General features: G+C 39.0%; 1 protein-coding gene across 3 annotated transcripts; it reads left to right on the top strand.

Moving 5' to 3' along the window:
• Nucleotides 1–36,219: 36,219 nt before the first annotated feature.
• Nucleotides 36,220–106,666, top strand: ELL2 (elongation factor for RNA polymerase II 2). Of its 3 annotated transcripts, none has more exons than XM_034656531.1 (13): nucleotides 36,454–36,545; nucleotides 52,950–52,997; nucleotides 58,999–59,303; nucleotides 78,676–78,797; nucleotides 83,173–83,336; nucleotides 90,566–90,825; nucleotides 93,823–93,947; nucleotides 94,085–94,172; nucleotides 95,903–96,473; nucleotides 99,248–99,314; nucleotides 102,726–102,897; nucleotides 104,883–104,927; nucleotides 105,019–106,666. In XM_034656531.1, the coding sequence occupies exons 3-13, from the start codon at nucleotides 59,253–59,255 to the stop codon at nucleotides 105,133–105,135; spliced, it is 1,782 nt and encodes a 593-aa protein (XP_034512422.1). In that variant the 5' UTR covers nucleotides 36,454–36,545; nucleotides 52,950–52,997; nucleotides 58,999–59,252; the 3' UTR covers nucleotides 105,136–106,666. The 3 variants fall into 3 exon arrangements, with proteins under 3 accessions (XP_034512421.1, XP_034512422.1, XP_034512423.1); XM_034656532.1 differs by having other exon boundaries at nucleotides 36,455–36,545; nucleotides 59,048–59,303; XM_034656530.1 differs by lacking the exon at nucleotides 58,999–59,303 and having other exon boundaries at nucleotides 36,220–36,545.
• The last annotated feature ends 26,671 nt before the right edge of the window (nucleotides 106,667–133,337 follow it).

Below are 133,337 nucleotides of genomic sequence, written 5' to 3'. Positions count from 1 at the left end.
GAAATTCATCCATGCTGTTGTATATCAGTATTTTGCTCCTTTTGTATTGTCATTTAGAATTTCATGGTATGGTTATACCACAACTTCTTTATCCATTAACCAGTTGATGGATAATTGGATTGTTTCATTTGAGGCTATTATGAATAATGTGGCTATAAATGTTCACATACAAGTCTTTGTATGGATGCATATTTTCATTTCTCTTGGCTATATAACTACAAAGTAGCAATGCTGGGTCCTATGATAAGTATATGCTTACTGTATAAGACAGTGCCAACATATTTTCCAAAGCAGCTGAACCATTTTGCAATCCCACCTACAATGTATGAGAGTTTCAGTTGCTCCAAATCTTTGCAACACTTGAAGTTGCCAGGCTTTTTAATTTTAGCCTTTCTAATGTGTATGTGTTGGTATCTCATTAAGATTTTAATTTGCATTTCCCTCATGACTAGTATCGTTAAGCATCTTTTCATGTGCTTATTGGCCATTTTTGTATGTTCTTTTTTGAATTGTCTGTTCAAATCTTTTGCTTATTTTTGATTAGATTGTTTTCTTTTTATTGGTCATAAGACTTCTCTTTATATATCCAAGCCTTTTGTCAGATACCTTCTCCCAGTCTGTGGTGACTTTTCATTTTCTTAACAGTGTCTTTCATGAAAAAGAAGCTTTAAATTTTTATTTATAACTTTTATTTATTCTTATTTAAATATTTATTTAGTTTTATTTTATGATTCATGATATCTCTATCTATCTAAGAAACCATTGATTAACCCAGGCTTTCTCAAACTCTGTACTATTGATATATTGATAACTTTTGTTGTATGGGCCTAACCTGTGCATTGTGGGATGTTCATTTGCATGCCTGGACTCTACTTAGATATCAACAGCATGTTCCTCACACCAGTTGTGGTAATCAAAAAAAATCTCCAGACATTACCAAATGTCCACTGAAGAGCAAAACTGTCCCCCATTGAGAACCACTGACTTAACCCAATGCCACAAAAATTTCTCCTATTTTTATGTGTGTGGGGGAGGGATAGGAGTTTCATAGCTTTAAACTCTTAAATTAAGGTCCATAGTCCATATCAAGGTAATTTCTATATAAGGTTGAGGTAAGGATCAAAGTTCATTTTTTCCATAGAGATATTCAGTTGTTCTAACACCTTTGTTGAAAAGACTACCCTTTCCCCCACTGGATTACCTGGGCACTTTATTTGAAAATAAATTAATCTTGGGGTACCTGGGCGATGCATTCGTTAAGTGTCTGCCTTTGGCTCAGGTCATGATCCCAGGATCCTGGGATCAAACCCCACATCGGGCTCCCCACTCAACAATGAGCGTACTTCTCCCTCTCCCTCTGCCCTTTTCCCCAATTTATGCTCACTTTCTCTCTCTCTCTTTCTCTCAAATAAATAAAATATTTAAGCTTGTCAATTTCTTATTTTCTTTAATAAACTTTTTATTTTGGAATAATTTTAGATTTGCAGAAAAGGTGCAAAGACAGAATGGAGAGTTCCCATACACTCTCACCCAGTTTCTGTTTCCCAATGTTACCATCTTACATTACTGTGGCACATATGTCAAAACTAAGAAACCAACATTGGTACATTGCTATTAACTGATGGCCTAATTTGGATTTCCCCAGTTTTTAAATAAATGTTCTCTTTCTGTTCTAGGATCCAATCTAGAATTCCACATTGCATTTAATCATCATGTCTTCCCTCTCTTCTCTAGTCTGTGACAGTTTTCAACCTTTCCTTGTTTGTTCATGGGTGACCTTAATGGTCTTGAGGAGTACTGGTCAGGTATTTTGTAAAATGTCCCCAAATTTGGTTTATGTGATGTTTTTCTCATGATTAGACTGTACTCATGGGTTTTCAGAAAGAGAGGTTCCATATACTTCTTACCACATAATGTCAGGAGATACCACCTTGAAGTCAGTTTTCTTTTTTAAAAGCCAGCTAGCATTTTCATTGGGATCATAATGACTCTATGTACCAATCTGGAAGAATTGCCATCTTAATAACTTCTAATTTTCCAATTCATAAACATAGTTTATCTCTCTACTTATTTAAATAAGTCTTTATCTCCCTCACCTCCTCCAGGCATGGATTTCTCACCAGGACCTGTCTGCTTCTGTCCACTCCCCTGGACCATCAAGTAGCTGCTTTTTATTTTTATTATTATTCACATATTCAAGAGTCTATAGTTATAACCTGGAAAAGGTCAGCTCAGTAAGATCTAATTCAGCCACTGAAAGCAAAATCTAACATTGCCTCAGATACTTTTTAAGGTTGAAAGGAAAAAATAATGTATATGGTTGTCCTTAAAATACCCTTAGACTAGAATCTTAATCACAATCTGTGCTAAACCAATCTGCAATCTTAAAGTTCACAACCAATTAGCAGACCTACAATCTATGATCATGAAACAGAGCTTGTGTGTGAAATGAATTTGAGTATATGAAATTATGACTTCATACTTAGTTAAAATTCCAAACTCTAAAATTCAAACACAAGAGAATCATATTAAAGTCTTAGTAAAATTATTCAATGCTATCCACGATGTTGTAAAATGGGCAGAATTCTATAGAGTAATATATTTTTAATGGTAATACAGTTTTAACTAACTCTTTTGGAAAGCAAATGCATATGAGCCTTAAAATTATTCATAACTTTGACTGAGAGTCCCACTTCTGAGACTCTGCCCTATGGAAATAATGCTAAATAGAATCAGAGGGAAGAGTGACCCTTATGTACAAAGATTTCCACCAAAGTGTTACTTATAATATGAAAAAAACTGATACTACTTAAATGTCCAATAAGAAATTATTATAGTCACAAAGACACAAGCTTTAGTAACTCTATAATATTAAGCAAACATATATGCCATGTGAGCTCGACTCTAATTTTTTTTTAAGTATAGAAGAAAAGCCTAGAAGTTAATATACCATATTCTTAATGATGGCTAGTGGAACTATAGATGTTTTCTTTCTCTTCTTCCTGCTTACTATTTTTCTATAGTGAGCCAAGAAAACAATAAGATCTTTTTTAATCTTATAAAAATTTACCTTATTTTTGAATTTCTGAGCTGGGAAATTTAGAAAACTGGTTCACCTCTGTACTTCATTGGTAAGGAAATTTTGTTACTTCTAAGGCTAAGAAAATAGGCATGGGTCACATCAGCAATATTTAATTAAAATACTTTTTAAATTATTAGCCTCAAAGGAGCTTAATTTTAATATGAATGCTCTAGAACCTGGAAAATGAAAGGAATTTTAGAGTTGTGTTTCCAATGAATATTTCAAATAATGAATAAAAGTGGAGTTTTATTCTAAAACACTTCCCAGATAGGAGATTTGAGATGCCTAGTTAAAAGCTCCTCGCTCCCTCGTTACAGTTACCAACGTCTGTTTGTAGTCGCCCAAACAGAGATGGCAAAGTACAGTGTGATCTTCTGCACCAGGACTTTCTGTTATAATTGGTTCACCTTTACTGTCCAACCCTCATGAGCTAATGATAGAGTACTAGCATTGCTAATTATCTAATAAATCATACACTGGACATAATGACTTTTAACTTGGTTTTAAAAATCCCAAACAATTTTTCCTGATGTCTCTCTAAATAGAAAAAAAAAATGTTTTTAGTTTAACATTTCATAACATGGGAAGTTAATCTAGAGGGAATGTTTAAGGTTAGTAGCGTGTTTATCTTATCAAAAATGGTCTGGTCTGTTTGGGTTACTGTTTGGATTCCAGCTAATCAGGCCTATTTACTAGTTTAAGAACTTTCAACAATTAACAGTGTTCAAACAGCACCAATCTGCTATGTTATTTCAGCTGGGAAAGCAGCTATATGAACCAATACAGCTTCCTTACTAAAAATAAATGATAGCACTTTCTACTCACTGGGGAGTGAGTTTTTAGGTATGTCACACTGTCACACTGCATAACAAAACAAAAGAGTGTGAAACATCTAAATAATAAAATACCCAAAAGACATGCCATGTTTTTGGATTTAAAAAAATAATAAACTTTGCCAACAAAAACATCATTGCAGGAAGACAAAACAAATATAAAGTGAGTTTAAGACGTAGGTTGTAGTCCCTTTCCATCAAGAACCACGACTTTCCTTGTTTTTAAGATCACTTACTTGTATTAGCAATTTTTAACGCATGGCAGCTCAAATCAACAATACATTTGCTCTTCAGACTTTGACACTTCCCAAACTTCTAGGCCTATGCTTAACCAAACAAGTACAGTAGCACAAGTGGAACATTTATGTAACACAGAAACTATAAATGTTCTTTGAGGAACAAAGAGGCCTACTCATTCTAGAAGATATGACAAAGGGATAAGAACACTAAATTTTAAAACAGATTTAAAACTCCTGAGAAGAATATACTTAGCTTATACTTTTGTAGTTAAAAGCATCACATCACTTGTTTACTAAAAAGAAAATATTCTTTCTTTTCTCTAAATTTTTTTAAAATTCATTGATCATTTATCTAGTGTATAGTATGCTCTATACTAAGGACTTAACATATATTCTCTCACTGAATCCTTACAATAATACTATGAGGTGTAGATACTAACATATATTTTCATTTTGCAGATGGAAAAATAGCATTGGATTAAGTAATCTGCCCAAGGTCCCTCAGCTAGCTCATATTACAATATGGTTTGAATACAGGAGGTCTGATTTAAGAGCCTGTGCTCTTACCCACTATGGGTAAATTAAAATGACACTAAAGAATTTTTAGATGAGATATCAACATACCTGAAATAAATAGTCCTGATAATAAAGTCATAAAACACATCCTATCTGTGGCCTTTGTTTTCCCATTGACAGATATTCCCTTATAAATGCCAGCTCTTTCTCCCGGTTACTGCCCCTTCTTTTCCACCTTCCAGCAAACACATACACACACACACACACACACACACACACACACACACACCAGCAGCTTTGCTGATAGTGCCTGTGGTACTCAAAAATAGGACAGAAAAAAGTTAATATTCTACTTCAAAAGTGGACTAAATGGTTAAGTGTGGCCTCAGAATTGGCGGGGGTAAGGAGGGGAGGAGACATCATTATTTGAACAATCGATTGGATGTTTCCACTTGTTTGTTTACTTGAGGTAAACTCATTTACAGGTATATAGGAACATAAAAAAGAAAGTCTCCAAAAAGAGGTGGTTCCCAGATTTCCTTCACTTCTCTGCTCAAGCCAAAAGGCTTGCTATTTATCTAACAGAAACAAATATAGAAGGTTTTCCATAAACAGAGTTTTAAAAAGATTTCTTTGCATAAAGTTAGGTCTTATTGAAGCAGATATACAAACGAGTGTTTTCCAGTCTACAGAACTTTCCGCAATGAAGGAAATATTTGACATTTCTGCTACCCAATATGGTAGCCACCAGTCATCTGTAGCTGCTGAACACTTGAAATGTAGCTAGTGGGACTTAGGGACAAATTTTTAACTTCATCTAATTTTAATTTAAATACTCACATATGGCTAATGGCTATCATATCAAACAGAATACCTATAGCCTTAACTCAATAACTACTATTCATTGAGTATCTACTATGTGCCACACAGCTACCTTTGAAGAAGGTACAATTTTATCCCCACTTTACAGATAAGGAAACTAAGGCACAGACAGACTCATGGATTTACAACTAATAAGTGGTAAATTCTGGATTTTACATGTCCCTCTCAAGGCGTGATACTTTCATTACCAGTGGTTTTTAATACCAGCAGCATATTAGATGGCGAGTTTTTCAAAAATACTTATTCTCAGGTTCCACTCCCATAATTTATTCAATTGGTCAGGGGCAGGGCGCAGATACGTACATAGCACTGAAACTGCCACTGTGTAACAACTGGTGTGACTGAGGCCCCTTGTTATTGGACAGCCGTTTCCAAAAGGGAGCTGCAAACAAGTTCTACCTCTACGTCTTGTCTTAAACATGGTTAACACTTAATGCTAAAGAGTCCCTCTCCTTTTTGCATCAGAGTAAAGGACCAAGAGCAGCAACTCCTAGTTAGGATGAGGTCACATAGCTGATATGGGGGGGGGGTTAAGATTTTATTTATTTATTTGACAGAGAGAGAGAGAGAGAGACAGCCAGAGAGAGAGAGACAGCCAGCGAGAGAGGGAACACAAGCAGGGGGAGTGGGAGAGGAAGAAGCACCAGGTGCCCCGGCATAGCTGGTGTTTTGATAGAGCTGAGACCAGGGCCCAGGCATGGGTTATAAGTAAATGCTCCAGCTTCTGGAGCTGTGGAGATCCCAAATGAGCAAAGGTTGAGAAAGCTCAGGGGTGCCTGGGTGGCTCAGTCGTTAAGTGTCTGCCTTCAGCTCAGGGCATGATTCCAGGGTCCTGGGATCAAGGCCCACATCAGGCTCCCTACTCTGCCGGGAGACTGCTTCTTCCTCTCCCACTCCCCCACTTGTGTTCCCTCTCTCACTGGCTGTCTCTCTCTCTCTGTCAAATAAATAAATAAAATTAAGAAAAAAAAAAAAAAAGGTTAAGAAAGCTCAGCCCAGGGATTTAAAGCCCCATGCAGCAACCCAGAGGCTGGAAGGCAGAAAAAAGCTGCAGGTGCTATTTGACTGTTTCTAGAGGTGGGAACACTCAGCAATCCCAGGCTTGTCAACTTTGTCCTCTCCACCCCCTTTTTGCCACTCCAAAGGTCCTGAGGAGTGGTCCAAGGGCCCCTGTGCAGTATTTTTCACTCTGCCAAGGTTATTTTAACAGATATAACCCTACCCTGTCACACAGTATGTACTTAAAATGGTAACTGTGAAATTAATGAATGCAGATTTTGGAATTCAAGAGGCTGGGACTAATCAGCTTCTAGACGGGTTCAGATATCTGAGTATGTGTTTGGTAAATAACTTCCTAAAAATCAAATCAAAAGTCCCTTCAAACTGACAGTCCCTTCAAACTTACGAGAGAACGGGGGTGGGGGGATGGGCAAAATGGGTGAGGGGGAATGGGAGATACAAGCTTTCAGTTATGGAATGAATAAGTCACAGGAATAAAAGGCACAGCATAGGGAATATAGTCCATAATACTGTAATAGCATTGTATGGTGACAGATGGTAGCTACACTCATGGTGAACCTAGCATAACATATAGAGATGTTGAATCACTATTTTGTACACCTGAAACTAGTGTAACTGTGTGTCAACTAAACTCAAAAAAGCTTTAATAAAAATAATTTTTTATTTAAAAAAAATTCAGTGTCCAATATAAATAGAAAAAACATCTGAAATAAAGTAATATCAAATATAATTAAAATAATCAATATAATTATCAAAAAAGATGGGTCATCAATGAGTAACTTTTTAACAGTTAAAAAAACCACTTTAAAATAAAAACAGTTTTTCAACAGTTAAAAAAAAAAATTAGTTCCTTCAAAACCTTTGCACTTGCCTCAGAAAAGTGGGTAGAGAAGATGACATCAGTCTCTAAGACAGGATTATTTTTTGTTTCAGAGGCTAAAAGGTTTGAAAGGGATGAAATAAGAAGAGGAAATGAGAAAACTGACAAAAAGTTAAACAGGAATTTATACCATATCCATACATATTCCAAGAGTCCTATTAAGCATAGGTGACCTGCATTTATCCTTGGTAGGTCTAGGAGACCACTAAATCAAGTTCTGGGGTTGAGAAATCAAACAAAGTCAACAAAGCAAGGACCTGAAGGAAACTGCCACAAAAATAGAAAATGCTGATATAAACATTATCCCTCAGGCTAGCCAAGTATGTCTTTCTCTCCTACAATAAAGGAGTAAAAATAAAAATAATCTGTGTCTGAGATTATGCTCAGGAATGGTGTATGGCTATAAAATACACTGTGGAAATCATCTCTCCATTCAAAAACTCAGCACAGCTGCTACAATAAGGAGGCTGTGTATGTTTTGAAGCTAAATGAACTTGTGTTCTAAGAATCTCTGCAGAGGTAATAGCTCTGAATGCCATGAGCAAAACTCTCATGGATGATTGTAGCAAATGGCTTCAAAAAGAAACATCTAGCCTGTTGGTAAGTGCCCTTTAGAAGGGAGGACTTGAATTCTCTAGAAACAAAACCACCAATCATTCTTGCCAGCCTACTGCTTATAAAAGAAGGGGAAACATGGGTGTTTCAAGCTACAGCTGCAGATTCAAAAATCAGTTTGTACCAGTTGATTTTGCTTTAGTAATGTAAAAAGTAAACGATCCAAAGAGAGCAGAAATAATTAACCAAGGGCATCTAGAGATGTGAAAGAAGATAATGGTAGAAAAAGCCACTTCAAGTATCTTTTGAACCTTATCTGTCTGCTTCACCCACCATCCCAGCCTTTTTTTTTTTTCTTTCTTTCTTAATAGTAATACATGCCCAAGTTTTAAAAATTACACAGGGGTGTGTATAACTAAACATTACAGTCTTCTAACCTCTATCTATTCTCATCATATTCCAAATCCGTAGAAATGTTGTTGTTTTTTTTAATCATTGTCTAGCTCTTAAAATGTTAAAGAAACATGATGTCCCATATGTAGGTGTCCTAAGGAAGTTTGTTTGGCTTCAAATTTTCCATCAGGAGCCAGCTGTGTGAGGAGACAGAGGATCAAAAGATGGAAGCTCTACTCCTCACTTCTTCCCAACTATGTTTGTACCTTTGAGGAAAGCACTTTCCTTGCTGGAATTATTTTCCCTGTCTGGAATTGAAAATACTGACTGTTGGTTCACTTCTAATTCAAATCTTCTATAGTAGCACTTTCTAACATACATGAGTTATAAGCGTGAGTCACACTGATAATTCAAAATCTTTTAACAACTACGTTAAAAAATAAGAAACGGGTGAAACTAATTTTAATACTTTTTATTTATCCTAATATATCAAAATTATTAACATTTAACAGGAAATCAATATTAAAACATTATCAATATTTTACTATTATTATTAACAGTTTACAATCCAAAACAAAGTCTTTAAATCTGGTGTGGGTTTGACACAAGACATCTTAACCGAGACTATCCACATTTCAAGGGCTCAATAACCACGTTAATTAGTTGCTACTGTCTTGGACAGCACAGTTTTATACCAGTGTTAGGACATTATTCCAAAAAAGCTCTATTTCAGTGAGTAACTCACTCTGCATCTCTCTTTTGATTGCCTCTGTTACCAATAAAACATTATTACTAATTATCATTTATGGCAATATCTAATTATCAGCAACAAACTCTTGAATCTACTTAGATTACTCACTAGGTTCACTATCGGAGCTTTGATTAATATCAGTGCTGTTTCTCTAGAATACCTTTGGTCTTTGAGTCAATTTTTCTTGTCTGGCTGAGTCACTCCTATTGAATTTTAGATCACTTACCCTGAGCTTCATAACAATTAGGATATAATATGGTAATTAACAATTTTGGTTTTTATACTTAAATTCAATTCATTAACATATATGTATTATTATTTTCAGAGGTAGAGTTCAGTGATTCATTAGTCTTATATAACACCCAGTGCTTATTACATCAGGTGCCCTCCTTAATGTCCATTACCCAGCTAATCCCATCCTCCCACCTAACTCCCCTCCAGCAACCCTCAGTTTGTTTCCTATGATTAAGAGTTTCTTGTTTGTTGCCCTCTCTGATTTCATCTTGTTTTATTTTTCCCTCCATTTCCCCATGATCTCTGTTTTGTTACTTAAATTCTACATTTAAGAATCTCACATGAGTGACATCATATGGTAATTGTCTTTCTCTCAGGTAGCACAAACATTTTAACAATATTTATTCTTCCAATCCATGAGAATGCGATGTTTTTCCATATCTTTGTGTCTTCCTCAATTTCCTTCATGAGTGTTCTATAGTGTTCTGTGTATAGATCCTTTGCCTCTTTAGTTAGATTTATTCCTAGATATCTTATGGTTTTTGGTGCTATTGTAAACGGGATCGACTCCTTCATTTCTCTTTCTTCTGTCTCATTGTTGGTGTATAGAAATACAACTGATTTCTGTGCATTAATTTTATATCCTGCCACTTTGCTGAATTCCTGTAGAGTTCTAGAAATTTGGGGTGGAGTCTTTGGGTTTTCCACGTAGAGTATCATGTCATCTGCAAAGAGTGAGAGTATGACTCCTCTGCTGATTCAGACACATTTTATTTCTTTTCATTCTATAATGGCTAAAGCTAGGCCTTCTAGTACTATGTTGAACACCCATGCTCAGAGCCAATATCCCTGCCGTGTTCCTGACCTAATATTCGCAGTGGGCTTTTCATATATGGCTTTTATGATATTGAGGTATGATCCCTCTGTCCCTACAGTGTGAGGAGTTTTAATCAAGAAAGGATGGTGTACTTTGTCAAATGCTTTTTCTGCATCTATTGAGAGGATCATATGGTTCTTGTCCTTTCTTTTATTTATGTAGTTTATCACATTATTTGATATGCAGATGTTGAACNCACATAGTTGCTCATAATATGTTCTTACAACTGTTTGTATTTCTTCAATGTTGGTTGTGATCGCTCCTCTTTAATTCATGATTTTATTATTTGGGTCCTTTCTCTTTTCTTTTGATAAGTCTGGCCAGGGGGTTATCAATCTTATTAATTCTTTCAAAGAACCAGCTCCTAGTTCCGTTGATCTGTTCTACTGTCTTTTGGTTTCTATTGCATTGATTTCTGCTCTAATCCTTATTATTCCTCTTCTCCTGCTGGGTTTAGGCTTTATTGGCTGTTCTCTCTCCAGCTCCTTTAGGCGTAGGGTTAGGTTGTGTATTTGAGACCTTTCTGGTTTCTTGAGAGAGGCTTGTAGTGCTACGTACTTCCCTCTTAGAACCGCCTTTGCTGCATCCCACCGATTTTGAACAGTTGTGTTTTCATTTTCATTTGTTTCCATGAATTTTTTAAATTCTTCTTTAATTTCCCGGTTGACCCATTCCTTCTTTAGTAGGATGCTCTTTAGACTCCATGTATTTGAGTTCTCTCCAACTTTCCTCTTGAGATTGAGTTACAGTTTCAAAGCATTGTGCTCTGAAAATATGCAGGGAATGATCCCAATCTTTTGGTACCAGTTGAGACCTGATTTGTGACTCGGGATGTGATCTATTCTGGAGAATGTTCCATGTGCACTTGAGAAGAATGTGTATTCTGTTGCTTCAGGACAGAATGCTCTGAATATATCTGTGAAGTCCATCTGGTCCAATGTGTCACTGAAAGCCCTTGTTTCCTTGTTGACCTTCTGCTTTGATGATCTGTTTGTTGCAATGAGGGAGGTGTTAAAATCCCGTCCAATGATTGTATTATTATGGATGTGTTTCTTTAATTTTGTTATTAATTGGTTTATATAATTGGCTGCTCCCATGTTAGGGGCATAAATATTTACAATTGTTAGATCTTCTTATTGGGATAGACCCTTTAATTATAATATAGTGTCCCTCCTCATCTCTTCTTACAGTCTTTGGTTTAAGATCTAATTTGTCTGATATAAGGATTGCCACCCCAGCTTTCTTTTGATGTCTATTAGCATGATACATGATTTTCCACCCCTCACATTAAATCTGGAGGTGTCTTTGGTTCTAAAATGAGCCTCTTGCAGACAGCATATTGATGGGTCTTGCATCATTATCCAATCTCATACCCTGTGTCTTCTCATTGGGGCATTTAGCCCATATACATTCAGAGTAACTATGGAAAGATATCAATTTAGTGCCACTGTATTACCTGTAAAATCACTTTTTCTGTATATTGTCTCTGGTCCTTTCTGGTCTATGTTACTTTTGGGCTCTTTCTACTTAAAGGATCCCCTTTACTATTTCTTGCAGGGCCAGTTTAGTGATCACAAATTCTTTAATTTCTGTTTGTCCTGGACGCTTTTTCTCTCTCCTTCTATTTTGACTGACAGCCTTGCTGGAGAAAGCATTCTTGGCTGTATATTTTTCTCTTCTACCCCCCTGAATATAACATGCCAGTCCTTTCTGGCCTACCAGGTCTCTGTGGCTAGGTCTTCTGCCAGTCTAATGTTTCTACACTTGTATATTAAGGACCTCTTGTCCTGAGCTTCATTCAGGGTTTTCTCTTTGTCCTGATCTTTTTTCAGGATTTTCTCTTTGTCTCTAAAATTTGCAAGCTTCACTATTATATGTCAAGGTGTTGACCTATTTTTACTAATTGTGAGGTAGGTTCTCTGTGCCTCCTGGACTTGAATGCCTGTTTCCTTCTCTAGATTAGGGAAGTTCTCCACTATAATTACCTCCAATATACCTTTTGACCCTCTCTTTTTTTCCTCTTCTTCTGGGATACCATTTATTCTCATATTGTTTTCCTTTATGGTATCACTTATCTCTTGAATTCCTCCATCATGATCCAGTAGTTGTGTAACTCTCTTTTTCTCAGCTTCTTTATTCTCCATCATTTTTTCGTCTATATCACTAATTCTCTCTTCTGCCTATTTATCCAAGCAGTTAGAGCCTCTATTTTTATTGCATCTTATTGATAGCCTTCTCGATTTCACCTTGATCAGTTTTTAGTTATTTTATTTCTTCAGAAAGGGATTCTCTAGTGTCTTGTATGCTTGTCCAGAATAGATGAATGAGAGAACAAAATACTAAAATGGCAAAAACCATCCAGAGAAATGTACACTAAGCAAATCAGAAGGGACCCAAAACTAGAAAAAAAAATTAAAAAAGAGAGAATATAATCAGACAGGTGCACAGAACAGAGCAATACACTGGATCCTGTGTGTATTTTGGCCTGTTTGTTAGAAAAGTGGATCCCAAAATAGCAAAGAAAGAAAAACATATGTATAAAAATAAAATTAAATAAAATGAAAAGACAGAATTTAACTGTAAAAATGAAAATTAAAAGACAAAAAAAAGAGAATATAAACAGACAGGTGAATAGAATACAGCAGTACACTATATGCTGGGTGTATTTTGGTCTCTTTGTTAGAAGAAACTGCATCCTAAAATTGTAAATAAAGAAAAACTTATATATATACAAAAACAAAATTAAATACAATGGACAGAATATAAGTGTAAAAATGAAAATAAAAGAAGACTTAAAAATGAGTTGATAAAATAAGAAAATGGTTGAAAAGAAAAAAGAGAAAAAAAATTAAAACTGAAAGACTAAAGAATCATGAGAAAAAAAATCATGCATTCTATATAGTATTTTCCCCTACCGCTGGAGTTTTGCAGTTCTGTGTGATTCGTAAATTTGCTGCTGCTGATCTTCTGAGGGAGGGGCCTGTTGCATTGATTCTCAGGTGTCTTTGCCCCATGAGGAGTTGTACCGCTCTTGCCAAGGGGCCAGGCTAAGTAATCTGCTCCCAACTGCTCTATGTGGCTTTTGTTCCCTGAACGCTTTATGCGCCATGTTAGAGGATAAGAATAAAAATGGCAGCCTCCCAATCTCCAGCCCTGACCTGAAACTTGTGCCCCTCATTCCTTAGTGCACCCTCAGAGAAAAGTAGTCAATCACTCTTGTCTCCCTGGTTTCTGTCCACACTCCAAGTTCACCTAGTCTGCAACAGAGTGTTTCTAGCCCAGGCTCGTGACCTCACTTTGATTCCCCACACCCTGTGGAATCCTGTGGTGTGCACCCATGTTGCTCCTCCCAGGGTGGGGGGGGGCTCTCTTGGCAGTTCTGGCACTTCCTGGGCCCCTGCTCAGAGAAAGGTCACCCAACCGTGCCAGGGTTCATGATTTATGGCAACATGGAGCTGAAAGCCCACTCCTGGGCTTGCTGATTGCAACTGGCTTCCCCACTCCGATGCCTGGAAACTCTGCCTCATTCACTCAGGCACTCCCATTCTTTCAGTGACCCTGAAGATCCTGAGACCACACTGTCCCACCTAGGATTCTGCCCCCACTTTGCCGCCTGAGCACCTTTCAGGTAGGGTTGTGCCTCCCTGGAGCAGACTTTTTAAAGTTCTGATTTTGTGCTTTGCTGCTATATCCCCCAGTGATTTATCTTCTGATATATAGCCTTGGATTCACTTCACAACTCTTTCCTTGCAGAAAGTAGTCGTTTTTGTATTTATAGAATTGAAGCAATTCTTTTCTTAGAGCTAGGTTGACTTAACAGGTGTTCAGAATGATTTGATAGCTATCTAGCTGAATTCCTGGAACCAGACAAAACTAAGGTCTTCTAGTCCTCCACCATCTTGGAAACTGTTAACTAACAATTTTAAAAGTATCCTATGCTTTTAAAAACCAGACTTAAGTACTAGCTGACCTAAACACTACTATTTTTTCCCCAGAAACCACCCATTTGCATCTCACCAATCATGTTCTGCACCTCTTAATCCTCTCACTAAAGAAAAACCTAACTTGTTATAAAACATAAAGTATCAACAAGTAGTGAAAGTTTCATGGAAACTTCATGGAAAGTTTTAAGATTTTGTTGTTGTTGTCGTTGTTGTTATGTATGCTGTAAATTTAAAAGTAGTACCTGTTCATTGTAAAAGAAAATATTCAAACAAACCAGAAGTACATAAAGTAAAAAGTGAAAGTTCTCTCTCTTAATTATCCCCAGGTTCATCCCTCATAGGTGACCACTGTTTAGAGTTTCATGAGTATCATCCCAAAACTCTCCAAGCATATATTAGTATGCATATACAATATACCCATATGTATACACATGCAAATTTGGAGAAAGAAGTTTTAAAGTAGCATGAATATAAACAAAATTCAAATAACACAGAAGCATGTAAAATAAAATGATCTAGGGGCACCTGGATGGCTCAGTTAGTTAACTGTCCAACTCTTGATTTTGGCTCAGGTCATGATCTCAGGGTCCTGGGATCAAGCTGGCACTGGGCTCCACACTGGGCATGGAGATGGCTTAGAATTATCTCTGTCCCTCTCCTTTGAGCTCTCTCTTTCTCTCTCTAAAATAAATAAATAAATATTTAAAAAATAAATAAAATAAAATGATCTATATTCACATACAACATTTGAGCAATTATTTTAAAATAAAGTAACAAATGATTATGAAGAAAATGTAAATTATGAATAAATGCAAATTGTAAAATGCAAAGTAAAATGTTCCCTACTCCACAGTCCCACTACCCAAAGGTAATAACAAATGCCCACAACTGTTTCTTTTGTGTGTGTGTGTGTATCCTTTGTGAAATTTTCTATGAGTACACAGGAATACACACATGCACGCATAACATAAATATATACGAAGATATAGAGAATATATATATGCCTAATGTCGTTATGAAATATGTTTTCAGTGGTTTTTATTGTGAAATCTAATATACACATAGATCAGTGTGCAAAATAACAAAGTGAACCCCCTAGCAATCACCGCCCTGATTGAAAATTAAAACATTGCCAGCCCTTTAAAAGCTCTCCTCATGACTCCTCCTAATTACCACCCTCTTCCACCCTCCTTCTCAAAGGTTTCCACTATCCTGACTTTCACAGTAACAACTCATTATTTTTTCCTTTAATTTTACTGCCTAAGCACACAACATTAAGCACTATATCTTTTACAGTTTTCAGATTTTAAATAAATGGAGTCATAACAAATGTATTCTTTTGTGTCTGGCTTTTTTTTTTCTTGCAATATTTATTTGTCAATTTTTAGATGAATAAATCTTGGGTATCTCAATCAACATATATAGAATTACCTCATCCTTGTAATTCCATGGTATAGAAGTAAACAAATAGCCTGATAACCAAAATATTTTCACCCTTTTGGTCATCATAAAAAATAACTTTGTAAAGAATATCTTAGGCATTCATCTAAATAAACTTATTTTTTTTAACTTAAAATGTAATCATAGTGCTAATGTAAAACGAGGTGCATGTTAATTATTTCAGAATTCTTGAACAAATTTCAGTTCAAATACAATAAAATTTTAACAAAAGGTGTTCCTATCTTCTAAATTCTAGACTCCTTTCCAAAACTTCTATTTTGCTTAGAGATAAGGAGACATCTTTGGAGCACATTAGTGTTATGTTTTTCAAAGTAGAGTCCCTGGATTTCTGGCATCATAGTTCCCAGGGGATCGTATTAAAATGCATCTTTTCCAGCATTCAACGTCTTTAGAGATGGACCTCATAAATTAGTTAAGATATATTTAAAGTACTGTAACCAAGAGACTCCAAAATACAGTAGTACCAACAAGACAGAAGTTGACTTCTTTCTCATTTAATAGACCTGTACTACACAGGCAGGCCAATGGGAAGAAGACAGGTCTACTCCATAAAGTGGTCCAAGGAATCAAATTCACATTGCCTTGTGGCTCTGTCAATCTCAGGGTGTGGCCTTGCTTGGTCCTCTAACTTGCCCATGGACTATCACATTCTAGCAGCAGAAAGGAGAACACATGGAAGTAGGGAGTAATCAATCAGGAAGCGCAGAAATTGCACACAATCCCACTGGCAGAAAACATGGCCACATACAGTTACAACACAGGCCAGGGAAATGAGGTTTCTGGCTCTATTGGCCACATGACCTCCTAAAACTGGCAAGGGGCAGGGTTCAATTATTAAAAGAAAGAAGAGGATGGATACTGGAAGATAGATAGTACTCTCTGTGGCACCTGGGAATCTACATTGTTAAGACCTCCAACTTCTCTGTCCTCAAGGCGTGACCAGTCACTGGGCTAAAGTGATGTTCTTCTATATTTGGTTTTACATCACTTCTACCAGGTACCCCCTGGAAGTCTATGGGCTATGAACACTTACTGGGAAAACCAGAAAACATATATTAAAAAAATAACAGCAAACATCAATAAAGTGCTAATTATATGCCAAACGCTTTACATGAATCATTTTATTTAATCTTTACGAGTTTGTGGGGTAAATACTGTTACTATACCCTCGTTTTACATTAGCACTGTTCATAGGTAAGGAAACTACAATGTAGGGAAGTTCCTTGCCCAAGCCCCACAATTAGTCTGCAGTTCGTAAGGGCTGGAACTTGAACCCAGAGCCAATGTGCTTTAGTCTGGGCAATGAATGGTTACATTTAAAAGAAACTCTAACCTTAAAAATCTATTAATGTTAAATATAAAAAAGTTGTTGGGGTCAAGTTTGGATATAAAGAAGCAAAATCTGGGGCAATTGTTAGTAGAAGGCACCCAACTCCTAATATTATGATACCATTTACTGACTCACTTTACACTCTGCAAAGCACTGTCGCATGCAGTTTACCTATGCAACAACCCTATGTGTTAGGTCCTATACTTATCTCCAACTTACAGATAAGAAAACTGGGGCATAAAGATGTTAAGTCACTTGGCCAAGGTCACACAGCTGATAAGAATAATGTGCTTAACCACTATGCTATACCACTAAAATACAAACAGAATTTGATAATTATGAGTCATATTTACCAAATCTGATATACTTTGCCATTTACAAGGCATGTCTTAGGTAAGAAGTCTCATTTTAGTGGCATTATAAAATAGGCTTATTATCATAGAGATGAGCGAAGTTTGAAAGCTGTCTAACATACAGATAAAGCAATTAGCAAGTCCACCCAACAGCATGATAATGAGCATTTTACTTCGTCATTATCAATTAATATTTGCCAATTTCTATCGCGAGTCCTGGAGACCTACTGGGTATATCTGGTTCTTATCTTCCTTATGTCTTTTTAAGTGAAGATTCCCCCAAATTTGCATTTGATTTTGGTCATTCAAAGTACACTCCAGGATGAGCACAAGGCACTAGGACAAGGAATGTTGTACTTCCTTCAATGACCAATGTTATTTTTGCCCCCAAAGCTGCATCTCACATTATTGCTTCAGTGCACTTACAACTGCCAAGCTCATAGTTTCCTGGATTCTGGGGACAATTCTCACTATGAGAAAAAAATAGGAATTGTTATTGTATGAATTATTGAGAATTCCCAATATATTATATCCATCCTCTGGGGGGCACAAATTAATTCTCTTTGGTAATACAACAGTTCCATATCTTGATTGCGGTGGTAGTTACATAAATCTATACATGGAATGAAATTACATATAACTGTACACACACACACACACACACACACACACACACACAAATATACCCAAGAAAAAAATGATGAAAATGGAACCAGGTCTGTAATCTAGTTAACAATACTGTACTGATAAAGTTAATTTGTATATCAGGGCCCATAAAATGGAGGACACCCCAGTGGCCCAGCCCATAACATACACTAATGATAATCCTCCAACTCTGCTTTAGCTAGCTAAACTTACCCTAGAAAATAGGACCTGCTTGCCTTACAAGGAAATCCTCAACATTCTAACCAACCATGCCCTGCTTCCATGTTGCTTCTTGTAACATTCTATAAAACTTGCTCCTACTCAGAATGTCTCAGGATAATGTTCCACTATTTGTGAGACACAAATCCTCCCATCCATGAATTATCTTCCCTTGAATAAAAGACATTAAACTTGTTACTAAATTGTATTATTTTTATTTGACAATATCAATGTCAATTTCTTGGTTTTAATAGAATATTACAGTCATATCACATATTGTATTTGAATGACATATAACATGTCACCATTGGGAGTTAAGAGAGGAGTCTACTATTTTTGCAACTTCTTGTGAGGCTATAATTATTTCCAAATAAAATGTTTTTAAGGGAGACAGGCGTGGAAGGGTGGTTCCCAGATCAGCTATGACATCCACTGGGAACTTGTTAGAAATGCAGAATCTCAGGGCCCAGACCTACTAAATTAGAATCCACATTTTAACAAGAACCTCATATATGATTCTTACACACATTAAAGTTGAGAAGCACTGTTATATAAGAAATAAAAGTGATATTCAAGTAGTTCTCATTCTATTAAAAAAAAATAGTTTCTTCATTTCAGTGTCAGAAAGGTTATTCCAGAAGCTCAGGGTCTGCTTCACTGGTATGCAGCTAGTTCAGCTCCATAAGTATTGGCTTAGAAGACCCTCGTCCATGGGTGGATGGGCCAGCCCAGTGATGGGTATTAAGGAGGGCACGTATTGCATGGAACACTGGGTGTTATACACAAACAATGAATCATGGAACACGACAACAAAAACTAATGATGTACTGTATGGTGACTAATATAACATAATAAAAAATGGGGGGAAAAAAGCTGGAAAAAATAAGAAGAAGACCTTCCTCCAGCATGAGGTTTAATACACTACCTTGAAATTCTTAATAATTTTATCTTTGAGTTTGAGTTCTGTAAGTGAAGTCCTATGAGACCACAGAGCATGCCCTGGGAGCATGGAGCCTCAGCTTACCAATCAGCATACTTCCTTACCTTGCTGGGATGGGTTCTCAGCTGCCCTGGCACTTTGGGATCCTTCTCCTCCATGTCCTCATCCAGCAATTGCTGCTGACCCCCAGCTCCAGCAGGGGTCTGGGCACAGACAGAAGGGCTCCCTTGCTGCCTGAGACATCTCAGACTGGCAGCACCATGGGGTGTGCCCTGGCAACTGGTGGGTGGAAGACAACCTCTCACCTACTGCTGATCCAGGTACCCAGCATATTCCAGTATGGAGGCTGCACTACTCTCAGGCATTCCCCATCTACCATGGGTTCCCACAGGTGGCAGGCCTACGGGAAGGGGAGATATCTAGCACAACTTCCTCACCTCCTGCCAGGACATGTGCCAGTCCAGCGGCTGGTGGGAGGGGAAACCAAGCAACCAGTGGGTGGTATGTGTTTTTAGTCACAGAATGGGACCCTGTGAGAATCAGCATTTGCTGGGCAAGTGTCCCCATGCCTGAGGACATGAAACATTAAATAGTAAATAAAAACACCATTATAAAGAAAAAGACAGTGGAAGAAAGGAAGAAGCTTTATGTTTTAATTTTCATGCTTTTTGGAGCTTTGGGGCTCCATATTTTCACTTTGCACTAAGCCTGGAAAATCATGTAGTCAGTGCTGCAGAGGTCACTGGGAATCAAAAGAGGAACTTCCAGCACCGACACAGCAGGTGCACAGGCCCAGTGGTGAACTCTGATGGGTACCAAAAGCTGTCTACATTACAAGATGGCACCAGGAATCCTTCAGCAATATAAGCTTTGCCTGTCTCTCTCTTCAAAGGAGACTTTCCACCATTAAATATATACCACAACTAAGAATTGTAAGCATATACCTTCTAATTCTTTGTGTTTATACCTACTATTACCCAGGTATGCTTCCATATTTTCATTTTTAAAAGAAAGATACGACCAAGAGTAATACTTCCTATATTCTTAAAAATTAAAATTCCTAAATGGTAGACTAGGAAAAAAAAAAAGTAGGGCTTTGGAAGAAGTCTGGGGAAAGAGAAAGAGAAATGATTTAAGGTTTTAAGGACTGTATTTATATTTAATTCTTCCTTAATCCATTCATACAATTATTATTTATTGAGCCACTCCTAAAAGATCACTAGTGAACTTAAACCACTTCCCTCTGAAGCACTTTTTCCATAAATAATTTATTAATAAATAAAAGTGATATTCAGAATTAAAACACATTATTCTTCATTGTCTTGTTTCTCTACCCTGGGCAGGATCAATCGTCCTTTTACTTACATCCTTTATCTTGATCTAATAATATTATTGAGTATATCTCATATATAACTAAGTAGAAAGCAAAGTTTAAAAGTTATTTTGTCTGGCAAGATGCTCTCAGTGAGTTTGTTTAAGGGAATAATTTCAAAATTGTATCTGTAGTATAATCCTAGTTTGAATCTTATATATAATTGTGGCTAGGAAAAGATGGTATATAAAGTTCTTAGTAATGGTGGTTTTAGGTTATGGGCTTGCTGGTGGTTTTAATTTTCTTCTTTCTATTTCTCGGTATTTTCCACAGTTTTTCCGTAGTGAATATTATAGGGGACGTGAGCACCATTACATGATAGGGCCCTAATGCCTCTCATACTATTTTTTAATAGGAACCACTTGGATTTTTTTTTTTCTTCAGAAATGCACTTTGATCTTTTGGGTACTGCCACCAGTTCAGAGACAGAAGTGAGAAAGCTGAGTGTGAACTTCCCACATTTATGAGGTGTTAATTCATTCTATAGCCTAATTAAGTCACCACCTGATAACCCAATTCATTATAACATATCAGATTCTAAACAGCCAATTAATTTATTCTTCTGCTCTACATGAGCATACATATCTTGATTTTGTTAACTGAATCATGAAGTTTCTGTTTTTTTAAAGCAGTGATTTCCATATTAAGTTGTAGGATGGTGAGTGGAAGCAACCTAAAAACTCCTTATTACAGTTTCTATTGAGAAATTGCTTGACTTAGAATCATGAGGAATTTACCATAATAAAGTGTATCCAGTATGTACATACTAAATAATTGTAAAACTGTTAATTTTTCATACTTCAACAGCCTTCAAGTAACTTTGGTCTTCCCACAGTATTTTCTAGATGGAACTAAAACTATGAAATGAAAGGACAAGAAGGATAAGCATGTAAGCCTGTACCACTACTAATTGGGCTAGACTATGAGAATCACCTAGTCCAGTAGTTCTCAGTCCTCATTGCACATTAGAGTTCCCTAGAGAGTTTTTAAATATACAGATGCCTGAGCCCCACCCCAGATCAATTTAATGAGAATCTCAGGATGGAGCTTGGGCATGTATCTATCTTATGTACTAGTCATCACTCGGAGTGCTTTTACATATGTTAAATCATTTAATGCTACACCTCATGCCAAGTGTACTATTATCATCTCCATTTTACTTATAAGAAGAAAAGTGAACTAAGTGGCAGACCTAGGATCACAACAGGCTGCATCACAGCCCATGTTATGTTACACAATCTCACAACCCTTTAAGCCATCTTCCCAGAGCCTGGAGCACTGCCATACAATTCTTCATATTGCAGAATTCTGGACAAAATGAATAAATGCAGAAAATTCAGAGTGATTTTAGGGTTAGCTAAAGGTACCAGGGTAAAGAGAAGAGATGACAGAAATCTGAAATGATTAAAATTCAGACTGCTACGTCTGCTGGTAGTGATCAGGATCACACTACCGTTTTTTGAGTGCCATTTTACAGAAAAGAACACGAAGGCACAGAGAGGTTAAACAACTTGCCCAAAGTATACACTGGCGAGAGACAGCCAAGTTCTGAACTGAGCCAATGTGGCAGCCAAACCTATGCAATAGCAAAATAGGGAATGAAAAAAGCCATCTGCCAACTTATTGATCAAATTCACAAATATTTATTTAGGCTAACTGTGCAAAATGAAACCTTCTTTCTCAAGCAGCTGAACTTGATTACTAATACAATCTCATGGTGATTAAAAATGCATATGAGTAGGAAACTTCTAATGAAGCTAACAATTTAGTGGGAGAGTTAAAATAGAAGCAAGATGAGATTCAAACATTAGTTAAGAGATGGGATTGGATGTTCTTTAATGTACCTTCCAACTCTGGAAGATTCTCTGAAACTTTGCCTTATCAAAATTTTGATTTGAAAAGTTAAAAAGGTTTCATATAAGCCAGATGCATTTATAAACCATGAGCTCACAGCTTCAAAGGAAGGAGAAATAAGCTCTGGCTTAGTTGTTTTAATTCTTCAAACTGCATTACTTTGTCTCAATTTGAATACCAAGTTAGCAAATTTGATTCCTTTCTTATGTACAGAAAGAACCAGTTTTCATCACATTGTATTCATTTGTACAGCTGCTTTGAGTCCAGAAACTAGAAATGCTCTATTTTACCTAAATATCAACAAAGGAAGGGAAAAACCCTGTCGAAGCTATATTTACTCTGTTGGTATGAACAGATGGAAATGATGCCATGCTAGGTCTATAGAATACCTGGTAGAGGAATCTGGAGTTTGATTCTTACGTTTGATGAGATTTTCAAATTACTTATAAAAGTAGGTCATAAGGGCCTATCTGAATTGGAGGAGGATTCTCTAGGGATTCCTGCTGTATTTTAAGAAATTTCCTTTGGCCCACGGGTGCCTTGTCCCAAGAAAGTAACGTACCCTTACACAGGCAACAATTTCTATCTTGTCTCCAACACGACCAGAATGGGGTGGAGGGACAGGGTTTGACACCCCCTGGCTATTATCAAGAGACCAATTAGTATATTCACAGCTAATTTAATGGGATCCTGAGAAACATCATTAAGGGCACAGTAGGCAATAAATGATTATAAAGAACCTTGTGAAATTCCCTAGGTATCTATGCTTGGTCTACCTCCCTTTTCTAATACCATCTGTGGAAGCACAGATGACCTGCAAATGGAAATTGTGTAACTAATAATTTCTAATTGAAAGAAATCTAACTTAAGTCTATGTATACTGCTCTTTGCATGTTATATCTTACTTAGTTTACACCTGGGGAATCTAAACTAGTAATTGCTAACCTCTTTGGAACTCTGAAGCTCAATGATTAAGTTTCATAACACCTACTGTGCTAAGTGAAATAGCATTTTAAAAATTCAGTTGAGGGGAAACCTAGGTGGCTCAGTCAGTTAAGCAGCTGAGTCTTGATCTCAGCTTAAGTCTTGATCCAGGGTCGTGAGTTCAAGCTACTAAAAAAAAAAAAAAAAAAAAAAAAAAAAATCAGTTGAGGAATTCGTTTTTCCTAGGAGAATTCTGCAACTTCTCGAGAGATGACTCAGGATGCCAAACAGAGTGAGGTTGTTGTTAAAATGCAGATTCTTGGCCAATCCCCAGACCTAATAATTCAAACCTTTGAGGGCTAGAGCCCAGGGACCTAAATTTTAACAAGTTCCCCAGGGGATTCTTATATACACTAAAGTTTGAGAACTTCTGCCCTAGGGTATCACCAATCCAAAGCTAAAAATCACTTGTTACTACCAAATGTGATAAAATGTTGAACTTCAAGCATGACTTTAACTATAGTAAAACAGCACTAAGAAAAATTCCAGCCACAATTTGACTTTCTCATATTTAGGGGCATGATTCAGCATGTAGCACAGATGCTATACAGCACTGCTACAGAAATCTGCATGTCCTGTACAAGCCTGCAGTAACAGGCTCTCTTTCCCACCCCCTGCACAGGACTGGTACCACAATGGTATGGTCCCAAATTAATGACTGTCATTCTCCTTCATCATGATGCTCTCTCATATTCCCAGAAGTAAGGATGATGTTAATTTTGGGTAACATAAAACCCAGTGCCCTTTTCCCTTATCAATATTTTGCAATGTATTTTTCTTATATTGTTCTTTTCAGTGTATTTACTGACTGACTAGCACAAAAACTTGTCCCTATGGTTGCAAATTTCTTCAACCTCCTAACAAATATTCTACTTCTAAATAATATTCGTAAGTTAACCTGAGCTAACCAAATGACCAAAAAAAGTGAGGAGGGACGAAATTGGCTCCAGCACTCCAAGAGAAAAGCCATGTCATGTCCTTATGGTATGTGAGGTTATCCCCTTAGACATCTGAGAATTCTTTCACCAAATCCAAAATGTAACAAGCAAGACCTTGGGCAGAGAATTTTTTGCCTTTTAGAGAATATCAGAAATCTAAAAGGTTATAAAACTATTAAAGAATTGGTAATACAAGAACCTTTTTTACAGAAGTTTCCATGGCTGTTTGTTTTTCAGGAAGAAATAACAGCCAGTACAAACACTTGATGAAAACAACATTTATCTATACAACTAAGCTCATACATAATCTGGAACCTGGAACATACCTGTTAAAAAGTTCAATTGCTGAGTCACTAGAAATCAAACCTCTTTCATAAAATTCTCCCAATCAGACACCATTCAGCCTGGCTCTATCAGTGTCACTTCTCAAAAGGCTGAAATCTTAAATGGGATGAATCATAACAGCTGGTTTCCACCAACTGCCACTCCACCAGAGAGGAAGCTAGTTATCAATGGGTGTTAGGGTATCCAGGCAGCTCAGGCTGGGTGGTGGGCCCTAAAGGAGGGGAAACACATCAGGGGAACTTCTACAGATGGGCAGCTTAGAAAATGGTGCTTTTGAAAATTTTTGTTTATTTATTTATCTGAGAGAGAGAGAGAGGGAAGGCAGGGGGGCAGAGGAGGAGAGGGAGAGAGAGAATCTTAACGTGGAGCTTGATCTTAGGACCCTGAGATCATGACCTGAGCTTAAATCAGAGTCAGACACTTAACTGAGTCACCCAAGCGCCCCAAATTTTTGCATTTTGATTGTGATGTGGAGAAAGCCCTAACTGAATGCCATAGTTCACAGGGGTCTTTTTCTATCCAGGGAAGGAATATAAGAAGTGTGATTGAATATTCTTATTCAGAATAGCCTATTCTGAATTTATAATCAATATATAAACTGAATGAAGAAGAAAACATTAAAATTGTTGAGAAGTGATTCATTTGCTTGGAAGAAAATTGCAAAGGAATTAGACTTGTTTCTTTCCAACAGAGATGGCTGAAAGTTAATTCTACTATAAAGCTACAATAATGACATCATGTGATATCAGCAAAAGGATAGACACACAGATCACTAAAGAATAGAGTCCAGAAATATAACCACATAAATACTATGATCAATTAATTTTGACATAGATGCAAAGGCGATTCAATGGAGAAAACACCAACTTTTGTACATATCTATATGCAAAAAAAAAAAGGACCTAGACATATACTTCACATTTTATACCAAGATTAACTCAAAATGGGCCACAGACTTGAATGGATATGTAAAACTGTAAAACATTTAGGGAAAACATATGCAAAAATTTTTGTGACTTTTAGCTAGGCAAAGTTCTTAGATATAACACCAAAAGTACTAGCCATAAGAAACTGATAAACTGGACCTCGTCAATATTAAAAATGTTTTTGCCCTATAAAAGACACAGTTTGCTCTGCATAAGACGCTATAACAGAACTTAAAATATGCCACAGAGTGGAACAAAACATTTGCAAATAACGTATCTGACAAAGAACTTACATCCAGATTATATAAGGAATTTTCAAACCTCAACAATATGAAAACAAACCACCAGATTTTTTAAATGGGCCAAAAATTTGAAAAGACAATTCAGCAAAGAAGATATAAGTATGGCAAATACGCACATGGAAAGATACTCTACATCATTAGTCATTAGGGAAATTCAAATTAAACCACAATGTGATACTAATATGCACCCTGTAGAATGACTAAAATGAAAAACAAAAAGACTAACAATATGAAGTGCTGGTTAGTATGCAGAGAAACCTGAACTCTCAACTGCAAAATGGTACTGACACTTCAGGAAAATAGTTTGGCAGTTTATTATGACATTAAATGTACACTCCCTATAGGCAGTTAATTCCACTCTTAGGTATTTGCCCAAGAGAAATAAGACTTATGTTGACATAAAAACCATTTGTGAATGCTTATAGCAGCTTTATTCAGAAGCACCAAAAACTGGATACAATGCAAATGTTCTTCAGTTGGTGGCTAAACACATTTTGGAGCATCCATACAATGAAATATCATTCAGCAATAAAAAGGAACAAACTACAGATACATGCAACAACATGGATGGACTTCAAATGCATTATGCTAAGTGAAAGAAGCCAAACCGAAAAGGTTGCATCTGTATGATTCCATTTATATGATGCTCTAGAGAAGCAAAACCCATAGGAATAGAAAACACATCAGTGGTTGTTAGAAGTCAAGAGTCAAGGAGAGGGACACCTGGGTGGCTCAGTCAGTTAAAGAGCCTGGCTTCGGTTCTGGGCTGGGACCTGGGATCAAGCTCCGCATTAGGGCCCTTGCTCAGCAGGGAGTCTGCTTCTCCTTCTGCCTGCCACTCCTCCTGCTTGTGCTCTCTCTCTCTGACAAATAAAATCTTTAAAAAGAATTTTTTTAATTAAAAAATAAAATTTAAAAAACGAAGGAGTTTTCTGGGGGTGATAGAACTGCCCTAATTGTCAAATGCATAAAACAAACAAAAATTTTACTGTTTATAAATTAAAATAAATTTTAAAGAGTTTATTCTGAGCTAACACTTGAATATTTAACAGTAAACTTTCAGGAATAATTGTCATTGCAAACCAAAAAGACCCTCAAATTTTCCATTTTTTTTTAAGATTTTTTTTGAGAGAGAGAGCACAGACTTGAGAGTGACAGGAAGAAGCAGACTCCCCACTGAGCAGAGAGCCTGATGCGGGGCTCCATCCCAGGTCCCCGAGATCATGACCTGAGTTGAAGGTGGACACTTAACCAACTGAGCACCCAGATGCCCCCAAATTTTCTTTTTTAAAAGTAAACTACCAATGACTTGTTTCTTTTGGGCAAATATTCAAAAATAGCATTAATCGATCTGTTCAAACCTATATGCTTACAGTGAGTATGTAAAAAAAAAAAAAAGAGGTTAACTTTAAAATCACAAAAAAAACCTTTTTTTTTTTTTTTAAGATTCTGGAACATAAAAAAATTCAAGCACAGATACTAATCAAATCAAGATTACATAGGACAGACATCTTCCTCCATGCACAATTTGTCAACATTTGACAAAGCTAAATCATGCTGCTTGGCTTTCTATACTATTGAAGTTTAATACAGTCTGCTGACTCCGGTATCGGTATTTTCACCAGGAGTCAGAGTTATAAAAATCATTAACATTCTGGACAGTTCTTGTTTTTAAGAAATGTGAATATCTCTGTTAGAGACTTTGGCAGGTAAATCATATTATACCTTATACTTTTTACATTTATGTTGGCTTAATTGAGATATATTGAAGAAAAATCACAATTCAAATACCTAGAGCATTTAAATCACCTAAAATCATTTTACACATAAGAGAAGTAATTTATTCAAGGTAAAGATTAGGACAGAATCAGAAACAGAGAGCAACTTGCCTTATTCTCAGTTTTAATGGCCCTGCTTTCAGGATCACAAACACAAACCAAAAACATTTGTTAGTAAATTATCATTAAAATTAATTTGCTACAACAACTTAAAGGGGGGCATTATCACTTTAAGTACCAATGTACACCCAGTGAAATTTATTCAATGAGTATGTGGCTACTACCAACAGCAATGATCTCTTAGTAAATTCTTTTTGCACATTATCACTCTAGCTTCACACTGTTCATTATTTCCAAATGATATAGAGTCACCTCTGATCATTGGTCTCCCTGCTTATCCTCTCCCCAATAATCTTGCGTTTCCTGTACATTTCAGATCAAAGTGTCTTCAGGCTCTCCCATTATTGCCTGCAACACCTACTTTCTGTCATAACATAGCCAACGGATAAAATGTGCAAGGTCAACACATCTTCATGGGTGTACACTGAACAAATGCAATGCCTAAGAAACAATTGTTAATTTTCCACCCCCTTTTTCTCCCACTCCAAAATACTTTCGAAGGCAAGGGACTGAGAATGATGTTACTATTGGGAAAATCTTGGAAATATCTATAGAGTTACATACATAGCTCAGATATAAAATACTCCTGTCAGTAACAGTGGCCTACCATAGCCATGATTCTCAATGGGAAAGAGGTGTACAGCCCTTATGGTGGGTGTGGTTTGGGTAAACTCCCTAGTTCTTTCACTTCTCCTCCTCTTTCTTCAAAATCTCCCTCAGAAAACATGTCCAGTTCTATGACTCTTACTGTTATTTCAATGAAATTGAGTCTGAGGCCTAAAGCCCACAATTACAAACACCTGAACATTTTCACTCATATATTGTACCACTACCTCTAACCTAAACCAGCTCCCCTTTCTGGTTTCCTTATGTCTTTTTATATCAATACTATCTTCAAACAAACAAACTTGAAGCTAGTACTTACTTTTGGTTCCTCATGCTCACTTACCTCTCATACCCAAATAAAGCTGTCAAATCAATCAACTTTGCCTTCAGAGGGTCTTTCATATCCTTCTCCTCTTCTCTGTTCCCTTTATCAATACGCTAGCACAGGCCTCATTACCTTTTACCTCTTAATTCAGCTTCCTCTTTCTAGTATTCCCCCATTCCAATCCATTACCTATACTGCTATCATCTGGATAATCCTAACATGTGGATTAGTGTATGTCACTTCCTAGTCAAAGCCTCCAATTGTTCCCCACTGCTCACAAATAAAGGGCCATACTCCTTAATCCAATATTCAAAGATCTCTTCACAATCTGTCTTCAACCTATCTTTCTATCTCTATTACAACCACCTTCATATGCTTCATAAACCAGTTAAACCAGATTAGTCTTTTGCCAAAACACCATGTGATAGCAAACCAGTGCTCTTAGGATCGCTAAATTTAGATTGTTCCAATACTCTCATTATCACAGCTACAAACCCTTGATATCCCAGAGCTAACTCTCCCATGAAGCTCTTCCCAACACCCTGAGCTGAATATGTTCTAGCAGTCCAGAACTTCCTACACCACTGAATTAGTGCCTGTACAGTACTTTTCTCTAATATCCCTTATCCTCGTATCTTGCTTTCTATATTAGACCATAGGGCTTTGTTTCTAATTCTGTAAATTATTTAACATATAAGGGTCATGTTGACTCTTAAATTTCCAAAATCCAACACAACAGTGAAAGCTCCCAAAATAGTAGGCCATAACAGATCAAAAGATCAAAGATGACAAATATGATACTTGATTGAAAAAAAAAATGGAATCAAGGCAGTGGCAATTCTATTTCTATAAGTAGAAACACAAAAGCCTTCTATGTTCACATGTGTGATACATTTATTCAGTACTTTTTGCCATAATATGTTCTAGAAACCGGGTCATAAAGTATCATTTTCCCATGGGAACAGTGATGTTATTGGGGATTGTGCTTTTTAACAAAGACTCATTATCAAATAAATCATAGATAGGAGCAACATGCAATAAAAGCAAAGATAACAACTGTAAATCCTTGCAATTTAAAATTATAATATGAGCATTTTCAAATGGGCATCCACACACTATGCCTATTTGTTATACCAAGGGTTCCAATATATCACAAATTATCTATGCTGACATAAAAATAACTTTCATAAATCTCAGTAAAGTCAATATGCTAGCTATAAGAAACCAAAGATGAATTGATCACTTTATTTGCTATCTTACTATTTAATAGGATGTTTGCTGTTTGTGTTGGGGGGGATTCAAATGACTTAGTCTTACTTTCAAGATCAACAACAAAACCAACCCACACGCAGCTCAAAATGGTAGAACCAATCATTTTCTCTCTCTTTTTTAAATTTTTTAAGATTTTATTTATTGGGGCACCTGGGTGGCACAGTCGTTAAGCGACTGCCTTCGGCTCAGGGCATGATCCCGGCGCGTTATGGGATCGAGCCCCACATCAGGCTCTTCCGCTATGAGCCTGCTTCGTCCTCTCCCACTCCCCCTGCTTGTGTTCCCTCTCTCGCTGGCTATCTCTATCTCAGTCAAATAAACAAAATCTTTTAAAAAAATTTATTTATTTATTTTAGAGAGAGAGCGCGCACATGCAAGCGCAAGAGCAGGGGTAGGGCAGAGCAGGAGAGAGAGAATCTCAAGCTGACTCCACAATGAGCATGGAGCCAGTGCGGTGCTCAATCACACAAGCCTGAGACCATATCTGAGCTAAAATCAAGTCAGAGGCTCAAGAGATAGAGCCACCCAAATGCTCCCCATTTTCTCTTCATTAATTTTATTGTGACAACCTGAGCATTCACTATAATTCGTCAGACCTTAGAGCTATGTTCAAAGATAGAAGTGCTAGATTTGGAAAAGGAAATCTTAGATTCTGACCAAGCTCTGTCACTTACTAACTGGTTGATACACAGTTTCTGTGAAACTCAGTTACCTCAAAGGTAAAATGAATACAAAACAACAGCTACCTCACAGAATTGGAAGAAAAAGAGACAATGTAGCTTTGTTGCTTTTAAGCTGCAAAGTTCCATCAAGAACAAGTTATTGGTGCCCTGGCTGGCTCACTCAATGGAGCGTACAGCTCTTAATCTCGGGGTTGTGAATTTAAGCTCCACGTTGGGTGTAGAGATTACTTAAAAATAAATTCTTAAAAAAAATAAGCTATTATTAATTATCAGTATCGTTCTTAATGTTGATGGCATTTGGCTCACTATTAGCATGTTTAAAAGTGAAGAGCTGAAGAGGTGTTTTATCTCCTCTGGTCTTGTTACCTCCTCAGTTTATTCAGATACACCTGTGTTCTTTTTTTTAGTACAAAACAACACGGAGGTCACCATTATACCCTTCTTCCTCTCAGAGTTTATTTGACACCTTTCAGGGCACCTTTTCATTACACTGAAAAGCCATAAAAATAATTATTATGTGCAAGAAAGGGACACTTTGGTCATTATAGTGTGCAAGTCTATGGACAGGACATGATTCTCAATCTTTATGGAAGGAGAGAACTTCCTTGGTGTACAGGAGAATTCAACCTGAGTCTTCTAAAGAATGTACAACTTTCTCGAGATTGCTCTTCAAGTAGGGCAAGGCAAGCAACAAAGAGGGAAAGAAGGCCAAAGAGGTGTTAGTGAATACAGAGTATCGCCATCTTAGGAACTCAGAGTTGTGTTTTTGATATATCTGAAAGAATGAGTGACAGCTCTGCCCACCTAGCCTTCTCTACTCAGCTCCAAGAGTAAAGAAGGGATCTGAACCGAATCGTAATTTTTGAAAAGAACCAGAGTGTCCTAAGAGAAAGAAAAGACTTTAGAGACTAAGAGAGTGTAGAGGTAGAAGTCTAGAGCTGGTACATCTTCCCCCAGGATTAGGAAGGGCAGAGGCTGCTAATTCCAGGAAGAGTATAAATCAAGTCCAACTGTCTTTACAGCTCCTCTAGAAAGTACACACCTGGAGAGGAAGGCTAGACTTGGTACCCACAGCCATCAGTCTCAGAAAAGTTCCCAGATGTGCTATACCTTCCAGGAAATCATGTGGACTATCACCATGTATGTTTTGTGCCAAGCAGTACTTAGGGAGTTTTAGCCTCCTTTCTCATAATCCCCATCAGTGCCACTGTCAACCCCACTGCCAAACAAATACACAATCTAAATAAAACCAGTACATTTTTGTACATAAGCCCAGGTTCAATTCAGGTTATCTGGTTCCTTCTATCTAGATTACACCCAATCACAAACTCTTCCTAAAGGGAAATTCTTGAGCTTCTGATAGATTATCCAGCAGTGATGGATATAGACAAGGCAGTCTTAGTCATATATTCTGGGACCTACATTAACACCTGTGGATTTATTGTCTACCACACAGTGAGATGGGGAGCTCAGAGTCAGATTTAGCAATAATGATGATTAGGATGGTAAGTTACACAATGAGATATTTCTTACACTTAAATGGAGTGGAGTAAAAAATAATCATATGTGATACAATAATTGTTTAGCTTAAAATCTGTGTTTAGGCAACAAATGCTTATGTCCTTCTTGTAGGTATTTCACTTTTATTCTCTATAAACATTTAGTGAATTTCTTTTAAAACCATTAAGCTTCCACTTCACTTGTGTCCAAGGAAAGGAGGAGATTTTTTGTGCAGAACTGGAAGTATAATGGTACAAGGTGAAATCTAGTAGGGACAGAAAACATCACGGAGAGAGAATTTCAAGAAGAAAGGATTTCCGTGTAGAAAAAGAATTTCCATAGAGCTTCTCTGCTGTAACTCTATAAGGTCCTGTGTTCTCTTTTCCTAACAGATTTCAATGCATTAAGACATTAGCAGGAATTTTTTATAGGTAACTTTAAGAAAAACTCACAAAACTACTAAGGTATAAGAGAGAATGGCCTTGTGCACTGGAAGTCACTAAAGCAGAGGTTGAAAACTAGAAAGTTGTGGGTTTACACAGGCCCAAAGAATTTTTTTAATGTCCACAAAATGCTTATGGCAAATTTCAGGTAGGTGCCAAAAAGTAAAAATCAGAAAGCTCAGATAAAAATCTGTGATTTCCAGCTTTCTTTAAAAATTAGAAGACTGGACAACACTAGGCCCCTGCATGTTCACCTTGCAACAATCAGTTGGACCAGGAAACTGTTAAACGCTTTAGAAACCCCCAGCTTACCACAGTCCAGCACCTTCAGTCCCTGTGGCACACTCTGACCCGTTCCATTTATTTTGGGTTCCTAAGAGCCCCTGAAGGTATCTGAACTAGTGAGCTCAGCTCTAAAGGAGAAGTGAAAAAGTCATTAAATACGTGGCAACCAGGAATGAGGGGTGGCCTGGCATTTGAAAACCAGCAAAGACTTTGATGTTCATAGTCCTTTGCCCATTTTGTACCCTAGATATCACTAATGGAGCAGGCCCTACATCAGTTTACTTCTATTTTGCCTTTTTCTTGTGCTGAATTATCATGTAAGACATATTTCTTCTCAGTTATTAATTCCAAAGAGCTATTTAATGTATATAGTGACTAGAAAGGCTGATTGAGGGGCGCCTGGGTAGCGCAGTCATTAAGCGTCTGCCTTCGGCTCAGGGCGTGATCCCGGCATTCCAGGATCGAGTCCCATCAGGCTCCTCTGCTGGGAGCCTGCTTCTTCTTCTTCCACTCCCCTGCTGTGTTCCCTCTCTTGCTGGCTGTCTCTCTGTCACATAAATAAATAAAATCTTTAAAAAAAAAAAAGAAAGAAAGGCTGATTGAGACCTACCTCTCCTGGTTGTAATAGGTTAGGCAGGTTGTTTTTGAATAAACAATGTCTCAGTGTATTCACGCATAAAATGAATGGGTTCAGCTAGAATGATCAGTAAAATCATTTTCATTTGGTCTCTCCCCATCTACACCATCTCTACTTACCTAGAATCTACTCAGCCCTCCTGAGATGTTCAAGTTCCACCGCCTCTACAAAACCTCTCTAGACTTCTCCTTTCTTTAAATTTTTGAGTTAATCACCACCACCACCCAAAGTAGCATTTTCTAATTCTCTAATTGCTTTGCTTAGAGTGCACTGGTTCATTTGCCATATTTAAACAGAAAATTCCTTTAAATAAGAGACTATACAGTTTAATTTTTAAATCCTCCACAGCATTTTACACTTAATTGGCATTCAATAATTATTTGTTAATTATTTACTCTGAATGATACAGAAGATATCTATAAACTGGAAAACTTCCCAAAGAGCAACTTTCATCAGACCCCTCCAAACAAATTACCCTTATCAGCATCACAACTTGCCCATCTGATTCAGGTAGGCATAATGTGTACTATGCAATGAAGAGACATAATACTAGATTACTGTATTACTTTGTACATGATTATTGCTCCCTTTCTTAGTTGAAAAGCTCAAAAGGGGAAAAATATAAACAAACAGTAAGTCATTATAATAAGGTATTACCCAGTGAAAGATGATGTTACTCACTAAAATAGGACATGAGACAAATTTTCATACATTTGAGAAAAGAAAATCAATTACTACGAAGGTGCTGCAGGTCAGATATTTGAAAAGTACAGTGAAAACTACCCTTGATCCTCTCCCACCCCTTGGGTGTCATCAGAAGTTCTGAGTAACAAGAGACCAACATGACATGTGGGCAGGAATTTACCCACTATCACAGGAAAAGTAGTGAGATACAGGTGCTACTTATTCTGGTCAGATCCCCGCCCCCCCCAAATAATTAAGCTTTTAGATATGTGGTCAGTCCTTCTCTATTAAAGCAAATATGAGCAAAGAATAATTCAAGTACGAAATTATTTTTTGGGATTACCTTAATTTCTCTATTCAATGAATTCAAGATAATTTACACTTTAGTACACTGAATTAATAAGTGTTAATCATGTCTTAACAACTAGCAAATTCTACTGGATTGAAATTAATTTTAAAAATGCTCTCCTGTGATGTAACCAATAGTTAATACAGATGTTTTCACTTAACCCATACTCTACGGAAAGAGAATTCTGTAATTCATATTATACACATTCAACGCTTGTGGATCTGAATCAAGAGGCAGTGTATTCTGTAGGCTGGAGGAGGGTTTAATTCAGGTACGGGTCGGGGGGGTGGGATGAATCATGAAAAAACTCCCACTTGGATCTTTCGGGAAAATCAACAGCCCTATCCAATTTAAAAGGATGGGAAATACTGATTAACTGCCTTTTAATTTTTCTAGGGAATGCCTGTAAAACGCAACAAGGTTTTCAATCTGAGGGAAACAACAAGCGTCTCAATTTTTTTAAGTAGACTTTTTACACTGCCTTTTAATGGTTTCACTCCTTTCAATGGTTTGTTTTTATCTGGTGTTTTGAATCACCCTGTTAATTCATCCTCTCTGACAGGAAGCCTGTCAGTCTACCCAAACAGCCTGAAGAGGGCTCTTGATTAGGCTCCCTACTTTAGCCACGCCTACACACGGAGCACCGCGAGGAATGGAAAGTATGCCCAGCCTCCGCACACCCTCACACTCTCATCTCCTCTACTTAGCCTCCAATAGCTGAAGCCCTAGCTAGGTTTTCCCACAACCATGTCAAAATGAGAAGAGCTGAAACAGAACCAAAGAACGACGGGTGTGGATGTTTCTTTTAATTTAAGTCAATCCCAGTTCTACTCTTAAATGGTCCTTTGAAAGGAGATACTCCAAATTCCATAAAAGGCACAACCCTGTCCCGGTGGCGAGCTCCAGAGAGACGAGATATGTTCCTCTAGGATCTTTAGAACCGGGCATAAAGAGGGAAAGACCTAGAAGCTCAATTTTCTATAGTACTGTGCCCACCACAGCAAAGGCACATAAGCCTTAGGCATGGTGTTGTACTTAAGGTGCTCCACATATTCCAGCACAACTCCTAAAGCCTAGGGTCGATTCACTAATTTCAAGGTTAGGGTGAAATGAAGAAGAGCGTTCTCCCCAATTTCACCTGCTCACCAGCGCTAAACTGAGTTTTGAGAAGATGCTCTCCATTGACTCCGCCTACTTCGCCCTCCTTCACACGCACACACCAAGCCCCACAAGCTTTCGCAACCGTCGGGGGACAAAGTCCTTACTTGGTCACACTTTTGGGGTGGGGGTACTCCTCTTCAAGGACCTCCGGGGCAGGAAGAGATTCCCCTACTCTCGCGACTCTCCACTACTATCCCCCAACGGGCGGGGCTCCGACTCTAGGTAACCGGCCAGGCAATCTGGACACCCAATTAGCAAGGGATCCCCCAAGCCAGTCTGACCAATCGTGGCCGACGAGCCAAGACGACCAAACGTGACGTCAGATGTGATTAAATTGGCGCGTCACTTCGACGTCAGCGTCTCACCTCGGACGTCCCGTCCCAGGAGCAGGACTCCAGCGACTTTGGGCCCCGCCCCCGTGAAAGTGGAGGGCGCCCAATGAAGGCGGTTCCGAGGGGGAACGAGGCCAATGAGACGAGCCCGGGGCGGGGCGCGGGGCCAGAGGGTGGGGCGGGTGGCGGCGGTGGCAGCCCGAGGTCTGGCTGCGCGCAGTATATGACAGTACGTCAGCAGCGGGATGGCCGTAGCTGTGGCGGCGGCTGCAGAAGCCCAAGCAGCCGCGGCCGCAGTGGAGGCTAGAGCCCGAGCGGCGTCGGCGTCGGCACCCCGGGGAGTTTAAGATGGCGGCAGGGGGGGCGGCGGGCCTGCGGGAGGAGCAGCGCTACGGGCTGTCGTGCGGGCGGCTGGGACAAGACAACATCACCGTACTGCATGTGAAGCTCACCGAGACGGCGATCCGGGCGCTCGAGACCTACCAGAGCCACAAGGTGAGCGGGCCAGTCGGCTGAGAGAGGGAGAGGGCGCTCGTCGCCTCCCGGTGGCGCCACCCGGGACTCCGGACAACCCGCGCGGGGCCGCGGAGCCGTGGCTACATTCAGCAGCCGTCAGCGCCCGCGGCGGCTAGGCTGGGCAGGGCCGGGCAGGGTGGCTGACTCCTCTGTCCCGGGTCGGCCGGGCGCCGGGGCGTTGGGAAGCGGGCAGGCGGGCGGCCCCTGGCGGCAGGGCCGAGGCAGCCGCAGCCCTCCTTGGGCTGCGCCGCAGCTGCGGGACTTTCCGACGGCGCCCGTGGGTTTCCTGGCGTTTTCTGCCCCAGGGAGGGAGGGGAGCGCTAGAGAGAAAATTAAGATGACTCCGCTGTCCGTGACGGGGGAGGGGGAGCGGGTGCAGCGCACCAGTAACGAACTCGGAGTACCGAGGGCATGAGCCGTCCGCGTTTGGGAGGTAACACATAGGCACCGCAGATCCGCAGAGACTCGACACAGCAGTTCCGCGTATGGAGGTGGGACACACCTTGTACTCACAAGGACTTGGGGACACAGGTATACCGTATGGGGGGGCACACCATGTACTCGCAAAGGCTGGGACACAACGCTCCGCGTACGTAAAGTAGGGGGACACACCTTGCACTCCCAGAAATTCGGGGACACTGGCGCTTCGCCTTCCCGGAGAGGGACCAACACCATGTACCGGGGAGCCACACACACCCAGCGCTCACCTGGGGGGGGGGGGAATAGAAAGGTTCCCGGAGGTTCCTTGTATCCAGAAGACGCGCTGTGTCTCGGGCTGACTCCCGGCGATAGGGACTTGGACCGAGAGTGAGGATGGGGAAAGATATTCCGCGTCCAGGGCAGAGAAGACCCCCGTCTCGCACCCTGCACCCGGTTCCGAAGAGAGAGCCGTGTATATACACAACTCCAGTACAGCTGAGACTCATATAAACACACACATGCCGCAGTTGGAGTACAAACCCAGAAACGCGTTTTCTCGTTGGGGGAAAAAAAATAAAAATAAAGAAGTGGGGGGTGGGGAGACGGAGAAGACACGGCATAACCCAGGGTGCCTGGGGAAGCCGTTTAGGGACCTGTAGTGTATGGGTGTATAAAGTGAGGGATATACCGTATGAGATACGGGAAACATTTCTCTGAGAAGAGGGACTGTCGGAGGGGGAAATAAAACCCACAGGGCGTACTGACAAATACTGCAAGCCAGTCCATACCAAGGAAACATGCTTCAATTAACTGAAACAGGCACTGAGGGCCAGAAGGACACCCAGACGCAAACTCACATAGTTACTCAGATAAAAGTGGAGAACAGAATTAACATCTGTTGAGCTCCCACTAGTGCCAGGTACTTTAAATGCATAGAAGGAAGACGGATTTGGAAGCAGAGCTTCGAGAGAGGTGTGAAACCTGATTCAGTGGGAGCTTGTGAAGCTGGGTGAGGGGAGACTCATCTTGAGAGAAGCCCCCTACATAAAGGTGCACACAGAGGGAGGTACACAGTTGTGCACAGCTTGGGAATACGTGAACTCATGATAGTATAGGTGTAAATAGCAGGAGAGACTCACAGAGGTGAACTTGCTCAAGAGGGCACTCAGAATTGAGTGGCTATGTAGATGTACACTTCAGGGCACATGTGTTATCCACCAGAGAAGAATATGGTGAAAAACACTCAGGAGGGGAGGGAGGAGTGTATGTACAAGGGGGAAAAAAATAGATATTCCTACACACTGTGAAATCCCAGGGAAAAAAGAGTCTCATTTGTGGCTGGGAAGTCAGTGTGCACCCAGTAATAAGAACGCAAGAGGACATAAGAAATACAAAACTACATAGGTCAGGAGCTGCTCCCAGACAGGTACACCTGCAGGGAGGAGACCAGCACCAGCTTGGAGTAGGAGACCCATATGGGGGAAGTCAGATAGGCAAGCTGAAGGACAATGGAGAGAAACTCAGCCCTGCAAGATGGAGAGATAAGCTTGCCAGTTCCAAAGGGAGGGTGTGGGAAGGAATGACACTGAGAAGAAGGTAGGTCAGGAGTGTGAAGAAAAAAACACACAGGCTGAAGGGGAAGAAGCCAGAAGGAGAAGGCCAACTTTCAGTCAAAGACTGACACATAGAAGATAGGTAGATTCATCTCTGGGGACAGCAGGTCACCAAGCACCTGGGGGGAACAAAAGCCAAACTGTACAGTTGATTACAGCAAAATTGACAGACACTGTATACTTGGCAGCAAAGAGGTGGGTGAGGAGACCCAGTGAGGTGCCAGAGGCCTCCAGTGCTCAACGGGCTTCTGGGCTACAGCCCACGAAGGGAATATTTGTTTTTCTACTTTGTTTCTGCCTCCTACATCTTAGTGTGTCATGCTTGGGGTTAAGGTTGGAGTACTTTGACTCCAAAAGTCCTCACATTTATAAACCAGTATCTTCCAAGAAACAGGAGATCAAAAATTCTCTCCCAACCCACCATTTAGTTCTTGATTTTTTTTTCTTTTTACTTTTTATAGTCAGAGGTACTGAAATCATTGGCTTTTTTGCTAACTACTTCTATTGACAGTTAATGTCATTACTATATTTTCCTATCTCTGTGCGTACAAATTAACGAATGTGGTCATTCTGTACAGAAGCAGAGAAGAGAAAGGGAAAAGACTTTTCCAGGTCCTTCCATCTTTCTGAGGGGGGACCCAGGTAGATTGAGGTAGTCGTGGTATTCCTTTTCTCCTGAAAAGCTGGTGGTAGAAGCAGTGGCATAAGCAGTGGCATGCAAAGAGAGGAAGAAGAAATAAGCTGACTTGGCCTTTGCAGTTGGGCACTGCCTTGTTTCTGACTTAACCAGCTTCTGACCCCAGGCCTCACTGTCATTTCAGCTACAAAATACTTTTTAAAGAGCTTGGAAAGGCAGGAGTTGGGGTGAGACTGTTAATCCCAGATGGTTGAGAAGTGGGAAGAGGCTGTAGAAAAAGAAATGAGGGACCTTTCTGTTGACTACATTGTTGGTACTTACTGGTTACTGTACTTACTCTACTGTGTTCAGCTAAATCTCCTACACATGTGTTCTCAGTGACCTTCCTCCTGGCTCAGGACAGACCAGGGCCCCCCCATTGGGGAGTTGCTAGCAGTAGGCATCTGGCAGAGCTTTTATCTTACAGTTGGAAGATAACTTATTTGGTCTCTTATACCTTACGCCCTTATCGGAAGTAGGGCTCATGACTTGAAATTGTAACAGCTGTTTGGAAGTATGTTGACACATGTTGGCTAAATGGGAAGAAGTTTCTGGTGGTCAAGTCTATTCCCTCTTGAGGAAAAATGGCTTTAATTTTCATATAAGACTGCCCCCACTGTTCCTGTGCTGAGATAGGAGGGTTGATGCTTGACAAATGGCCTCCAAGTGGCTTTGGCCTATGCAAGGTTATGACTATTATTCCTCCTCTTCTAGTGACTTTCTAAGAGCCAGAAATTTCAATGGCTTCCTAAATTAAGCATCAGAAAGCTGTTTTTATCCAGATTACTTTGCCCACTAGATTTACTCTTCTAAATTAATCCACTTGACCCAAGATTTCAGGGAGGTAAATTCAGGGATTTTAGTAAACTATGATTTAAGCAGAATACAGAAGTTCTTTAGATAGAATTGAACAAGTATACAAAATTGTTACAGTTCATGGAAACAGAATCTTCAATTGGAAGCAATTCCTCATGGTTTCAAAAGACTCTAATTGACCGTCATTATTCAAGTTTTCTATTTTTAGAGAAATGAAAAGTGCTAACTTGTGAACTTTCCAAAATAGGGATGGGGTTGGGGGAGAGAGGAGACATTGTGAGTCCAGGAATGGGAGTTATAGTTGGAGCAAATGCATCCTAAAGTTATTTTCTACTCAGTGTGAATACAGAAACAGTTTCAAATTGATTTTATATTAAAAAGTGTTAAATGGAAAGTAAATTTAGGCATACTGATACAGATATACAGGATATATTGCAAAGCTACTTTTTTGTTAACTATAGATCATTTTAAATGAGAGGAAAGTTACTAAATAAAGTTATAAATTATAACTTTATATTCATTCGAAATTGATGTTTGTGATTGCATGGTCTGTATAAGCGCTACATACTTTAAGTGAACATATATTACTGTAATTACATATTTCTCCCAAATGTATCCTAAAACTGTATTTAAAATTAAAACCCCAAACTCTACAATATATTTTAGCTAATTAAGTAGTGGGTAGCTGGCTTATTCTGACATTTTGAGTAACAAAAATCTTATCAAAATATTTTAGCAGATTCTGTCATTGCTGAGCCTATCAATTTATTTTTTAAAAATGTTTCAAAGATGGTGGCTCAAATAATATCATCATGTTTACCTAACTGTTGCATAAAAAGCCTTGCATTGATATGTTTGGGGGCAGGGTCTTTTCATTCTCTGTGCCTAGAGATCAGAAAGCAGGTGCCTTTAAGAAGGATTCTATTAACACATTCTCTTGTCAACTCTAATTATTGGCTTTAAATGAATTTTCCTTCTTTGATAAGTGCCTTCTAGGAAAATGATAGTGTTTTGAAAATTTGTACAAATACACTTATATTTAATTTTGCATGAGGAACTGAGTTTCTCTCAGTATTACCAGGTATAATTATTTCCAATCAAAGCATAAATCTACACAAAGTTACTGTCCTTCACAATAGCTCCCTTTGTGTGTTACTTGAGCTTTTAAAATCACTGATTCCACAGGTCATGAGATAGGTGATTTCCTCTTTCTATCAGGTGAACTTTTGAGCATTTGATGCATTGTCGTTTAAGGCACAAAAAAGACTCCTACTTTGCTTTTTCCTTATCTCCATTTTTCTGCCTGTCCTCAAACAATTTCGAGTTTGTGTATATATGTTCAATAATCTGCCTTATAAATACAGAGGACCCTGTTCTTAAGGCATCACTCAAGCATCCCGATCTGCCAGCACAGAATTGCCACTGCCACAGGACATATTAACTAAAACAAAGAGGTTTGCATTGTCAGATTATTTTTTTTTATTACGTTCAATTAATGAAACATTGAACACTGCATCTAATGATGTACTGTATGTTGGCTAATTGAACTGCATTGTCAGATTCTTCTTCTTGCATGTTTTAAATGTTGCCAGGTTTAATTTTATAACATTAATCTTACTGACTTTTAACTTAGACCCATCTTCAGACTGAACTTGATTTTAAACGCTTTTTATCAAGTAAAGTCAAATTTGTACCTCATGTTAACAGTAAGTGTTTGAAACTTTTATTTGAATGATTAGGTGCTCAGTGCAAAGAAGGGTGCCCTTGTTTGAAAAGCAGTAGCCAGATTGCCTAAAAAGACATACAGGGAACTTTGGCACTGGAATTGGAAGGAGAAAGAAAGAACATATGTGAAGGATTGGAACATGTTCAAGAAAAGAGTTTAAAAGGAAAGGGGCGTAGAATTCTTGGAATGATTTACAAGAAAGCTTATGGAAGACAATCACCAGATCTAGCCTTTCCATTTGTTCCATTTGCACTTGTAAAAACAAACAAACAAACAAACAAACAAAAAACCACGCAGGCAGTGCTCATAGTGCTTACTAGGTAATTTGTGATAAAGCCAGCAGAGGGAGGAAAATTAGAATTTCAGCTGAACCAATCCTGAGTCATTTTTAACAATTTGCAGTGACCACAGAGAGGCTCAGGAGTCTTGCACCAGAGTCCAGCCCGTGTATTTGCCCAGTGGGCCAAATGTATTTGGAGTATTTGCGAAGATGTCCCTAAAATATGATATGGGCATTTCTATTTAAGATCAGATCAGCGAAGATTTATAATAAAGAAAACAGTGTATATAACCCCACATTTGACTGTATTGTATACCTCAGTTCCATACTTAACACTACATTTTCCATGACTTAATGCAAAAACATAGAGAACCAGGTCTGGTAGAATACAGTATATTAATGGCGATATTTTCACAGCCAAATCGAAGCTGAAAAAAAAAAAAAAGGCATGACTCGGGTCAAATGTACCAAGGAGAATTGCCCTTTTTTTTCTTTTGCTCCCCCCTTCCTTTCCTTCCAATTTATCTGCCTATCTATAATTCTGTCGTGGCATATGGCCCTAGAGTGCCATGTTAAATGTTTAGGAAAAACTGGTTTAAGAGCTTCCACTAATAACTTTGTCAGTAAAGGCCAAAATTAGTATTTCCATGGCTGGCAGTTTAATATAGGATATAAGAAGAGAGAATCTTATTAATTAGGCTATATGCTCCTTAAAGATTCATAAGTCAAATTAGCACCTAGAATCGAAAGAGCATTTGGCTACTAGTTTTACAGTAACTAGATTGTTAGACACATGGTGTAAGTTTCTTTTCTTATTGGGGATCCTATATATTATTGGTTTAAAAAAAAATCCTCAGATCTTAAAGAATTTTTGCAAGATTTTAGCAGGCAAGGACTAGATGGGGTACCACATCTCCAGCAGAGGGAAGGACAGCAATAGAAAAGTTAGGGCAGGGTCCAAGAATCCCAAGGAATACTGTGTTCTACTTAACCTAAGTTAATATAGGAGAAAAATATAGTTGGATTTAAGAGAGAAAAGGGAGATTAGAGCAGGTTAAATTTTGTTCTGGGAAGACGCTGAGTAGAAATATAGAAATATAAAGTCATTTGAGCTGTGTTTTAGGACCTTTATCCTGGCCTCAGTGTTACATGGTGAATATAAGGTGAATCTGGAAGGAAGTAGAGTTAGGAGGAAGTATGTGGTCCAGGCTAGAGATGCTTGGAATCTAATTGGGATGCTTTTGGGAATACAATCTGTAGATTTTAACAGATTTTGAAAGAAATGGGATTGAATTGAGATTTCTAACCATCAGCACTAGAGGTATTCTTAGTAAAAAAAAAAAGGGGGGATCAGAAGCAGTTGGGAGAGTGGGGTGGGCACAGGGGAGATAAAGATGATGGGTACCATTTTAGTGAACATTCAGTCTTTGGTGACCAAGAGACTTAGATTTGATTGAGTGTTTTTATATTTAAGAAGTATATTTGGAGGGGCGCCTGGGTGGCACAGCGGTTAAGCGTCTGCCTTCGGCTCAGGGCGTGATCCCGGCGTTANAATTAACTCTGACATTTGGATGGAAATTTGGGGTATTGGTGATACTTGGGAAGAAGCTGAAATTAAGTGGAAGAAATTTTGGCTTTTGCATAGGGATTTTTTTGTATTTTTATACACTTTATTTAATAACCATCTCTATAAATTGCACTTCAGACCATCATCAAGCACATATAATATGAAAATATAATTTGATTATAACATGAAGATTAGACCCTCTGTGATTACTATCCCTAGTGATTATTGAAACATTAAGTAACTATGTAAAGTGCCTAGATGTACATTTCAAGCATCATTCTGAAATGATTCTGGAGGCCTTGAAAGAGTCAATGTCTTCACTTCCATATTACCTCCATTTCTGTTTTGGTGTTTTGATTCTCCTCTTTTTGTTTTTGTTGTTAGTTGCATTGGGGGAAAACAAAACAAAAAATAATGTAACTACATAAGGCTTTTGTTATACATATACATTGTAATGGACTAGGTATGGTGCTGAGTTCATGGTCCTTGGAGATAATCTTGTCTGAGGAATTTCCACTCAACAGTGATCTTATTCAAAGATGAAGCTAGGCTTAAACTTAATGGTAAGATTTACCGAGATACTTCAGGATCTAGATATGCTTACCTATAAACTTAAGTGTTAGCATATTTTAAAATAACTTTTACTTAGTATCATTGCTTTTGATTTCCATTATCAGAAATCATGATGCCTCAGAGAACCAGAAAACATATCCATATAGTAGAAACTCAGTTGAGTATCTTAAGGTTTTTTTTTTTTAAGAGATTAAGAGGGAGAAGTCAGAATTATAACTGCCAAATACTCATTTAGCAAACACTTACTAATTTTCTGACATGTGCCAGGCATAGAACTACACACTGGAGATACTCATGTCTGAGTAAGTTCTGGATGGTCCCTGCCATCAAGAAAATGCTTGGGCTTTAGTAGAAACAGGCAGACATGTGAACAAATAATTGCAATAAAGTCTTTGTTCAGGGGGGCACCTAAAGAGAGAAGGACTTTGTTTAAGGATGTGTGTGAAAAGTAGTGTCTATTTCTTTACCTCCCATCCTCTGCTCAGCTCACTCTGGTTGGGTTGTCTCCACCACACCTCTGAGATTGCACCTGACTAGGTCCCTTCATTGGTCATCTCTCTGCCAAGTTCATTGGTCATCTCTCTGTTCCTCCCTTACCTGACCTTGGCAGCATTCCATCCTGTTAACCACTCCTTCCTGTTATGAAAACACTTTGCTCATTTTCCTCCTACCTCCCTGCCCATTCTTTCTCAGTCTCCTCTGCTGACCATCCTCTATTGGACTGGTCTTTGAATGTTGGAAATCCCATCTCCCTTCTCTTTATCTATTCATTCTCTCTAGGTAAGCTCATTTAGTCTTATGGATTTAAATGTCATCTATATGTTAATGCCTTCCAAATATTGATCTCCAACTCTGACCTTCCTCCAACTCCAGGCACTTATTTACAACACTTCATCTCCTTATCAAAGTTTAACAGGCATTTGAGTTTTAACAAATCCAAACAGAATTCTTGATTTCACTCCTCACACCTACATCTTCAGAAGTGTGCCCCATCTCAGTAAGTGGCTGTACCTGTCACCAGTTGCTTAGTAATTGACTAGTATTTCTTGATTTGTCTCATTTCTTGACTTACTAGATCTGTCAGCAAGTCCTGTGAATCTCCAAACATCCAAAATCTAACCCCATCCTTCACGACTACTCCAGTCCCAGTCATCTGTCAAGGATTTCCACGGACTTCAACTAGCTTCCAAGCTTCCATTCTTACCCCCATAGTCCATGCTTCTCTACACAGCAGCCAGTGATCTTTTAAAAACATTTAGTATGCTCATGTAGTTTCCTGATTTCAAACTTTATGGCTCCCTTTGTAAAAATGCTTTAGGTGATTTATTTTATAAATGTCTTGTACTTTAAAAATAATCTCAGTCTTCCATTCCACATTCATTTTACTGCTTCTCCTTATGTTCCAGAGATTATGATCCCAAGGAAGAAATCTTCATTTGCATTTATAGTCAGATTAGACATGTAAGCTTTCTATATAATCACGAAGCCTTCTCAGAAAAAAAAGAAAAAAATGATGGGATATTATGCTTCGAGTATTGTTGTTTTAAAGCCTGGTTCACAGTAACTAACTTTTTAGCTGATTCTTCAGTTTGGATTTTGCCTTCCACGTTTCTTAAAGAACTGTTTGAAATAGTAAGATATAAGGTGTGTGTGTGTGTGTGTGTGTATTTTAATTTGGCCTGCATCATATAGTTACAGTTTTCCAGAAGCTATCTTTCACAGCAAGGATTGTGTTAAATAAATTAGGCTTTTGACCTCTTCTCACTATGGTTTTGGCAGTCCTTTTATATTTCATTCTATGTCTATTTCATTCTACAGTCTATGCTGTAATGATAGAAATACACTATTCTTTATTGCACATGCACTTAATCTGGTTCTGCCAGGTTTGTAAGAAGTTTCTCATAATGTGTGAGTTTGGATTGATTCACAAAGCAAAATGTGAGATTTTGTGAAACTGGTGACTCTTTTTTAGCATCTAATAAAATATTGGGGCAAGAAGGAGACACTGTTTAAGGTAGCTTTGGATTATCAGTTACCAATAAATTTTACATTCATGCTGTCACTCTAAACGTTACCAGCTTTTGACAAGAGCTAAAAATATTTGAATTCTTCAGAATCAAGTGACTGATTTCCTGCACTATTTCCTGCTTTAGCTCCAATTTTCTTTGTGCGTCTTTTTTCCCTGCCTAGCTATTTTTTTATTACAGTGGTTAAAATATGATTATTAAGTAGTCTTTGGTTTCTCTATAAGGTAATGTTTTTAAGAACAGAATAAAATGACTTTCTAAATTAAAAAAAAACATAAACAAGTTATTAAAATGGTATAGTACTTCTTTTAAGAAAGAAAGATGATCTTTTATAGAAACTGTATCCCAAGGAAAATCATAAATACTTTTTATTATTTACTTGTGTGACAATAAATTCAAGTACCTGATATTTTCCTTAATCTAGGTGCTAGCTATAGTGCAGAACCAAACTGTCAGTGCTTACAAGTTCTTATCAATTCTCAATTTTCTAACTTTTAAATGTTTCACATTTTATATAATCATTGTTTAGGAGTGTCAGGAGAGGCTAGCCGTGTAAAGTGGTGGGTAAGACCACATTTCTTAAATTGAGACCGGGTGGGTTTAAGTCCCAGGCCACTTACTAGCTGTGTAACCTTTGGTAATGCATAGGACTTACCTGAGAATTGGAAATAATAATATCTACCCCACAAAAGTGTTCTCAGAATTCCTGGAGGTGATAGTAGAAAAGATAATAGTGTCTGACATGTTTTAAGCACTCAGTAAATAGTAACTAAGTAGCTATAAGCAATGCCACTTAAAGCAATGACTTGACCCATCACCATTTCTAGAAGGCTTTCTGGTTTTGGCAAAGTTCCAAAATTATATTTGACTTTGGAAATTTTTTTGCACTATCTTTGTCATGACTTATAATGCAGCTTAGACACTCAGATAAATACCAAGTATTTAATAAATGCCTGTTGATTGATTAAATAGTTGAAGTTAACTTGTAGTTAAGTCAGAGTTCCATGATGGGTTCACAAGGAAAGCTGAAGATGTTTCAAGAATATATCTAATCTGAGGGAATAAAGTTAGATCTCTGTAGTGTGTTTCTTAGAAAAATCACTCTTCTCTAGGCCCAGAATGCTATTTGTTATGTTTGTATAGTCATAAAACCAGTGGTGGTTGATAAAGTAAAAATAACCATAGATTTAATTTGTCTACATAGATAAGTAGTATGTAAATAATCAAGAGATAGTTACAATAACTTTTATAGGATAAATAACTTTCTTTTAGTCAATCCCAGAAAACCTTAGCTTTGCTCCTTCTCTCCCACCCTCTAAGTATCATGTCAGAAATTAATATTACTCAGCAAACTTAAGATTACGTAATAACATTACTTAGTAAATTACATGTTACTTTTATAGTCCTGATGTGAGGAATCATTTCTAGAAATGAACATAGATTTCTTTGGTCATAGAGCAATTTTTGTTGCAGTAGAATTGCCTTGTAATGGCAAATGTCAAGAGTATAATGAAACTTTTGAGCATTTTAGTATTGCCTACATTTCCATGCTTAAGAAAGTCTTATATTTCCTAAGAGATACAGAGGGTTAATTCAAGGAGCTCTAAAAAGAGTCAGACAACTAAGAGTTTAACAGAACTTTTTGACTACAGAACACCACCTTTATGAGGTTGTTGAAACATTTGTCAAAAGGAGAGTCCCTAGCCAATTTCAGTCTGTTTTGTGTTTCTTGGCTGGAAGAAGATACCAGATCACTCTTACTTATAGCTCAACTACTATTCAGTTAAACTCTAGAGTTACTTGATTTTCAAAAAAGCTACTTGGTGCAAATATTTAATTAAAGCTACAAATCAAAAGTTGAAGCCCTTGTTGAAATTCATTTGTAATGAGAATGTACTTAGTTAAACATTTATTTTAAAACATGCCTTATCACTATAATTATGTTGGCTTTTAAAATTGAATTAAAAATATTTATATAATGAGTTGAGGTCATGTTTGTGCAATTAAACTTAGGCTAAAGAACATTTAGACAAAAAGGTAACATGGATGAAACATTTGCTTATAATGGTATTGACTTTTAGAATTCATTCCTGGCAGCTACCCCATTAACACAGTGGTCAGATGCATAATAAGTGGTATAGAGTTCTAGCTGTCTCCTCTTGTTGCATATTTAAAGCATCTAGAACTAGTAACATCTGGTAATTTACTAACATCTTCTTGTCTAAAATTGGAATTGAAATCAATAAAGCTTTGGTGCTTCTTTCATGTATTTTTCTCTTCTGGGTTGTCAGATAATCTTAAAGGAGTTTTTTAGTAACAAGGATCTTAGTTTGTCCTATTTGGCTAAGCACCCGTAACTATTCCATACAAGAGAGTTTTATTACTTTTTAAATGAGGAATGAGAACGTATATTTATATATGTTCCTTTGTTATACATGGTCCTTATAGCAAAAAACAAAAGTCATTGTTTAGTTTTTATTTAATCAGAAACTGAAGTCTGGAAATTGTAATGATTTTATGAAATTCATTTTCCTTGGAAACAAAATGCCACGGAAAAAAAAGAAAGAAAAGAAAAGAGAAGAAAAAAAAAAATGCCAGAACTGAATGAGAAGTTAAGGACTTTTAAATGTTCAGCACTGGGAGGTAACCTGTTTCACAGGCAAGAGAAGGAAAGTGTTCTGTGTTTAGGATTCAGAGGGCTGGCTTTGAAGCCCAGCTTTGCTAATCACTAGCTTGGTGTTCCTGAGCAATACCCTTTACCTGTTAGAGACTCATTTACCTCCCTCTGAAATGGGCGATAATGATGCCTTCCTACCACCCAGGGCTGGTTTTAGGAGGCTCATTTGAGACAATGGATATAAAAATGCCCTGTACATTACAAAACTATGTAAACAAAAATTATCATTTCTGTTGAGAAATCAAGCAATACAGATAGAACTGTAAGCATATCAGAAGGTTAGGTTCTGAATTCAAGTCCTGAAACAAACTGATTAAAGTCAAAATTACTCTTGAAAGTTCCTAAACTAACGTAAAGTGTGGTTGTATTATTTTGTCTATACAACAATGAATAGTAATCTGTAAAGTAGATGTGTATAGTAACATACTGCTATAAAGTAGTATAAAGAAACATGACCAAAATGATTTTACAATAGATTTTTTCTTTAGCTGAGCATAATGTAGATAATACTTTTTTAAGTTAAATATGTGTTTAACCTATCCTTACAACTAGGAGTAAGACAGCCTTTGAAAATAATGCATCCCCAATGTAGTGGAACCCTAGACAAAGGCATCTGGAAAAACAACAGCTAAGGATAGTTAACTCAAAGTGAGCATAGTTCAGAGTTAGCAAAATGGTGGTATCAGTCTTTGGTTTGGCTGGGAAAGGTTTAACATTTTAAAATTTGAATCCTTTCTCAGTTGGGCATTTATTCTCCAGGTACTTGACACTCCATGTTGCTTTACATCAGTCTCTTTCACTTTACCTGCCTTGGGTGCTTAAACCCATTGAGTCTTGATTCCTGATTTATCCAAAGAAAGGCCTACCTGAAGAAACTAATCTTAAACTTGAATGTTAAGTAAGTTATTACTATGGATTAACAAAATAGTGTTGGGAAGGCATGCCAGCTTGAAGAAAAGGAAGGAAGTAGAAATAGGAAGGAGTGCCTGGCTGGTTCCGTCACTGGAGCATGTGACTCTTCATCTTGGGGTTATGAGTTTGAGCCCCACACTGGATGTAGAGATTACTTAAAAATAAAATCTTAAATAGGAAGCTGTTTACAAAACCAAAAGGGTTAACACAGCTGAGGCACACTGTTGGGAGAGAGTAGAAGATGAAACTGGTTGGTCCTGTAGGTGATAGGTCTCTTTTCCATGTGGAGGAGTTTGCTTTGCTCTGATAGAACCCATTGGGGAGGAACCCACTGCAGCCTGTGTGACATGCTGAGATGGTATCCAAGAGGGCTTCTGTTAGTTCTTTGAATGATGGGCAGTATTTGGAAGGAATTGAAGGGAAGAAGGAAGGCCTTTATCTAGGTGTTCAGTGATAGGGGCCTGTTTAGGAGCCTGAAACAGTCCAGAGGTTTTCAAAACAGAGACTAAGAGCCTAATTTGAGGGAATCTGGAGCTGACTGGCTGAAGATGAAGATTCGGAGCTGTGAAGCCATCTTTGCTTCATTTTTCTTTGGTGCCTGATATTCAAGTTTTCAGTACATTTTATCATTCTTTCTTGGGAAAGTCTGCTCATTCCACCATCTCCTTTCCTGTTGGCTCTGGATGAAGTCATACTAATTTGGGCCTTATCACTAGAGTATTTCTAAATAAAGCATCCTCCAGAGCTGGTGTCTAATCCTTTTCCCTAGCCCCAATCCATCTCTCTCCCTCTTTCTTACACAAGACGGAAAGAGCTGCTTTCCCTGGAACACTTCTTTCAGCAACTCACTTTGTTGTGCCAAAAATTAGAAGCCCCTTCAATTGTTTATCATGTCAAAGGCAAGACTTAAAGGCCATCTCTGAGGGGGTAATAGAAGAAATCAGGGCAGGGTTATTTCACAGGGTGATAAACCTTTTGAAATCCTGAGATCTAAAATTTAAATTACTGTCCTATTTATCCTGTAGTGTATAGAAGCCAAAACTGAAGACAAATTTTGAGGTCAAGGAAAGATTAGGCAGGGATCGCCAGGTCCAGTTCTCATCCTTTGTGTTCTGTTTCAAGTGTGAAAGAACTCTGTACACACAAGCAGACCTGCCCTTTGCTCACACGATATCCATTCCTGTCTCCTTGCTTTTCTGCTCAGGACATTCCCTTTCCCTTGAGTTTGTCTTTTCAAAATTGCTACTAAGATCCACTTTTCCATAAGCCCTCTGGCTTTTCCAATTATTTCTTCTAACCCATATTCTTCTCTCCTTTTTGAGAATTCTTACTGCACCTCCCCATTGTACTTAGCGTAGTATTTAATCATTCTCACATATTCCCCAACTAACATGTAAACTCTGGGATAAAGGAATGGGTCCCCACCATGCTCCTGAGTCTCCCATAGCAGATGTGTATGGAGAACAAGGTGGTAGAAGAAGATCGGCATGGCAGAGTAGGAGGATTGAGCCCTGGGTGCTGGTCCCAGCTTAGTTATTAATGGCACACGTGGCCTATGGGGAATAGGCCTTGACTGTATTCTGTGAATCAGAATTCTGTAATTCTAGCAGTGTATAATGGCCTAACAGAATATTAGGGGTAAGGGAAAAGAGCCTGTAAATTAATTTAAGGTTGTGAGCCCAGAAAACCAAAAAGATAGACATATGCTTGCCAGAAAAGTAGGAAAGAGGTGCTAGTTTGGTTGAGGGAGGAGTAGGGAAGGGAAGTTAGTATAGCATTTGCCTGTTTTGCTGTCCTCGAGTTTCTAATGCAAAATGTCCCTAGACAATGATAAGTACTAGGCTGTGGAGAGAAGGGAGTTGACAAATAGAGAAGAGATTCAGAGTCATCACCAAACAGGCAAAGTGAGCCTCCAGGAGCGAGTGGATGTAGAAAGAGCAAAGTGAAGGGCCCCAGCTTTTGAAATGAAAGGCATGATAAAAGAGCTAAGAGGACTGGTGTCTCTGTGTAAAGAAGCTGTGATATCCAAGGAGAAGGGAGCAATTTGACAATTGAGAAAAGTTAGCATTTGTTTGACAAGAAGAATTGATGAAATCGACAGAGAATTTCAAATTCCAGTGCTGAGCCGAAGACAGCTTTTGAGTTGCAGAGAATAAGGGAGGAAGTTATAACCAGCCTCAAAGGAGTTTGGAAAAAGCATTCCCTAGAAAAACATACTGGTGACTTCAGATATAGGAAATCATGCCTGAGACTATGGTAGATACTTAAAGTATTTCTTCTAAATGCACAACTCTATGACAAAAATATTAAAGTTATGAGGAGGACAAAGCTTGTTATAAAACAAAATATTGTTCTAGAAATTATATTCTCTTGGTGAAAATCTTATAAGAAAACTGGTAACATGTTTGACCCTCAACTAGAAACTAACCTATGGTAAAATGTGAGAAACTGGAAACCACAGTTCATTATCAAATACTTTTAATTTTCTATTTATAGTATCCTGTTAGAGTTTTATAAAGTTCCCCTAATTATCTCTACCCTCCCCCTAGCCTTTTAAAAACATATCAAGGGGCGCCTGGGTGGCACAGCGGTTAAGCGTCTGCCTTTGGCTCAGGGCGTGATCCTGGCGTTATGGGATCGAGCCCCACATCAGGCTCCTCTGCTATGAGCCTGCTTCTTCCTCTCCCACTTCCCCTGCTTGTGTTCCCTCTCTCGCTGGCTGTCTCTATCTCTGTCGAATAAATAAATAAAATCTTTAAAAAAAAAAAAACATATCAAAAAACTAACCAAAAATACGTTTTTTTAATGTGAAATTGAATTAGTATACTAATCATTTTTTGCCAAATTGCATCATTTTCAAAAACCTGACTACATTGCCACAATATACCTGTGGTTGTGTGATTCAGAGAAATGTCAACAGTATGATCTTGTTCATTAAGGCATCTTAATACGATGATATGTAAACCTAGTTATATAATGAAAAGATTTTCACAGACTATAACACTGACCAGATGCACAGATTTAAAGTTTAAACATTTAGTTCTGTGACACAGTAACGAAGGTTGACCTGTTTGTTTCTTATGTTTCTTTTAATAGAATTTAATTCCTTTTCGACCTTCGATTCAGTTCCAAGGGCTCCAAGGGGTGAGTACTCTTGTTGATTCTGCAAGAAAATCTAATATTCTTCTTATATACTGTTATCTTTAAACCCTTAAAATTTGTTTTCACTTGTGCCTCAATATAAGGTCACTCATATTTTGTGAACTTTATAACTAAATGTAAATTTCAGACACACTAATACACCTGAATTATCTTTTCCTGATTTATTTAAAAGGTAATTCAGATATACTTACTGAAGAGTAGTTTTTTTCCCCCAAATCATGAATAATTACATTTTTTACCCTTTTTTGAAGTATAATATATGTCATAGTATTATGAGAATATTTTTTACCACAGTTAAGCAACCATAAGGAATTGTTAATTTCAGTCAAGTTATGATTATGTGATTGTTGTTACTATTGATGAACTTTTGCTGTCTGTAGACTTAATTTCTTTGGTTGTACATACTAAGAAATGTATAAATCAAAAATTGAGTTTTTTCAGTACACAGAGTAAGTTTTGTGTATTTTATTGCTATATTTAAAAGCATTATAAATGATAACTCCTAATAAAATATACCTATGAATTTTGTGTTTATAATAGATGATAAACTTTACAGTAATGTCAGTATTATCTTTTAATTATTACTATTAATATTTAATATTAATAAAAAGTCTTAATTATTCCATCCCTTAATATGCATTTCTGAATTTGTGTCTATATATTGACTGTAGTATGGAGATTTGGAATATCTGTAAATGGATTTTAGAGGGCTAGAAAAAAGGCAAGCTGAGGGAGGGAGATCATATTCCAGCTTATTATAAATCTACATTTGTGAATCTTTGTTTATCATGTCACAAAATGCAAAAATTCAGTGTAAATCAATGCAGTCTTTCTAAACTTTATAACTCAAAAACATTTCAAGAGTCAAGAATTTTAATTGTATCATTCAATACCAGCTAAGAGTACTTCTAAATAATGCTAACTTGAAGGAGATGTTTGTGTGTATATGTCAGAGCTCTGCTTCTACATGATAGCTTTACAATGAATGAAGTTCTTTCTTTTCTCCCCTAGTAACTGAGTGTTTATGAATGGGATCCTAATTGCAGCAAGCAACCTTCTGCATTTTGTTTTACCGCTTTTTAGGTAGTCCTAGCACCTCTTGGCACTATTTTTGAGGTACTAGTCTTGGTTATTTATCTAAGGCTTAAGTTTTCTCACAAAATTTAATGGCATCAGTAATCTCTGAAAGATGTTCCAAGGCAAGCCTGAGTCTGAACCCTGGAGGGCTCCAAGGATTTTCAGTAAAGGGTTATCTGAGAGGAGAGGTCAGGACCTAGCAGAGTAAAGTAAGGTTTGAGCTGCTTTTCCCTCACTAGCAGCTGTTACCTTGTTTGGGATCTTCCTCTTCCCTTAATTCTCTCTCTTCCCAGTTAGGACATAAAGGCAAGGGAAGTAAATGAGAGAGAAGAACATTTTCTTAAAAGGCATCAAGTTAGACTGAATAATAAGAAACCAATGTGCGCAGGCTTCCAAACTCTTGATACAGACACATGCAGCTTTTAGCAGGCTTAGAAAGAATATGGTTTTCTCTGGCACACCATTTGCCCTCAAAAGGCCCCAGGCACCATTGCAAAGCTGGCAGTTGAGATTTGAGACCTTGGATGTCCTTTTCTGAATTCTCTTACCTACCTCCCCAGACTTCCCTGTCTCCTGTGTCCAGGCTTCCTCAGTTTATCTTTGCAAGCTTCATTCCCTCTTCCTATTCCATTCCTTGCCTGGGTGTAGTTCACTAATAGAGATAACTTAGATGTAAATGACTGATAGGTTTAAATCTTAATGGGTGTTTGAACTTTAACAGATAAGCTTTTTTTAACCCAAATGGTTATAGGATTTAGTGGGGGGGGAGCAGGAGGCTGTAGACTGAAAGCAATGGAATATTTGGCCCTACCTTGCTTACTTTGCTTTCTGTCTCCTCTACCCCTTCACTCCTACCCCCACCCGCAGCCCCCTTTTTATTATTCTAACTGGGAACAAAATATATTGACTCAGCATTGTTTCTGAGCCTGCAGCTGCATTCCATCCACCCTCCCCCCCCCCCCTNCCCCTTTTCAGAGCTCTCACCAGCCCTTTGGGACTTAGTAAAAACAAAGAGTCATTACAGGGGAGAGAGTGGGTTGGCACAGCCTACAGGGAATATGCAGAGCCACAAATGTGAGGGTCTTCTGTACAGTGCGCCTCTGTTATTCTCGAGAGCCATGATAATTTAACATTGCCTGTGCTGATTGCTTTAAAAGCCCTGAAGAAGTATGCTTAGTTTTCCTGTGTGGAAAATGTTCAGGACTTTTAAGAGGGCTTTAAAGGCTTAAATTTAGATTTCCCACAAAAGGTAGTTTTTCTTAATGAGAAATTTTAACACGGTGTTTCAGAAATTTCGAAAGTTTTTCTGCAAAGGATTTGGCAAATCTAACAAATATACAGTCTTTTTACATCAAATGTAATCAAAGACATTAACTGTCATGGTAGTATCATATATAGGCATATTTGAAACATAACTGAAGTACTGTTAAAATATCATTTCAAAAGTGACCATTAAGAGACCATTAAGAGTATTTTGTTTCTCTGATGCTAAGCACTGCGTAGTTATTGCTGTTCCTTGATACTAATTATAGGATTTTTTTTTTTTTTTTTTGCTTCAGTAATGTCTTTAGAAGGTCAGAATTTGGGTCTTGGCAGGTTAGCTTTTAAGCTTATTTACTTTTGTGCCTGAACATGTTCTCTTAGGTTGAAGTTTTCCTCTAAATAAATGCAGCCTGGAACATTAAACAAACTATAGCAGTATGCTGTTAACAAGTGAAATTGCTGAGAACCATTGACTACCTGGATTTCTATCATTGCAGTTGACCTGCAGCTTTTATAGCATAAAAAAATGTAAATTGCATCTTTCACATTCCAGCTCACCCCTTTCACTTAGTCAAAGATGGTGCTCAGTAAATTGAGTAGTCATTGAAGGCATTTTCTGGATTCAGAAAGATGAGGAAATATCTATGGGAGCAGTTGAGTATGACTTCTAAACTCGTGAATATTAGGAGGTGAATAAATCAGCCAAAAATGCCTTATGGATTCTGAAGGGTATGGGTCAACCAGTTATCCTCACAGTTCTCCTCACATCTAGGATACTCATAACTAAAGGCTTATTAGGATTATAAATTTCTGTGGATCATTCTAATTAACTGAAAAGGTAGCTGGTAAGATTCACATGGGCTACAGTAGTGAAGTGTTTGAATTACAATGTTCAGAAGGGTGTATTGGTATAATGCATCTGGTTTCCAAAAGCCATATCTTGATTGTCAGGTAAGCTTTACGCAAACCATTTGTATATTTACAGAACAGTAGTTCTGCCTCGTATTTTAACTGGATACTGAAAATGTAGCAGGTGAAAAATTTCCAAAAATATGTGTTCCGGTAAAATTTTAAAAACTACACTCTGTATTTTTATGTTTGTTGAAGCCTTCTTGTCTGAAGACTCAAAGAGACAGAGCTGTAATTACAGTCTAAGTCTTCACACTGCCAGGGGAAAGTTCTCATCAGTATATGGTACAGCTTTGAAAGGAGAGGTACTGGAAGCAAGTAAACTCATTGTTTTCAAGTAATGGCAGTTGTTACTGATGTAGTTCTCTACTGACCTAATTATTCTTCACAATAAATTATAAACAGGTGCCTAAGCAATGGTTGTGCTAATAGGTTTGTTGTTGTATTTGTTTCTTATTTATTGCACAGACATTCTTTTAGTCCTTACTGGTGCTGAATACTTTGCTAGGTGCTTAGTGTGCAGATACATGCTAGGTGCTTAGTGTAAGACATGGGTTCCGCTCTCAGGGAACTCAAGAGTCTGACAAACACAGACTAGTACTCGGGAAAGAATTAATAATGTAGGACCTATCCAGAACTCGGCACTCTGAACTCCTATGTAAATGGCACTGTCAGGAACAAGGCTCATGTGTGTATTTCTGATTGGTATGAATCAGCATTTTTTTCCCAAAATTTTATTTGTCAGAGAGAGAGCACAAGCAGGGGGAGTGGCAGGCAGAGGGAAAACCAAGCAGAGCGAGAAGCAGGCTCCCCGCTGAGCAAGGAGCCTGATGCAGCCTGGCAGATGCTTAACCAAGCCACCCAGGCATCCCTGTGAATCAGCATTTTATTTTATTTTATTTTTATTTTATTTATTTGTCAGAGAGAGAGAGAGAGCACAGGCAGAGGGAGAGGCAGGCTCCCCATTGGGCAGGGAGCATGATGCGGGGCTCAATCCCAGGACCCTGAGATCATGACCTTAGCCGAAGGTAGGTACTTAACCTACTGAGCCACCCAGGCATCCCTGAATCAGCATTTTAAACAAAGATTTCAGTGGATGCAAAATATATCCTGGTGATAGATAAGTAAAATTCCTGAAGGCCTATTAAAATCTGTATACATATACACAAAAAGGTAAATCTATGGTGTCATTCAGATGGAAACTGAAATGGCAAGGTTTTCAACGGCAAATAATGGCCACATCTGCTGGCCTTTGGTGGCCTTGCAGAGTATACTTGCCTGCAGCCTCAGAGACTCATGTCCAGGGAATGACTATCCCAGGGCAGTGAGAAATAATGTTAACTTTGTCGAAGTAAGTGGGATTCCAGACCTCAGTATTTATGAGAATGTTGTTCCAAAATTTTCTAATTTAATTGCCTACTTCAGACTCAGCAATCCCAGAGGCTTTAGAAAATAGAAGTTAGTTTGGCATATATAATTTAGAAATTTTTTAAAGAAGAGGACTGAAAATAGGAAATATTTTCTATAAGTACCATGTAGTGCCTCCTGTAAAATAGTGAGTCATACGTGCATTTCCAGGAATGAACAAGGAATAACCAGCCAAACAAGTTTTAAATGTATGTCTTCCAAAAGGCACTGTGACCTTCTGAAGATTAAATCAGCATTTAACTGCTAACTTTAAAGGCTTGAATAATGCTCTAAAACTCGTGCAGTGGAGTCATTAACTAAAAAGAACAGAGGGTTGAATTTTTCTTGTAAGCATTCAGAAATATTTTGTCAGTTGCTTATTTTCTTTTGCAGGGTTGGGGAGAAGATCAGGTCTGAAATACTAAATTATATAGTATTTGAAATTAGTAAGCAATTTCAAACCACCTACAGATGTTTTCTGCACACTACCGTTCTCTAACCTACTTGATACCTGGGAAGCAAAGATAACTATCCATTTGAAACAGCAACAGAGATAAAAATAAATCCCTAACACTGCCATTCCTTCGTAGATGATATGCCTGTACTCTGACTGCTTTCCCCTGATGTTTTTGGTTTGGCTAGCCCACTGATTTTACCAATGGTTGTGTTTAGTCAGTCTGCTCAAAGGTTGCTGACTAACAGCTAGCTACCTTTATACACTCAGCTCTGAATGTAATTAATACTAAAAGATGTTAGAATTATATCTTTTTGTAATGACAGTTCTGTTTTAATTTTTTAATATTACAGTGGTTGACATATATGCATAACAGTTGAATATTTGCATTGAATCATAACTCTTTAACCATGTGTTAATTTACTAAGATATCAATAGAATAATGACCTAATACAATAAATGGCCTAATTTGAAAGAAATATTTAACTCTAATATATATCTAAGATTATATTATATATAACATAATTTCATATATAACATATATATGTATATAAAAGCTCATTCGGCCAAGAGTATGGGCTGACATTGTAGAAACTCATTTTATCTCAAACAATAACTGAATCACAATATGAAGCTATTGTAAAATGACTAATTGGTCTATTTTATGCTGCCATACACCTCTGTCCTGCTTTTCTTCTGGATAAGAACTAGCAGTGGGGTTTCTAAAGGAGAGCAATAAGCTAAATTCACCGTCTATTGTTTCACACCCTGGCTGGGTAACATGACAGGTACCCGGGGACCAGGCCATCCCCTGCCCTGGAAAACTGCAAAAGGGCAGAGGGTGGGAGGATGACTTTGCCTTTGTGTTTGTAGGGCCTGTAGAAACTATCTCAAAGTGCTTGCTGACCACACCTTCCCACAGATTCAGTGTGGACTACAAAGGACAAGCCTCCCAAAATATGATCACGAACAGGAACTCATGGCATTCTGGCCTCTCCTTCACCACACTACAGTCACTTCGGAAAGCAATAATTGGAACTGTGATTGAAATCTGAAGCAGCCACAAACGCCATAAGTTGCATTCTTAGCAGTGAGTTAAGCTTACTGTCTACATTCAACAAGCATTTATGAATACTCACTGTGTACCGTGCACCATGGTTGACACTGTAGAGACAAAGGTAAATAGGACTTTGAAATGCCAGCTCTTGTACCTGACAGTATCTATTTGTCAATAAAATCTGCCACTGATGACTTTGCCTTTTTGTTTCCCACCAAAAACTGAAACTTGTGAAATTGAGTCACCTGTGTTACAGAAATTGTCAGTTTAATAGCACTCACTTATTTAAGCTTGGAAAGTAATATTTTACCATTCTATAATACCTTGTGTCTCTTAAAGCTAAACCACCCTTAATTTGAACCATGAACATTACTTAAGTATCTTTTGACCTCTTACTATGTCAAGATGCTATTCTAGGCACATAAGATGAGCTTATAAGAGCTTTATTAAAAAGAAAAGTCAAAATTTAAATAAGCAGGGGGGCGCTTGGGTGGCTCAGTGGTTAAGCGTCTGCCTTCGGCTCAGGGCATGATCCCAGAGTCCTAGGATCTAGCCCCACATCGGGCTCCTCTTCTGGGAGCCTGCTTCTTCCTCTCCCACTCCCCTTGCTTGTGTTCCCTCTCTCGCTGGCTGTCTCTGTCAAATAAATAAATAAAATCTTGAAAGAAGAAAGAGAAAGAAAGAAAAGAAAAGAAAGAAAGAAAGAAAGAAAGAAAGAAAGAAAGAAAGAAAGAAGAAAAAAGAAAGAGAAGAAAAGAAAGAAAGAAAGAAAAGAAAAAAAAAAAGAAAGAAAGAAAGAAAGAAAGAAAGAAAGAAAGAAAGAAAGAAAGAAATTTAAATGAGCAGGAAAAACAACTTAGCAGAATATGTCCAAGCCCTGGATCTTATCTCAAACAATATTTGAAATTTGCCTTTTAACATTGAATGTCTTCAGCATTGGAATGCCTCTCATAAACGGCATCTTAGTATTGTGTCATAGTTGGTCAGCATTTTATATTATGCAGTGGTACGTAAAATCATAGTCTTACAATTGCTGGCATCGTAGATTCAATGAATTACAGCAGTGCAGTGCAAGTAGACAGTCTGCGTGTTCTGTGATAAGATTTTATCTGAATAAAATCTTTTCAAAAATTTTCTTTCCTGACCTCACCCTTGACTAGCTTGCTTGGTTAGCTCCATATGTTAGATAATCTGGGAGAATTTACAGGGAAGGTGTATTTTTATAACCATTCTTGAATTGTGATCTAACTGGAAGGAACAAAAGTATGAAATTATAATGTTCTCAAATTTGTTAAGCTAAAACCTTTACTTATAACTTGTTTTGGATTTAAAGACTTCAGAAGTCCACGGACATGCCTTGAGGCTAATGAATTTGCCCTTACCAGGCTAAGAATTCTCAACTCTCTCTACTTAGTCTTATAATTTATACTATATTTAGCATAAATGTAATCTATTCATTTATTTTGTTGATATATTCCAGTGATTACAGCTAAAATTAATTGAATATTTATTACATGCTAAGAACTCTATACTAAGCACTTTACACATATTCTCATTTAATCCTCACAGGAATGCTGTGAGCAGATACTCCCATTTTGCTGATGTGTATACATACCATGGCTCTGAAGTTAGTTTTTGAAGCTCACACAATTAGTGAGTAAAGGAGCCTACAATCCACTCTAGCATCTGATTTCAGAGCCTGTTCTCATCACTACAGTGATCCCCACTTGCCTGTAATAAATGTTCAGTAAGCATTTTACTTATTCTCACATTCATGTAAACATCTGTTGAGTACCTCCAACTAGCAAGGCGAAGAGCAACAGTCAGGAAGTTCTCAGAGAAGTAATGTTTGAACTGGGCTTTGAAGGGTTACCAGGAGTTGGCTGATCAAAGAGGAAGAAAATGCTTTCAGTCCTATGGTTCAGCATGAGCAAAGTGGTAAACTGTTTTGTCAAATGTTCCCATCTTCTTAAGGTTTTTGAATTTCACCTTGGAGATCAATACTTCTTATAAAATTTTCCCAACAGTGTGTGATAAGGACTGGAAAGCACGACTTTAAAATATTTTCGCCTATGCTTTCTTATGATAGCTAGGTTCACTATAATTAACATTATAAGATTATGTAGATGTATAGGTGTGTATATATTCTGTTATCAGGAGAAGGTTCACAACTTCCATTATTTTCTGGGTGGCACCTATTGCAGTAGGTGCTTTCAAACATATTTAGAAAGAAACAATTCATGGTAAGAAAAAACATTTCACATTGTGACTCTTTACATTATAGGTATACACATTCACCCAGCTTAAAACAGAAGTTTCACAGCACAGTATTGTTTCTTCATCAATGTAGTCTGATATATTCTATTTCATTTTAAAGAATCCTGGTCATAATCCACTAAATTAATGTCATAACCTTCCAGTGGATCACAGTCTATGGTTTAAAAAAGCACTACCGGAAATTATCATCTATTTAAAAAATTTTAGCCAGAGAGTCATGTGGTCAGATTTGCATTTTAACATGCTTATCCAGTAGCTCCCCTAATTTTGTCATTTGTTTTATATTGGAAGGAAGGAATGAAAAGAGTCAAGGATGGCTCCATATTTATGATGAGTATTTGGTTGGGTGGTGGGGCTATTATACAAGTCTGAAATAGATGGAAAAACACATTGAGGCAGGAGGCATGGGGTGTGTTTTGTTTGGGACACGCTGTACATAAGATGTTTAGGTAATACTCCGTACCTCGTTCTGTCAAGATGGAGCTGTCCGGGAGGCAGTGGTGTCTGGGAGTTTGGAGCAAAAGGATTTTCAAGAAACAACTCCAAAGGACATCTCATAGGATTTAATTATACATGGAAGTTCAGTAGTAAGAAGAAAGAAAGGTGTATTTACAGATGGAATTCTGGTATAAAGCTATATTTAAGGAGTTATTTTTTTTTTCAACTGTTAAAAATACTGGTTGACTTATGAATACTTATGAGTGTGAGTACTTTTAATTATTAACATTTAGGTAATTTAAAGCTCCGTTTGCCAAATTTTGTTCACACTAATTTAGAATAATGGCACATAAAGCTAAACTGCATTCTGGTTCAGTGGAAGAATATACAAGAGTGAAAACTCAAGTGGGCAGAAGACTGCCTATGGCATCACACCATTTTTATAAAGTTGAATAACAAGCAAAATTAATATGTTGTAGGTATACACACACACACGCGGTAAAATTATTGAAACCAAAAGGAGTGATCATCACAAAAGTCAGAGTAGTTGTTATGTTTGGTAGAAAAAGGAAGGCATAAGGGATTAGAATGGAGCACATGGTTAGATTATTGCTAATGCTCTGTTTCTTAAATTGGGCAGTGAGTTCATAGGTGTTCATTAACTCATCAAGCTTCGTAACTCTCAAGCTGTATTTATTTTGTAGAAATACAAAGTTTATTCTCATTATCATTAACTTTAAATATGATCTGTCATCTTATCTTCATGGATTAAATGAGAAAAGCCTGAACATATTTCAATAGATGCCAAAAAGGCATTTGATAAAAATTCAGTATTAAATTTGAATAAAACCTTAAGGAAATAAGTAAGTAGGGAAGGAAGAATCCTTCCTTAGCATGGTAAAAAAAAAAAAATAACTCCTTGAAACTAATAGACAGTTACATACTTGGTGATAAGACAGTAGAAATATCTTTATTAATGTTAGCAATAAAGTACACATGCCCCATATCATCTCTGTAGTTCAGCATTGTTCTGAGAATGCTCAGTAATGGAAAAGAAAATGAAATAAATCTATGGATAATAGATAAGTTTGCCAGTATCTGCAGATAATCCAAGTACACCAAGTGAAAAACTTAAGGATTTCTTTCAGTAAGGTAGTCATTTCAGAAAGGACTTTTAAAATCACTGGCTTAATATTGGGTGGCTGGTGTGAAAAGACATTTCTTTCAAAAGGAAAGAAGAAGCAGGATTTTTTTTTTTTTTTTAAGATTTATTAGAAAGAGAGAGTGCAAGCGAGGGGTAGTGGGAAAGGAAGAGAGAGAATCTCAAGCAGACTCCCCATCAAGTGCAGAGCCCCACACAGGACTTGAACTCATGATTGACCCTGAGATCATGACCTGAGCCAAAATCAAGAGTCGAACACTTAACCCACTGTGCCACCCAGGTGCCCCAAAAAAGCAGCGTATTTGTTAACTGATAGGAATATGATCCCACTAGAAAGCAAAAGTTGATAATGTAGGAGAGGGGGGGAAGATTTGCTGGAGTAATGTTCCTGAGTAGGTTGGAGAAATGGTATCTCAGATGAGAGACTGGCTTTAGATAGGAGCATGTATAGGAGTGCAGATTTTGAAATTACTGTTGTTTGCTAGACCATTTCTTTAGCCATATCTCCAATCTAAAGTCAAAATACATAGGCCAAAGTCTTAAAATGTTAGAGCTTGGCAATGTATCGGCATACAGAACATGCCCAATAAATGATAAATATAATTTTTTAAAAATCACTGGCCTTCCTAAGCACTAGCAATTAGTGTTTCAGTGTAAAAATGATCTCATTTATGGTAGCAACAAAAAATTACCAAAATGAAATACCAAAAATTAAGTATAGGTTATGTTATTCTATACCTGTCTAAAGAACTCTATTACTTTCCTGGTGGGTATAAGAGAATATGTAAGTGGTAAATGGCAAGACTGTCCATTTAGGTAAGAAACTTTTTAAGTTGTCATTTCATCTCCCTAATTAATCAATAGGTAATAAGACATTATATATACCATTATACTAATTTTTAAAAAATGCAGAAACACAAATGTAAACCTATAAAGTAAATATGAAATGCTCTAGACCAGTATGTCATTGCTAGTAATCTATATGAAGCTTTTTTTTTACATATATATTTGTTTGTCTCCATTTCCTAATTGCTCTATATACATAAGTGTTTTGAGATGCCAAGTTTAAATATGTCAAGAATCTAAGAGAAAGGCTAAAATATTAAAGGTTGAAAAAAAATAGGTTGACAATGAAAACAGAGAAGGCAGGTCTTAAGAAGTTATCTGGAGCTGGACACCAGCTAAATATCTTGCTAGTCAACTACTTGATAGAGCTGCTTTGTCATCTATCAGTGGAGAACGAAAGTTTTCTCTCCATCTGTGATCTTTCTCCCCATTGGAAGGAAGGTACAAGCAGAGTTAACTGGTGTTAACAGGGGTATGAGAGGAAAGGCCACTTTTCTTTTTGAGTTAACAGTTCACATTTTGGAGCAGTGGTATTGTGATGTGCCCTAGGAATGGGTCTTGTCTAGAAAGGACAAATTATGGTACTGAAAGTAGTAGTCAGCTGAATTTAAAAAGATAAAATTCTTAGGGATTTTTGTGTAATAAAACTCAGAATGCAGAAAACTGATTAAGAATAACTAAGTGAGGCCCACAGTATTAGAGGGTTGGTACTTAAATTAGCCATAGAAAAGGGGCAGTCTTTTATAGTACTTAAACAGCTTAGTGTTTAATAATAATTTATTAAGTTATATTGGGGATATCTTATTTTAGACTGAGAATATATAGGCACAGACATATTTATAAATACAGTAATACTTTACTAATCAATACCAAGAAATTCTTTGACTAATCTGAATGCTTTTTTGTTTTCTCTTAATCTAATTGTGTTAGTAATTCATTGAAGTCAGTCTTCACAGATTAGGAATAAGGGATGGTGCTTGAGGGTGTTCCATTTCCACTAACAACAGTAAGGTGATGCTGACTCTATTTCCACAGCTATTTAAAAGTTTTGTATTTGGCTATAAAGAAAAACTTTGTTCTAGGGATGCTTGGTATTTTGTTTTGTTTTTTAAGATAGCGTTTCTGTTCCTTCATAGAGAACTTGAAGCATAAGATAATTATGAATCCAGGATTACTTTGGAGAGTCTTAATGTTTCACAGTTTCTTTGATTCTGTAAAAAACCAAACAAACAAAAAAACTCTAATTTTTTTTAAATATTTAAGGTGATTGAGTCATGAAAGGCAAATGTCATAGTGTTAACTTAAAATCTAATTATTTTTTAAAGCTAACATTGTTTTTTGATTGAAATACTAATGAATGTACCCTTTAGAATTGTATGTAAAGTACATACAAGGACAAAGATGAATAAATGTCTTATCAATGAAGACCAGCTAGTGTTGTTGGATTTCTTCTAGTCTTTTTTTTTATATTCACACATACATTTTTAAAATTGTAGTCACAGTGTATTTACTGCTTTTTTATATCCTCCTTTGTCCATTTAACATATGAGCATTTTCCCATGTCATTAAATAATAAAAGTCACTTCTAAATAGCTACCTACCATTTCATTTTATAGATAAACTAAAATTTCTTTAGCTATCCTCCTATTACTTATATAGTTTATAACAGTTAACAGTAAATCTTGTGTGTAAATCTTTATTTTCATTTCTGTTGATTTCTTGAGGCTAGATTCCTAGACATGGAATTCATTACTAGGTCAGAAGTATGAATGTTTTTAAATTTTTTGGCAACTGTCACTAAATTGCTCCCACATGCTCCCTGCCCCCCGCCCCCGCTCCCCCAGAAAGCCATTGCTGTTTATTTCCACAGCTGTTTGAAAATACCTGTCACAAGGTGTTTTCCCTGGCTAATACTATCTTCTCTTAAATTAAAAAAAAAAAAAATCATTTGCTAATGTTTAAAAACTGTTTGACACTGTGATTTGCTTGATAATATCTGGCACAGGTAAAATGCAGTATTTTAAGACATTGTTGAAGTATTGTCAAATGTTTACTGTCTCCACTGATATTACTAGGAGTGGTTTTGAGTCTTTCATTTAATTATATTGTGTATTTTTCCCAGTATAGTGAGAAGTTTTATTTTAGTAATTCAAGGACCTTCTTTGAAATAACTACTGTATTTCTCTAACTTTTTAAAATAATTATTTCTCTTTGTATATATTTTGCTATTTTGCTATTTCTCTTTACCATTGCTGATGGTCATAATAATTTAGTGCTTTTGAATTTCCACTATCATCTTTAAATGCCTGTCTTCCTTAAAAGAATATTTTACAAGCTTTTCATGAAATCCACTTATATGAATTATCTTTTTTTATGGGGCAGTGCAGTGAATTATTGGCAAGGGGATAAAAATGTTTTGCTACTTGATATAGTTTCAGTGTTCTAAAGGAACCTGTGGTGTGTGGTTCTGCCTCTTAGCAGAATTATATAACTGTCTAGAAGACAATCAAACAACAGTTTTGTGCTATGAATTATCCAAATATAGTCATTAATTGTCCATATGTAAATCTTTGCCCTTTCTTTGCCAACATATATTGCTTTATTTGAAGGCAGGTTTGATGGCATTGCCAATAGCTCAAGCATACTGTCCTGTATTTTAGTCCTGTATTTCTTAAAATTATAAATCAATTTATCGAAGAGACTTGACAGGTCCTCTTATTTACATTAGACCTGCTAAGTCTCTTAGAAATTAGAATTGCAGTTTCTCATTTAGCTCTTGATGCACTTTACATATCAATAGTATATCAATAGCTTTATACATGTTAAATAATTTTACTTCCTTTATAATCCTGAAGAAAATTAGCACATGAATTGACTTATGAAAATTGAATAGAACTAAATTTTATGAAATGGACCCCATCTCAGGAATGTATTTTCAGGGTAGGTGTTTGGAAAGAGATCTGTAAAAATTAAAATACTGTATAGGCTTTATTCATTTTTAGGGCTACCTATAACTTTGACACTAAAAATCTCCACAAACTTTAAAATACTCTTTGCATTTATGAAGATTGTAAGCTTCCAAGTAACAAAGTTCCTGTGTTCAGGAGAACTCTTAATTCTGGTTTCTTTGTTTCTTTGTTAAGCTGTAGCTAGTATCTCGGGCTCTGAAGGCGGCATATTTTTTTACATATAGGGCACTTGGGAAGCCATGTTTGCTCCCCTTCTAGAGGAGCCGCAGGCATATGTAATTTTTCAGCCTTCCATGGACACTTCTTGTGGCCCATTTGTTCTTGCACCTAATTTCTCTGTACTTTGAGTTTGAAACATTTAGAAATACTGCTGCTAGTCTTCTTGGTTGTTTGTTTTCCGCAGATAGTTTCTTTGACTTCTATTTAAGCTAACTGAAATTTGACCTTGAACGTTTCTAGTCCCTTACTTTTGTAAATACTGAGGATTCAAAGTATTGTCAGCTTTTTTTTTCCCCCTCTCCGTAGTGTCAGCTTTTGATGATCCACAGGACACTTTCTATCTATCCTTTGCCATTTGAAAATTACTTCAAAAATCAAGTACATCATTACGTATGTGTTTGAATCAAACAAGCTAAAATCAGAGTGGGAGGGAACTCCTCAGTAGTGTCTTTACATCACCAGAGCGAACATTTTGGGGCACATACTACAGGCCGGACATTGTGCCAAGTACCTTTACAAGGGTTATTTCTTTAAATTTCACAACAGCCCTATTAGGTGAATAATATCATTATCCTCATTTTGCTGATGAGGAAGCTAGGGATTAATAAGGTTAAGTTTTTGTCCAAGGTAACACAGATGGTAGAATCCAGAGCCAAATCAGAAACTGGGCAGTGTGCTCCAGAACTCATGATGTAGCACACTAGATATGGTCGTTTGCACTGCTCCCTTTTCCTCTGTGTGTAAAAGAGCTCTCACTTTTCTCAAACATTTGAGGAAGACCCAGCTTAGAACTGGAAATACAAAGGGATCCAATAATAAGGAAAACGGTTTAAAAAGCAAAGAGAACAAAGAAGCAGAACACCATTTTTTATCTTTGGTATCCTCCAAATATTTGGCACTAATTCTCATCAAAAAATAGCACATAAGAATTTATATTTTGTACACTCTTTTGTAATTGTATTTAAGGTACAACTAAAATTTAACTAATAAAATTATAGCCCCCAACTATCCTACATCTTGTTGCTGTTTCTCTTTCCTTAGCACAGAGCCTTGGTTTTGTGTCTTGGGTCCCCAGAGCCCGGGATTCTGTGATGTCACCACAGTGGCTGCCTCAGCAGTCCCAGTCCCTCATCATCCCTTTCCTCAACCACAGCAATACTGACTCTGTAATATATGGTGGATTTCCCCATAAGTTTTATTCTGAAAAAGATTTAGCTTTTAAAAAAAAAGTATAATTATTGTTGGTGTTGAAAAACAGAGAATTAAGAGTTGAATATACTTCCAAATCTATACGAATCTGTTCCTCAGACTTTGATATTGTTTATGTTATTGAACTTAATGAACTTTCATGGTAACAATGACTGGTTTGGGATAAAACCAAGTGTTCTGTGAAATCGAGGGCCTTGGTCACTTTTAGCAATTTATGTTCATCTTGAGGATTCACATCTGTTAAGTACCAGTCTCCCCTAGATTACACAACTGTTGCTGATGGCCACACATGAATTCTAGTCTCACTTAAATTTTGGCAGCAGTTCCTCCTGGCATTTGCAAAAAGTACTTTCCTCAAGACTCCAGGAGAGCAAAAAGGAGAGAAAATTGGCAGTGAATTTGGAAATTGAGATTTATATTTAAGATTTTTTTTTTCTTGTAGAATTCAAGTTTGGGCTTTGTTTCTGAGAAACAAATCTTTTTTTTTTTTAAACAAAATTCTGTTTTCTACTTGACCAAGAGAATTACTAAACTTATAACTATTTAGTGTGGTCTCCCTAAGTTCTTTAAAATGCAAAATGGTCTTCAAGACACTCATATTTTCAAATGAAATTTGGTGAGGACAGAATATTCTGTGGGTATTTTAATAAAGATGAAGATACTTTTTAAAAAGAAAAATGTATAATGTAAATTTAAGTTCCACAAATCCAGGCAGCCACTTGGCCTGAGTTTCAGGGCTAAACATAGCACAAGAGAGGTCAGAAATGTTCTCATCCTGACGTTTGTATACCACACAGCATGCAGCTGTGTGGGGCTTTTTTTTTTTTTTTCCTCCTTTCATTTTGTTATTTATTTTTGCCTGCTCCGGGGAGCCCTGGTCTTCCACAGACTCTTAAGTGATCTATTTCAGCTACGTCTCTAATTTTTTAGTCTCTCTGGCATAAGGCTTCATCTAAATGAATGTAATCTAGTACCAAGTCAGAAGAATCCAACAAATACTTATTAGGTGTCTGTTGTGTTCCAGATGCCTGTGGAAGTAAGACCATGGTCCTTGCCCCTTACTAACTGGTGGAGAAGAAGACACATAAGCTAGTACTTCAGCATGTAGTGTAGCACTAAGGGTAGCACTAACGGTGAGCCCAGGGGGTTATGGAGACCCGGAAAAGGAGCTTTAAACTCACCTCACTGGAGAAGGAAAGGCTCCTGAGAGAATAGCTTCTGAGCCGAGTCTTAAATAAAGGATGCTAGCACAAGCCAAGGCAAGAAGTGGGCACATCAAATACAAGGTGAAGAGTGAGGGCCAAGGTCTGTTGGGAAGGAAACTCATATGTCCAATTAAGGAGCTTAGACTGGGTAGTAGATAAGTGCTAGTAGAGAGTCATGAAGAAATAAACGATGCTTGGAAATGACATGGTCAGATTGGCATTTTATGAAACTAGTTTTGGCAGCCAAATGGTTAAAGAAGGAACTCTAGAACAGACAAAAGTAGAGGCTGAAAGACAAGTTGTCCAAGCAAAAGGCGATACTAAGCCAAAGCAGAGGAGGGAGATGAGGACCTATATTTGCGAGACCATTTAGGAAATGAAAGCAGTATGACTTGTGATTATCTGGAAATTGAGGGGCGTGGGGTGGTGTGAGAGAGAAGAGTCAAAGTTGACTCCCCAGGCTGCCAGTAACCTCAGTAACGAGATAAATGGTGGTTTATTAACTGGGAGATAGCAGTGTGGGAGGGTGGGCAGATATAGGGATAAGGTGAGAATTCTTTTCTGTATAAGCATTGATTCTATGGAATATATTTAATATTAGAAGGGACTGGTTAATAAAAAGAAAATGAAAAGCAGTTTTATGATAAGAGTTCTGGAACTCAATGGGAGATTTTAGTTTTCACTGCCCAAGAAAGACTTCTGGATTAGCCCAGCCATGAAGTTTGAAAAAACTTAGATTCTCTTGGTGGTTCTCTCTCTTTTCTTCTAAAAGCTTCTTTGGCATTTCTCCATTTTGTAGTCATTTTTAAATCTAAATTTTCTATTCTGTTATGTTCTATAGTCTGTATACCTTTTCCTTGATACAGTATCTCTAGTACCTGCTGTTTGCGTCTTTCTTCTGCCAATAACTGCCATCCCCCTTTTTCTTGGAAATACCCAGCTACCACCCAACTATATGCAGCCACCTGGTCTCTTGTAGTCATAACAAAACTCACTTTGAAGCCTCTTTTTAGCTGGTGAAACCAGCAGTAGTCAATTGTACTTGAGTGCACTTAGGTAGTATGAATTGGGTGATATTAAGGTACTCATCATCACATCAACGATACTATATATGTGTATAAATATAGAATATATGTGTACACGTATATATCTATGTGTGTACACACATACACAGACCACACTCACACTCTAAAACAATTCCATTCTTCCAGGGGAAAACACTTAGGTGTCATCCTTGATTTCTCTCTTTTTTTCAGTCCCCTCACTCAGTATACCTAGGAATCCTGCTGCATCTACCTGCAAAATATATCCTGAATCCCTCCACTTCTCCCCATCTCCTCATCCAACACATCATTGTCTTGTTCCTGGATTTCTATACGTATGTGCCGTAATGGCAGGGGTCTTTGTAGCTTTTGCTCATTATTGTGTCACAGAAATGTAGACACAGTAGGCACTCAGTTAATACTTTGTTGCTTACTTGTAACCAATTAAAATTAGTTTTGAAATGTTGTTATCAGTGATGTTTTCCCCAAGATGGCCATAAATTTAGAAGAATACATTAAAGATGAGAATGCAGTTCTCAGGAAAGATTTTTCTAGTAAGACTGTATCCCACAGGGGACCTGGGTAGCTCAGTCGGTTAAGCATCTGCCTTCAGCTCAGGTCATGATCCCAGGGTTCTGGGATGAGGCCCCCATCAGGCTCTCTGCTCAGCGGGGAGCCTGCTTCTCCCTCTTCCTCTGCCCCTCCCCCTGCTTGTGCTCTCTCTCACTCTTTCTCAAATAAATAAAATCTTAAGAAAAAAAGAAAAAGACTATATCTGACAGAAGTAACAGAACCAAGGAAGCTCAATATTAGCCTGCTCTACCCTTTCATCAAGAACTTTTTAAGAAATTCTAATACTGGATCTAAAGCAGCTATATGAAGAATAATAAGGAAGGCTCTTCTATCTTATTTTTTTCCTGTAATATCTTGATAAAGAGGAAGAATGCAGGAAATAAATGGATTTATTTTGTCCTGAATTATTCATATTAATTGTTACATGGCCTGAATTTTTTGGGTAACTGCCAATATTTCTCTTTGGGCTAGATAAATTTAGCATTTTGCACTACTCTTCTCAATATAGTATCTATCATGTGGGTATTTCAGATGTTATCTAGTATGCGTGGGGTCCTCTCCAACCCCTGCTATTCCTTGTCAGTAGGAATATTTAGCTGTTACTGATTTCCCTAATACTTTTTCTATTGCTGGTGAAAGATACCCTCCCTACTCCCCCATATCCACCCTGGCATTGGTTTTCACATCTGGGTTGATCTGACAGGCTTTTTTCCTTCCCTAAACCCATAATGTTAGGCCTAAAGTTATAACTGCCACTCTGGTTTGAAAAATAGGACTTGTGGCTTTCAGGTTGAGGTTTCTATTTTCTGTTCTGATTCTAGATTATTCATTCTGCCCCTGAACTCTGGAACAGTACATGCAAATACATTTCTCTAGCTAAACTGAATTTTCTAGATTTTTAGGAAATCACAGAATCATTAAGAGTCTAGAAAGGGTTTGAGAACAACAGAGAATTCTAATGTTTCAATGTTTGTAGTATTTTTTTTTATCCAAGCTAAGGCATATAGTTTATATATAGGAAAATACTAGATATATTAGTGATATAGTATTAAAAGACCAGCTATTCCCCTAAGATACTAGAGAAAGGGAGGAGGTAGGTTCTGAGGTTTTATAAAATGGGAAACTATTATTCAGTATGAAAGGACCTAAGCAAAGAAAGTCATTATTTTAACCTGCCATTTCCCAAATTTATTTCGGGATAGAACCTTTTTCACATAAGGAAACTTTTCAGCATACTTTGGAAATATTGGTGAAAAAAAAAGCAGGTACTTTAGTTCTAGTCCTGGCTCAGGCATTAATCAACATTTTCATTCATTTGACAAACATGTATTGAGTGACAATTTCATGGTACACACTATGTGAGATGTTAGTGATATATTCAGGGAACAAACCAGATGGAAGCCTCTGTCCTTCCAAGGATTATGTTCTGGTCAGGGGAGAAAGACAATAAACATAATCTGTAAGTAGTACAGTTACTAAATGTTTTAGACAAGCGTGGAGCAGGGCCAGGGGGTCAGGAGTACAGGGGTTGCAATTTTAAATAGTCATAATCTTGAGTAATCACTGAGTGTCTGTTTTCCTCGTCTATAAAATGATGAAATTCAACTAATTTGATCTTAAAGGGCCTGCCAGAACTATGGGTTTGCTTTAATCACCCAAGAGTTGTATCCAACTGTGTTACTGCTGGCCCATGAGCATCTTACTGAGCATTTATAATCACCAGGTTTGGATATTAAAATTCAAAGAAAAGTCTGTAAGTTTAAATCATTTGTTAATACCTTCAAAAGAACAAAGCATTTACTTTAAATGAATGCAAAAAAAAAATCATAATGGTCCTGTTTTTAATCTAGCATGTACCTCAATCCAATAATGAGTAGAAAGTACTTAAGGGTAAGAAACCTCTGCTGTAAAGGTACCAATGGCTTTTAAGCAGATGTTAGCATGTCTGTGTGAAAATTTGCAGCAGTGTGCACATTGTGTTACTGCTGTAAGTCTTTATGTAAATAGGAGGTCTGTGACTTGATGTTGAAATGACCTTCTAGACAGTATTCCATTGATGTATGCCTGAGCTTGTATCTCAGAATAATTAGAAGTTTTGACTTAAACATCTTGGCATACAGTGTTTATGTTAATTATAAATGTCTGGAAGTTTCTGAAACTTTCTTTGTAGCCTTTTATCAGAGATAGACTGGAGTTTGGAAGGAGGGCTATGGATTGTGGCCCCAAGCCTTTGATTTTCAGCCCTTCATTTTTGGAATGAAAATTAAAATCTACTCTTCCAATTGCCCAGAACATGGTGGTATATTTTAATATTCTTTGTCTTGAATAAGAAACTGTTTGGAATCATAGTCTTTGATACTTTTTTAAGTAGTATTTCATTCTTAAGGCATTTAGCTAAAGATTTCAAGTAGACCGCGTGTCCCTAAATATAGTGGCATTCATGACCTTCAGGAAAAGCTTAAAATACTATATTTAAAATTGATAAGTTCCTATCACACAAAGGGATGCTCTTCCAAGACTGTTTTTAAATCAGACCTCAGTATTTCTTTTCCTATGGTGGTAGCCCATTCCCCAGAAGCTGACCCTAGGGCTCCCAGTAACAGTCATTTCATATCCATCCTCCTCCCCTTCATATTCCATAAATTTAAAGGCCAGTTTATAAGAAAATGCTTTGTAACCATTCTGGAATAAAGGACTACTGCTTCACTATCCAAACATGATGTGGCTTAGGCTCCTGTGTATCAGAGAGAGGAGTGAGGAGTATCCCCAAGTTTCCCTGAAAGTCTAGTCTCTCAAATGGCTTTAGATTTGGTAAGGTCTTGAATCGCTCCTTGGCTGTGGCCTTCAGCAGTCCCAGGGCCTCTGTCCACTCAGAGGTCCCCATAGTTTAGTTCTGAAGTTCCCACTCATCCAGCCCCACCTGTCCTGTCATACACAACCTGCTCTTTTCATTAAGTCTCTTGCTTTACTGCCCATGGGAGCCAGACTGTTATGCAAATTTACCAGCTATGAACATAAGAGCTCCTTCCTACATCCTTTTCATTCTTAAGAGCATAGTTATTGATACCAGTAAAATTTGTGTCTAATATATACCGCCTTCAGGAAATGAGATGTACTAAATCTATGGACAGTGTAATTTATGCTTTTGAGATTTTAAAGATGTAAAAGTTGCTTGGCAACACCTTGCTCTCAGATCATTTACAGGAAAAGCCTGAGATTAAGTCAGGCTGTGTCATCTGCATTGCTGCTGCTCTGAAAACCACTGAGGAAAGGTGACATAGAAACTCAGAACTCTGTGTTTTATCATCATTCCTTAACTTCCAACCCCACCCCAGCTCCATAGCTGGAAAAAATACCATGATATACATCAAGATTCACCTTTGGGTCCCAGAATGAATGTGATTTGCTCTGAGGCCTGCCCCTGCCCCCATCTGCACAGTGCTCACTGATACACACACCCACAGAGAACAGTGGTTAGGAGAGATTGTTGAGCAGTCCTGCTGTCATTCTCCATCATGCTCCCTTTCTTCCAAAGACTAGAGGGAAAAGCTTGCTTGTCACTAGTAGTTAGCAGCCTGAGGACCTTATCTACATGCGAGGTATATATAAGAATAAGGGGGAGTGGTAAGGACTACAGTCTCCAGATAAGTGTTACATTGTTTGGTTTTTCTTTTAAGTTGCAAACTATAGCAGTCTTTTCTAATTGTTACTACAGGTGAGGGTTTTGGAACTTTTGGGGGGAACTGAATTCTCAGAGACCATCACTACAAAGGTTCACTTTCTTTATCCTTAACCAATCCTTTCTCATTTTGAGAGTTCTTTTTTTTTTTTTTTTAAGATTTTATTTATTTATTTGACAGAGAGAGAGACAGCCAGCGAGAGAGGGAACACAAGCAGGGGGAGTGGGAGAGGAAGAAGCAGGCTCATAGCAGAGGAGCCTGATGTGGGGGCTCGATCCCATAACGCCGGGATCATGCCCTGAGCCGAAGGCAGACGCCCAACCGCTGTGCCACCCAGGCACCCCTAAGAGAGTTCTTAGTAAATTATTATCTCTTTCTAAGAGTTGTTTTTTAATTGATATCCAAAGTAGGCCTTCCAAAAGAAGTACTTCTTTATAACTCCCGTTAAGACTTTTGCTTATTTGCTGACTTGATGGTGTTTAGAAGTTGCAGAAATACATTTGCAGTAGGTACTTAAATCTTCATTCTCTCTCAGACTAAAATATACTTTAAATATGGCTCAGGTGCACCTTTTTGCCTTTCATTGTTTTCTGATCAGAAGTTTTCAAAATGGAAAAGTGTTGCAAGTAAGTTAAAACGGTTCCTTCCATTTGATACTAATTGGGAACTTTTATCTGTTTTTTTTTTTTTAAGGTACTATTTTTCCTTCTACTTCATTAATATTCAAAAGTCACTGAAGTCAGAATTCTCTTGACTTCTTTTCCAAGAGACTGACCTTCCTCTATTTCTAATCCATAGTGTCTCAACCTTGGCCCTACTGACTATTTAGACAGGGTGATCTTCGTTGTGGGGGCTACCCTGTGCACTATAAGGTGTTGGACAATATCTCTCCCCTCCAGGAGGTGCCATTAGCACCCCCCCAGACCAAACACCCCCCGGGGCAAAATTGCCCCTTGTTGAAAGCAGCTGTTGTGATCTATGTGTAACACATGCTTCCAAACACATCAGTGGGGATATAGGTTGGGTTGTGTGTGCTTTTTTAATTTTGTTTCTTTTTAATCTGATTCTTCCCTATTTGGTTTATGATATTTTTTTTAAATAACTGTAGGTTTGTTTTGTTTGTTTGTTTTCTATTCAAGACACTTTTAAAGAAGGAGAATATGAAAAGCTTCTGTGTCTACCTTTAGGCCAAACCCTATTATTCTGAGGAGCGTGCACAGTAATTCATACCAGATATTTTTATTTTTTGAATCTTCCAGATTTACACAAGACACTGTGTGTCTGTTTAAAATTTTTTTAAATGTATAGGAAGATAATTTTTCACCTTAAAAAGCATAAGCATTACTTCAGAAGAATCACAGTTTAGAGGATGAGAAAGGAAAATATCTACATTTAAGTATTATAAAGGTTTGATAAGAGCTTCCCTGAAGTGCTCTGTTTAGTATATGTCTGAGCTTAAGAACTCCTGTAATTAAGTTAAAAGTTTTAAGTGAAAGAATACTGAACATTTATAGAATTTGAGTAAAAAGTCTAGTCATTCTTGAAAAATAAAGATAGAAAAAAACTCTATGATTCCACCTTTTAAAAATGCAATTTAGAATCTCCCCAAAGGGACAGTCTCTCATACTTTGCTGGGTGAAGTGCTTCTGCGTTTCCAGACTGGGCTGCACAGGGACGAAGACCTTAGACCTCAAGTGAAACCGGAGTCTGGCCTGCAGATGAGCCTGCACCCACTGTGAAAATCTCCCCACCCAGGCTTTGCAGATCTGTGTGAGGGTTAAGTGGGAAGGAAAATGGAAGTTAAGTGAGTTAGAGCTGGAGAAAGGATTCCATTCAGGTGTTCATACCTTTTTTTACCTGTCTATCTTATCTCCTAGGCCTTTAAGAGGCTTTAACTATCAGCAGAACCCTGCTATTCTTGAAAATATAAAAGCAGACAGATTTCAGTGAGGCATTTACACTCCATGCCTGAGGATGGACTTTTTGTTCCTTGTATCTCACACAACGTTCCTTTGGCTCCTGCTCTCCCAATACCTCTATAGAATTAAGAAGTAAAACATAGTATTCTGTTTCACCAGTGTATGTGTGCCAGCTAGGCATTCACTTTGCACACCCAGTAATACAGCCTGATGAGTCCTTCCAGAGTAAATTAAGACTTGCTAACAAAGTTCCAGCATTTTAGAACTAGGGGAAATTTTGAGAAATAAAGTAACTTTAGGGACCAAAAAAGATATAATTAATAGAGTAGGTAATAAATGAGAAACTTACCACCCTAGCAATTGGAACTAATTTAAAAGAAGGAATTAAAGATAGTTCAAATTTTTGGATGATGGAGGCTCTGTGGAGTATATTATGTAATACTCAACATCTTTGGTAAAATTTGGCCTCTCAAGCTTTCCATGAGTTTTCTGAATCTCCTCTGAAAAGATGTTTTTCTTTGACTTATTTCTACCCTTTGTTCATTTACTCCTTCAGCAAACATTTATTGCATGTCTGTTATGCACTAGACATTGCAAATTGTCTCCCTTCTTACCTTTCTTTACATTTTTGTTTTTGTTTTGGGGGGGCCAGTGGGGTGCATGGAATTGGTAGCTTGGTAACTTCAAACAAATTCTTTCCTTAGGTCAAAAGTTAGGTGTCTTTTAGAGTGAGCAAGTCAAAGTTGCTTGCAGGGTGTCCTGCATGGCCAAACAGAAGTTATACATGTTTATGCTTCCTAGCACATTCATGAATATCTATCTGTCTGCCTGGCAACCAGTTAGTTCTGAATCTTCATCTTACCACAATGGAAAGGGCAGACAGATTTGGGGGGAAAGAATGAGAACTGAAGAACATTCCCCCACCCCATCCCCACTCGTCTCCTAAATTCCTAAGACTCTGTACATTTGGGGGCTGGAAAGCAGAAAGTCATATGTTATATTCTTGCCAATGACTCCTTTTCATAATTATCACGTAACACCATGGTAGTCCTGCAAACCCAAGGGAAGAAAGGTCTTAGGAACTGGAAAGGATGGAACCATTGAAAAACAGTGAAAAGTTTTCAGTTCATTTGTTCACAGATGTTTACTGAGGTCCTACTATGTACCAGGAAAATGTGCCCAATACAGGGATTCAGTGATCTAGAGAGCAACCCCGTCCTTTCACTTTTGGGGCTTCCCATCTAATAGAGAAATTAGACCTTGATTAAGAACATAAAAACATTTGCCTTTTCCACGGTGTTGTGTGGGGCTCAGCCTTGGAGTCCGCAGAATCCTCCCTCCAGGCTGCTGACCCCATTCTGTAAACATGAAGGTAAGAGAATCTTAAGGCAGGGAGAAATCCCCCTCTGCGTTTTGGTGTGAATGTAACTATGGCATTCACCTTATGCTGCTAGCTATTCTTCGAAAATATTACTCAAAGAAGCAAGAATTAAAATGAAATGTGCATATAATAAGAGGGTAAAGATTGGGATATAGACTCTGTCCCAGAGATCATTTAAATAACTAGAAGCTATTCAGCAGGGGGGCATGCCAGCCAAAGACAGAACCTTGTAGCTCAAAAGAGGGAGAGCTTTTTAGCAAATTCTCTAGTAACTCTTTTGCGTGAACTGTAATCATTTGCTAGTTTGAAATGAAGAGGTTTCCTCTTATGAACTATTGATCAGAAGTGATTATTGACACTTAAGGGTAGAAAATGGAAATAAGAATAGTGTGACTTTTAGGCATACTTGCTTGATTCCTTCAATGATTTGGTAATTTAAATGCTGTAAATTTAAATGCTCAAGAGGGCTTGAATATAAAATAATTGTCACTTGAAAAACAGTTAAGTCAGTCATCAGGTCATTGTTTGTCAAATTCATAATTTGAGATGTTTCTCTTTTTCCCTCCCTTTAGCTTGTCAAAATTCCTAAAAATGATCCCCCCAATGAAGTGCATACCTTTAACTTCTATTTGTCAAATGTGGGTAAAGACAACCCTCAGGGCAGCTTTGACTGCATCCAGCAAACATTCTCCAGGTAAGTATGTTTCAAGATATGCTGAAGGGAGAATAATTTTTCTTTGAGAATTTTTTTTTAATTAAACAATAAAATATATAGTAGTCATTCCATGTTTGTTGAATTGAATTATAGAGTTCTTTTATTAAGAAATATTGAGCACCTACAATGTGCCAACGGTTACATTTGTCACTGTGGGATACAATCATAAAAATTTTAAGGTTCTTGCCCTCAGGAATGTCTAAGGTATAGATTTTTCTTTATGTATAAAACAGGTTTTTTTAAAAATTAAAGACAAGTTTAAGAATTTTTAAAAAGTTTTTATTCACTGCATTTAAAAAAGTGCCTTATTGTATTCTCAAGGTTCACCCTCCAGAGTAAAGGAGTGTAAAAAAAAAAAAAAAAGTACATCTTGTATATCCCTTTCGTTCTTCCCTATGCAAACGTTTTAAGATAGATTTTCAGAAATTTTTATGCTACGGCATAATGGAAACTAGAAATTGACCCCAGTAGAGCAGTCACTTTTAATTTTAAAAGAAAAAAACAAAAAACGGAGGGAGGGAGACAAGAATATACACCCACATCCCAGGGTACCATGGAACCCTTATCTACTTAGGTCCCTCTGTAAACAATAAGCTGCTTGTTTGACTTGTCTTTGCTGTGGTTGTTTCTGATTAAAGAATGGGCCCCTTGAGTAGGGGGAGTTTGTTCTGCCCATGGATAAAAACAAGGCCTTAGAACCCCCAACATCCCGAGAACATTGAAATTGGCCCAGAGTGCCCCAGGCCATCCATCCCTATCTCTCATCTGTGCAGTACTTGAAACTGTGTGAGGGCTTGCTGTATGTGGGAGAAAGGAAAGGAACACTATGTTGCAAGGGAGCATGGGAGGCAGAGATACAAAATAAGACACTTCACTGAAAGAGTTCTGAATTTCTACTCCCATTTAGGGTGACTAAGTAACTTTCTGTTATTTTAATGTGCCATTTGCCTGAGTAAATGTTAATTTTTTTAAAAGTTGCCCACCCCCAAACTTATATCTTTTGGTATAAATTGTGTATGTTGTAGATTTTATAGACTTTTCTGTACTGGCCATATGTGGCTGTTTACATTTCAATTGGAAAAATGAAATAAAATTTAAAATTTAGTTCTTCATTCACATTTACCACATATTATGCGCTCAGTAGCCACATGGCTGGTGGCTGTCATAATGGACAACACAGATACAAAACATTTTCACAATTGTAGAAAGTGCTGTGGAACAGCACTGTGAAAGATTACAGAAGCATCAAGTATAAGGGTCTTTGGTGACTGTGTTAGTTCAGCCCCTTCACTGCACAGATGACATATTCATAGTTACACAGCTGGTTAGTAGGTGACAAGGCTGAATAAAAACTAGGTCTTCCTAACTCCCAGTCCAGTGTTCTTTACATACTGTAGGGCACACCAATTTTAAATTGTGGTGCTATCACTTATAACGCTTGTCTTTAGAGAATTATTTCATTATAGTGAGAACACTTTGACCTCAAATTGAACTATGTCCCATTAGGAATTTTACTGAGAAACAATCCCCTCTTCAAAACCAGTGATAGCATCATAGGTGATATGGTTTCTCCCTTAGATCACAAACACCCTGTGTGTTTATTTCTACCTTGCTTGTTTGGAGAAGGAGCAAATACATTAGTATGATCCAAGTGTGTTTTATAAAAGTATGATCCAACTATAAAAGTATGATTTGAGGTGCATTATAAAATGGCCTTGTATGGATATATATTGAAATTTGCTACTATGAAAACAAAAGCCCTGAAACTTTCAGTTCTCAACCTGGCAAGCAAGTTTTTTTTATAATTTCATTCCACCTTTTCTACCCAATTGAATTTTTATTTTTGCCATGGGTCTTATCTCTGCTGTAGATCAGGTTCTCCCTGAATGTCACTTTTATCATATTTAAAATGGAGGAAATCCCAAAGTTAAAATTACCTTTCAAAAATTTCTTAAATCTATCCATTCACAGGCCTCTTGGAAATATATAGTTCAGGGCACAAGCCCCGTACAGTAACTAACGCACAGTCTACTGTAGGAAACTGAGCTAGGCTAGAGAAAAAGAACCTAGGAATGCTTACATGTCAAATGTCAAATGCTTATATGTCACAGTATTTAAGGTACTCTTAAGGTACTTTTAAGGTAACTCAGTTGAAAAGGGATGAGTGGACAGTTTTATAGAATACCTTCTTGCGTACAGGGTTTAGCTCTGTTTTGTTTAATGGAAAGATCTGTTTCTTGACTTTGAATAGTGTAAGCTGTAACTTCATTGTGATTGGCAATAGGATCAGCTTATTCTATTTAAATTACTTAACAAATAATTTCAGGGGGAGATGCTGAAATTCAAACTTCCTCCTGCCAGAACTTCAAACTCTAGTCTCTTCTTCCCACTTTTCCTCCTCCATCCGTTTCTCTTACGGATTAAGCCCTCCTCCCTCCATCCCTTCACTGGTTTTTCAGCATTCATCTAGGTACACCTAGTAGCCTGGGTATGATCTTTAATTTGTCTCTGTCTCCACCTGTGGCTAATCACTTATCAAATCCTGTCAATTCTGCCTCCTAACTATGTCTGGAATCTGTTTACTATTCTGCATTCACACTGCCCCACACTAGTTCAAGCTCTCACTCCTCGCCAGTAATCCTTCAGTTAGCCTCCTAAGTGGTCTCCTCCTGCTTTCATTTTTGTGCCCCCTACCTCCCAATCTGTTCTTCATCCAGATTGATCTTTTTACAATACAAAGAAGATATTTTCTCTCCCCTGTTTTCAGCCTCTCTCTTTCTTGGGATAAAGTCTAAAATCCTCCAAAGCCCTGTATGATGTACTTCTCATGCCTTCTTCAGTCTCATTGCAACTTGTCCTTTCCAACTTTCTTTGGCCAAACTGAAAGCTTCCTCCTTGCTTCCCCTGGGCCCACACAGGTTAGTTCTCCCAGAAAACTTCTATGCTCCCCGCCCACACACACACCCCTTATAGACACCCCCGTAGATCAGCGGCCGCATCACTTCCTCCAGGAAGCTTTTTCCTTGCCCACAATCCAAGTGAAGTACCTTCTTGGGGGGTTCCCTGCCTCCCTGCCATTTGTCATACTATGTCATAATTTCCAGTGTGCTCATCCTTGTCACCCATTAGCTTCTTGAATGAGGGGCCACATCTGTCTTAGTCCTTGTCTCTGTCTGACCCTCACATATTTCCTGGTGTGCAGTCCCTGCCAAATAAATATTTAGGAGATAAATGAACTTTTTTTTTTTCTTAAATAGCATTTGTACAGTTATTAGGAATTTACAGAAATTTTATCAACCCTGTTTCTTAGCCTCTTAACAAAGCTAGTTTGGAAACAGAGTATCAGAGCTGTAGTGACATGTTCATTACTTCTATATTCCAGTCTGTTTTAAAGCCATAGTAATTTCTTTTTAAAATACCAGCGTAGGGGCACCTGGGTGGCTCAGTAGGTTAAACATCTACCTTCCATTTAGGTCATGACCCCAGGGTCCTGGAATAAAACCATGCTTCCTGCACAGCAGGAAGTCTGCTTCTCCCTCTCCCTCATGCTCTCTCTTTTGTTCAGTTTCTATCTCTCTCAAATAAATAAAATCTTTAAGGTAAATAAATAAATATATAAATAAAATACCAGTGTACTTGTTACCACGATCCCCTAATATCAGCATAATACTTTGAAACAGAGCCATCTTCCAGGTCAATGTTAATTTTCATCATTTTTTTAAATAAAAGTTTTTCAAAAAATATTTACATATATCTCTTGTCCAGTATTTTCTTCAATATTTGCCACACAAATATGTCATCTTATGTAGAGATTTAACAAAATGGTAAGTACAGAGTCTACAAATGTTTAGGGTATTTGGGCTAATGATAAATCCTAATGTTTGGCAATATTTTGGCCTTAAAATTAATTATCTTACTAAAAATAAAAAGCATTGCTGTGGGTCGGTTTCTTCTGGTCATTTCTAAAGCATACATATTATGTTTCCTCCAAAAGTAAACTTTAAGCATTTTCCTATCAGTGGTAGATAATTTGTTATAAAATGAAAGTAGAACTACAGTACTCATGGAGACTCTGGTCTTCAATACAAATACTAATTATTTTCAGAATTTTACAGATTTGGCCTCTGAGAGTTCATTTTACCCATTCTATTCAAAATATGGAAAAATGTGATATGAAATGAAGGAGAGAAATTTAAATATTTTAAGTTTCAACAATTTAAATTATTAATATTAGTTATTTCCAGATTGCAAGGCTATTATTTGGGCTGCTGATTTTAGGATTATACAATTCTCGCTTGCCTTTATTGTGCAAAATGAGGGACATCTCTAACAAAGCCACCATCTTACTTGACAGCTCTGGAGCCTCCCAGCTCAATTGCCTGGGATTTATACAAGATAAAATTACAGTGTGTGCAACAAACGACTCGTATCAGATGACACGAGAAAGAATGACCCAGGCAGAGGAGGAATCCCGCAACCGAAGCACAAAAGTTATCAAACCCGGTGGACCATATGTAGGTTTGTATAAATATCGTTTTCCTTCTCACTGATTGATTGGAATAATTCAAGACCACTGTAGGTAAATACTGGTAATATTAACTAAATGTTAACACAGAATTAGTTTCCAGAACATTTTGAATAACATGGTCAAAAATCATCTGTTCTCATCGGTAGGAGAAGAAAGGGATAAAGAAGGGGGGGTAATCAGAAGGGGGAATGAAGCATGAGAGACTATGGACTCTGGGAAACAAACTGAGGGCTTCAGAGGGGAGGGGGTGGGGGAATGGGATAGACTGGTGATGGTTAGTAAGGAGGGCACGTATTGCATGGTGCACTGGGTGTTGTACGCAACTAATGAATCATAGAACTTTACATCAAAAACCAGGAATGTACTGTATGGTGACTAACATGATATAATAAAAAAATATTATAATAAAAAAACAAAATTACATAAAACACAAGTGAATGCTAAAAATAAAAATCTCTTTTTTCTTGGTTAAAAAAAATCATCTGTTCTCTTTATACTGATAATTGGACAGATAGAAAAGTTTTACTTCTTTCATAAATCCTGATCCTTTGTTGGTTATTTATTATTATTGTACAGTACTGGAATCTGGTCATGTTACTTTACTATGTGAGGTTGTAATAGTGGTACCGTTGTGTGTCCTTTGATACTGGATGATGTAATTTCAATGATGGACAGTTTAGGTCTTGTTTGGCATTTTTGTAGGGTTATTTTTACAGTAAAATCTATTAGTAGAATTTGAGTTTTCCATTAATAGAATTTCAGAGGATCTTTGCACACGGAATTTTTATTCCAAAATATAAAATATGCTTATAGCAAAGCATGAGGGTGATGCCTTTTGGTACCTCAATTGTGATGTAGTTCATGGATTCTTATCCTCATCTATCCATTAATTAAGAGGCTGCCCCACCCCCATCATCTTTATCATCAGCTCACTCAAATATCTATCAGTCTGAAGGGAAGTAAGACCAGACCAGCAAGATGAGTCTCTCCTTTATGAGCAGTGACCCTGACAATTTTTAAAGACTTGATTGGCAGTGACTATTAACAGTAATAGGAAGAATTATCAAGAATGAGGATGACTTCTTTGAGGCTTTGGTCAGTTTAATAACATAAGTCATCATAAGTAAAGAATGAAAAGATAGAAATTTAGAAATGTAAATGCACACTAAAACAGTCTCTTGCATAACCAAATTCTTTAATCAACATCTTTCCATGGTTTGGTATAATCTTACTTCTGTATTTTCCCATTGCTGACCCAGCTACAGTACATTCAGGTTTGAGAAGCTCCACTGAAGTCTTTAATAAGTATTTCTTTGGAACATAGCCAGTGCTCCTGGGACTTGGTGCTTAGCTTAGATGCATTTAGTTTGGTTTAACAACAATTCATGGCTTCCCCAGGTATCTGTACCCATGGGGCCCAGTCCCAACCCAGTAAGTTACCAGCAGTGAGATTTTTCACCTTCCCTTTCCTGCTGAGTGTGGTAACAACTCCCAACCTCCTTTCTTTCTCTTTATTCTCACAAGTAACTTAACTGTCTCTGTAGTAGGCTAAATCTCAAATTGTTTTTAAAATGCACAAGATCTGCCTCACTTAAATTTAAGTACAAACGGTGAATTTGCTGTTCCTGTTGCTTTGAAAGTATTTTTTTTACTCTGTCCAGTACCGCCATTTTATAAACAGTGAGTCAAGTTAGTGTGTTTCACAAAGGACTAGAGGACTAAAACCACCAAAATGGTTTTTGGGGTTTTTGTTTGTTTGTTGGGTTTTTTTTGGGGGGGGTGTTGTTTGTTTGTTTTTGCCTCTCAATATAACTAGCTGAAAAACTTTACCTTGATTTATTCCAAAGCTTGCAAATCAGCAATGATCACTGTACTTTCCATTGAATGATACTTGGGTGTTCCTCCGTTCATGTGTTTTGTTTTGATAGGGTCCGGTTCAGTTTATCTGCACAGCATGTCACATGGCAGACTTGTCAACACCCAGAATCACATAACTCATACTCTTTCTAACGGTACAGGAATTTTAGAACTGGCAGGGTTTCTTATAGGCACTACAGATAACCTATTTACATTTTTTAGGAGTGACCATGTAAAATTTGAGGTTCCCTAAAGTTTAAATTCAAGCCAGATTTACATCCATGCTGTTCTCCAACAGGCTGGCCTCCCTCTGAGCACACATACTTTTGCCCCACAGAGTGCTGCAGTGACCCCTGCCAGCCTGAGTGCCCCACTCTGCAGGGTCCTCTGTGCCCTGGCTGCTCACCGGCACAGAACAGTGTTCTCAGGTCTTCAGTCTTGTCGTTAACCTCTTCAGCCTTTTATTCTCTCCGTCACATAATCCCAGCTCCTTTTAACTTCTCTAAAGATGGCCTGTACTAGCCCTTTAATTATTTTTATTGCTCTCCTCTGGACTGCCTCCATTTCTTCAGCTCAAATTTAAAACTTAAGTTTTTGATTTTTTACTGTGCTTTGTCATGGTTATGTTTTGACTTTTTTCTTTTAATCTTATCCATTGCTAGTCCTTTACCATATTTCTTTCCTTTCAGGTGGCTCGGTTTGTATCTTCCTGCTTTTTTTAGTACCGCAAAACTATCTGACTCATTCATTTCTTTCAAATGCTAGTCATTCACCCTTCATTACTAATATCACCCAAGATTTATGGAGTGTTTGCTGTGCACAAGACACTGGTTAGCACTTTACATGTAATTACTCATCTAGATCTCAAAACCACCCCATAAGGGAGGTTATGATTACCTCTCCATTTTATGTATCACGTAGTTGGTATCAACAAATAGCAAACAATATGTATTTTTGGCCCCTTAACAAGTTGTGTTATTTTCTTAAGACAATAGGAGAGACCTCTTTAGTTCATAATTGAATATATCATATAAAATGATACCAGAAGTTCACCTTTGCCACCTTTGAAGTACCTGCAGAACAAGGCTTCTCTCAACAGCATCATCCTGGGTGGAAGACAAATGGGAATAATGCTGGTCTCGCTGAGAGGTGGTGGTGGCATAATGCCAGGCCAGGCCTCTGGCAGCTGAATTAGGGCACAAGCCCTGTTTAAAGGGATGAAGACTATACTCTTTTTTTTTTTTTTAAGATTTTATTTATTTATTTGACAGAGAGAGACAGCCAGAGAGAGAGGGAACACGCAGGGGGAGTAGGAGAGGAAGAAGCAGGCTCCCAGCAGAGGAGCCTGATGTGGGGCTCGATCCAATAACGCCGGGATCATGCCCTGAGCCAAAGGCAGACACTTAACGACTGAGCCACCCAGGCGCCCCTGAAGACTATACTCCTAAGGCTCACCTGGCCTAGTCAACCCAGGAATATGAGCTTTTGAGACCCTCTGGTAGACTGGAAAAAAAAAAAAAATTCTCTTTCGCCTGGAGAGGAGCAGTAGAGTCTTTAACCTAGGAAACATTGTTATTATTTCTTCAGAATATTTCTGCTTCTAGTCGTGAAATTTGTATCAGTGGTGAGCACTGTTGTGTTACAATCCTTTTCACTTTGTTTAAAGAACAAAACAAAACTCAAGAATCACTAATTACCACTGGTTCCATTTTACCAATATGTCTGCTCACCGATTTCTACCTAAATTCTGGAATTTATTGAATTGTAAATTTACATGTTAATATTTATTTACATGTATAAAATAACCCAGCCAGTGTAATTTCTAGGATTCTTCTTCCAATTTTCCCAACTTCTGCCCCATCCTCCTTATCTTTAATGAGTTGATACATGTTTGAATGATCTCGGACAAATCACTTAACATCTGTGGACCTTAATTTTCTCAATTATTAGATAAGGGGTATTTGAATTGGGTAACATCAAAGGTCCTTTATAGTTCTAACATTTTGTGACTCTGTGTGTGTGTGTGTGTGTGTGTGTGTGTGTGTGTGTGTGTAGATAATAAACCTTTTGAAAAAAAGAGCATAAATGCCAGATGGTGGAGATGGTTTCCATCGCAGTGGACTATGTATTTAACCATGACGGTCACCCCATCATCGAGGTCCTGCCAGTGTTTTTTAAAGCATCGGGTCAGTGTTGCCAGGGCTTCTGGTCAGGTTCCACAGAACAGAAAAACCACCACAGAAGACGTCTGCAGCCCCACTGCTTTAACACCTTCCGTTCGGATTTTTTACTCAGAGCCACTAGGTAGAGAGATAAATACTTTTACCATCTCATATTAGATGGAGACGCTAGAAGTGGACTCCTTGTTATGAAACAGTGGTTCAGATATAGTCCCAGATTACCCAACTCTGTCAGACCCACTGCTGCTGTTTATATAAGGAGCCCAGGGAATTGATTAGCACTTGGGTCTGGGAAGAGAATTAGGTTCTCCCACAGGCTTTATTAAAAGGGCTTTTCTGAGGCAAATGTGAAAAAATAAAAATAGTCTTTCTTCTGCCTACTTTGAACCTCACATTTTCTTTCTTTCTTTTTTTTTTTTTTTCTTTCACATCTCAGTTCCGTAACTACGTAGAGCACTGATGTTTTCTTCACCTGTAGCCTGTCTTAAACCAGAGGACTCCTTCCTGGCTGAATAGGCACAGACCAATGAGGAGGCAGCAAGCAAAGTGATCTTTGCATAAAACCCAGTGTGTCTGGATTGCTCTATCAGCATTTAAAAGAAGTGGGTTACTCCATAACTGGCTGTGTAAAGGAAAAGCTAGAGTGGGGCATCTGGGTGGCTCAGTCTGTAGAGCCTGCAACTCTTGATCTCGGAGTCCTGAGTTCAAGTGTCAAGTTAAATAACAATGAGAAAGGTGAAGTGAGTGTGCTGGGGGTAGGAGAGTCACGTACCAGTAACAGCCTAGCATTAGGCCCCAGGTGAGACTCCACTGCTGTCATATCCCTGACTAGATTCTAATTTCCTGTCAAGCATCATACTTACACCCCTTTTAGGGGGCAAAATGAGCCTCCCTTATTTGTCTGCCCTATGCTTACTTCAGGGAGGGGTGGGGGTAAACTCAGGAGACCTTAGAGCTCTCCTGAAACTGAGGATCAGAGGTGGGTCAGACATACGGAGGAGGAGGGGCAGCCTGGAACACACTGGTAGTACTGTCACTTTTTGTTTTTATTTTTATTCGCCTTCCTTGCTGGCTTGAATTCATTCTAAATGATCAATCATGGTATGTGTGAGCTTAGCTAAAAAACATTCGCTGGCCACTCCCCTCCCTAGAGAAGAGTGGTAGGGAGGGCTCCGTAGTCAGCTTTGTTTGGGGAAATGTAAGCTAAACAGGTTTCAAGGGGGAGGATAGTGTGGAATTTATAGCATTTCTTGAACTTTTATGACCCTGGCTTTGTTTTTTTTTCCCCCTCCACAAATTCCTATTAAAATTTCAAGGAACAGTACTGTTTGTTAATACTGTTACAACTGAGAAGTGGTAGACTGGAAGGTTTGCATTTGCCACGTTAGAAATTTCAGTGTTTCTTCAGACACTGGCATCCTGGCAATATGGGAAAATACAGAACACATTGATTCTGGCTCCTCTGCTGTCTATTTGTTCTCTCACTGTCATTCACTTTGACACTTGCTAGTCATCAAATGCTGATTCAAAGTCTGCTAGTGAGCAAAGCAGCCACAGCCCTGCCCATATGGAGCTTACAACCTAACATGAAGCAATGGCAGACATGAGACATTTGTTCCTAAAACCTTTCCTACAAAGAAGTACATGTAGGAAAACTTGGGTACTAATAACAGAACCTTCCAAATGCTAAGTGAGCACTTTATACCATTTGAGCTTATCCCACTGAAAGCCTCAGTTTTCTCATCTGTGACATGTGACCATGCCTGTTTCGACAGGTTACTGTGAGACTTAATGTGTGTAAAGGCCTTAGCACAGTGTCCCCACCACCACCACTTAATTGGTTCATGGTAAATATTAGTTCCCTGCCCATCTGACACTGATCTAGCTATCTCTAAATTAAGAAAAATACAGAAACCAGATCTAAGTCTATCTCCAAAACTGTAATCACACCTTAATAGCTTTTCTTACTACTGGGCAGTGTTCCTTTAATGTTGAGTTCCTTTGTTGTGCAATATTTTGATGTGATATTTATACTTTGTTATGTCCAGAAAGTAGAAAAATAGAAGAGCCAGTGAGATATTAGTGCTTTCTCCTTTATTGTAGGCAGGACTGTGTCAGACAAACAGCCCCTCTGGCTAGGCCTCAGGACCCCAGCATGGACAGAATTACTATTAAAGCTCCTGCCCAGTTAAGCTGTTTTCACACCCCACCACACCAGAGACCTTAGCACTGAAGAGACTGTGTTTGCTTATCCATTGTTTCTAGTTGCTAGTCTTGTTCCTAATGTACTTGCCCCACATTGTACGTCATTACCAGTTCTCCCCACTCTTTAACCAGAGGGCACAGAGTTGGAAGTTCAGAGTGTACTCGGTGCTAAAAGATTCCACCTCAGAAATGATCAAATGAGGGTCTTTTACAGTTTCATTCTAATTTTTTCTTCAACGAGGAATATGGATATCCACGTAGTATCCAGGTCACTTCAGCCCAAGAACCAATGTTAAGTTTAAGCAGAAAGTGCGTTAATTACCAAATGGTACTTGCCTGGCAGGAATGATGTGAAGGCCTCCTTTTTACCATTTTCTACTCCTCTAATTCACCTGTGTAGCCTCAGCCCTGCAGTGGAGATGTCTGCTTGTCTGGCCCTCTGAGATTGTTTTTTGGTTAGTTAGTTTTGGTTTTGGTTTTTGACTCCTAAAATTTGTTACAGCCTATCGAAAAGGAATATGTGTAGTGGATGTCCTTCTGAATGTTAACCCCAAATTATGCCTGACTCCCCTCTTTGTGGTTTCTGAATTTGTGAGATTAAGGTAATTTCCCAGCTAAGCCAGAGGTATGGTCTTAGTGAGATACGACCGGTATTTCTCATGTTTCACATTTGCTATATTCTGTCAGCCAAAGAAATGACATATAGTATGTAAGTTCTGTAAATAGCACAGGTAAACATGGAAATTACTTTATTTCCACTTAACATGAACTACCTACAACCTTAAAATTTCCAGTCTTTTGCTACAGTATGTGTCACTAATGTACCATATGTAGCTAAGTGAAAGTAAAAACTGAAATTAAGTGGCCTTAATTCCCTACAGAAATGAAGGAGTACCTAAATCAAAGTTGAGTAAACTGAGATGCTCATTATGTTCTTACCCGCATATGAGTAACATGTCATTTCCACTGGACTTTAGGGAAAAGGGTGCAAATTCGGAAAGCACCTCAAGCTGTTTCAGATGCAGTACCTGAGAGGAAACGGTCAACCCCCATGAATCCTGCAAATACGATTCGAAAGACACATGGCAGTAACAGTGTTTCTCAGCGGCCATACAGGGACAGAGTGATTCACTTACTGGCACTGAAGGCCTACAAGAAACCTGAGCTGCTGGCTCGACTGCAGAAGGATGGTGTCAATCAAAAAGATAAGAACTCCCTCGGAGCAATTCTCCAACAGGTGAGACACGCGTAAAGAGTTCCTTCCTTGTACTTTCTTGTTGAGAAGCTCATTTAAGAAGGCTTCCTGTTGTTGCTATTTGAGGTAGAAAAATTTCAGGATCATCTTGATCAATGGTATATGAATTATAACTCTTGAATATTAAGTCATCTTGTTTTAAACATTTAATTAAAAAAACTAATTTAACTGTAGGCATTTATAGTAGGTTTTATAAGTTGGAGGCTACTGAATTGTTAATTTAAAAAAATTAAATTTCAAGTCATTATCTTTATTTGGATTAAACGAATTTTGCTCTGAAATTCCATTAAAAAAGTAAGAAGTTTTTGTTGTCTCTTTTTGGTCTTGAATCACCAGAACTATTGCTGTAGTATTCATTGATAAAGGTGAAGTTGTACAATTTATTTTTATCAGTCTTTGGTTGATATAAGCTAGAATATTCTTACCAACAAGTTTCAAATGTGTCTTGCCCTGCATGCCCTTTACTTTGCCTTTTTCTACCACTGAGTATGCTGAGATCATTCACTTGTCTTCATTAAGGGATATGAATGTGTATTAGCTTTGATCAATTGCCTTATAATCACAAGCTTAAGTATAAAAGTAGATCATTAATTTTGTTGGAGTTGCTAGTTTGTCAGACTGTAATTTCCTATACTTTACATATTGATTCTGGGTCATAAATATTGATTAGCATTCAAATAAAAAAATTTTTTTTCTAAAGCAATAACATTTCTAGAATTCTTAAATTTCACCATTAAAAAATACAGACCTGCACGTTTTCATTAATTATTTGGAGAATAACACTTTTAAGTCTGTTTTTTTCATTTATTCTCTTACATTCAAGTCATGATACTATAAATGTTATGAAAGAATAAAGCCAAAATCTCCAGTTCTGGGTTAACCAGTTCCCAGAGTGTCTTGGGCATTCTCAAGGATCTTATTAAATTATTTGAGTACTTTTTGGAAAAACTTAATTTAAATCCATATGTCACATAACAATTTTAAGAGCTCCAAAGGCAGGATGAAAGAATGAATAAGGGTGAGGGTGTATGTGTTTTCAATTTTTTATTTGGGGAAGGAGGGAGTTCTGGTTACAAATCACAATCACCAGGTGATTGGTGACTGAATCTCCAGAAAAGTTGTAAATTACCTTCTAGGTTAGAGGATAAGGTGGCAAAATGTTGGCAGAGGCAGTTCATTCACACAGAGGCTACTATCGATCGATGTCCGTAGTTATGTGATTATGTGTATGTATATAAAGATTTTAAAGTGTAGGTGTGCTTAACTCAGCAGCAAATGGGGTATGAGTGTCATTAGTGTTGATCATTTGGCAGAATCTAGAGTATAGTCTCATCCTAGCTGCAAATTACCATCTTCTGTGGAGCTTTAAAAAAAATGCCAGTGTCTGGATTCTAACCCAGACCAACTACATGAAGCAACTGAATGGATACTGAGCCATTGACTGAGATGAGAGGGATGGCAAAGGAACAAGTGTATGGAGGGGCATCAGGAATTCTGTTTGGAAGATGTCCGTTAGACATATCCAAATGTTCATTAGTTACATGTAAGGGTCTGGTGTTCAGAAGACAGTTGGAGCTGGAGTTATAAGTTAGGAGATTAGCTATTGAAAGCTTTAGAGCTAGGGCACCTGGCTGGCTCAGTTGAAGGAACAAAGGACTCTTGAGCTCAGAAGCATGAGTTCGAGCCACATGTTGGGTGTAGAGATTACTTAAATAAATAAAAAAAGAAAAAGAAAGCCTTGGGGCTGAATGAAATAATCTTAGGAGAAGATGATGACAGTGAAGAAAACAGGGCAGAGGATAGGTCCTAAGCAGTCTAGCATATAAAATAGTGTACAGAAAAGACAAGAAAAAAAAGAGAGAGGAGGAGGAAAACAGAAGAATGTCCCATTATGAAGCCTAGAGAAGAGGTGGGGCATTAAGTCTATGTAGTCCCAAGGATAATAAGAAAGCTAAGCATTGTTGTTATTTTTTCCACTTTGAGAAATCTGGTTGTGTCTCATCCTAATGTATTTGCAAATGTGAGTCTTACGCCTACCATTTTCTGCTTTATAACAAGATTAACGTTATTGTTAAGCTGTAAGAAAAGCATAAACTATCATAATACATTTGATAGTACTTTAAAAGGACACAGAAAGAAGTGAAGCTATTAAAAAAAGACCATTCCAGTAGGAAATGACAGGAGGAATACCTTTCTGCCAGCCTTAAAAATGACTCTTGGTTTGGCACCTGAATCCATACATTTGTATTGTTAATGGAATCAAGGCCTGGACATCCTAGGAATTTCAGTTATACGATAAGGAAAGATACACTTAAGAATAAACTGGCTGACTAATAACAGTAATTTGGGGGTTATTTTGCTGTATGTTTCCTTTTATTGGTTTTCGGGAATTTCAAGGACTTTTAATAAGTGGTTCTTTAGGAGAACTGGCAGCCACAAGAAGCAGGCTTAGCAAGCCAAGAAAATGACAGACAAGGGCATCAGAATTGATACTATTTATGGAGATAATTTCTGCTGATTACTGAAGGGAAAGTTTATAACCTAACATTTGGGCACTGTTTGGTTTCTACTTAATACAAATGATCAAGGATTTTTACTGTGATTCAAAAGTAATGGAGTTCATGACCAGAAGTAAATTATGAAGTTGTTAAACCTAACTCCTTAGACTAGAAAAACTTGATTTTAAAAAGTAAAAATAAATAAATAAACCGCCCTCCACTTTTTGCCTAATTAGGCTGTTTCAGTAGAAATATGACATACAGTGGATGTTCAGGGAAAAAATATTTAGCTACTTATATAAAGTTTTAATTTCCCAAATGAAGTCAAACAGCATTTATTGAGATCTGGCAATATGCAAAACTCTCAGTCCCTTTGGGGCCAATTGGTACAGTTATTTTCAGTGTAAATGCAAAATATTCCCTGTTTTGGGTTGGGAGGTAGCAAAAAGATCTAATGCTCTGTTTTCACACCATGTACCAGGTAGCCAATCTGAATCCAAAGGACCTCTCATATACCTTAAAGGATTATGTTTTTAAAGAACTTCAAAGGGACTGGCCTGGATACAGTGAAATAGATAGACGGTCATTAGAGTCAGTGCTCTCAAGGTAAATTTTTTTTTTTCCTTTAAAAAAAATTTTAGTCATTGTTATTTTAGTGTTGGGAAGGAAGAAACAAGGGTAGGCTTTTTATCACAAACATTTGAAAATTCTCTCCGTAACTAGAACGTGTGTATCCTTTACAGAAAACTAAATCCATCTCAGAATGCTGCCAGCACCAGCCGTTCAGAATCTCCTGTATGTTCTAATAGAGATGCTGCATCTTCTCCTCAGGTATTCATAAAATCATGTAATCATAGCCCTGAAGTGATCCTCAGGGGCCACCTAGTTCAGGTGGTCTGATTTATGCTGAGAGAAATGAGGCCCAGAGAAGCTGCATAGCTTGCCTACCCAAAGTCACATAGCTAGCTAGCTAGTTCATGGCAGAGCTCTGTCTAGAATTCAGGTCCCAGCGCACAGCCCAGACCTCTCTTTCCCTACACAGCATTGCTTGTCAAAGTGAATAATATCTACTTTGCTTTTCCATATTTAAAGTTTACATTGTGTTATAAGATTATCTACTTTTCCGTTAGGTCACTAACTAGAAGAGTTACTTAGTCCCATAGCCAGTCTCAAATTATACAGAAAATTGAAGATATTTAATATTATCTGAAACATGTTCAAGAAAACTTTTCTTGGGGTAAAATGTTTTTAAAATAAGCAAATAAAAAATTCTATCATTTTCATACATGTCTCCTTAATGTACTTTTTCCACTTCGATCCCAATCAGAATACTCCATTTAGACCTCACTCCTTCCAGCTTTAAGTTTCCCCCAAGAGATTCCTTGGTTCCCTGGTTTGGAGACTGACAGTGGAACAGACCTATCGACCCCAGTGCTACTGACAAAGTGCTCCTCTCTCTGGACCCTCCTCCCAAGGATTAGGGAGATGGGACAGGTGTGTGGAGAACAGTAAGCATGCTGTGGGCGAAAGGCTATTCATATATCAAAAAAAGGTAGAAACCTATTGTGAGGAACAGAGGCAGAACAAAATAAAGCAGTTCTGTCCTTGCATGTACATTGTCTATAGAAACCTCACTTTTAATGCCAACTACCATGAAGTTATTTATACTCTGATCTAATTATATGATGGCTGCCAAATCAATGATGCTAAACTGAAAACAGAATAAATTAATGGGATGATTATTATTTTCTTCCAAGCTGAAATTTAGGCCATGTCATTACATTACATATGCTTCGTACTTTTCAACTATCTGAATTCTCTTTTTTAATTTAAATGTTGTTGCTGGATTGGGCTAGTATTAGCATAATTTTTAAAAATTTTTGAAACATTAATTCCATATCATTTTTATGGACTCATCATTAAGACCAATCCATTGAAGAGCTATATTTACGGGGAAGAAATTGAATAGCATTTCAGCGGTGATGGTGATACTTAGAGAAATTACTTTGAAGGTGCTGGCTGTTCCCATTTTAAGACAGGTGAAATAATAAATGACAGCCAAAATACTCCTAACTGGAGCATCTTATTAGCACATTAGAGGAGATAAAGTATAGGCTTTTATTGCCCTTCGTTCTGACGGTGTGAAATGATACGAATTACTTTCTCCTCTCTCTTAATGTAACTAGGTCAGCTCTGGTCCACAGAGGAAAAAGGTTACTTCTATTTAATACTCTCTGAATTGGTATAGTCCACATAAATTGGCATAGCCTCTCGAAGAACTTAGGGTGCGGCTATATGATCAGAAAGTATAAGTAGTCCAAGAAACACATTTGCCAGATTCTCCCTTTTTATGTTAGACGTGAGAATTTATTTCCCTTTTGTTTTTGTGGATTGTTCATTCCTGCTTAAGCTTGCAAAATGGTTAACACAATGCCAGTGATAAACTTAAGAATGAGTACAATTACTCAGTTGTTCATATGGTAACCAGCTATGCATTTGTTGAGTTTTCATACAAACTGGCTCATTTTTTTTTCTGCTTCTTCCCCACCCACCCCCCACAGAAACGGCTTTTAGATTCAGATTTCATTGATCCTTTAATGAATAAAAAAGCTCGAATATCTCACCTGACAAACAGAGTACCACCAACATTAAATGGCCATTTGAATCCCACCAGTGAGAAATCTGCTGCGGGCCACCTGCCGCCCCCTGCAGCTGCTGCCATCCCTACCCCTCCACCGCTGCCTCCAACCCACCTGCCCGTCTCCAATCCTCCTCAGACTGTAAACTCTAACTCCAATTCCCCTAGCACTCCAGAAGGCCGGGGGACTCAAGACCTACCTGTTGACAGTTTTAGTCAAAACAGTAGTATCTATGAGGACCAGCAAGATAAATATACCTCTAGGACTTCTCTGGAAACCCTACCCCCTGGTTCAGTTCTACTAAAGTGTCCAAAGCCTATGGAAGAAAACCATTCAATGTCTCACAAAAAGTCCAAAAAGAAGTCTAAAAAACACAAGGAAAAGGACCAAATTAAAAAGCATGACATTGAGATGACAGAAGAAAAGGAAGAGGACCTTAAAAGAGAAGAAGAAATTGCCAAGCTGAACAACTCCAGTCCAGATTCCAATGAAGGTATATTTTACATTCATAAAACCAACTACACGTGTTCAATGAACAGGTGGAGCAAACTAATCATGAGTGAGATTATGCTGTTTATAATTAGTATTGCTTTTTTATCCATTGACCTTCTGTTATTAATCTTAGTGTTGTGATTTTGAGCAGATTTTTTTCTTGCATTTAACAGCAGTCATTTTCGGTCACTTTTTAGCCAACTATTAAACACAGATTCTATATTTGAGAATAAGATAAGTCATTTGAAAATGACTTTATTATCCTTTTGAGACCCCCTTCGAGAAGGTAGGCAGTGTTGCTCTTTTCCATAACTGCCAGGGTACTGCGCAACCTCAATGTGACTTATTATATGCCAGTCTTGAACTAATTTAACCAGACACACAATTAGCGATAAAAATAATTCTTTTCCTTCTTTGCCAAAGAAACAGGGTCACCCCTGCCTTAATTAATATTAACACAGGGGAAATGTCAAATTCTTCATAAAACAGACAAGGTAAGATCGCATATGCAGATCCATCACATGATGGTTACTCAGAGTGAAAGGAGTTTGTCTTATGTAAGGCTGTTGGCAATTTGCTTGATAAAGCTTAAGAAATTCTTTTCCAATTTTAAGAACACTGTTTTAGTAAACTAGTATTAATTGTTATTAGTAAAATTTAACCATTTCAAGCTTTTGGAAACTTTAAAAGCCAGATCTGTTGAGATGCAAAGAAGCTTATAATAATGCTTTATTTCTAAAGAAAAGCTAGTCCGTAGAAAGACCACTTACTGAGATGTAATGATCTTTAACACCTAGAGACAAAATTCTATTTTTCTTATTTTAAAAAAGTTGTTCTCTAAAACGTAATGTCCCCCATGCCAGCACATTGAAGATTCAAGCCCATCATTTAGCATTGCTGCCAGTTTTAAACCCAGCTTAATTAAAGCAAAATTCTCTAGGAAAATACAACTCTAGAAAAGGCCCTGTATGAGTAGAGTTTAAGGAGTCTTGTCTTTCTGTAATTTGCCCATAATACTGGAAGTCTGTAATCCTTAAATTTAACTGACCATTTTTACCACATGAGAGAAACTTTGCAGAATAGTATGATGCAGTGCCTTCATTGACGTGGACTGAGTATACCGCACAGCAAAGCTTACTGTTGAAATCTGTAGATCATATGGTGCTGTACAGTGGCCCAAGAGGTAGGTGTAAGCTTTTTCCCTTCAAGTACTACTGTGCTTGAATTTGCTAGGTCAGGAAAAGGCAAGATGTAACAAACCTTGTGTTCAGAGTTAGCAAGCCATGTTCCTGGTTATATCCCTGTCTCCATACTTCCCACCCTGGAGATGGTGATCCTGAATCAGGCTGGTGTTGGGGGGATTGGGTCCCAGTATGTTGAGACCTGCAGCAGAGTTTGAGTGTTCTCAGAGTTGGAGGCCTGGAGAAGCAGACCTAGTCTGACTCCTCCACTGCAGATGTAGTACCTCTCGAAGCCAATGGAGATTATCACAAAATACTGAGGATCGACAGACCCACAGTCCCTGAATCTATTGGAATTCATCCCGTGTTTGTAGCAAAGAAGCAGCCAGGTGAAATGCACTTAATGCCTTCTCCTTTAAGACTCAGGCTTGAGTCAAAGACACACACACGACTGTGAACAATAAGCCCACAGAGTCTGCATAATTTATTTACTATACTTGGTCTTTTAAAATAGTAAACCAAGAAATTATGAAATTTTCACTTTTGTTTTATATTGAACATGTATGTTTTGCCAGCCGGCAGGGTTAGGATTTGAGTTATTAATTTAATTCTACTGTGAATGATAAAAAAATTACCCTATAAAAAGTCTAAACATACCCTCAGGAAATGGTGCATGCACACAAATAGAATACTGACAGGGATTTTACACACTTTCACAGCATATCCCTGAATAACTGGTAGTCTATTTATTTTTCTATTTATTTATTTTGCCCTTTTAAAAACAAATCTGTAGTATTATGAGATGTAGAGATAGGAGGAGCATAAATTGCAATTCAGTAATGAATTATTTTAAATTACTTTAAACTTTGGGGCGCCTGGGTGGCTCAGTCGTTAAGCGTCTGCCTTTGGCTCAGGGCGTGATCCCAGCGTTCTGGGATCGAGCCCCACATCAGGCTCCTCGGCTGGGAGCCTGTTTCTTCCTCTCCTACTCCCCCTGCTTGTGTTCCCTCTCTCTCTGGCTGTCTCTCTTTGTCAAATAAATAAATTAAATCTTTTAAAAAAAATAAAAATAAAATAAAAAATAAATTAAACTGCTACAGGAAAACTTTTCGCTGCTTCCACTGTCTGCATACACAGAGGGTAGCAATAAAATACAGTGACCAGAGCAGTCTGCTACCTGACTTCATTGTCTGATCTACCTTGTTTGAATCCTATGAAAAGTAGATGTTGATGTAAAATTTGTATCTTCCATTGTCTGGCTGCATCTGCCACCACAATCTTTGAATTGCTGGTCAGATGCCACAACTGTTATGGAAAGAATAGAAGATTGACCTTGGGTTAAGATGGAATTCCTTTATTGTGCAGACACTGCAGTAGCCAGGGCGCTTTCAATGCCTGGCGTCAGTTCTGCTGGCCCTGGTCATAGGGCCTCTATTGTTCATGTTCAATTGTATTCCTTGCTCACTGTTGCTTATTGAGATGGAAGAATAGAATTTGAGGAAGAGTGTTCCAGATGTTTCTGATCTATTTTAGAATTATAGGCATTTTATAACCATACTGTTGGTGAAAGCTTGAATTTTTTTCTTCGTTGTAGGAGTTAAAGAGGGTTGCACTGCCTCCACGGAGCCTTCTTCAACAATTGAACTCCCAGATTATTTGATGTAAGTTCAGACGTCTGCCAATGGGAGAGAACTGTTTAATTTTAGAAAGTTTGCAAATTCTTTTCCCATAATTTGCAAATCAGAAAAGAAGTTCCAGAAATAGAGTCCTGGAGCCACCCCTGCATTTGAAAGGCTGCCATTAAGCCTGCTCATCCCAAATCCACCCCTGTCTGCCTAAGCAGGTTGTGCCTCCCCCTGCTCTGAGCTCTGCTCCATGGCCTTTAAGTATAGAGAAGCCTGTCCTTTGTTCCGGGGCCAGGCCAGGCATTTGATTATGGAAGATTTCAGGGATCTGACTCTTCAAAGCTGACAGTCTATCAATGCGCATTCACTTATTCCCCCTGAAGAGAGTTTATTACTGATAAAGAGCTTAACCCTCCACAGTTAATACAAAGTAGAGATAGACTGATTTTCATTTAAATAAAGTTCTGCAATCAAACTAATTTTTAAAGGAGAGAATAGTAAAATTTGATTTCATTTTAGAACTGGTTATAATGTTTTTCTTGTTATGGCAACAAGTTGCTAAATGCTGAGCTGGGGACATTTTTGTAACTGGTTATCACAGAAATTATAACTTGTACACGTAATTCTAGCTTTTTTATAGACTCAAAGGCTTCTGTAAGAAGAAATAATTAAGTTGCAAGAGCCTGGAAAAAACGGAGAGTGGAAGAGCAAACAGATTTGACTGCAGGATAGCTTTGAAAATGAACAAATGGGCAAAATAATTTGAATGTAGATTGGAAATTGAACTCTTGAGTTTTCTCTTTTAGTTATATCTCATGATGGACAAAGTTAAACTATGTTGTTTAGCCCTCCATGTACCACGAAATGTTCATTTCTAAAGTAGAGAACATTTTATACTTAAAATGTGTTACTTTTGCTTAACGGTAGTGTGAAAGCTATACTTAATGGGGAATGATACAGCATGAAACCATAATGCTGGTTATCCTCTCTTAACTAAAAAGAACCCAAGAAACCATGCTGGGTCCTCTCTTATCTGAGGTGGTATGGTTTTAGAGCTCTGAGGGAGCTTTGAGAAGCAACTACCACTGAAATGGCCCAGGAAGGGTTGGTTGGGGGACAGCACCTGGCTCCACTGATGAGGGAGTTCACCTTTCCTTTTGCAAACCCACTTCTTAGAAGTCTTGTGAAAGTTGGCCCCCTCAAATGACAACTACAGTACTGTGCTCTCATTCTCTTGTGATGGATTTTGAATTTCCCTTTTTTTGTAATATTGATATAGACTGGCTATATGTGACAAAATCATGTGGGGAGACTAAAAAATAATTCTAACCCCTTCCCCATGGATTCAGGACGTTGCTGTGTTTCATCAACTTAACCAGTTAGTTCTATATTTAAAAACTTGTTTTTAACTCCCTAAGTATGGTTGCCACATCTGCCTCAGCGTGTTTTGGTATGTTTGTCATGTTTCTGGCTCTTAAAAATCATGAAAGTACATAACCTCTGTGATTGTTTGCTTAATTTATTTTATCCCAAAACTATCTGATATAAATATAGCAGATTTTCTTAAAAAGGTCAGAAAGAATGAATTTTCAAAAAAAGCACCAAAATTACAGAACTGAAACTTCGGTTATTTCATAAGAAAACCAAAAAGACGTACAATAAAACCTTAATGATCAGCCTCTGAATAATTCATACTTAAACCACAATATTCCTAATTTTTATGTAATAAGAATACTTCTATTACTTGTGGCTGTGAAATAGCCAAGCCCTTTAAGATTTTATTCCATCCCTGCATTAGGAGCCAACCAGAGAACCATAGCAGTTTTTGTTAAAAAAAAAATAGTGAAATGCTTTTCGTTAAAATGCCAGTATAACCAAATAATCTTCTATAATAGCAGCACAACTGTTGGCCAGTTTGGTACTTTTCCCTAAGGAAATTATTAAATAAAATACTGAGGGTGTAGCCTCGGTTGTGTTTTTGAGAAAGCAGGATATTTTATATGACAAATTAAGCCTGAGTTTCACGAGCAGTGTAGCCATTCTGCTTACAGATGCTTATCCCCAGGAACCTCTTTTCCCGCCCCGGGCTTCCTCTGGTGTGCAGTCAGGACAGCCCTGTTTCGGAGAGGACTGCTGCTCTGCTTGGCTGGCCCGTGCCTTTTACAGCAAAGACAGCAGCAGGGCGCTTTAAATCTGCACTCTACTGCTGTCTCTGTCACACTTAGAACAGTAAAGCCGCATGCTGTCTAACTCTGCATGGATAAAGACACTAGTGAGGACACTGAGGTTGCACAGTTGCGTCACTGTTCTCACATTTCCAGCTAGACATCTTGCTAACTCATTTTGAATAAAACTGGTGAGATTGTCTAAAACCACTTTTGTAGTGGACTGAACTCCAAGGCTTTCCCACAGTCGAGAATATACAGGCATGTCTGGGGCATGCTAAAGCCTGCTACCCGCCTGAAATTGCTTTGAAATCGTAATTTTTATCTCAAAAAGTCAAGGGAATTTTGCATTCCATGACAGGAACACAGAGTACAGAGACCCAGGCCAGATCCTGGTGTGATCCCACTTGCCAGAGCCACAAACAAATAATACTAACTTGGTTTTAATATTAAAACGTTGTTTTAATTTGCTTACCACCGAATAAACTGACACTCTGGGAAAATGGCCCTCACTCACCAGTTTCCTAAAGTTATTCACAACCCAAAGTAAAACAGATTTATGGCATTTTTATTAAGAAAGTAAATTAGAATAATAGTGTACACTGATGTTCAGTGACATGGACTATGATATTTAAGTGTTGAAAAGAACTAGAGAAATATGCCTTTTTTCCCCCCTGGTCTCTCATTTCAAAAGAAGACAATTACTCGTTTGTATTTTATACATTTGCCTAGTCAAATGTGGGAGGAAAGAGGTAGAAGGAACAAGCCAGAGACACCTTGCTGGCAGCAGGTGGAAAAGGCCGAAAAACAGACCTCCTCTCAAAGCAGCAGATCTAGAGAGAGCTTGGACTTCAGCATTCAGTGACTGTGTAACACTCTCCTGGCTTCATGTTTCCCACCGAGGCCTTCTGTTTCCATGTGACTCGTAACAGATGGGTTGGCCTCTGCCACTAGTGTGGTAGTGAATTATTTTGGATAGAGAAAGGTTTGGGAAGCTAAATCTGTGTAAGTGTTGTTTTCTACTCACAATTCAATTCCATTGCCACCATGTTTTTTTCACATTTACTTTCCTTCACTGAAGGTCTTAAGCTGTCCTGTGGGATAATTTCACCCGGAAGCCATCCGAAGGAGTGACACGGGAGCAAACAGTGGCAGGGCAGCATTCAATCTAGGGATACATGCTTGGATACAGTTTCTAAGTTTTTGGTTTAAATGTCAGGCTTGTGCATCATGTTGATTCTATAGTCTCTCTCCATTTATCTTATTTCTTTTTTCTTATTAGAAAATATATCGCTATCGTCTCCTATGAGCAACGCCAAAATTACAAGGATGACTTCAATGCTGAGTATGATGAGTACAGGGCTTTGCACGCCAGGATGGAGACTGTAGCTAGAAGATTTATCAAGCTAGATGCACAACGAAAGCGGCTTTCTCCAGGCTCAAAAGAGTATCAGGTAAACATGGTTGCTCCTAGATAGGCTGACTTCCATATTTTACCCTCTTTGTTCTCTGTCTGGCCCATCCCCAGGCACCCTTCTGGCCTTCAGAGCAGGTCTTCTGGCAAACCAGCCTCTTTGCAGCTTTTGATCGTCATTTAAAATTAGCTAGGAAACTAAATATTTGAAATAGTTCTCAAAAATAAGTAAATACAATGAACTCTTTCTGTCAATGGAAAAAAAATAACTTTTTATATAGCATAGTATGTATAAAATATGTAATCTATGCTCTATCTTTACTAAAATAAAGAGTATCAAGAAAAAAGGCAAACACAACTAAATAGGGGAAAAGAGTTGGATTTGGGATTCACTGAAGTACTTGATTGCACTGCCAACTCAGACTATAGCTGCTAGTTCTAGTGCTAGTCCCCAAAATTGCTATTTCAAGTACATTTAAAAAAAAAACTCAGTGCGGCATAGAATAGGGAAGATATAGACAAAAAATATAAACGGGGTTTAATACCACAGAGATCTGGGGTTTAAGTGAAGAAGAGACTGACATTTGTTAACACATACTAATCTGTCTTCACTTCCCAACTTTAAGTAGTAGTATTACCACAGCTGATAAACCAGTATAAGCCAGACCCATGTACTGGTTGTTCTCATAGTTAACAAGCAAAAGGATTAATATAAATGAATGTTTCCTTCCTTGTGTGGGCCACAGAACTTGTCACACTTCACAGCCATAGATGGTGCCTTCATTCTTGCCTACTGCTGTTGCTCTGACAGGAATCTACATAAGAGAATGAATCGGTTTCCCACAATGGGGAAAACAGCCCCAGAGCATCTGTGCCCTAAAGACTCATGTGTCTTTCATTAGTGGGCCTTAATCTTTAAATAGGCCGCCTAGAGTTATAGAAGACTTTGCCAGAGGAATTAGTGTTTGAGGGTGCAAGAGGTCTTGATATGGTGGTTTGGGGTTTATTTTTTTATATATAGTTATTTACCAGTGTACCATGATTATATTTAAACTAAAATGTTAACTCCAGGGACTGCTTAGTGGTTAGGAGGAAGCTGCGAGCTAGACTGCCTGGGTTTGATTCCCAGCTGTATATTTAATATTTGTGTGACTTGAGCAAGTTATCTAACTTTCCTCAAAATTCACTTCCATAAAACAAGGTGATTATAGAGTTGTGCAGAATAAATGTAAGCATTTGGAAACCGCTTAAATCCATAGTACATAAGGTTACGTAAGTATTAGCCATTTTCTCCAGCCACATAATATCCCTCCCTAGAGGCCATCAATAGTACTGGTTTCCAGTGTATTCTTTCAGAGGTCTGTGTATGTGTTTGTGAGATGTATAGACATAAGCAAATTCACGTATGTGCCATATGTAATTGAATTTAAGATGTCATCAATTACAATATGTACCATGGTCTTATGTTCCAGTAAGTTAAACTGTGATACATTATTTATCTGATCTCATTAAAATGAGAAGAAATGTGCATCTTAGAAGTAATGAAATTCTTAGAATATCTCATTCTGTTTCCCTTTTAAACAAATAGTACCGAACTGTATAAATCATCTGCACTTTGCTTTTTTCATTAAACAATATAATGCACCTTAGGGAACTTTATATAAGTGCACGAAGCACTTCCCCCTTTTTAATGGCCTCTTAGTATCCCTTTGTATGGATTAACAGACATTGAAATTTGTGTACTGTCTTTTGCTTTTACAAACGATACTGCAGCAAGTAACCTTGTACACACAGCATTTCACTCAGGCACAAGCAAATCTGAAAGAGAAGTATGGAAGTGCTGAGTCAGTTCTGCATTTGCTATTTTGATAGCAGTTGCCAAATTGCCTTCTTTAAAGATTGTACCAATTTACATTCCCATCATCAGTATTTCCGACACCCTTACTGAATGGGTGTTAGCTGTTTATATTGCCAAGAAGAAAAAGAAAAGTTGTTCCCTTCTAATTTTAATTTTTAATTTTGTAGAATGTTCACGAAGAAGTCTTACAGGAATATCAGAAGATCAAGCAGGTAGGAATCATCACTGTGGGTTTTCCGACCCGTAGTTGGGAAGTACTACAAATTCTGCAACCTAATTCCTCCCTGTTTTTTTCCTCTGCAGTCCAGTCCCAATTATCATGAAGAAAAATATAGATGCGAGTATCTTCATAACAAGCTGGCTCACATCAAAAGACTAATAGGTGAATTTGACCAACAGCAAGCAGAGTCATGGCACTAAATCTCTGCTTGGATCAGAAGATGTGAATAAACTTAAGCTTATTTATTTAAAATTCCAAATGAGTTGCTCTAAGATTCTAAAAAAATGAAACTTTGCTTGTTGAAAGTTTCAGTATTAGTGAACTTGAGTTATTTACTTTTTTTTTTTTTCCTTCCCATTTTACTTTGCTTCCCTGCATTTTTGAAGCTGCTTTTTTCTGGTCCTTCTCCCTACCCTCACCCTACCCCTAAGACTTATGTTTGTCAATAGAAATAATTTTTTTTTAGATATTGGGGATCCAGTGTCTATCTTCAAATCAATTTTTTTCCTTAAAAACTTATGTTTGTCATTAGAAATGATTTTTTTTTTTAGATATTGGGGATCCAATGTCCACACTTCAAAGTTATGTGTGTTTAAAAAAAAAAAAAAACAGTAATGTGCAAGGTGAAATGCTTTTGGATAAACATAAGCCTACCTTCTGACCTTTCTTAATGCAAACTCTTTGCCTTAAATGGTAGAATATTTAGAAATTTGCACAAAATACAAAAAAAATTAAACATTGTTTTGGAGGGTTAAGAAATAGAAAGGCGTATGTGTATGTGTATAGCTATGCACACACATATGTACATACAACCTGACTTGATCTAGACAGCAAATCCGCCCTGCAAGTTAACCCCCCATTGCAATGGTTGCCTTAAGGTGTTTGCTAGTTGTGTACATAGTGTGGTTAATCATTAGCTACACTGCTTCCCACTTGGTTAGAGCAATGGGAAGCATACTGTGGCCTACCAGCGTCTGAAAGCGTGTGCTCGACCTGTATGCGTGCAGAGGTGGTGTGGATGTGAGCGTGCATGGAGGACAAAAGCTGCTACTCTCAGTAGGCCAAACGCTCAGGTTAAACAACTGACGAGTGTTACTGTAGGGGTTGTTTTTTGTTTTTGTTTTTGTTTTCTGTCAAACTGCTACTTCTATTGTGGAAGACAAAAGCATTTCCATTTCAACAGTTCGTCAGCTTTATTAATGTTGGGCAAAATCAATGTTATGAAAATGAAACAGATCTATAGTTTTGGGGCAAAATTATAAAATTAAACATGTAGGTAACCTATTTATATACTGCTATAAAGTATTTTTCGAAGAGAGATATGCAAAGAAGCTATTACCTACATGAAATGTATATTTAAAGATTTTTTTTTTTTCATCCTGGGAGCCAGGAATATAAAAAAAGAGCGGATATATTTAACCATAACATACTGTGATTCATCAAACAGCACAAACTTTCATTTCATGGAGTTTATCTGTTGACGTTGATTTAAACTATCATTTGTTTTATCATGTGGGAACATAAGTTATGTGGTCAAAAATATAAGGATTTTGAACTAATGTTGATTCAAGTTGTGTTGTCTTATCGTATTGTCTTTTCAAAGTGCTGCCAGTTGAAAAGGGAAGCATTATGTTTACAAATCTGTTTTGAAATGTTTGCCAAAATTTTGGTAGTATCTTTAATAAAGATGTTTGTCTCCAGCATCCAAAAAATAAATAAATAAATAAATAACTTTGTTGTGTATCAGTGTAAACCAGAAAATGCTGGTATCCGGAAAACCTGAGGGAACGTATAGACTAACTTTCCTCTTTGCAGTTCTTCTAAAACGTTAGCTGGAAAGAGTAGATAATATGGAAGAGAATATAAAAGTAAAAAGACTCTACAAGACCAATACAAGACCCTGTGCACTATAACTCTATAACATTACTACAGAAATTAGATTTCTATGTAGCACAGACCTCTTAAGGAATTAGTTTCTTTTAGCATTGAGATCCCTGGTGCTCTTCCTTTTACCTCAGAATTGGTACAATCATTACTAAATGTTCATCAATTTCAAACTTTGAGTTGTAAAAAGATAGATAGGAAAGGAAACTTAATTGGGGATAACTTTGTTCCTCATATTATGGTGGAGTCTCCAAAGGGATTTGTCTGTAGGTAATGACCTCACCGGTGTCATTTCTTGGACATCTTGGCCTTTTAATCAAAGATTTCTGCTGCTATTTGCTATGAGCAGTGTTTCTCAAAAGCCAGGTGCTTGGACCACTTGCATCACCCAAATTAGTATCTCTGGGTATAGGGCCCAGGTATCCACACTTTGTAAATAGCCTCCAGGTGACTTTTGCAAGGGGGAGGTGTGAGAACCATTGGCTTAGATATGGCATTGAAGCTTTCGGTCTCTAAATCTCAAAGTCTTGAACTGAAGTTGAACTACTGGCTTTTTTTAAGCCCATCCCTGTCGGCAGGCACAAATCACGCTGCCCCTCTACAGGATCTGAGGCACCCTCTCAACTGTTCACTGCCAGCTCTTATTTCAGAACTTGTTTATGAACAAGCCTTCCAGTTGGTTCTTAGCCCTTGGAACTCCCACCCACATACATCAGCACATCTTCTGGTTTACAAATTGGGTCATAATGGAAGCTGGAGGTACATTATAAAAATCCAGCGTTGCGCATTCATAGACTTGACCACCTACCTATAAACGCCTTAATTTAGATGTTTGTTGTGTACGTTGGGCAGATCCTTGCAAATGTGTATCAGTTGCAAATGTGAGTTATAAATCTCTGAATCTGCTGTTACCTGAGACTGCATCTCTTTTGAAGATGGGCATGAGCCTATTAAAATATTTATAATCGTCCTTTATCTCCTACTGCAAGATTTTTAGATTCTCTCAAATAACTGCTGCAGGAATGAGTGGCCACTTAGTACCAGTTACTCTGGTAGAAGAATTTATTGAGTTGTTTTGAGAGACACAGTAAGTATAAAATAGCATTATCAAGACGAGAGAATGAGTTGTGTTATTTTTTTCATCACATTTCATCTAAAATAATTTGAAGCACTTTTGAAAATTTTTACCAACAGCAGATTAACTCCAGATTGAATGAGCAGCTGACTTAATACAAACCAAAAGGAACATTGACTAGATGCGGTTTTGTTTTTTAAGTAGGGATTCTGTTTTCTATATTGTCATTTATTTCCCATGGAATATTTGAGGGGGGTAACTTCCAGCTCTGAGTAGTGATGGATGTTCAGTACTAGCTGTCACAAAAATAATTGGTGTGATCAGTTTATCTCATTTCTCCATGCACACTGATTGTAAAAAATTCAGTATTAATTTCCTTTCATCTCTGATTGATCTTTTTATAGTTTTCTTTTCCCCTAAAGTATTTCACCTCATGTAAAACAAACGCATACTTGCATGTTGGAAGCGAGATGCTGAAATGAGGATTAGACACGAGTAGTCCATCAGTTCCGACACACTCCTTGGTTGCCTTACCCCTTCCATTAGTGCATTCTTTGCTTCTGGACCTTGGCTGAAACTCTTCAGCCAGTTCATGGTGTTTCTGGCAGTGTGAGTGTTGAGTCATGTATGCTTGGTATGCGCCCTTACTACTTTTGAAGTTCATACGGTTTATTACTTGCCTAAGTGTTACTAAATCCTTTTCTTATGTGTACCGGATGAGGGGAGAATTATAGCCAGCATTTTGAGGAACCTTTTATGAAAGGATATAAACTGATACTACTAAATGAAGGCAACAGAAGATATTATCAATGTTCTTTGTAACCTGAAACTAAACTAGGCTGTGAGGCTCATTTCAAAATATTCCGAAGTGTTAAAAATACACACACACACATATATATATATATATATCTACACTGTTTCTCAGTTGTTCCACCCAAACCATGTTAGGACTCTCAAAGGTAAAATGTCACAGGGACTTTTCAGTTGTTACTAAGCTCCGCAGCTGTGGTGGTCCCTTTTGTTCTACACCAATTTCGGTTCAATAAAAATGTTAACTTTGCAATTCTGGTAATTGTTTTTCCTTTGTCTCATTTCAAGGCTCTTAAATTTGTCTTAAGAAAAAAACAAAGCAAAACCCTGCAACAGAGTGCTCTCTGATGCCCTAATGTAAATGACCCTCCTGGGACAGAGCTACTTCTTGGGGACTCTAGGAAGTGGGGGCCGGGTATCTGCACCAGGATCCTGCCTGTTTTCCAAGCGTGTGGCATGCCCTCCGGAGGCAACACCTACTTGGAGAACAAGAATCACAGTTACCATGTAAGGGTTTCCTGTGGCTTACACACTTTGTGCATGCATTGTCCCATGACTCCTCACCACAACCCTGTTGAGTGAACTGAGGCTTAGAGAAATTAAGAGACTTGTCCATGACACAGCTGGTAAACAGTGGAAGCTGGGAAGCCTGACCCTAGCGTCTGTGTTCTTCACCGCTTCTCCATACTGCCCCTCATAATGCTGGCACCTTAGCGTGAGCTTCACGAGGTGACCATTCCAGTAACACCACACAAGCTAGGCAACCTCTTATTTCAAAGGAGACTAGAATGCAGGGGGGTGGGGAATGGGTAATATCTAGTAGATTATTTTCCACAAGTTGGTTTTGTCAGGAATGATCGATATGTGAAGGAAGGCCAAAATACTTTCAAAAAAGTATGTTTCCATTGTTTTCCAACGCGTGCAGTCTATTTGAGGGAGACCAGGGCAGTGCTGGTAGAGGCCCCGGGACAGGGTGCAATCCTGCAATATCATCTCCTCTTCGTAGTAAAAGGCTGTCTCAGTAACAGACTCCAGCTTAGGGGCTGTCCAGTCTGATTTAGACATAGGATATTTCTCTTAGCTGGGTCCTTAACCTCCGGTTTCTACAAGTTTTCTGAAGGAATAATAGAAAGGGAAAGGAAGAAGTCCTCGACTAAGCATTGATACAGAAAACCTGGAACACGATCAGTGCCAGGAGTGGTTCTGGTTAGGTCTACGAGGAGCCTCACGGATGAATGAGGTTCCTAATGTTATCGTGTCCGCAGCCCTCCCCCACCGGACATTTGACACTGAACTTGTTTCTTAACTCTTTTCCTCAGCTGTGAGGTGAAAACATGCCTTCTTACTGGGGCATGGAAGAGGCTTCATCGTTTGTAAAGAACTGGAGAGTTCCATGAATAACTGCCATCTAAATTATGGATTGTCTGCAGACTGCCATAGGGAGAATTTGTTGGAGCATTAGTTTCCTGGTGAGAACAAGTCCTTTTTGACTGATTGCAGAGGGGGCAAAGGCAGAGGGAGGCTTGAGGTTTCAAGGTGGAGTGTCTGGGGTTTGTTTTATTGAATGCCGAGACCCACGCAGACCTGTTCCACTGGTTTTACTTTTCTGAGATTGGAACAGGAGGCTGGCAGTGGCAGGAAGTAACTCTGATATTTTATGATTGCTCAGTTCTCAAGCTGGGATCAGATGATTCTGCTGTGTGTGACAGTAGAGCTGTGTATTTACAATTCCTGCCTGCTGAGTTCAACTGGCCAGCCAGGCTGGTTTCTTACTGTAATTAGATCCTTGGTGCAATATGGGCATCTGTAGATGGGTGATAAGAATTCCATCTCTGGGTTTGTGAAATGTAGGAGAGTGCTTCCTAAAGACGAGCCCACGTGATCAGCCACCACATTTGAGTTCCAAAGCTAGGGCTTCTAGAGGAATGGCCGCCTGCCTTTCTATATTTCATAGATTTCCAAGGGCTTACAGAATTCCACTGCGGGGTAGACAGCGTGCTCTACCTTGCCAGTGTAATTGCCTGCTGACCCACTCTCCGCACACCAGGCACACAGACCTGCCCTCGGGTTCTCCAGTGACCCCCGCTCCTCCTATCCCAAGGCCTTACTCAGTACTTGCTGTCTCTTCCTTACTACCATGTCCATCCTCCACCCCTTCCTCACGTAGCTAAGTTCTCCTCACCCTCCTGATCTCCCCTTAACATCACCTCCTCCAGGAAGCTGTCCCTGACCTCTCGGACTAACGCAGGTCATGCTGGTATCTGCTCTGTTTCATCATCTACTTCTCCTTTGTGGCATTTATGATGATTATACCTAAATACTGATTGTGTTAAGTTCCATGAGAGTGGAGACTATCTTGTTCTCTAGGGTGTTCCCAGCTCCTAGTCTAGGTCTAGTAGCTGGCACAGAGAAGGTGTGCAGTAATAATTTATTCGAAGAATGAATGAGGCAGGCTATTCATATGTCCTATTTAAAATCCATGTGGCCAGAGGATTTGGATTACTGCGAGAGAGTGTTGTGTCATTTAGGTCTCTGTGCCTTGCCACATCTTTCCAAAGTCATGAGTTAGGAATTAGTTACCGATGGCAGACTGACTTGCCTTTGGGAGTCCCTTTGCCGTGATTAACCAACTGGACACCTTCAAAGGGGAGGTCTCTTTCCAATTTGGCATTCATCCCTCTAGTCACCTCTGGAACATGACCATCGCAGTAGTCTATAATGGATTGTAAGATTACATGATTTTAAAAGTTACTTTTATTTATTGTTAACTCATGGGTTCTGATTTCATTTCCTGCTGTATTTTTTCTATACCTTTTCTCCCACTTCTCAAAGACATAGTAGAGGACAGCAGTCTAGAGATAATGTTGTATATCATTTTTCTATCTTCATTAAAGCACCTCTAGCCTGACATTTCTTTAAATTCGATATGAGCTTTTGTGGACACTTATTTTATGCCTAGCATTTCTGTCGTCTTCCAGGCGTAGACATTTTGAGCACAAAGGACTGTGGGATTCCTGTAACGATAGAGCCAGCGGAGCCCATCAACAGCATCCTGAACAACTGGACTCCACAGATGACGAAATGAAGATGTTTAAATGACGGCCACCCACAGCAGGTTGAGACCCTAGGAGCTTAGGGACTGTCCCTAGGGAGGGGCTGAGAACAACCCAGCAGCCACCAATGGCAAACGATACAAAGATGGAGTCGTAAAGTGCCAGACAAGACGTACGGGTCACAAGTGGTTCAGAGCAGTCAAGCCAGACAGCCTGGCTCAGTCCTGCCCTGCCGCTCACCAACTACACACCCTAAGCAAGTTGATGAAGCCCGGCAGCTTCAGCTTCCCGTCCGTGCATGGGACAGCGCCTCCTGCAGGGCCTTGTGATAATGTATAGGTAGGACCCAGTAAGTTTTCCATAGATATATTTTTGTTCATTTTCTAATTCCTTCTTTCCATCTTTTATGTGGATTTGGAGAGTTTTGTTACAATATACCTGACAACAGGCAGCCAGCCAGGACTAAAGAGCCAATTGGGTTCATTTAGATTTTTGCATGACAGTGATTGAGCCCCTTATTGTATGATAAACACAATCCGGAACATTTTTAAGGCTCTGCTCCTTCCTGCTTTGTGAAATAAGTTTTCTCTGTGAGTCTTTGAAAGTATCACATTAGCTTCTCTTAACACCACTACCAGTAACTTAGTGCTGATGCACTAGTCCCAAACTTGAGCTTAACTTTGAATATTCTACTAATTCTCTCTTCCACTTGTCTTCATAGGGGAGTTTTAAAACGAGCTCTGTTGTCTGTAAGCCTGAGTGCTTTGGGCCATGCAGGTACTGGAGGGGGCTGGCACAGTTCATTTCAGGAAAGATGCTTTGGGGAAAAGCCTGCTGTGGAAATAACTCTAGTACGCCTGTAAGCCTTTCCTTCTCCTCTCAAGGATAGAGTTCATTTAAGTCAGCCTTGTCAAACCAGTGCCAAGAGGGTCTCCAGGGGTCTTGTGGCCACCTGAGCCACAGAGCTCTGCAGCTGAGAACAGGCTATAAGGGGACACCGGGGACTGTTGGCAAAGCCACCTCCTATCCTCCCTCATCCTTCCTTCCTCCCTCTGCCCCTGATGACAAGTCTTTATTGCCATGGTAGCCAATTATCGCCACCCCACCTGCTCCTCCCTTCGCTTAACTCACCATTCTTGCCTGAATGAACTATTACAGCTCCTCCCTTCTGTTAAGATGCATATCTTATCATTTCTCCTGTCTTTGGTTACAGATGACTTGGCTTATAGATCATGGGAAGGCCAGTTCAAAACCAAGAACCTGTGAGCAAAACATGAAAAGTCTGAGAAAATTGAAAATACTCTGATATGAGGTGCAGAGAGTAAAGAACAGATCTATACCCTGGGTCTGAGCCTAGTTCTGAGATTCACCGACCCGTGACCCGGAGCAATTTGCCTAATCCCCTGGCTCTTCCTTCCAACATTTCTGATGAATTAGGATAATAACTGTATTCTATAGTCATGCAAGGATTAAACAGAGTGTTGAATTCAGTGAGAGGGACTGGGCGGGGCAATCATAAAGCACACGACTGATTCTCACGCGTGCCCCTGCACACATCCTTTGGTGGCTGTTTCCTTGCCCTCAGGGATGAAATCTCCAGCAGATCTCAATTCCTCTAGAACAGTCATTCTTGATAAGTCCTGTGGTCACTCCTAGCATAAGTTTCATTTCATAATGAGTAAGTCCAACCTTCTGTTAACAGCCAATACTCTGAAATTCATTTAAAATTAAAGCCTCTCCTCTCTTCCAGGTTAGGCTTGCTGGAAGCCAAGGGATTCTTGCCACCCTCCCCATTGACCCACCCCTCAGCCATCCCTGGGTTGATGATGGAGGAGAGGGTGGGGAGGAGAGTTTAGAGCCACAGAGACCTTAGCACCCCTGCATTCTGGCCTTGGCTTCCTGCAGGCATTGTCAGAACCCATCCTGGGTGCCTCAGAAGGTGCCCTGCCGAGCTCCTCCAGCCTTTCAGGGTGTTGACAGGACCTCTGCTTTGGCCAGCCCTCCAGTAGCACACAGGTGTGCGTGCACACACATACACGCACATCCACACGCCCCTCTAAAGGCAGGAAGCTAGTAGCTTGGGCCTCTTTCTAAAGGGCAATGCCAACATGGCAACTACAAGTGTTCTGTCCAGTCACACCCCGCCCCCAGCCATGAACAAAAATAAGTGCTGAGTGCATCCTCCACTCTACTGCAGGGGTTCTGTGTCCCCCAAGCTTGAGGAGTCACAAATCAGGGGTGTTTTGTTTATTTAAACCACTTTTTTAAAATACGACTGACATGTAAAAAACTGAACCTACTTCCTCTATACAACTCAGTGAGTTTGGGGGAAGGATGCACCTACAAAGCCATCACCACCGTCAAGGCTGCAAACGTGCCCAACCCCCTCCCAAAGCTTCTTCTCACACCCTTCGTCAGCATTATTATTTTTGTGTGAGTGGTAAGAATATTTCACACAAGATCTACCCTCTCAGGAGATTTCAGGTACACAACAGAGTTCTATAACCTGCCAGCACTGTGCTGCATAGTGAGTCTCCAGAAGTTGCCTGATGCTTTGTACCCTTTGACCATCACACCTCTTCATCTGCCCTACCACTAGCCCCCATGATCGCCATTCTGCTGTGCTTCCATGAGTTTCACTCTTTCAGATTACACATACAACTGAGAAAATAGAGTACCTTTCTCTGTCTGGCTTATTGCGTTTAGCATAATGTCCTCCAGGTCTATTCATGTTGCAAATGGCAGGACTTCATTTTAAGGCTGAAAGATTCCATTTGTGTGTGTGTGTGTGTATGTACGTGTGTGTGTATGCAGCACATTTTCTATATCCATTCATCTATCTATGAACATTTACTTTGTTTTCCTATCTTGGCTATTGTGAATAGTGTTGCAGTGAACAAAGGAGTGCAGACCTGTTTTGAGAACTTAATTTCTTTTGGATAAATATCAAGAAGTAGGATTGCTGGATCATAGGGTGGCTCTATTTCTAATTTTCAAAAAAACTTCCATGCAGTTTTCCATAGCGGCTGCAGCAACTTCCACTCCCACCGGCAATGCCCCTGATTTCCTTTATTCCACGTCCACGCCAACATCTCAGTGGTCTTTGTGAAACTGCTATCTCTCATTAGCCTGTGGTAAGGGGAAACACTCCCAACCCTCTGGAGAAACCCTCTGATTTCCCACATCAGCTGACTTCTCAACTAACAGCCCTTATGCCAGTGAGAGGAGCCAGAAGCTAAGGGGAGCAAAACGGGGTGTTTTGACTACCTCTGCTGGCCCTGCATGTGTGGCCCAGCACCTGGCTTTACAGTTGTGGGTATACAGCAAGCTACTGCCTCAGGACGTCAGCCAAAGCTGTCCAAGTCCTGTGTTACACCCCATGCTATATGTTTGTGGAGTTTTCGTCTGAGCACTGGTGCATTAACCCAACAAATATTGATGTGCACCTGGGCACTGTGCTAGGTGGCAGGACTCTACCACTGAACTAGACCCATGCAAACGACACTTCCAATTGTGGTAAATGCTGCAAAATGAAAGGGCAGCTAGGAGAATGAATACTAAGGGGACATAGGGCAGTGAGGCTCTGGAGCAGGGGAAGTGGCATGGAAGCTAGTGTCTGGGGGATGACTAGCAGCTGGATGAGAGGAGACTGTACCAGAAAGAGCGAGCACGTGGGAAAGCCTTGAGAAGGCCTTTAGCACTCACTGAATGCCTGTTTATCCAGATCACTTCTCAGTAACGAAAGGCATTTAGGGTCTGGCTTTTTTGTTGTTGTCCTTGTTTTCTCAATTGCTGCTTTGCCCTTACTAAGCATTTCTGCCGAGATGAAGCCCAGACAAGGTTCCCTACTGAAGTCTAGGCACTCGAGGTTATTGCCTTATCACAGGCATTTTGGTACTTGGGGTTCTTATCTGGTGGCCTTCTCACATTGCTTATAGTTCTGAGGAAAGTTTCCAAAATAGACTGTTATCAGTTTAGGGGCCAGTTGATCTCAGACAGGTCCGAGAGCTCTCACATGGCAAAGTGTGAGCTGGGGAGGAAAGTGACCGGCCTTTCCCAGAAATTAGCCAGCCCACCTTCTCCTCTGAAGTGGGAGCCTAGCGCAGAATGAATGCGTAGAGAGCCAAGACGGGCAAGTGCCCTGCACTGGTGGAGGCTTTTGGGGTTACGGCAACAAGTCTCGGCCACAGGAATAGAGCCCGATCAGCCGGAGGCCGTTTCTCCTAGAAAAAGAAAGAACACCTGGACTATTAACATTGCCAGCCTTTTCTCTCCGCTGCCAGCAACCAGGCAAACCATCTGTGTGCCTCTAAAGAGGTCACTGGTGGGCAGAGAGGGGTGGAGAAAGATGCCAAAAGGTCAGACAGAGAAGCTGAAAAGGAGCGCTTCTGGGAATCAAAATGAGCAGAAGCTGGGAAGCAGGGTGGGTATTTTGAGAAACCACTTTACAGCATTCGATGCTTTGTGCCTCTTCCAGGCACTTTTTTTGCACATATTCCCAGTCCTCCCTTTAAACCCTTTTTAGCAGGAGGTGGGATATCCCACCAAGAAAAAATAGGCTTAGAGGGGTCACATGGTAGCAGCACTAGGACAAGAAGACCATTCTTGCCGCTCTCCTGTACCCCACTTGCTGCCAGCACACCTCCAGTGCTTGCCCTCTAGGACTCGGTGCTGATCCCCAAGATCTACCTAGTTCCTGAGGGGGACCCAGCAAGGTCTCCTCCCAGCCAACTCATGTTCTGCCTCCTTGAAATTTAGTTTCTCCTGTAAGAGTGCTGAGGTAGACCCCTATTTACCGAAGGTAAATTTCTGTCCCTGTCTGTGCTCTGAGCCAGGTATTCCTCAGTGCCCTGGCTTCTTCAACCAGGTAAACACCTCAATCTGCTATGAAAATGCCTCATTCTGGAACACCACACTAGAGTTCAGCCATGCCATATGACAGGCATCTTTCCCAGGCTCCCATCCACGACCGTAACCATCCCTTCCTCCTGTATTCTGCCGGGAGGTGGGGTGCCCTCTGTCATAGCCAGACTAAGTTTCCCCCTGGCAGTGGGAACAGAATCTCAAAGGACACTCCTAAGCCAGTCAGTTTCACCAGATTATCTTTCTAACTCCCCGACTATGACTGTTATGGTCATCTATTGAAAAATTAAAATTTGTCCTTTTTTTTTTTTAATCTATAGTTTAAAAAAAAAAAGTCCTTTCCACTCTTGACAAAAATTTCCAATAGTACATAGTAAATAAAATAAAAAGCAAAAGCCCCCTGTTCTCACTCAACTACCTCAGGCCCCAGAGGTAGCCAGGAAGCATGCACAGTATCATGCATAGTCTTCTCTTTGGTTCAAATAGGATATCAACTATAGTCTGCAACTTATTTTTTTACTTAATAGCAATGCTTGAACATCACTCCATGTTAGTCCCTGTTGCCTTATTTCATTCTTTTTAACAGCTGCTCGGTATTCCAGCACTTAGGTCATAATTTCATAATTTAATCACTCCTGAGATTCAGGATTATTCCTAATAGTGAAAAACTGAAATCACCAACAATGGCCACATAAATTCTCTTTAGGAAAAAAAAAAAAAAAAGATGGAGCGCCTGGGTGGCTCAGTCGGTTAAGCATCTGCCTTCAACCAGGTCTTGATCCCAGGGTCCTGGGATCGAGCCCTACATCGGGCTCCCTGCTCAGCGGGGAGCCTGCTTCTCCATCTCCCCTCCCCCCCGCACTCATGCTCACTATCACTATCTGTTTCTCTCAAAAAAATAAAATCTTAAAAAAAAGAAAAGATTCTATTTATTTGGAGAGAGAGAGAGCACATGCAAGGAGAGGGGCAAAGAGACAGAAAGAAAAGAATCTCAAGCAGACTCCATGCTCGCTCTCTATCACTATCTGTTTCTCTCAAAAAAATAAAATCTTAAAAAAAAGAAAAGATTCTATTTATTTGGAGAGAGAGAGAGCACATGAGCAAGGAGAGGGGCAAAGAGACAGAAAGAAAAGAATCTCAAGCAGACTCCATGCTCGCTCTCTATCACTATCTGTTTCTCTCAAAAAAATAAAATCTTAAAAAAAAGAAAAGATTCTATTTATTTGGAGAGAGAGAGAGCACATGAGCAAGGAGAGGGGCAAAGAGACAGAAAGAAAAGAATCTCAAGCAGACTCCATGCTCGCTCTCTATCACTATCTGTTTCTCTCAAAAAAATAAAATCTTAAAAAAAAGAAAAGATTCTATTTATTTGGAGAGAGAGAGAGCACATGAGCAAGGAGAGGGGCAAAGAGACAGAAAGAAAAGAATCTCAAGCAGACTCCATGCTCGCTCTCTATCACTATCTGTTTCTCTCAAAAAAATAAAATCTTAAAAAAAAGAAAAGATTCTATTTATTTGGAGAGAGAGACAGCACATGAGCAAGGAGAGGGGCAAAGAGACAGAAAGAAAAGAATCTCAAGCAGACTCCATGCTGAGCACAGAGCCTGATGCAGGGCTCGATCTAGTGACACTGAGATCATGACGTGAGCTGAAACCAAGAGTTGGATGCTTAACCCACTGAGCCAACCCAGGGAAAAAATTCTCTTTTTAAACTGAATGGTTTAACATTTTAGTCAGTAACCCTGCTGACAATCTCTACCTTACCTTACTCACCAAATCCTCTTAAAGCATGAGAACCGTAAATATAAAGACTGTTTAGAGGATGTTCAGAAATCACTTACAAATGCAAAAAACTTAAATATTGTTCATCAGTTTCTAAAAGTGATCAAGTACCTCTTGTCTCTTAAGTTCAACAACCTTTGATGGTAGCTGTGGCTCCATGCTATGAATGGGGAAAGAAGAAAAAAGCTAATTTCCCTACTGACCATTTTGGACTATTATATGTTTATATTATATTTTTATGATGTTAAGGATTTACAGTAGTTACATTCTGTTCTTTAACCATAATTTCGTGCATTTGGTTCAGTTCTATAATTAAGTGGATTCAAGACTTTACCTCAATTCTTTGACTCCAAGCTTTCCGCATTCTTGAGACTTTATTTTGATTCATCTCATAGTTAACCAGATTTTGTTGTGTACTTTTTTCCCTAATTAAATATCTCCAATGGGAAATTTGAGGTCAATCTGTTCTTTTCTCCTTTGTAGGAAACATGTTTTTTCAGCTTAGATGCCCGTGGGATTCTTATATTGTCCTTAAAGTTCAACTAACTTGAGTATGTGTCTTTGTGTTGATTATTCTGTTACGAGTTTCTTCCCCCTAAGATCTCTTTCAATGTGCAGAGTCAGATCATGCTTTATTTCCATGGAGTTTTCTTTCATTTTATTTTTGATATTTTTATTTCCTGCTCCATTTGTTCTGTTATCTACTTCAGGAACACTATCATGCCATATGCTGACTGACTGTTGTCTGGCTGGCTGTCATCTTGTACTTAGTTTTTATTTATTTGGAGATTCTCCCCCCATAAATGCTATTTTATTCTCCTTGGTCTGACGTCTGCATCACTGAATATGTTTTCAACAACATCTGATCTAACGTGAGCTTCATTTCTAGGACAGTTGTTATCTTCAGTTTCATTCATCACTCTTAGCTTACTTTGTCTTCTTTTGCCTATTTTTCTTTGATCTTATATTTCACTTCAGAATTATTTCACAAAGACCTACTATATTTTTTAAATTGGGAGTACAGACAAATATGCATCTGAAATTCCTTGGTGTGCTGGAATAATTATTAAGAGTATTATTATTTGCTTTATGGTTTTTGAGTTTCTTTGCTCATTTTTGTTTGTGATTTTTATTTGCTTTCGACATTATTAATGGACCTACGTCTACTTGAAAACATAGACCCTGCTCTGAAGGGAATGCGGTTCTCTCTTGACTTGCTATTTGTTTTAATTATGGAGAAGGGTAAGCTGGAGCACTGGCAGGCTTCAAACTGGGTTTTTATTGGGCTTCAGTAGTTTTTAACCATATTTGCCATGTTCTCTGACCTCTCGAGTGAGCAGATGGCCCCAGCAAAATGTAAGGATGATGGTGGGGCTCCCAGCTCTCTAATCTTTTATTGGGTTATTTATGTTTATCTATGGCTGCATGGTTGAATCAATCAACCACCACTAAGCCAGCTGCCACTACCACCTTTTCATCCTCCCTGCCTTTCCTCCTAAAGAGGAATTCTACTTTGGGAAATAAATATGTCTTGCCCAGTAACATACTTCCATCTGTCTGACCATCCTCTTCTGCAATATAGAGCAAACCCCCTCAGTTCTTGCTCTAAGTAAAGGAGCATCACCTGAACCCCTGATAACACTTACTGTCAGAAAACTCTGAATCCTAACTGGAACCCGAAAGGTGTGTTTCAGCTCTTTCCAGTTTCCCTTGACTCAGTCCAGATTCACTATATTTGGGGTATAAAATAATTTGAGATTTTAGCTGCTTCCTAGTTTTACTGCAGATGGACTTTTCCTATCTAAATTTCGTCCATTTTGTAGCTTTCATAGAAGGGATAAAGAAAACACCACTTTACACCACCATCTTTTAGCTCAATCACTTTTTGTTTCTTTGAAACTCTCTAGTTAATAGGATCCCTGGATTATGAGCATTTTGCTTCATTTAGTTTCATTCAAAGTCACTTATTAAACATTTATTACCCTATTGAAAGCTCCCTGCCCCCAGCACAAATCATCAATAGTAGAATATAAAGTTGGCATGAATCATTTACACTAGTAAGTAACTTAAAATAAAAATTTTTGTTGAGTAAATATTAGATGCAGAACAGTATGCAAGATGCTGCTTAAGATATAAAAATGAGTAAGACTCAAGACCTACTTTCAAGGAATACTATGGTATAACATGGGTAAGATGAGATGTCTCTAAGTAACCATAGTAAGATGCATTAAATGAGGTCAATGAATGATCACTATTATTACGATGTGATCGTGATGATGGAAGGAGCTATGGAGGGTGTGATCACATCCAGCTGATGCAATGATGCAAATCAAAAGGAAAGAAACGATGAGCAACATTCATACTAAGTAACTTGAGGGAGGATGTCATGATGGCAAGACAACGGGCTTTGGAGTCGTACGGACAGACGTGGGCTCACCTCTCGGGTCGTACAGTTACTATGCTCTCTCAGTGAAACCACTCCTCTGTCAGTTTTGCCTTTGGCAAAATACCCAATACTACCAGTCTATTGTGAGGACCAAGAATAATGCGTGTCAAGATCCCTGCACAGTGCCAGGCTCACAGTAGGGGTTTCATAAATGTTTATTTTCTTGCCGAATTAATTCTGTTCATGTTTCATCCCTTAATTGCCATATCTGTTATATTAACTATTTTACACACATGGAAGTTTTTTTTTGTTTTTAAAGATTTTACGTATGTATTTGTCAGAGAGAGAGAACGAGCAGGGGGAGCGGCAGGCAGAGGGAGAAGCAGACTCCCTGCTGACCAGGGAGGCCGATGCGGGGCTCCATCCCAGGACCCCGGGATCATGACCTGAGCTGAAGGCAGACGCTTAACTGACTGAGCCACCCAGGCATCCCGGAAAGTTTTTTTGTTTTTGTTTTTTTCAAGATGAGTGTTCTTATCCCTTGTTAATTCTATCTGCTATATAATTGCATAANAGTTTTTTTGTTTTTGTTTTTTTCAAGATGAGTGTTCTTATCCCTTGTTAATTCTATCTGCTATATAATTGCATAATTCTTAACTATATCATTGTCCTATTAACTCTATCTCTGAAAAATCCAAAGACAGAATCATGAGAATGCTCCACAAACTGTTAAGTAATAGCCAGTGCAAGGCAATCGTATTACCGTCTACCTTATGTTGTCCTTTAAAACAAAATCCCAGCCCTCCTTTGAATGGGAGAAACCTTAAACAGATCTGAACTGGGATTTACNTAAGGCAATCGTATTACCGTCTACCTTATGTTGTCCTTTAAAACAAAATCCCAGCCCTCCTTTGAATGGGAGAAACCTTAAACAGATCTGAACTGGGATTTACCCTACTGTGCATTTAGGCAATTTCTCTATTGATTGAAGGCTATTTCTCTGAGAATATTTAGAGTCTGCCTGAGGCTGGCTTGGGACCTTGCCAGTGTTTTCCATGGATATGCAACATTATACACACAAAAAGAAAATAGGTCAGAATCTCCTGTAGTTGTGCTGCCTCTTTCCTCAGCTAAAGGTCATTCTTAATCCTCCTCCAGCTCCCAGAACGCTGTGTGCAATGGTTTTTCAATGTTCTGGGAAGGAAATGGCTTCTGAAGGAAAAGCAGGGAACAAATTTTTCACGGGAGCAAGGAACGCTAAATGTTTCACAATTCCATTTAAAACACCGCAAAGATGAGTTCTAGGGAAACTTCATGTTGGTCTATTTCCTGTAGTTAAATTTTGAAATTACATCCCTAGATAGAAACATGGCTGGAACGCTAACCATTAGCCCTCTGTGACGGAGCATGGAAAATGAGAGGATTCCACGGGCCGGTGTGACCACACGTGAACGCAGAGGGTGGTATTAACACGGCTGGAGAGTTTCCACTAAACCCAGTGACCACCACGCTGGGACCAGAGTAGACGATACCACTTCTCAGAAACCTAGAAAAGACAACAAATTCTGAAAATGCCACAGGGCATACTCAGACTGCTACGGAAGATGTGGCGTTGAACAAGGCACACGCATGACAGCGAGGCCAACCTGGAGAGCTGCCTTCTCGCTTCCTCAAAGTTCCTGCTGCCCGTGAGGAGCACCAGCTGCTCCCAGATCTCTGCCTGCAGCAGAGGCCAACCCAGTCCGGTTCCCAGAGACGCTGGCTGTCCCTCCATCACCCCGAGTATTGGCCACTGGCTGGACCACACGGCATTCACCATTTTAGAAAAGCAGTTATTTTCACAATTTGTTGTTCCCTGTGCATGAGCTCATTTCCACACTTCCTAAGCCTACCACACAACTTGAATTCCCTTTTTCTATTCATAGCAGTTCCCTCATCTAGTTTTGACTCAACCATTATCAGAGCATGTGTCACTCTCTCAGACATTTGTCTGGAAATACTGTGTATGTGACTTAGGGACAAACAAACATGAGCACACAGGTATCATCCCTTTGGGATGATGTCGTTTATTTTCTAAAAGCGATGCTTTTCCAGGTATCTGCTAATAACAGAAATAAAAACTATACATATATACATACATGTGTGCATACATAACACATGTACGTATTTATGTGGGTATATAAAATTTGGTTGATGCTAACATCATCTGCAAAAACTGTACACATTAAAAGAAAGCATGGTATGGGGCACCTGGGTGGCTCAGTCAGTTAAGCGTCTGCCTTCAGCTCAGGTCATGATCTCAGCGTCCTGGGACCGAGCCCTGCGTAATCAGGCTCCCTGCTAAGGAGCCTCTCCCCCTCTCTCTCCCTCTGTGTTCTCTCTCTCAAATAAATAAATAAAATCTTAAAAAAAAAAAAAGCATGATAGCAACATCCAAAACAAAAAAGGTGAAATTTAAAACTATGACACTGAAAAGACGAAACAGAGCATAATATTTCTAGGATCTGTTAAATTCTTTTGCTTCCTTGAGCACACATTCTATATGGATATTGTGAAGTTACGGATAGCATTACATTTCTGCCTCCTTTTAGCCACCCCTCCCCAAAAAAAGCCAATTCTCCCAAACCAAGAAATGGTAGGTTTTGTGTTAACTTCCACTTATGTGGTATTTCCAGTCCTGCTGGGGAAGTGACTATGCATGTGTTCACTGTGAAACTGGTCAAAATGCCTGTTTGGCCCATACTCTGTGGCTGCCCAGGCCTGGGGGCTGGAGTTCTAGGAGAATGCCCAGTCCAGGCTCATCTCGATGCCTGAGCTCAGACATTTCTTGCCTCTTCTAGCTCCCACTTTCATGTCGCATCTTAATGTGGGCCTTCACTCACCTTCATCGGGCTATCAGCCCACCTTTGTACTAATCTCCTCAGCTTTCCTATGGGGGCTGGAAACCCTCAAAGTCAAGATGACCCTAACAGTTTGTTCTTTCAAGTGCTCTAAAACCTTGGCTCCCTGTTGTAGGGATATCTGGTCACTGTAGCAAAAGCACAAAACAAGGATATATTGATTCTAGTTCCCAAATGAATTTTACCTTCATTTCTCACCATTAAACAGAAATATGCCATTTGGGAATAAGCTGGGAAAGTTGGGTTTCATAAGTAATGCTGTTCTTAGTTCATGTGGCTGTCCTTTGAACCAAGAGCAAAGGAGCCATTCTGGCAGGGCCCCCACAAACACCCACATGGTTCTTGGTTGGAATTTCAGGGGTCTATAAATTTGGATGGGGAATAATCCACTTATTTATTTTCACTAGCATATAACTAAAATTTAGCTTTTCTTTTAATTATGAAGATAGGCAACAAGCTATAATAGTTCACTATGATTTTGTCACCATTAGTTGTGACCAGTACCTTGAAATATCATTAACATTCATCCCTACTTTGAAGGTGCAATGCTTACTTAACCCACCAGATCTTATTTACGGTATTAATAAAGAAGTACCCATATTACTATATCACATATTTTTTTTTAATTTTCTTCAACATAATTGGTTTTGTTAGTATCCTAGTATCCTATGTATTTTGTTTTGTACTTTCAAGAACATCACTCTAAGAAGTGGTTCACGGGCTCCACCAGACTTCCAAACAGGGCCATGGCCCCAAATCAAAGACTGTGACTCCCTGCGCTAGGCATGAACCTGAGTTACTGGTTTATAAATACATCATCCCAATAGGAACACGGTAAATGATAATGACTAATGCTTGAGAAATGTGATTTAGGCATGGGCTTCTACCAAGTGTCCAACCCTCCTGGGTCAAGAAACTTCAATGAAAGGGTGGAGAGAAAGAGAACCTGCTGTCAGCAAGCTTTCAGAACTGCAAGTCGAGCCATTGCATAACCATAGGCTGGATTCGCTGGTTGGCCTTCTTGATTCAGCTTGCCGAGATTATGATATTCCAGTCTTCAAGAACGATTATAGGTTATGAGGCCTGCAGGTTCAAAACTGCCCTCTGTGGCTATTTTTAAGTTCCCCCGACTCTTCATTTATTGCCTATTGAGTTCCCTGGTTCTTTGCCCTAGAAGTTCTAGCTTATTCCTTTGACTCAGGGTTTCAATTAGACCTTTACAACAGAAGATGGTTCTTTGTCTTCAAGAGAAGCTGACTCCATAGTGTCAGGTCCTACTGGACTTGAGATGACTCTTCCCTTAATTTCAGTTGATTCATATTTGGTGGCTGACTCAGAGGCATGGCTCAATCATGACGACATTGTTTTAAACTTATAAAATTTGAAGGGAGCCAGGGACAGAAATAGAAGGCAAAACACATAGAATGAATAATAGGAATAAAAGGAAGACTGTATAACAAATGAATGACTGCCAGTGGCCCTTTGTCTTGGAATAAAATAGAAACTTTGCTAATAATAGCACATAATTTACATGTGAGTAGGGTTTATATAGTCATTATTCAGTTCAATGTCCTTAACAACCCAGTCAACAGTTACACAAGCTTGTATCTCAAAGAACATCAAGGACAGGCCATAGGACCAGATTAGAAAGTGGGGCTTGAGCCAGGTCAGGGGTCTAGGCCCTCTACTCTTGGGGCAGGACTTCTCCACACCACACAAAATCTGAAAAGCCCAGAGTTCTCAGGGGAACTGCTTGAAAAAATGAAACAAAACATAGAAGAACTGTGTACTGACTGAAAACTAAATGGGACTCAGGAGCAAAATAGTAAACATCGGCACTTCCTAATGTTTATAACACTCGCCAAAGATAGAAAAGGACAGAGAAGCATCGTTGGCTATTTGAAGCAAAAAAAAAAAAAAGATAATATATAGAGAAGACAGGATTTTAGCAAAGAAACTGGAGGTCAGAAACCATTGAGAATCTACTCGAAGTTATATTTCATTTTTTAACAAGGTTATTGCGTATCTCTTCATAGGTTTGGTGCTTGTTCATATATATTGAAACATAATATATGTATATTGTATTATCCTGAAGGCAACAGGACCTATGATACAAATAATAATGTGTTCGATGGTTTTTAAATACATTTCCTATATAGTTTTCTAAATAATATCAACAAAAATTATGTAGCATGCTTTGGCTTTATTCAAAAATAAGTAAATAACTTCATCTTTTGGTTATTTTGTTTATGATCTCTTAGCCAACCACAGGGAGAGCTTGGTGCTCATAACAAGGAAAAAAAAAAACAAAACAAAAAGGAGGATGGAGGGCCCCACTGGTCTCCAAGCATTGTGCACGTAAGTGGTTGCTACACAGGTTTCCAGATCCTGATTTGAATCTCTGGGGCCAGAGCTGCGTGTGTTCCACAAAAGGCCCTTTGAAATCCTGTTCCCTTCCTGGTCTAACGAAGCCCTAGATGGCTGACCTTTGAGGGACAGACACGTTGGTTTGGCCTGGCCTCTGATCTCCGTGAAGGACTGTGAGCCATGCTTATCTGTCTGGGAGCTGCTGCCTACTTCCTCCATTATATTTAGCTCTTCGGTTATTTTCCTAATGAGCTGTCTGTTTGCCTCCAGCCTTCCAGCCAGAAAATGAATGTGTGCAAATCATAAACTAAGTACCCAGTGCTTGAGACCTACAAGGAGCTGTTCTACGCATTTTGAAATCCACCCACTCAAGAGTTCCTGCTGGGGCTGTGTCTTTATTCTGTTTGCCCCGTGGCTGGGCAGGAGCAAGACCCTCCGGCTCGAGCCCTCCGTTCTCTCACACGACCACCTGCACAGCTGCCCTTCCCACACCTCCCCGCCTTGCTAGTTTGCTAAGGTAACGAAGAGGCAGGTCGAGCATGTGTCCACTGTGGAAGCAATCCAAAGAGAAAGGAAAGATTAAATGTATTTTAATCAACCAGGTAATTACCATGGGAGAATTTTTTACAATGTCGATGTAACTTTGAATAGTCTATTATGAATTATGTGCAGGGGGCTGGAGGAGACCGAATCTTAATATTTTTTGATTCATGGAGACTCTAAAGGTCATCAGCCCCTACTGCCTAGGGATCTACAGACTGGTTTTTGCCCCGCCCCACTCCTCAATGAATCTTCCACTCAGAGTTGATGTGACTCAGAGAATTCAGTCCTGCTGGAAATGTGGGACTTGGTGAGCCTCAGTCTGCCTTCACATGAACTTCTCAGCTCCTGTCATTTTACTCTTGCACGGCCCAATAACCGGAAATTGCAGAAACTCACTACTTTCCATCTTTAAAGCCAAATGACATTTTGGTGATGGTTTGGAATCTTTATTTTCATGGAGTTGATTAACACCAAAATATATACATGGTTATATCTTCACAGATAGAATATCACACGACCCCCACCTCTCATGTCTTACAAAAGACTTACGTGCATATTTTAATGAGGTCACATTATATAAAATGGACATTGATATTTTTAATTTTAAGACCTAGGAGGGGCTGTGTGACCAAGCTCTCTCTAAACCATGAGAAGCAGTTTGCACATCATGGTGGAAAAGCCCATTATCAGTATGTCCATGAGAATCAACACAGATGGGCACACGGCTACCACGCAGAAGTGCTTTTCTGCTCAAGGTGACACCAAAGGGTGAAACGACCTAGAGAAGATTTGGAGTGGATTTAGCAACTGTTAGATATTGCCAAATACTGAGTACTTGATTTTTAAAAACTTTAATGTATTAAAAGTATATATACATATATAAATTTGCACAAAAAATAAACCACATGGAGAATGTCCATGTTTTAGAGGACTCAGAACAGCACTTCTTAGGGGAAAAAAAAATTACCCAGAGCATTTAAAATACAGTGTAGGTTTTAAAATTTAATTTATATATAGCTTTTAGAAATAATTTTGGAAAAATTAAAATTACAAGCAGAAGATCTCATGACTTGATCTGCAGTGACAGTTTTAAAATTACATTTTCAGGGCTCAAACAATTGATATGTCCCCTCACCCCACCTATCCCTATCTTTCCCCTGGTAACTTTGTGCTGGGCAGGAACGAAGGGACGGCAGTTGTAAGGTCTGCTTGACATTCTGTGCCTACTTCTTTTCCAGCCCTGGCAGGAAGAAATCATGGGGCTTGGGATTTTATAAACATGAGTTTCTTACTCAATGCTCTAGGGAAGGTAAACTCCAAGCCCTGGCAGAGGGGAAAACGCCTCCCAGTTTACAAAATTGGACAGTTGGGCCCAGTTTGGACCATGGGATCCGGCTGCACCAGAGTAAGCCTGGGTGGCCATACTGTGGCCACATCAAAGCAAAGCACACATGCAATTTGGGGACATTTGCCCTGCAAGTTTTGATGGGAATGTGAGTGGGAGGAGAGGCAGTGACAGTCCCTACCTCTTACTTCCAGGTTCCCCCCTCCCCTTGGGACCTCCAGGATAAACTGCTCCCCCTCTGTGGTCTGGGACTCACTTGTTGAGACAAGGAACTTGTTTAGCCTTACACATGAATGAAGAGCAGATGGAAAAGCAAGCCTCACTGACCACTGCTTCCCCCAGTGGTTCCTCTCCCACGCCCCTCATGGAAAGCCCTCCACGGAAAAAAAAAAAAAAAATCAATCTTCTGGTCTTTAAATCTGCCTTCTGTCCTAATGAGAGGTTGCCAAGCACAAAGCATTATGGGGACTCCTATCGCAAAGCTAACAGGGCCTGAGTGACCGGAAGGAGAGAGCTGCTCTTTAAAAGCTTTTAAATGCGTTATATTTTTACAACCACTTACTGAAGAGGTGAATTATTTTCTACTCCTCCTTCCCCAGAAGCACAGCCATTAAGGTTACCTGGAAACCTGTCCAGGAAGCATGTGGCAAATAGCAACCAAGTAATAGAAACATCCGGATCTGTCATCTAAAAGGAGATGGTATCAACAAGGTCATATTTGGGTAGAGGTGGATTGGAAACTTTGTTAGTTTGCATGTCCTGGCTATTTTGGGGGGCTGTTTACACACGCATTTGGGAAGGGAGTTTGTTCTTAGTTTGGCCGGGGTGGGGGGAGCTTGGTTGGGCTAAGTTGGAAAAGAGGCGTGAGATTGGATGCTACTCGTTCTAAAGACTAACCCCATGGAAGGAAGAAGCACACGGAGAATAAAAAGGCATTAGAAGGCACGGCCTCTAATCCGGAAGAACTTCCAATCTGTGGGGGATGTGATGTACACAGAGAACGACACGAGAACAATTTTTAAGTTTCAGAAGCACAATAACATACCATGAAATAATATCTCCTAGGGAGACAAGATTTCATACTGAAGGTGATTTTGAATAAGGTCTTGAGAGACAGAACAAGGAAAATGGGAGAAGAGGTGGGAGGGGGTGGCTAGCATGGTATGTTAGCCAGTCGTGGGCACTGAGGACATGAAACAAAGTAACAAGAAGAGGGTTTGATGAGAAATTTACAGTGTTGTTTATTTTGATGTTTTTAATTTTCCTGACTGTATGGGTGAGAAGGGGCAATGACTCCTCTGTGTCTTCATGACCTTAGTTACCGGGGAAAAGCCTTCACGTTGTGAAAGCCCGGTTTTTCGCCTTTTTTTTTTTTTTTAAATCTAAAGAGCTTATTCCTAATGTGTATTTCATTTCCAACCAACACCCTTTCTATGTCAGATGAGGTGATAAAATTTGTAATTATAGAGAAGCAAAGCTGTGACTCAGCTCTTTCACCACACTGCCTTGCCCACAGACACGGGGCTTGGGGAGCTCCAGCTGGCAGAAAAGCAGCAGCAAGGAGAAGGGCCACTGAAAAAAACGCTGTATGAAAACTTGCTGCACCCATTCCCTTTTGCTTTACCCCAGAGTATGTCCTTGTTCCGATTCAGCATTAAGAAAGCGAACTAACGGGGCACCTGGGTGGCGCAGTCGTTGAGCGTCTGCCTTTGGCTCAGGGCGTGGTCCTGGTGTTATGGGATCGAGGAGCCCCACATCGGGCTTCTCTGCTGGGAGCCTGCTTCTTCCTCTCCCACTCCCCCTGCTTGTGTTCCCTCTCTCGCTGGCTGTCTCTATCTCTGTCGAATAAATAAATAAAATCTTTAAAAAAAAAAAAAAAAGAAAGCGAACTAACGAAACTGTAATTCTGAAAGCTAAGCTATCTGCAAAGCCTATTCTGAAAAATCAGCTGCAACCGATAAGGCAAGCTATGGGACAATTCCTGGGCTTTCCACACTGAGCGCTTTCCATCCAGCAGCCATCAGTTTTATCAGGGGCATCAGGGCATCTGCGTGAGTCAGTAAAACATGGCCACGGATACTTGAGCAACCATGGAGAATCAGACACTAAAAATATGGACAGGAAATCTCCACAACACAAACAATTCTCAGGAAGGGAAAGGGGGTGAGTGATAAAAGCCCAGCTGACATGCCACACAGCTCTCAAATGACTCAAACCCAGTGCTGTCAACCCGAGACTACTGAACAACATTCTAGCCAGCCTGCGTGTTTCACCAACGGTGGCTCATCAGGTACTGTGACCTAGAGAAAAACACTCACCTGAGCATCGGGGAACGTGCCCATGGCCTCGGCGAGCCCTCTTGACTTGTAGGAGACACGTGACCTCAGCCCCTCTGTGAATGGAATGAGGCACGTATCAGACCGGCACCTGGTCTCCCCCACTCCCTCGCGAACGGTAAGAGGTGTTTAAAGGCGTGAACGGGAAGCTGTACTACGTCACTGCACCTGTGATGTACCATGGTCTTAAAAAACTCACACAAGCCCGCTATGAGTCTTAGTTTCACCATCTCCAAAATGATGTGAATTCGCCTTACCTATTTTATTCTACAAAGGTCACATATTAAAAATGCCAGACCAACGCACGGTTCTTTGTGGGAATAACAGTTGTTTTCTGGCCTTATTCATATTTCTACCCTGATAAATCGGGATCAATCATAATCTCTTAGCAAAACTTCTGTTTGCATTTGTTTCCTCTCACATAAAACACACACAAACACGCATACTTATAAAGAATCTGAATTCTTTCATTTTCTTCAACTCCAGTACATTTCTCTGAGTGAGCAAGAATAGGAGAGAATTTACATCACAAGCCAAGAATTACTCATAACATTGCATATGTCCGTGAGAATCTATTACACATACAGGCATCATTCTTCCTGTATGCCCTAAGGGGTGGGGATGGGGGTGAGTTATTTGGACTTACCTAAACTCTGCTGGACTTGGTTTTCAAGGTGTTTATGCTTTTGTTTGCTCACTCACCTGAAATGTCCCTGTCCTTGTGCCTGAAAAGTACTCAGTACTTGTACTCACGTTCCTCCCATGGGCTCCCACCCAGTTCCACTAAAGCCAGAGACCCTGTGACAGCTGGGGACCCCCGTCCCCTCCCCCACCAGTGAGCCCTGGAAGGAAAAGGGAAATCAAGAGACACCATGGATTCCCTACCTCCTCCAAGGCCCCAAAGATAATTTTTCTCAGTAAAAAACTACAAGAACCAAACATCAAAAACCAGAAACAAAATCTAAAGAAAAGCACAAAAAATTTAACGAGACAGAGAGATTTATGTAGGAGAACTTTTAGGGAACAATGAAATTTGAGATTACCCAAGGTGTGAAAGGGGATTGGACACCGGTAGGAAAAATCCCAGAGGAACAACTAGCCGAAACTAAGAATGAGGACATGGGGAACTTCTCTCTAATCTATTTCCCTCTAAATGTGGGAGAAGAGTCAGAGCAACACGCTGGTGACAGGCAGGTGAGAGAATTACCTTTGAGTGTCCCCAGCGGACGCTACCCTGTGGACCTTCCTGCGCAGGCCAGCTGCTGCTCCCGCCCACCCCCTCCTGCAGGTGAAAAGCTTTCCCGGACCCCCCTCCAACTTAATTCTCTTCAGGTGCTTCTCCTGATGTAAATCCGGGGTATCATTCAGAATCCCTGTTCACTGGCTCAAGCCCTTTCAGACCTTCCCAGACCTGTTTTCTCTCTAATTCTACCCCATCTTATGTCACTTCCCCAATACCAAAATTCTGCCATAATTCTCAGAACAGATCAACTGCAGTCATCTACATTTTTTCCTAGATGCAGAAAAAAAAAAAAAAAGCACTCTGGGCGGGTCCCCTCAGTTCACTCCCTCCTCACCCACATTTCCTGCTCCTGTTCTGACCAAGTCACCGTNACCCACATTTCCTGCTCCTGTTCTGACCAAGTCACCGTCTCCAAGAACAATCCCCTCCTGGGCTTCCTGCCAGAGTAATATTTTACAGGTTTCACTTGAATTTCTAAACGGCATGCTTTTGAACACGTAAATAATAGACAAGGCAGACCTATTTTTGGAGCTAAGAGTGACAAAATTCTCAAAATACAAATCTGTCCCAAGTTGGTTTTAAAAAAATAAAAGTGCCCTTGAAAAAGTAGAAGTGCTTATGAAATACTCCAATATCTTCCGGGAGCACAAATACAGTTGGCCCCCTAAAAGTTCAAGAACTGGTCCAAAGCGAGGGGGAAGGATCAGTGCTGACTGATTTACAGAAAGCGAATCTGAGTCACGGCAAGGTCCTGAAATTTCGCATGAACTCATTCTGCCTGTAAATGCCCCAGAATCAATGGTGAGCAAAGCGAACTCTGGCCAGGCAGGCAGAAGCACTTTGTTTTCCATTGTGCGGTGACGCCAGATCCCCCGTGCCTCTGACAAAGGCCCTCGTCGAGCCGGTGTGTCATCATCTGCGTTTGCCATGGCTGCAGCTCAGGGTGCGCGAAAACCCACTTCCCGACTTCCCGGTAAGTCGGGCGCCTCCTCTGGGGAGCGCGGGCCGGCCGGGGCCGCGCGGGGTGCAGCGCCACCTGCTGGACGCCGCCCGCAGAGCCGCAGACGAGGGCACGGCGGACGCCAGCGAGTCCGACCGTGGTCCTGTTTGCTTTGAGGGAACAACCAGGCCTGACTGGAAGAAGAACAGAAACACTAGCAGAAATACGCACTCTTGATCCAAACCCGTCCTCAGGGGCACACGCGATCCTTTCTCCACTATAGAATGGGGTGTGGTGTGTGTGCCCACGGATGTGTGTCTATACAGTGTGGTTGTGCCTCTGGGCGGGTCCAGAGGTGATCTCTTCAAGGTAGGGAAACTGTTACCATCGTTATCCTCCTTGTTGGATCTGCAAGGAGTTCCACAGTTGGCAGCTACTCTCACATAAATTATCCCACTGAGTCTCCTACTACTCTGTACAAGGAGGTAAAGCAGTCCCAACCACGAACTGCAGGCATCCCGGCTCTGCTAGCAGAATTACTCATAGCCTCACCATGTTTGAGGATGACAGCAAACAAATGAGTTTTCCCCCGTTCAAACGACTTCACCCACATGGAAGCCGACTCACAGTCCCTCAGCCAGGCGGCACTGGCCGTCAGCGTGGAAGAGATCCAGGGCTGACTGACAGGAAGTCAAGTCCAGCCAGCTGTGCGAAGGAATCTGAAGTCAAACCTCGCCACCTCCAACAGGCAGTAGCGGGTACGTCGGAAAACTCGGATGAACCCTCGTGTGTGGGTCTTCGTCAGAACCTCTTTGGCTCTTCAGAGATATGCTCACATATGTCACAATTATGAGGTGACTTTCCCTGCCTAAGAG

Source organism: Ailuropoda melanoleuca, chromosome 3 (genome assembly GCF_002007445.2).
Source record: "Ailuropoda melanoleuca isolate Jingjing chromosome 3, ASM200744v2, whole genome shotgun sequence".
NCBI lineage: Eukaryota > Metazoa > Chordata > Mammalia > Carnivora > Ursidae > Ailuropoda > Ailuropoda melanoleuca.
This window is presented reverse-complemented; position numbering and strand designations above follow the sequence as displayed.

Excerpts from the sequence above, each read along its gene's own strand:
- ELL2 (XM_034656530.1), top strand. The coding sequence starts at position 36,399 with ATGGCGGCAGGGGGGGCGGCGGGCCTGCGGGAGGAGCAGCGCTACGGG. Across the intron at positions 52,998-78,675 it reads AGTTCCAAGGGCTCCAAGGG|CTTGTCAAAATTCCTAAAAA; the intron begins GTGAGTACTCTT and ends CCCTCCCTTTAG. Across the intron at positions 102,898-104,882 it reads CAGGCTCAAAAGAGTATCAG|AATGTTCACGAAGAAGTCTT; the intron begins GTAAACATGGTT and ends TTAATTTTGTAG.